The sequence below is a fragment of the Onychomys torridus genome, chromosome 8 (assembly GCF_903995425.1).
Source record: "Onychomys torridus chromosome 8, mOncTor1.1, whole genome shotgun sequence".
NCBI lineage: Eukaryota > Metazoa > Chordata > Mammalia > Rodentia > Cricetidae > Onychomys > Onychomys torridus.
In genome coordinates this window covers 51316573-51460751 of record NC_050450.1, presented here as the reverse complement: position 1 = coordinate 51460751, position 144179 = coordinate 51316573, and the positions used below count along the sequence as shown (strand labels likewise).

At 45.1% G+C, this 144179-nt stretch overlaps 2 protein-coding genes across 5 annotated transcripts; both read right to left on the bottom strand.

Moving 5' to 3' along the window:
* Positions 1–15489: 15489 nt before the first annotated feature.
* On the bottom strand, positions 15490–47248 carry Pmp22 (peripheral myelin protein 22). 4 transcript variants are annotated; one of them, XM_036198352.1, is made up of 5 exons: positions 44679–44877; positions 43102–43218; positions 41334–41433; positions 23517–23657; positions 15490–16800 (listed from the first exon to the last, which is right to left on the bottom strand). In XM_036198352.1, exons 2-5 carry the CDS (start codon positions 43177–43179, stop codon positions 16637–16639), a joined length of 483 nt encoding a protein of 160 aa, XP_036054245.1. In that variant the 5' UTR covers positions 43180–43218; positions 44679–44877; the 3' UTR covers positions 15490–16636. The 4 variants fall into 4 exon arrangements, with proteins under 4 accessions (XP_036054245.1, XP_036054248.1, XP_036054246.1 ...); XM_036198355.1 differs by lacking the exon at positions 44679–44877 and adding an exon at positions 47133–47248 and having other exon boundaries at positions 15516–16800; XM_036198353.1 differs by lacking the exon at positions 44679–44877 and adding an exon at positions 43648–43719 and having other exon boundaries at positions 15516–16800.
* Positions 47249–76081: 28833 nt separating this feature from the next.
* Tekt3 (tektin 3) lies at positions 76082–117295 on the bottom strand. The gene is made up of 8 exons (XM_036198191.1): positions 117176–117295; positions 108850–109457; positions 105911–105994; positions 96292–96362; positions 92515–92658; positions 89744–89966; positions 86699–86853; positions 76082–76414 (listed from the first exon to the last, which is right to left on the bottom strand). Exons 2-8 carry the CDS (start codon positions 109426–109428, stop codon positions 76198–76200), a joined length of 1473 nt encoding a protein of 490 aa, XP_036054084.1. The 5' UTR covers positions 109429–109457; positions 117176–117295; the 3' UTR covers positions 76082–76197.
* Positions 117296–144179: the final 26884 nt, after the last annotated feature.

Sequence of the window (144179 nt, the reverse complement as noted above, 5' to 3'; positions counted from 1 at the left end):
TTACTCTGTAGCCCAGGCAGGCCTCGAACTCACAGAGATCCATCTGCCTCTGCTTCCCGAGTGCTGGAATTAAAGGTGTGTGCCACCACCACCTGGCTAACCCTCTTATTTATACCAATATATTCTCAATAAACAAGCCTTATTTCCAAGTTTACAAACTCCTTTACAGAAGAGATATACCTGTTTTCTGTCATCTGCCTGGATATCTGTAGTGCACTGTTCATAAATGAGTAAATAAATGACCATTGGCCTGCAATCCATTTAGCTGTCTGCTCTGCTCAACCTTCAGCAATATGTGTTAGTGATACCACAGTTGTGAGCATAACTTACTAATAATGGAAGGTGATTAAATGCAGGGGATGATTTATGGTATTTCTATAGTATATGAAGTATACCAATTGCCTAATCACATCCTCTACAGGTGCCATCAAGCTACAAGAATGAGGCAGAGCTGGTGGGAACAAGGAATGGAATTAAAGTACTCATTAAATTACTTTGAGTCCCAAAGATAAACTGTAGTGAGGTAACCATAGCAATGGGGTACAGTGTTGACCGAGGATAGGTATATGCCCCTATTAATCACTTAACACCAGCCTTGTGATAGAAGTATCATCAAATATTGGGAAGGCTGAATGCATGAGAGTTGTACAGTTAGAGAGTGAATGAGCCATGACTTGAAGGTCCAATTCCCAAACCCCAGGATCTAACTCTACCTGGGGCCACCTACTTTGTAAGTTAGACATATTTCTAAAATGAGTCAATTCAAGAATATATATATATAATCATCATTGTTAGGCATCGTAGAGAAAACAACAGAATTAAATAACCAAATACTAACAATGCTTATTCCTTCGTTTAGAGAAGCCACTAAGAAAACATTTTCTGTCCTTTCAAAGGTAGGCCCTTGAGTGTCTATCCCTTCAAGGACTAGATGAAGCCCAGCACATGTAAGCATTCATCCAGTTCCTCACTCTGCCCATTTGTAGCTTTTTCTAAACAGCAGGAGGGTTGGAGAGACTTTGGGCCACAGAAACACAGAGTTCTACACCAGACACTCACTAAAATTTTCAGCCCATGATTAAACACACATCTCAACTGCAAAATACATGCAGTGGAGCAAAGCCTGCAAGACAGATGGACGAAGTTTCCAATGTTTCTAAGTGCATCCCAGTCAATTACCAGCCACCAGGGGGAGACCTTCTGAATGTTTCTGCCTTGCGATCTAGAAACACAGAAACCTGATCAACTCAGTACAAAGAAAAGCACTCTGGGCCGGGAGAGACAGCCCAGTTAAGAGCACTGGCTGCTCCTCCAGAGGTCCCAGGTATGAATAACTCCAGCATCCACATGGTGACTGACAATCTTCTTTAACTGCATTCCAAGGTGGGACAGCCCAGTTAAGAGCACTGGCTGCTTCTCCAGAGGTCCCAGGTATGAATAACTCCAGCATCCACATGGTGACTGACAATCTTCTTTAACTGCATTCCAAGGAACCTGATGCCCTCCCCTGGTCTCTGCAGGCACCAGGCACACACACAGACATACAAGCTAGCAAAATAATAAATAAATAAAAATAATAAAGTGGTTTAAGAAAAAAAGCATCTTGTGTTTAATAAAGCTAGGAGGGAAAAGTCTAGAAATAAATTCTACTCCACATCCTCCCCTTGTGAGCTCGGATGTAGACAACAAGAACAAGGAGGTAAAAGATCCCTCTACTCTTCCATCCAGAGACTTACCCATCTGGAAATTGGTCACAAACTCCATAAACTGTAGGTGACACCTCCTTGAGTAAGATTACTCATGGTGTAGGATTTGAATGCCAGCAGCCCTTCTCTATGGGCTAGTGAAAGCTTTACCATGCTGGAGTGTGGGAGGAGCTCAAATCTGTTCTTGCATGAACAGGATTAACATAGACAGCGCTGTCCATATTCATTTATTTTGTGTGTTTCACAAAAGTGTTTTCAGAAAACGTGTTTGTTGTTGTTACTATTCTCAATTTGGCAGAGCAATGGAATCTCCCTGGGACACGAAACAGAACTCAAGAGAGCCAAAAGGTGAAGGAAATGGTCCTTATTCTGCACAATGGCAAGATGCCAGCCATGCCTCTCCAGCCCCAAATCCAAACCCAATGAGTATGGATAAATTTGAAAGTGAAACACTTTCAGTAGCCAGCTTTTATAATTTAATGATGTACTGTGGTCATATTACCAACTGGATAGTTATTCTTTTACAACAGCTTACTTTAATTTTATACAGTGTGTGTGTGTGTGTGTGTGTGTGTGTGTGTGTGTGTGTGTGTGTGTACTGCACACACATGGGAATATGCCATGGTGTATGTGTGGAGGTCAGAGGAAAACTTGAGAAAATCAATCCTTTCCTCTCACCATGTGGGTTCTGGGGATCAAATGCAGGTAATCAGGCTAGGTGGCCATGCCCTTACTCACAGCATCTTTTATCTGGCTTTTTTATAACACTTTTTAGGTGCTGTTTGATATCATTTTACAGATGCACCATCACACGCATGTATATAATTTCTTCAAAAAATCTTCTATTATTGTTTCCAGGCTTTCTTCTCCTAAACAGGAGATGGAATAAGAATCTTTGACTCAGCTAAATCTTTGCATGTAACCTTATTTCCTTAGAATAAAACCCCAAAAGTAGGCTTTCTAGACCTGAGGATATTTTCATATGTAATAATTTTGATACATATTCATGAATTGCCCTTCAAATACACTGTATCAAAATACACTGTTATTAGTACACATCTTGCACTGACATCTCTTTTCCAGCTGAATACATATTAATGTGTGCTTGAATATGTGGTTCCTCAGTACAAGGAGAAACATCTACTTCGATTTGTATTTTTGAACTGCTTACTACCTTTTATACTTTTATAATTCTTCACTTGCAAAGTGCCTGGTTACATTTGTCCCTTTTATAATGTTACCGTATGTTCATTATTTCTTACTTTGCAACATTAAAAAGAACCTAGGGCTGGAAAGGTGGCTCCGCAGTTAAGAGCACTTGCTGCTTTTCCAGAGCACGAATTTGGCTACCAGCATCCACATTGCTTGTCATAGCTGAAGTTTCTATTGCTATGATAAAGTACCATAACCATAAACAACTTTGGGAGGAAAGATTTGTTCCAGCTTACAACTATCAGGTCATAGTCCAACACCGAGAGAAGCCAGAGCAGGAACAGAGGAGTGCTGCTTACCGCCTTGGTCCTCATGGCTTGTCATCTTACACACCCCAGGACCACCTGCCTGGCACCACTCATAGTGGGCCGGGCCCTCCCACAGCAATTAAGAAAATACTTTGCCAACTTACCTAGGGCCAATCTTCAGTCTAACCTCTCCCAACTGAGCTATCTCTGCTGCGTTCTAGAGGCCAATCTTGTCTCAGTTAAGAATTCCTCTTCCCAAACGACTCTAGCTTGTGTCAAATCGACAAAAAGCTAACCAACCAACCAACGCAGTGGGCCATCACAACTTCCTGTTAAGTAATTCCAGTTCTAGGACATCTGACCTCCCCTTCTTCTAGACTCTGCAAGAAGCTGCACTACTGTGTTCATGTCCAGACGTAGATGCGGTTTTTCAAAACTTACCCAAAATGTAATATATATGTAAAATAAATATATATTTCCAGGCTCTCTATATGTGGTGAGGTACATGTTACCCTTCTGTAAGGCACCTTGGTATACTGTTTACCAGGATGGAACTAGAGAAAAGTACGGAGGCAAGAGGGTTTCTGTGACCAAAACTGCTGAAGACCCTCAAGTGACAGGCATCTTTCCCCATGCATAACTCCCCACAGAAGGTCACCTGAACCTGAGCAAACAGGTCTCGCTAAGCTTCTGTCAGGTATACCTCCATGTCCACTCATCCTTCATCAAGTCTGAGGACATAGTGCCCCTGCCTCTTAAGATCCCTGTTTCTGAGCCCTGGTGTCATGTAAAACTTTGGCTAACTAAGTGTGCCGGGGTTGTCTTCTGTCACAGGGTGTGAGACATCGATCTCACGGTGATTAGGACATATTCCTCTATGTATTTTAAAACACGAATTTAAAAAAAAACAAAAACACATTTCATGAAAACCGAAAGGGCTCACGGGATGAAAGGGGAAGCGTGAGGTCAGATCTAAGGTACACGGGGCACTTCTGCACTCTGTTCAGATCTGAAAACTAAATAGCTGTGGGTTCAAGAGTTTTAAGAGTCCAAATGTCATAACAGAGGGAACAGAAAGACACGTGGTCAAGACACTGCAGAGGTATTTATTGTAAAAATTATACAGTTCATGTCAAAGCAGGGGCATTACAAGATGTTAACTGTTAAAAGTAAAGGCATGGATGAAGGAAACCTGCAGAAATGCCAAAAATTAAAAATTTAAAAAACGAAACAAAACAGGCTGACAATGTGCAGAAAACACTGATTAAGACAGAGCCACACTACATTCTGAAGGGTCCGATTCAGTTAAACAAGAAATTCTTAATACAATGAATGTATCATGATATATTCATGATAGTCATTATATTAATGGATATCTTGTATAAAGCAAAAATTACTATAGATCAGAGGACAAATCAGCAAAAATACCATAAACTGAAGGAAAACAAGACAATATGAATGCTAAAAATGCAGAAATAATGAAAGTAACATTTTTATATCCGATGGGAGAAATGAAGCACTATCAGGCCTAGTATAGGGGAAAATTAAAGAGAGAAAGCACAAACATGCACAATTAGGAGCAAGACAATTGACACAAGAAATTAGGGTGTCTGTTACAGGCCTAGGCCGCCCCACGAAAAGCAACTTGGAAATACAGACACAGCCTAGTGCTTCCTCTAAAACACACGAAGTATCAAGGTACGCTAAGAACTCCAGTGCTTACACAAGACACAGATGATGAGGCAAGTATTTGAGAAAGGGGTGGGGGTGCCAGCCTCTGCAGGAGGCTCCTGGGCACCAGATCCTGCCAAACCTTCAGGAAAACCAGCCCTACTCACCACCCCCTGCTTACGAATATTCAAAACAAAACTAAACAAAACCCTTGACTTTCTGTCTTCAAAATGGAAAGTCCTGGGTGAAGCCCTATATCAGATAGATTCATCTACTTAAAAACTACCCCTAAATCTGGATTAAAATCAGGAAATAAAGCAAGACCAAAACCAAAACAAAACCTCACTTGAAAACATGAGGGCAGGGTAGGGGGGTGGGGTTAAGACCCTCAGCCCATGAGGACCAGCCTATCAGAAAATGAAAAAAAAAAAAAAAATCCTACTAACTCTAGGTATCGCGATTGTTTCATCTGATGCCTCCTTCAGGAATTTTCTGGTCTGTGAACAGCAGACAAGGCTGTGGGAAAGCTTTGCTAAAATTAAGCAAAGAATTCAGCCCCCCAAAGGAAAAAGAGGTACACAGATCTCAGCGCAGGTGGACTATGTGCCGGGAACAGCTGTAGGCGAGGATGTTTGCCATTCTGTAGACAGTCCCACCAGGAGTCCCAAGCACAGAGGAATGCTGAGACTCAAGGCACAGTTTCTAATCAAAACTGTCCTGCTGCAAATTCCCAAGGTTGAAGTATTTCTCAGAAGCGCTCAAGATGGAAAGAAAATGTCACAAATTAATCCCATGGGAAGAAGACCCAAGATTCTGTTGCTTAAAAAGAAAAAAAAAAAATGTGCTAACTGTTCATCTCCACAGTTCTGTTTGGCTTTCTACTGCTCTTTCAGAAAGAAGAAGGATGTCATCTCTTTAAAAATAAATAAATAAACAAACAAACCGAGAGCTGGAGAGATAGCTCCGTGGTTAAGAGCACTTGCTGTTCTTGCAGAGGATTGGAGTTTGGTTCCCAGCACCCACATCGGGTGACTCTAGCTCCAGGGGACCCAACACCCTCTCCTGGCCTTCGTGGGCACCACAGGTGTGCAGAAACCCACACTCAGAGGCACACGTGATTGTTTGTTTGTTTGTTTGTTTTCCAAGACAGGGTTTCTCTACCCATCTCTGGCTGTCCTGGCACTTGCTCTGTAGACCACACTGACTTTGAACTCAAAAAGACCCACCTACCTCTGCTGGGATTAAAGTTGTATGCCATCAACATACAGCCATAATTTTTAAAGATAAAAATAAAATCTTTTTAAAGTGGCTTTTTGAAAATAATAGTCAAACCCATCAACATAAAAGATATTGCATTTTTTAATGAACAGACTCGAGACAATGAGGAACAGTTGAGCACACAGCCACCTCTCCCTGTCATTAGTGAGACCTTTCATTCCATGGGAGTGACCCACTGCACATAAAAAATTCATTGGTTCTTAGTATGTTCAGCTCTGATAAGTCAATGTGTAACCACTGCCTCCCTCAATCTTAGAATATCATCAACATCTCGGAAGGAAACATTATACCCTTCACCAATCCTTTATCCTTATCTGCCTTCCCCAGCACCACACCACTACTAACTCCTCTGTGTAGATCTGGTCTCAGCCTCACGATAAATAGTATCATACGGTAGACAGGCTTTTGTGCCTTGCTTTTTTCACTTAACACCATGTGTTCAAGGTTCATCCATTTGGTATCACATTGTGATACATTACACCTTTTTACAGATAAACACTGGCATGAACAGATCATACCTTACCCAGTTCTTAGTGGTGGTTGGGTTGTTTAGAGCTGTTATAACATCCCTGTGCAAGTTTCAGTACGGACATTGTGTTTGTTTCTCTTGGGATTATAGGCAGACAGAATTGCTAGGACAAACAGTAGCCCTGCTCAATCCTTTGAGGAACTGAAAATATGTTTTCAAAGTAGACACACTGTGTATCTGCCCACCGGTAGCCCTGTGAGGGTTCCAGTTCTCCCACGTCCTTGTCAAGAGTGGGGTTGGAGTTTAGATTCTAACTAGCCTGGTGGGTATAATGCAACATCTCACTGTCCTATTAGCATTTCCCATGACTAAGGCTGTCCATGTGCTTCTGAACCAATTCTGTATCTTCCTTGGACAAATACTTCATCATGGATTATTGTTTAGGGTTTTTGTTTGTTTGTTCATTTTTGTTTTGTTAAGGGGAGGAGAGATTGAGAAAGGATTTATTCTGTAGCCCAAGATGGCATCCAACTTGCCACAGTCCTCTGCTTTAGCTACCTGAGTGCAGTGATTATAGGTGTGAACAAGTCTTTTGACAATTTTTAATTGAGTTATATATGTTTAATTGAATTGTAGAAGTTCACTATACAATCTAGGTATAAGTCCCTTATCTAATACATGATTTGAAAATACTTTTCTTCTTTGGTGGATTGCCTTATTTTCATGCTGTGTCTTTTGAACCACAATAGATTTTTTTAAAAAATATTTGATAAAATATTACTTTTTTCACCTTTTCTCACTATTTGTATAAAATATGTAAGAATCTGACAAATTCAAGGTCCTACATCTTCTTCTGAAAGTCTTACTATAGTAACCCTTTTTTTTAAGGTTATCGATCCACTTCAAATTAGTTTTTGTGTATGATTTTGCACAGGGGAAACAGACTTAGTATTATAATAATTATTACTGTTGGGCTTTTTGAGCTGGGGAATCTCATTATGTAGCTCAGGCTGACTTCAGATTTACAATGCTTTAGAGCCCCTTATGTGCTGGGATTCCAGGTGTGGACCAACAGATCCGCATTGACATTTTGACGTCTTCTCAGTATACTGACCTCAGTATATTGAGTATCTGGTCTACCAGCCTCTCACTCCCTTGAATACCACGGCTTTGGAGTGAGTTTTGAAATTAGGAAGGTTGGATCTTACTACTTTCTTCTTTTTGAGATTAATTTGGTTAGGTGATTCTATGGCCCTTGTCATTCATTAGGATTTTAGAGTCAGCTTGGTGGTGTCTGTAAAGATGTTAGTTGGGATTCAGATGGTTGTGTTGAAAGTGAGGACCAGCTTGGAAACATCCTCCTCTTCAGTGTTCAATGTGGTGCCCCATGATGGTTTTCCAGCTAACAAATCTTGATTAATGTCCTCAGCAAGTGCTTTGCAATTCACACTATGTGCTCTAAACGTCTTTGGTTGCAAAATACTTGCTCACAAACTTTCCTTTCTCAATTATGTCTAACTTTTGTTCTGTGATATCTTCAAGATGGCTGCTTAGAAGTCGTGTGTGTGTGTGTGTGTGTGTGTGTGTGTGTGTGTGTGTGTTCCCTTAGATTTAGAATGGTAGCCCTTGTCTGAAGTTTTTTATATATAATTTCAGTTACTTGTTGCCAATAGCAGTCTGGAAATGTTAAATAGAAAATTCCAGAAATGAAAATGTCGCACCTTTTTAGTTAGGTACCACTCTGAGTCATGTAATGAAATCTAACAGTGTACAGCCCTGTCTCTTCTAGGATACAAAGCTGTCTTTTGTCTAGCATATCCACCTCATCTATCCTACCCACTTGCAAGTCCCTTGGAGTCGTCTTCATTATTGTTCCATTCATCCCAGTGTCGTACTTATTTTCAAGTCCCCTTGCATGGTGGCCTGATTCTGCTTCACATTCATTTACTGTGTGTGGCCATGTGGGCATCATCATCACACACCATTAAGGAGAACTGAATATGGTACAGTATTTTGAGACAGGGCCTAAATTCATGTAACTTTTGTCATAGTACATTATTAATATTGTTTAATTAAATTATTATTGCCATACTGTACATAACTTACAATATAAACTTTGTTGTGAGTATACATTAACAAGGGAGTATAGCATAACATACATTAATCTGGTAATGTCTTCTTGTGTCCACTAGAGGTTCTGGGGTAATATTCCCCATGGGTAAGAAGAGACTATTAGACACATTATCAGCTTTATTTCCAAAGAGCATGGGTTGTAATTTTCATTTTTGTTTTATATCTCACAATTTTTCTATGTGAGAAATTAGATTTTATATTTGTATATTAGAGCAACCGAGTAGAGAGTCTACTCTCTTACCCTTAGAGCTTTTGGTCATTATTTCCATGTTTATTTGTTTAGTGACTAGCTGAATTATTTTGGAGGGTCTGTTTCTTGTCTAATGTAGTTTGGATATAAAGTGTCATCATCCCCCTACTCCCCAAGGCTCATGTGTTGAAGCCTTGGTTTCCAGATGTGGTGTTTTTGGAAGGTGATTGGACCATAAGGATGCTAACCATCAATAGATTAACACACAGATGAGTCCATAGCTAACTGGACTATGAGAAAGTGAGGCCTGATTTCTGGAAAGAGGTCATTGGTGTTGTGGGATATTCATACACTGTGTGAAGATCTATTGCTATGATTGTTGTAATAAAAAGCTGAATGGCCAATAGCTAGGCAGGAGGTATAGGTGGAATTTCTGGGGAGAGAAAGGAAGAGGGGGAGAGGGCACGCAGGAGAACCCAGAAAACATGGAGAAGAAACAGGAGGTGCAAGATGGAAGAGAGGTAACAAGATGTGATGGAACATAGATTAAAATAAATGGGTTAATTTAAGTTATAAGCACTAGTTAGGAAAAAGCCTAAACAATAGGCTGAGCTTTCATAATTAGTAAGAAGTCTCAGTGTCATTATTTGTGAGCTGTCAGCACAAAGAAAAATCTGACTACACACTGGTGCTGTGGCTTTAAAGGATATAGCTTGCCCCCTGTCCCTTATTCCTTCTTCTTTGCTTCCTGTGGCAATAAGGTACGAGGGGGTGGGTGGGTGTAGGTAGAGTTTTCCTGTCTGGCCCACAGTCAAGACAAATCTCTCTTACCCGCCAGTCCCACAGTTGCTCAGACCCAACCAAGTAAGCACACAGAGACTTATATTGTTTACAAACTGTATGGCAATGGCAGGCTTCTTGTTATCTACTTCTTCTATCTTAAATTAACCCATTTCTATTAATCTATATTTTGCCACGTGGCTCGTGGCTTACCAGTACCTTACATCTTTCTTGTCATGGCAGCGGCTGGCGGTGTCTCTCCACCCAGCCTTCCACCTCCCAGAGTTCTCTTCTCTCTTGTCCAGCCTATACTTCCTGCCTGGCCACTGGCCAAACAGCATTTTATTTATACAGAGCGATGTCCACAGCAGGAGGGTGCCAGGGGTTGGAGCTACATCAAGATTAACATGTAAAAGAAGCCAGTTGTCAGGCAAAGATTGGAAGCCCTTCCTAATCCGTTTCATACATCAAGTAGAGAATGCTCAAGAAAGCCTACAATATACAAACATGGCTGGCTGAAGCAGGGACAATGGAGGGATCCTACACAGGGTCATGTGGCTTATGGCCCAGCACTTTGGGGCTTTTTCCTTAGCTCACTAGTCCATGCCCATTCTCAGGAATGGGCTCCCTTTCTTAACCATCCTCTCTAGTCCTATTTCTAACCATGTGCCCCGGTCCAGTTCTTTGCTGCTAGTCACACAAGCCTGGTGCCCAGGACTCAAACCCACTCAAACCCATGCCTATAACACTCCTGCATACACTATGCTGCCCTGATGTTCTCCCTCAGCAGAGGCCTGGACTAGTCACAGTGGATCCAGCCAACCAGGAACAGAACCCTCTGAAACTGAGCCCAAACAAACCAGTTTTTCACAGCAACAGAAAGTTGACACCAGAGAGTTCCGCCTCGAATGTTCTTCAGAGAGGCACAGCTTGGGTGTGTCCACAGGCGCCCATGTTGACAGTGGTGTGGGAGGACTCTTTGGTCCCTTACCACACCCAGTTGTTAAACTCTGCTTGTTACCAAATGAACCCTCCACTGTTTCCAACAATGTCCTGGGTTGTAAATGACCTGGGTTGTAAATTGTTCTACCAAGAGCTCGCCCAGATTCTGACTCTTTTGAATAAATAGTTCCCATGGCCAGGAGTTGGCTTGGTTCAGACCCACAGCCTCCTCCTTGTCCATATGTCTGGATCTCTCTCACAAACCAGGGTGCCTGGGCTCTAGTTTGCAGCTTGGATTCCTCCCAAATGTCTTCGCCATAACCTTCATATGCCTTGACTGTGCCTTTGGTCTTCAATTTCTTCACCCTGGGACAAATGCAGTCGGTTCCTTGGGGAGAAGAGAGGAGCTGTTTGCTCTGTGGCCCAGTTTTTCTTCGCCCTGGTACTCTTGGGAGCCAAGGCTGTGGTGTTTGGAGTAGGAACACAGCAATCTCCTCTCAGATGGCTCCTCAGCAGTTCTGAGTCAGGTGCCTTGAAGGACAACTCCTGTATTAATGCTTTCAATGCGACATCCCCTTTATCTTCAACTAAACTCTCATGACATGACCTGAGAATATCTAGAGGCATTCCTGTCCACCCTTGTAGTCTCTTAAACAGTGCTCTATGACCTTGAGCTAATACGACAAAACAAAATCATGTTCTATCTTCTTAACACCTTTAAGCTGAGGATGAGCTAGGATGTACTCCTTAACTGAGCATGCTCAGACATGTGCCCACCCCTAGGGTGATTAGGCTGAATGTGTGTAGGCTCCCGAAATAAAATCTCAGCGCTTCATTGGAGGGAAGGTGTTGCTTTGGCAACAGCTCCCAAGATCTTGTTTTCTTCAGGGAATCCATCATCCCCTACTTCCATGCCTTGGCCATGCTCAATTCAGCTTTTCTTTCACCAAGGTGTGAACCCACTGCTCTCAGTGACAGCCTCATCCCTTCAAGGATCTGAGCATTGTGAAAGGCAGGAGGCCCTGTCTTCCTGGTTGAAACAGGGCAAGAATGAGCAGGACCCCGTAATCATAGCACTGAACTCCTGTGCCTCCACCTCAAAAGTGAGCCTTCATGAAGAAAGGAAGCATCCCCCTCTCCCTCCCCTGACCACCTCTCACTGCACTTAGCTAGGGCTGGATCTCAGGAGTGGGTAGGAGGGTAGAATGAGAAATGCCAAGGACCAGCTCCCCAGGGGAGAAAGCTCTTTGGCTAGATGCTGGGGAGGTGGAACCCTATGTTTGGCTCTTGCCATTCAGTGTGATCTCAGCCTCAGGGAACTGGGATAAGGTGGGTAACAAGAGAACAGTCTCAGTTCAAACATCAGACTCTCACAACTTGGTCACCTAAATTTCCTGAGTGTTCCTATATAGCTTTCCTTGCTATCTCCTTGATGCCATCTGCAGAGTTCTTTTTCTGGTTTAACCAAGCAGTGGGTTGGTAGGGATCCTGGCCCTGTGGACCAGAAGCCAGTCTTTGCTCTTGCCAACTTCATACTTTGGGTAAGGAAAGAACAACTCTGTGAGACTGTAGCCAGATTGTGCTCAGGGTGATCACTGAGCAGACAAGATTGTGCTCAGGGTGATCACTGAGCAGAAAGTAAGGATTGCTGTGTGGTTTGGGTGTGCCTCCCAAAGGTTCAGAGCTCCCTAATTGCAATGTTCAGTGGTAGAGCCTGGTGGAAGGCGATCATGTCTCTGGATGTATCACTATGTCAGTGGATCAATGCCCTCAAGACCAGGTTGACATAAAGTAGGCCACACTGCATACCCATCCCCTTTTTATGCAGTCATTGCATTTTTTTTTTTTTTTTTTTTGTTTTTTAGAGACAGGGTTTCTCTGTGTAGCTTTGCACCTTTCCTGGAACTCACTCTGTAGCCCAGGCTAGCCTCAAACTCACAGAGATCCGCCTGCCTCTGCCTCCCAAGTGCTGGAATTAAAGGCGTGCGCCACCACCGCCTAGCTGTGTTGCATTCTTTTATGTTGCATTTGTTTAACTCTATGAAGCTGTGTTAATTTTAATATCCGATTGGCTCCCTAATAAGGAGCTGACAGCCAATAGCAAGGCAGGAGAAAAGATAGGCAGGGCTGGCAGGCAGAGAGAAAAAATAGAAAGAGAAATATGGGAGGAGCAGAGGAAAGAGCAAGAGAACAAGGAGAGGAAGACGCTAGGGGCCAGACCTTCCAGCCAGCCACAGAGTAAGAATAAAAGTAAGATACACCGAAGTAAGAAAGGGAAATAGCCCAGAGGCAAAAGGTAGACGGGATAATTTACGTCAAGAAAAGCTGGCAAGAAAACAAGCCAAGCTAAGGCCGGGTGTTTATAATTAAGAATAAGCGTTGGTGTGTGATTTGTTTGGGAGTTGGGTTGTGGGCCCCCCAAAAAGCCAAAAGAGCAAAAATAGCCAACAACATTTAGGCATCCAACGTGGGGGTAGAATAAAAGAAAATCCAACAACTCTGGTAATCATTACAGGAAATGGACTAAGAAAAAAACCACATAATACATAATAGCATTTAGTGCTTAGAGTTGCATGCCCTATGCCTTAGTGTCCAGTCCCTATTTTCTGTACATCAGATCCTAGACCAGACTCAACATACCGCAATAGGCAGGGTAGCAAGGCAGTGAGACTGCCCTGGGATGGGGGAGCCACACAGACCTTTCCAAGGGATCTGTGACAGAGAAGTCATTTCTATCATCTTTATTGCAGCCATCCTCTTCTTGTTGAACCCCAAGAATCAAGATAGGGAAGTAACACTTGACTCTCAAACACAGTTGGTAAGTTTTCGGGAGATGAAACAGGTAACGTCAACCAAGTTTGTTTGTTTGTTTTTTGCTTTTTCAAAATACAACTGTCCTTTGTCTTGGTACCCTCCCTACCAGGAATTCAACATGAGGGCAAAGTTCAAAAACCCACCAGTATTCATGCATGAGGATGTGCACTGAAACATTTGGACAGACTCAGTACCTATCAAAGGGGAAATAGTAAATAAAGGTTTGTGCAGCTATATAGTAAAAGACCAAACCAGAGCTCGTTAAAAGAAATTGGGGTGCATGCTGACATAAAGTGAGCTCCAGCTTTTACCAGGAAACAAGATACAGAACAGTGTGTGCTGTCTGATCACTTGGGGTCCACTTTATAGGCATCGATGTCCAACATAAGTTCAACAATTTTTCTGGAATAAATCATAAGCAAGTTTCTTATTTTACTATCCCTCTGTTATTGGTTTTGTGGGAAGTTATATCAAGAGAGTATGAGATGGGGGAAAGATTTTCCGGTTTTATTACTGTCTAGATATGGCCTTAACGTTTCATTTAAATTGCCTTTTATGATAAGTTTTATAGAATGAGTGTCTTCAGACTACAAGCTTGTGGAGTCAGATCCCTGGTTTTCTCAGTCACTCTCACCTGCATCCCACAGCTAGTTGTGGAAATATGGTCAAGATCTTTGTGTCATACTCATAAATACAGGTCATCAGAGTCTCAGATGGGACTCACAACTCTGCCATAGGTGTTCTGCCATAGGCAGAAGTATCAAGTGGCTGCAGGTGGCTACCCTGTAGGCTGCTGATACTCAAAATACACTGGGTACACCAGCCTCACCCAGGTACTAGTTGGAAATGCAGACTCTCAGGCCCCACTCCTATGTGGATCTCAGTTGGCATCATCCAGGGCTGCCAAGTGACTCAGGAGCACACTGAGGTCTAGTGAGCCTGGTGTGGCCCTCTCGGGACTGATGCTGGTCTTAAACAGCTAATCAGCCCTCAAGACAGCAGGTTGTCATCAAGTCTGGCCACCTCATACATGTGGCCCCTTCTGTATGCCACCATTTTCTTTCTGCTGTTTCAGCATAAGGTGATGTTGCCTTCCCAGGCACAGGGTATCCAAGTGTCTGGGGTGGGAGCTCTGTAAAACAAGGTCTAATGTGCGGGAGCCAAGACCCAGGTAAGCAATCAGGATGTCCTTCCACACTCTTTCAAATATTCCTCTATGGTGATGTGTGGTAACTAACTCACAGGGTGTTTTCTGGAGTGTAGTCACTACTCTGAGTACTTTGCTCCCATCACCTCCTTTTGAGTCTCACAACCTTAGAGCCTTCATACCAGAATCCATGTCTCACAGACAAGTAAGAGGATGTGCTCCTGTTGGGAAGCGGTGGAGGGCAGGCTCCCACCTGGGCTGCTTACCTTCCATGGTCTTACACCATTACTCTGGCTTATCTTGCTCATTAAAATTCAACGATGGGAATTTTCTCACCCTTTCTTGACCTTCAGCATAGTTCAAAGGAACAGTTCAATAAATGTGGATGACTTCGTAGCCCAACACACTGCACCTCTGCAAAGGGCTAGAGAATAACAAGCCTGGAGCTGGCAAATGCTTATGACCTTTTGCCCTCCTGATGGGATTAGAGGCTCTGATATTCCCACTTTATTACCATTACTATTCAAAACACCATTTGGACAATAATTCAGAGTTGATGCTGCTCATGCCAATCTCCTCTGCAGAGGAACTCAATTCTGTCGTGCCTGACATCAAAGAGTGGGACCAAATGAACAGTGCATTTCCTTCCAGGCCACTGACGGCCTGCCCTCTGGCTCCTCGCCCCAGCTCTGTTCAGTTGGCCGGCCCTGTAGACACTGAAGGCATCACATATTCCAGCTACCTGTAAGATGGCTGTGAGCTCACTCCTGAAGCGCTACACTGCAATCCACACCATTAACCGCACCTCCCCCCCAACCCTTACCACTGAAGCTCTTCACCTCACTTCCATTCGTGCCTTGAACCCATACCCAGGACCCACAAAAACCAGGGAGACACAGTGAGTTACTCTGATGTTTATTTTAATGTATCTTAGTCCACACAGTTGGTATAAAATCAGAAAAAGCAAGCAAAAACAGAAAGGTCTGGAGTCTTAGCATCAGAAGGGCACCGTATATACACCTACAGTTGGTGGCCGATACAAGTCATTGCCAGACAGTCCTTGGAGGCACAGAACACTCTAGACCCAGCAAGCCAGGGAACTCATAATCCCAAGGGTCTAGACACTTGTCCTGATGCTCCGACCGAGAGAAAACTGTGGGAGCGATGGAGGCTTTGAGATTTACTCATTGTAGTAATAACAACAGCCTAGCTAGGTACGAAAGCAGTTATGAACCGTTTACGTCACACACCATTATTCAGGTCTCCATCCTGCTTTATGTCATAAAACTGTTAATTGAGTTTCCAGTGAGTGGTTTAAATGATTAGTAATCACGAGGAATGGTAAATCCATAGCACCATTTCACAGACTCCTTGTCTCTGACTTCTCATTTAAATGCTTGGCCCTGGTACTCTGCCTGCAAGGACAAGAGTTCCAGAGTTGCCGGCCATATTTCTGCAGAGGGCTCTGGTTCAGGGCGTTTCGTCTGCGAGTGCTTAGGGCCCCACACAGCCATTCAGGCAGTGGGTAGTCCTGCTAAATGCACCAGGTCACCCACAGTGTGAAGGCCTCTGGCCATTTGGGGTGTGTCCCCACACTTTGGTTATCCTATGAGGTTGAGTGGGAGGGAGGTATCTGCTTTTGGATGAAAGGGACCACGTGGGAGTTCTTACTTCTGAGCAAAACAAAAGATGAAAACAAAACAAAAATAAAAACAAAAACAAAACAAAGATACTGAGCTTGGTTATAGTGTTAGAATGTAAAGTTCTTTAAGGTTCAACACGAGGCTGACAGTCAAACATAAAAAGCAAACAGTCCTATGTACATATATGTAAAAAGTGTTATAAATAGGTTTTATAAACCATCGATATTATATACATCTTCAATTGACAGCAATCCCCACTCGGCTGCATTCTGTTTGGTTGGACTTGAGTTTGGATTTGGGGCTAGCTCCTTTTGGTTTGTGGAGTTGCTTTTCTGGTTTCCTACCTCCCTCCCCGTGTACCCTATGCCCGCTCAGAGCCTCAATGGATGGTGCATCGGGCGCCTCATTCACGTTTCCGTAGGATCACGTAGATAATGCCACTGAGGAGGGCCAGGGGAAAGGCCACCCAGGCCAGGATGTAGGCGAAGCCATAGGAGTAGCCAGTGTTCACATGCCATTCGCTGTGCCTCACTGTGTAGATGGCCGCTGCACTCATCACGCAAAGACCTGGGAGGAGAAAGATAGCAGGTAACCGTGGGGCTGAAGTGCTCAGCCATGTGAACACCCATAGTGCTAGGCAGGGAGAATGTTCCTAACCTGGCTGGGCCTCCCAGCTCAGAACTGGGAGGAGACAGCTGGAATACACGAGTAAAAAAATGAACAGCTCCCCACACCCAACCTTGGCCACCCACACCAAGGCCTCTTTTGAGGACCCTCAACGGACTTCCTGCCTCATTCCTCTCTCTTTCCATCATCCTCTCCCAGGCCGTGCAAGATGGGACAGTGAGGACTCAGGCTGCAAGAGAAGCCTGCCGAGGTCTTCCAAGAAGTGGCTGGGCGTGGATATGCTTTGTGAACCTGTGACCCACTCTACACACAGGCCGTGTTGTGCGTGACCACACAGCAGTGAACTGAAGTGATACTGTACCACTGGTGGGGTCATGGAATAACAGAAAAGGCTTGACTCCCTGCTGACCACAGGGGACCAGGTTTCCTTAGTGATGCTATCCCGAGGATGTAGTGAGAAGTACCTAGGGGTGATACAGGGCATACGGAAGCTTGCAGTGGAGGGAAAGGGAGAGAAATAAGGACAGTAATGAGGGAGAGACTCAAAGCTGCATCGAGGGAAGACAGATAAAGGGAGCAGCTAGTTCCATTCCACTTTGTCTGCAGCTCAAAACAGATGGAAGAATATCAGACCCACAGGGGCGTCAGGCCACCCCAACTCTTTGGTGCGGCCACCATGCTCAAGTTTGACCACCTATGCCCACGTGGCAGTTGGTGTCCCTCCAGAGAGGGGTCCAGTGACATGGCACCCCAGCCTGGAGCTGGACAAAGCCAGATCTGTTCCCTACTGAAAGCAGAGCCTTTGAGAAGCTCTGAAGGACTATTATAAAGGCAGCAGCAGGCTGTGCGGGATTCATGCGGTCCCGGGGCTCCAGTCCCTGGGCCACCTACAGCTAACCTCGCTGGTGTTTGTGCTGTTGACATGCTGGACAGTTCCACTTTGTTTGAATAAACAGCAGAAGGGGGGTGATGTCACACCATCTACCCTGATCAGACTGTCCTTTGGCAACTCAGAGGAGAATATGCCCACTCAGCTTGCCCCCACTGGAAAAGCCAAACAATAGTCTTGGGACCTAAGTCCTGCCACTACCTACAGAAAGTGCAGAGACAGTAAAGCTGGCCGTGTCATGGGAAACCATAAGCCTTGCTGAAGGACAACAGCAGTTTGGATGTCCCGAGACACACTTGATGAGCCTCGATCCAGGGTCCTCAGTTATCTTGCTCTGTTGCTCCCTGGGCACCCACTTCTTGTTGAGAAACAGCAGGGATAGGGGTGTGAATCAATGGTGGTGTGCTTGCTGAGCATGTGCAAGGCCCTGCTCCAGCTTCCCAAGTGCGAAACAGAAGGAGAATACAAGCTAGGCCTTTGCGATGTAGGCCTATAAAGTCTCAGCACTTGGGAAGGCTGAGGCAGGGGGAGTTTTGAGTTCAAAGCCAGCCTGGGATATGCTGTGGGACCCTGTCCCAAGACAAAAAAACTAAGACAGGAAGTGAACAAGAAAGGAGGGGGGAACAAAAGGGGACAGAAGAAGAGAGAGGGATCAAAATGAAGTCAGGAAGGAAGGAAGAAGGCCCACATTGACCTGAGCTGCCCTTGGCCTAGGCTGATGAGGGCAGGGCCACAAGAAGAGAGCAAGGTACGGCAGAGAGCCAGAGGAAGAATGATGCTTATCATCTGGACAGGCTTCCTGAGGCAGGTCCTGGCCACAGGCACAAACGATGCCTCGGCAGCCATGTAAATCTGCGATGTCTCCATTCCCTGGCAAAGAGAAAACATCAGTCTCCGTCCCTGACCAAGAGTGACTCGCAGCCCAGCTGATGGAGATGTGTCATTCATGCACCTACTGCTAAGTGAGGTCCCCGGGAGAGTGCCAAGTTCATCCACAGGCCAAATTAAAGCCATCATGATGACACTGAGTATTCAATTCACGGCAGTTTATACCTGCCTCACAATGGCTGGGTCTGTCTGCAACAACCCTCTGCACATGCTTCCTAAAGCTCCCTGAAAGAGAAGGTCTCCGCCCTTAAACAGCAGTGACCAGGCAATCCTAACCAAGCAATCCAAACCCAGGGCCTACTGAGAAACGCTTGGTGATTGCTCATCAGCTTTGGATTCCTTCAGCACGTAAGGAGTGCTTACTATCTGCACGTGCTGTCCTAGACAGGGAAAGCACCAGGATAAATGAGACAAGGCTCCGACCTTCAAGGGCTGCCTGTCCAGAAGACAGCCATCCCTTTCAATATTAAATAATGTAGAAAGGAGAGGAACATCCCCAAGGCTGAGAGATTAGATGGGCTGAGCTCCATATGGCAGAATACAAGCCTTGAGGGCAATGGCAGTTCAGCTGGGTCTCAGGGATATGTAAGAGGTGGCCAGGTGAAGAGCAGGACAGAAACTCCAGGAAGAGGAGCAGGGTCAAAGGCTAAGATGGAGAGAAAGCATCGAAAATTACCAGCGGGAGGTGACAACAGTCTCCCAGGACAGGAGGCTGGACCTCATCCAGGGCAGCGGCAAGGGAACAGGGAAGGGGAAGCCCTGTAGAGGTCTCCAGCACAGCAGGAACATAAGGTCCTGGGAAGCCCCACCCCCACCCCCAGGCCAGATGAGATAGCAAAGGTCTATAATCTCAGCACTCAGGGGCTGTCACAGAAGGATCTCAAGGGTCAGCCTGAGCTACGTCATGTCACAAAAATAAAAACAAGGGCAGGAGAGATGGCTCAGCGGTTAAGAGCATTTGCTCTTTCAGAGGACCTGGGTTCGATTCCCAGAACCCACATGATGGCTCACAGTGATCTTTACCTCCAGGTCCAGAGGGGAGTCAATGTCTTCCTCGGGCCTCTGTGATCATGACATACCAGTGGGGCACAGATACATGTGCAGGCAACAACACCCACACATGTACAATAACATAATAATAACAAATAATAACAATAATAATAACAAATAATAACAAAAAGTTTCAATATAAAACCCAAAAGGGCAGAAGAGAGATCACTCCAACAGCTGAGCAGAAATGGTATTTAAGGGTGAGTGTGGGGCAGGAGGTGAGGAGGTGCAGGGGCTAGGTTTGTGCACTGTGCAGTGGTGTCAGTGAGGACAGAGAAAAGAACTGCCACAGCACCCATGGAGGATGCCACACCACAGAAGTACCAGGCTGTAGACTGGAGGGGGAGGAAGGAAGATGGAACAGAGTCGTCCATTGTGCATGCACTTGGGACCTGACATCTCAGCAGCTGGGAGACAACTTAGCAGTAGGTCTAGTCACCCACAGTCCAGACAGCAGTGGTGACATCCAACCACTGAAAGACGCCCCAAGACCTGGGAGGCCTGTGCAGAACATCTCCACTGCAGAGGCAGGGGAAGAAGCCACAGTGAGGCTGCCTAGAGGTGGACCCAGGAAGCCCACTCAGAATAGTTGAAGGCACAGCCCTGGCTCATCTCCTCACTCCCATCACCGTCACTAAATAAAATAAACAGGAAAGATGAGACTCACTCTGGAGTCCACTGCCTCTGCTATCTTTCCGTCCCCCTTAATCACAGCAACTGGGACCAGCCTGGCAGAAATGAAGCCACTCCAAAGAGACACCTGAGTCTCTCAGTCTGACTGTCAGACTGTTGAAACAATGGACCCCAAAGAATTTCCCTAGAAATATGCTGAGAGAAGGAAAGGGCGCTAGGAGGGAAGACCTTGTCTCCCAGAAAGAGATTTCACAGGGTTCTATCAACGTGTCAGAACATCTTACAAGATGAGTCTGAAACCCAGATAATGATGGGTGAGTGGTGGGTGGGGCCATACCTTCACTGGGGTTGCTTAGGTGTGTGCATTCATGGCCCTCTACTTGAACTTTGGATGTTACTTCAGGACCCAAAGACAGACTTGGGAGAAAGCAGCTTTTGATCTCTTTGTCCCTCTTCCCAATGTGGCCACACTGAATAAATCTCCTTTTTCTGCTTTCCACTTTTGATGTGGTCCTTTTGAAATTGGCTTCTTGAGGAAAGGTGGCTGGGCCTGACATGGGGCACAAGTTGTGCTCCCCAAGTTTGATTAATATACCTAGATATACTAGTTGATTTGTATTCTCCCTCAGGGACACAATTACCTAGGAAACCAGTGGTGGTTGAAGGTCTTCCATGTGCCAGCCTAGGGCTAGTTAGCTGCTGGACATTAACACACACAGCCCTACTTCTAACTTGGTGTCTGTGTGGTTTTCTTCATGTTCTCCCACCTAGTAAGCCTGATCCAACTCAGCAAATGTAAGGATAACTAATGTGTAGGAACAGTGGTACCCAGAAAACAAAAATAACATGAAAATTTGGAAGTGGGACCAGGACATTCTCCTCTAACAGGTTTAGAAGAATGCACAGCTCATGAGTGGGGCTTGCTATTAGTGAGAAGGTCTCTATTAACTTCCGCTTAATGTACTTGAGTGCTCTGCAGACCTGCCATTCACTGCCCACTGTGGTAGCCACACGAAGGTTTCATACACCCTGGCCACGAGGCTACTTTCTCCTTCTCTCTTCCATCTGCCTTCCCATGCACCTCCTTCCTGCCTTCCCTTCCCCAGCTGCTTTAGTTTGTCTGACTTCTTCCTTGATGCTCAACTGCCAACTCTCAAGTACGCACTAATTCTCACTTCTGGCCACACCACCCTCATCTTCTCTCTGGAGCCTACCTTCTTCCTGAACACCACAACCTGGGGGAAAGCTCACAGGCTCAACTTAGAACTGCCACCCTCTGAAAGAATGGGTAAAGCCCCGGTTCTTGGGTTTTTAATTTGAGTAGAAAGACCTGTCAGCAACTTCAAATGAACATTCTAGAGACCCGAGATTCCTACGAGACCGCCCTTCAGATCTTCTGGACTAGAGGTGACAATTAGGCATACAACGTTCTTAGGAAATCACAGCCACAGGTTCACTTCAACATTTCTAACTCCCCAGAACTACTTACTTAAATAAGGGCCACTCAGCTGACAACCCATGACTGAAAACAAGTCCTGTGAGAGATGAGCAGCTAGATTTGAAGGGCCTAAGGAAAAGCAACGCACATGCTTTCAAAGCCAGGGGTCTTTGAGGCGGTGTTCTAGAATGTTCACAATGAGTTCAGAGGAGAAGCAATGGTGTAAAGCAAGTACCACAGCAGACAGACTCTGAACGGTCAGAGCAGCTCTGAGAACGTCCGTGTGGATGGAAAGGCCTTAACCCAGAGGCCACATGGACCACCCCGATCCTTATCTCTGGACTTCACAGCTCTTCTCCTCAGCCTTTTGGCTAAGATCAAGGGTAGTAACTAGACTTTGTGAATTTGCACTAGGATGGAGTTGTAAAAAAGACCCTGGATAAGCGAAAGCAGCCATAATGAAGAGGAAGCAATGAGGTTGCAAACACTACTGCCCTGTAACTCAGCTCCACCCAGCCGGTTTTCAACTGAGCAGTTCTGCAGGGGCGGCTACTCATAGCTGATGCTTTAAAACCTACCAGTAACAAAAGGTGTGAATCTGAGTTTAGCATCCAGTGAAAGTCGGGTGCAGGACTGGGTGTGGGGGCACATCCCTCTGATCCCAGCCCTCAGGAGACAGACAGACTGGCAGATCTTCTAGAAAAGGTATTAACAGCCAGCCTCAGGCCATGTCTTCCTGTACAACCATCCACCAAGGACTTGGGGGTTGTTTCTAATCCCCCAAGGGCTGCTTCTGATCATGGGTGGTGATACGACCCCAGTGACATTCTCACAATAAACGTGGGACACTACATCTTTAGCTATAGGGAGGGCCAGAATAGGGAGGGTGTCGTGTATTCTGGAGTTTACCCTCTGCCTCTCACTTCTCTCCAATACCCTCCAGTCTTGGTCAATTGGCGAACATCAGACAGAAAGGTAGGTATCAATGAAGCAAGATACTGAGCAGACTCCAGACAGAAATGTAAGATATTTACCTCTGTGACAGACACTTCTGGGCCCTACACGCCATCGCACAGACCACAGGGAGAAGGTGGAAGCCTTTCCTGTGTTTGTGTGTGTCACCACAGTCTCTCATTTGGAAGCATTAGCACGGAATGCTGGTGAAGACAGCAGAGAATGCAGCAGGAATCCAAGTCCAGGGCAGTGTGTCTGTGTGATGATCTCTACTTACAGGCCCAGGACTCTCCTGAGAACACCCTCACCAGCACTCTGCACAGGGCCATGATCTAAACTGGGCCAAGACAGCTTCTTGGGTATCACAGAAACCAAAGGAAATAGTCCTCTAGGCTATCCTTGGCTCAGTGGGCAGCCTCAGCATTTACCTCTAAGGATGTGCCCATATCACAGCTTCATTCACGGTGATGGGTCCAGCATGTCTGAAGGCTTTTCTTGAGATCCGAAGACTCTTTCGTGTGTGTATCATTCCACAGAGTAGTGGAATGCTCCCAAGTTTAAATATACATGCACATGCAGCACACATACATACACACACACACACACACACACACACACACACACACACACACGATGAGGGTTGGAGAGAGAGAGAGAGACAAAGACAGAAAGAGAGACAGAGAGGTGGGGAGGGGAAAGCTTCAGGACAAATATCCTATAGTCCAATTCATCCAGTTTGCAAACATGGCAGTATGTCCTTCAAAAGGCCCATATTCCATATGGCCGTCACCGTCCACAACTTACCAGCAAGGATCTGGAAGAATCCAGTGATGTAAAAGCGGCCGCCTTTGGTGAGGGTGAAGAGCTGGCAGAAGAACAGGAACAGAGACAGGACGCTGAAGATGACAGACAGGACCATGGTGGCCTGGACAGACTGCAGCCATTCTAGAGAAAGGAACACTTGGTTAGACAGGCTGGGAATAGCCAGGGAAGACCTGCCACGGGGCACGTGGAGTCAAGGGGGCCCGATTCCTGAGACCCCCTAACCTGGTGGGAACAGTTCATTCTGCACTTTAAAAAGACAATCATCAAGCCACTTTTTCTTGTTGATCCATGGACATTTCTGGAAAGGGCTGTAGGAAAAGCATGTGTCACTAGAGTTTAGTGCCACTTAAAATATAATGAACTGCCTTCCAATGTTTTTGCCAAATGGGCTGCTTAAGGTAGCAGACAATTCGGGACTTGTATAGTCCTAAGCTGTAATTTTCGACCTTCACAATAAAAAGTAAAACATGAACAGTAAAAGCTGTAATTCACGCTTGGAACTTGGAGCTGCTCCTGGGCTGGCTGTGTGCAGTACAGTTCTCTGTCACAAGGGGGACAGCAGAAGCGAATAGCGGTGAGAGATGGCCCCTAGGCAGCCGCCCAGCCACCTTCATGAACAGAAACAGTCCATACTGCGGTGTGCAGGGTGCTCAGCTGCTGGGTAGCTTGTGTGCTGAACACACCTTTGACTTACATTAGTTTCAACTTATAGTGGGTTTACTGAGCCATAACCCCATGGTAACCAAGGAGCATCCGTGTGTATACGTGCTCGATGATGTATATAAGCCATTTCCACTGCTTCCCAATATTCAAGGGCATCTCCCCACATAGGTTTCTGAAGGGCTGTTGGAACCTCTCCAACTATATTCCAAAATAATAGTTCATAACCAATATTCAGTAGGTTAGCATCCCCCACAGAGAATGGCTGTTAAAGAGAGAGTGGGCCACTCTTACAGAAAGCAGGGAGAAAGTGCTAAAAATGTTGGGCACATCAAGTTCTCTGCCATTCTGTCCTTTTCTTAGTCAATCTTGACCATGGCCTTCGACCTCAGCAAAGAACTGTCTCAGTTCCGTTAAATTACCAGATAGCATCATGGCTTCCGTGTTCTCCCTGTGGTCAACCTGCCATGCTTCTGGTGGATCTCTAAACGTCCAACTGAAATCCAGGAAAGGGAGGGTATACCCAGGTCAACATCTGCTACAAGCTAATCTGACTCCAGAGGAAGTGAAGGAGGAAGCGGGCTGAGCTCCGTGTGACTGGGGGGCATGTACAGTGTCCACCAGATAGACTGTACCATGTCCAGACCCCCCTCTCAAAGAAGAGAACTGCCAGAGAGGGTTCTGGCTTCTCAAGCAGTAACTACTCAGTGTGCAATAACTTAAAAGTGTACACATTAGCCAGTGGCGTGTACTGAAAGGAAATCAAGGTGAGTTCAAGACCAGCCTGGGCTACACAGAGGGACCCTGTCACCCATGCCTAGCACAACATCCAAAGCTATGGACACTGGATGATTTATAAAAGCTAAGCACCCTTCACCTAAAAACCTGCACAAAAAGTGCTCTGAAATATGTAAATTAAAAAAGCCAGGATATTGCCCCAAGTAGAAAACGCCAACCAAGAAATGCTAACTTATGCACAAAATTATTAAACAGACTACATGAAACTCTTTTCAGGCTACCTACATCATAGTATACAAATTCTACATTTAGACTTGGGTCTCATGGTCAACACTGGATATATGCAAACATCAAAGATTTTGAAAACCTCAATTTTCAGTATTTCTGGTGCAGGACATTTTGGATAAAGGACATGGAACCTGTGATGACTAACTGAGTAAGATGGTCCTGTTAGGAGTTCTAAGTAGCTCAGGAGAAATCTTTCAGGTGCAGCCAGTGAACCACTTCCAAAGTTTCCAACAAGGCTTCTGCAGACCCACACTGGCAGCATTATCAGACAGAAGAAACTCGAGCTAAACTAATCTAGCTTGTTTATACTGAGAGAGATTTCCAGAGATGTTTGATGAGCCCAAGTGTCACCTCCCTCTCTGACAGGCCCTGACTCCAGACTTGTGCTCTTCCACCATAGCAATACATGCTGCTGCTTTCTCCAATTCCTTTTTCTGTTAAAGAAAGTAAACAATGTCTGAGGGGCCAGGAGCAGCCCCAATTTCAGGTCACACAACCTCCACTTATGTGTATGCCTCTAACGTTGGCATCTTCCCCTTACAGTGTGACTTTTCTGAAAGATCATTCTGCAAAAAAGCTGATGTTGCCATGGTACATTAAAACATCAACTAGCTCCGTGAGATGAAAGAGAAGCCACCACGGATCTAAGGTCTCAATCTGAAACTAAAGCTGTGACCCAACTGTGGCTGGGACGTGTCCCCCAGGGTGCGCTGTCCTAAGGGGCAAGGCTGGAGCAGGTGCTACCCTGGGTCCCTCTCCAGCTCTAAGATCTTTCACTAACAATGTGAATCACCGCTAGATCTCACACAGGATAAGACTTGAAAGCTTTATGTGTGTGAAGTTTATACAAGTAGGAAAAGTACCCTGACCTTCATCTATTGACTTTTGAACCCCATTATACATGAATGGTCTGACCCGAAGTTGGTTAGAAGTGAGGGATCGGGGAGATTAATTTAGCAAGCATTTGTTGAGCATCAACACTGGCTGTGGGGATCTGAAGATGAAGAAGGTGGTTTTCAACCATCAGTACAATAGATGAAACACATACAGTAAGACCAACTCTATCCTTGGCCATGAGTTCAAATTACTCACAGACTCCAAGTCAAGTCATTCCAGCCAACTGCCTAAGAGATTTACCTAACAAACAGCAATCTGAAGACAGTTCTAAAAAGAGACCTTAACTCTACAATAATCAAAATGAAAGATGAAGGACAGCACACAAGACAACAGGATTTGAGCCAAAATATAACAAAGGGGGCCAAAGAGAAGAGCTTTCTCCTTCCAAGTCTGTAAATCAGAAAGCTGAAACACAAGGTCAAGGTTATCCCTACAGCAGGCGCTGTCTCAGTGCAGCAGAGATACAGGAAATGTATATCCCAGTGATAAAAACTATAAACTATTTCCAAACCCATATGGGACAGCCTTACAGACTGACTGTGTATTAGGTATGGGGGGGGGGGGACATTTCAGGAAAGCAGGGATGATATAAGCATAAAATATAACTCAGAGTTAAAAATAAAAAAAGACAGCCTGGGCCAAGGCCGAGGCTACAGGTGGGAGCATAGTGCTTGCCTTGCAAGTACAATGCACACCCGCCTAGAAAGATAAAACAGAAGCCAAAATCAATCTGCAAACTTTAACAGAGGATTTAGATAATCCTTTAAAGAAGTGGAGACAAAAGGTAAAAATTTCATCAGCGAAGAACAACACTGAAAACAAACATGTCAGACCCATGAGCTGCGGCCAAAGCAGCCTTCAGAGGACAATGTCTGCCTCGGACGCATTTACTAGGAAGACACTAAAGAAAGGGGGATTGAGCTATCAACTCAAAAGACCAGAAAAACAAGAATGAAACAAATCCAAAATTAATTGAGTTAGTACAGATGAATGAAATTGAAAAAATATGACAACATGTATTTTTAATAAAATACCTGGTGGGGGGAATCAATATGGAATTGATCAACAACAATAACAAAAAAAGCAACATTTTTTTGGACAGAAACATTCAAAGCCGTAAGATTCCAATTTTATCAAAAATATGTTATTCTTGTCAGTATCTCAACTGGAACTTGACAAAATGATTCAAAATTTCACCTAAAAGATGACTGTAGCTCAGTTTACTGCATGCCTGCCCATGCTGTACACACCCCTGACTTCAGTCTGCAATACTGCACAAACCAGGCATGGTGGCTCATCCAAAGTTCAAGGTTATCTTTGGCTGCACAGCAAGTTCAAAGCCAGCCTGGTTTACATAACACCTTGTCTCAAATAGTTTTTCTTCAAAAAAAGAATAGAAGCAAAAAAAAAAAAAAAATAGCAGTTAAGAAAAAATTTTGAATCAAGCACAGTAACAAAAAATAAAAGGTCAACAACAATATAAAACAAAGGGAAGAAAACCAGAAAAAATAAACAAAAATTACCAGACATCAAGCAGAGACCTCCAGTGTATGTCTGTCACCTTACATGCTATTAGTAATATAACTAGTAATATATATCTATAATATATAATTAAAATATTTTACATGTAAAGCTTTTAAAATTTTAGCAAGTCAAACCTTATGTTCTAGTCACTGAAAGAAAATGTTAGAGTCGGGCAGAAGGAAGGCTTCTGATGTATAGACACACATTTAGTATACATTAAACATGGTCTGCAAACATAAGGAGGGGGAGGTGTCACCTGAAGTTGGGTCTCTAGCTCACAGATCCACAAGATGAAGCCACATAGATATGGGATCCACAAATGAAAACTATGAAGCCAGTAAATATATGAAGACACTTAACCCCACTAGATAACCAGGGGATGTATGGGAAACTCATGAAGAATGTGATGCCAGTTTTTAATCTACCCAACTGTCAAAAAAGAAGTTTTTAAAGATAGTGTCTGGTCTGGTGAGATGACTCAGCGGGTAAAAGCACTCAAAGAATCTGTAGTGAAAGGAGGAACCAACTCCCCGAAGCCATCCTCTCACTTCCACATGGGCATCATGACATGCGAGCCCCAGGCACTAACAACAAATAGAATTTAAAGTCAGTCACTTCACCTAAATCAACATGATACACTGTTTGCACAGCCCTTCACACCTACAGATCTGAAAGAATCTATGTACATTTTTCAATGTTTAAGACATAATGACTCAATAATTTAATATCTGTTATCTGGAAGTAAATACTTGAACATATACTCAAAAATATACTTAAAAACTTCATCAGCAAAGAACGGCACTGAAAGTAAACATGCCAGACCCACAGGCTGTGGCCAAAGCAGCCTTCAGAGGACAATGCCTGCCTCATACGCCTTTACTAGAGAAATACTAAGGAGAAGGGGGTTTAACGGTCAACTCTGGAAGCTGCAAAAACAAGAATGAAATACATCCAAAATTAACTGAGTTGGTATAAATTAAGGAAATCAATCAGGAAATTCAACCAGGATGCTCCCAGTAGTGTCAGTACTATGGTTAGGAAAAACGAATCAGTGCATCTCCCTATAATGTCTTACCTACAGTCTCCTACAACAACGAACAAGGCTATCTACCTACAATGGACCTGCAGCACTTGAAAAATGGCAAATTAGACAGCAGCACCTTTTTAAGACCTCAAGACAATAAGGAGTAAAATGTGCACACAGCACAGGGCCATTATGTACACGTACCAAATGACAGGACTTGCTACAGTGCACGCCCACCAAAAAAAAAAAAAAGTCTGTCGATCTGATGCCCAGGGGGCCTCCAGGAACTTCAATCATAATGAGGGGGAATTTGGTCAAAAATCTTTTCACTGGATCTGTATCCTCTGACTTTTTTTTTAATAAGAAGATCTGTATCTGAAGCTATCTGAAGCTTTCACATCCATAGGCTCAACCAGACAGGCCGAAGATGCTTTGCAAAGCTCTGCCTGTGGTGTACATGCACAGCCTTCCCTTACCCACACCCCCGAACAATACAACACCAACTATTTACACAGGCTTCACAATGTCCCACTGCTAAGCTAGCCGAGCAAACAGGAGGATGTGCAAAGGTTACACACAAGTACTAACTACCTTAGTGAATGTGAGGACCTTATGTTTATGAGGAATGGGGCATTAGGCTGGGAAAAAATCCACACTTCCTAAGGAAAGGCAGCTTCACATGTATTGTGTGAGCATTTAAACACACAATTTAAAACACAAGTTTAAAAACTCCAAGGCAAAGAAGATATGGCAGTGTCAGTAGTAAGGGCTGGGTTTCCAAACCTTGAAAGAACTGCAGGATTCCTGGGCATAGAGAAGACAGACCCTCTATGCACCAAGTGCCATCCATCAGGCTAGCTAAGGACAGCAGAGGATAAGCAGGGTCAGGCCTTGGAGAAAGCAGCCTTCATGACAGTTGCAAGGCTGGCTCAGCCAGCTGCCTGCTCAAGGGGAAGCCTACAATGCCCTAAAGGGTTTGTTCAGCTACCCTAATGTTTCTCCCCAGCCAGACTCCTTCTCAGACTTAGAACAGAGAAGTGGCCAGGGCAGAAGGTGCTTAAGTCCATGTGAGAACAGGCTCAAGCCATGATGAGCACAGCCAGGCTCTCCCTAGCAGTCATGTGTATGTGCTCTAACTGGAATAGCCCTGAAGTCGCTCTGCTGGCCACCCACTTAACTTGCCACATGCCTCTTGGAGAACTGAATTATCCTTCTTTAGCTTGGCTTACTATCCCAGATCATAGGGTTGCAATGATTTGGACTGATGTGAAAGCTCTGTTCAAGGAGGGTGCAGAAGTTGATCCAAGTGGCTTTGGGGTTCAATCCCATTGGAAGGAGAGATAAGGGAGAGAAGGAAGGAGAAATGGGAAGGAAGGAAGGAAGGAAGGAAGGAAGGAAGGAAGGAAGGAAGGAAGGAAGGAAGGGAGTTTTAGGAAAGAAAGCCAACCCCACTCAGACAGTGCTAGCAGCAGATAAAGAACCTTTTTTTTTTGAGCTGAGGATCGAACCCAGGGCCTTGTGCTTGCTAGGCAAGCACTCTACCACTGAGCTAAATCCCCAACCCATAAAGAACCTTTTGTTGTTGTTGTTGTTCTTTGGAGCCTGTCCTGGAACTCACTTTGGAGACCAGGCTGGCCTCGAACTCACAGAGATCCACCTGCTTCTGCCTCCCGAGGGCTGGGATTAAAGGTGTGAGCCACCATCCCCTGGCAAGAAAGAACCTTTTATGTTGTGACTGGAGGCTCCATTCTAGGCGCCTCCATCTGGGTCACACAAAGCAGTGCTGTTCTGGGGACCAAACGCCACGGAACTGGTGTGATCGGGACACCAACCAGAACTCCAAAAAGCATCCTGACACAACTTTGATGTCGCTGTGTTTCTCTTCCCCAGCACAGCATCACTGTAAAGCGTCAACAGATGGGTATCTGTCTACACAGCAAGCTGACTGCAGTGAGCTGGCAGATCAAGCTTTGGAGGTCACTGGACCTCGGCTGTGACTACTCAGCTGCCTTCTGTAGGACAAAGTCAGGGAGAGCGTAAATCAGTGGGTGCGGCTGACTTAGCCAACAAACGCTTCTTTAGTGAATCAAGTGGTGGCTTTACTTTGGCCTCCAAAGCTAGTGTGCCCACTTTTGCTAGAGCAAAGTAAGAGGCTGGTGATGGCAGCAGAAAGAAACGGAAGTCAGGGAGAAGGCTGTCCATTTGCAACTTGGGTTTCCAGTGACCTGCAAAGGCTGGTATTCCAACAGTGAACAAGCCTCACTGTGGCAATTCCCTGCTCCCCGCTAAATGCAAGCCTACAATAATTGAGTATATAACCCAAGGAAACCTCTTGTCATTCTCCAGAGCTCACTTAGTAGGGAATGCAGACTGGATCCCCGGAGAACGTCGTTAGAATTCTAGGGGCCAGGTCTAAGCCAATCTCAACCCTGGGTTGCTGAATCAGAATGAAAAAGCCTGTACGCTCTCCACAGACCTGCTGCCTCAGTGAGACTGCTGCCAGGTGCCAGGGCTACAGACAACTTTCTGTGCTGGGTTGTGGCTGTAGACAGGCCCATCCCCCAGAGCCCACAGGGGATGGCAGAGCTGGCTCACCCAAGCTTCCCTTCAAGGTCAGATTCCTGCCCAGAGCCAGCTGAGCAGAGAAGGAAATACATCTGCCCCCTCGGCTATATTCTTAGCCTAGGGCCTACAGTCTAGATGGTTAAGGGCTCAGAAAACACGCACAGTTCATCTGCCTCCGTCATTACCAGCCCTGAGCCAGCCTCTCCCTGACCTCTGTTTCTCCCTGGGCAATTTGTGAATGGTTTTCTGATTCAAGAGAGAGAGCTCACCGGAGTCTAGATGTAGCTGAGTAGATCGGTGACTTGTTTAGCCTACTCAATAGTATGGCTTTGTTCTCCAGGACCACCAAAAACAACCCATAAGTAATAAGTAGTTCTGTTGAAAATGTAAGGTAGATAAGAAAGAACACGAACTGGAGAGATGGAAGAAAGCCATCAGGGGTGGTAAATCACAGAGGCAGGAGTTAGTGCCTCCCACAGGCACAGTGCTGCACTATTTTCAAAGTCACATGACAGCCCCTAAGAGCAGGACCCCCACCCCCAAATCTCCAACCCACCACCATCACACAAAATCACCGTTTTCCTTCTTTCTCAGTATGAATGCCATTCCAGAAATAGCTGGATTTGCAAAGCAGCCTCCACTCTGAACAATGTGGCCTCTGCTTACCCTTCGCCCACCAGCTTGGTGGCCCAGAGTCCAGTGTGGGTCCTGTCCCAGGGGCTTCCACCCCTTCCCCCAGCAGTTTGAGACCAGAATGGGGGCTCAAGCTAACTTTGCCCATGACCCCTGCAGCAAGTCTATCAACAGAAAAGCAAGGCAAGGCCCTGGGGCTCAGAGACCATGGAGGCTCACCTCTCCTGAGGCCTTTTCAGCCGATAATTAAGGAGGTGTTTTAGTGGGAGCAACCTGCAGCTGGACATTAGTGAGCACAAAGTGCTGGGGTGGGTGGGGGGTTTGGAAAGAATCCTCCCATCCAGGGACTCCAATGACACGATAGCATGTTGACTGTCACTAATCCAAACATCCAAAACGTTCACAAATCTGGAACTTGACACAGTGGAAAGCTCTTCACCTGACCCAAAGTGATAGGTGCACTGAATATATAGACGTCTATCTGCAGGCTACGAATATCAGCTGTATATAAATACATTTCCAGTTTAGACTTGGGTCCCTTGCCAAACATGACTAACACATATGCAAGTGTTCTGATGTCTAAAAACACCCCAGAGGCGTCTCAAGCTGCAGACCTTTTGGATAAGATGCTCAATTCATGCAAGTACTCAGTTACCTGCACTCCTAATGAATAGGTTTGTGGAAGACACAAACCAGTCTCTCAGTCTCAGTCTAGTTTATGCTCTGACACCCATGCTCTTCTGCGCACTGGGTCTTGGATTTGCACAGGGATCCCCATGCACTCACTGGGGTCCCTGAGTTCCTTGAACAGAGGAGGGAGCTTTTGGAGGCTTCATCTGTACCTTGTTAAAAAGCCGGGGAAACAGGAAGATCTGCAGAAAATGTTTATCCTGAGACTCAATCCACAAGTCGATACCAAAAAGGGGGCATGGGTTTCATGCTCCAGTACCTTAGCCTCTCTTTCTGACACAACGTGTCGTGAATTATTATTAGAGGCCACAAGAAGTTGTGCTTGTTTAAAAAAAAATAAGAAAAGCTTGATAAACTTCTACAGTTTAATAGTTTTCAAAATCATTGACCATGGCAGCCCACTTGAAAACACTGAGTTTGGCCACAGAAACAGACTAGAGAGAGAGGCGGATTCCATTGCAGAACCTAATCCTTGTGAATGGAGAATGGACAGGGAGTGGAGGGGCTGTCTATGACATCTTTGGGTTTTATGGGATTTCTCCATACAAGAAAAACCAAAGTCCTCCACTCTCGCCCCACCAGATACAAACAGGCTATCATGGAGAACAAGAGCTAGAAAGAACACAGTCCCCACACTTACCAGGAACAGTATGCCACCCACCCTGTCATATGCACAAAGCCCTTCTGTGTTCCCCGGGTCCCCTGATATTCTAATTCCCAAGAACAAGCTCAAGGGCTAGCCACCTCCTTGGGTCCACCTATATACCAGTTATGCCCTGGGACCTGTGCAGTGAAGACTCTGTGTGTCCTTAGCACAGATAACTGTTAAGTCATCAGGGTACCAGTCTGCCCCCTTGCTAGAGATAGACCAGTGTTGGATTCCCGGGGTCTCATTGACTTGTTTTTCTACCACAATGCACTGGAGTGCCTGAAAAGTCAACAATGTACTTGAAATCAGAGTCAGTGTCTTCCCTGGTACCTTTTGGATTTAGACTCCACCAAAGATAGAGAAGGGGGAGGAGGGATGGTATGTCATGGAGAGATAGCTCTGATTTTTCCACGGGTTCACTTCAGAGGCTCTCAATGGCACACTTGCTGCCTACCCAGACCATCCAGTGTGGACCCTGGGACAATCTCACTAGCTCCGGAGAAGCCACAGGAAGGAAGAAGGGAAACTGCAGTCCTCTGCTATTTGAAGATCTGTCAAACAGAACAGACAACCTCCATGCTAGTCACTGGAAACATTTCCAGTTCTTGAGGGCGGGCAATGGGATACAGTGGGCCCAAGTCTAGAATACTGGCACAGGGAAAGGCTGCCAGGACTGACTGCCTCAGGCAACAGAAGCTGTGGGCTAAACAAGGGAATTTCTCAAATGTCTTCTTAGCCTCAGGACCCTGAATACACCCCCTCACATATTCAGGATGTCCAACTGAAAAGATCCAGTGAGACTGGTCCCGAACTGCTAAATCCAGAAAGAGACCTTGCTGACACTGCTGATGAGTAAATCCAACCCTGGTTCCTATCCTCGGATGCTCTGTTTTCCTCCATCTCTACCAACTCAGTCCAAGACCCCATCTCAGACCTATCTCCTGCCCCCAAAAACCCAGACATCATTTTTTTTTTTTGAGCTGAGGATAAAACTCAGGGCTTTGCACTTGCTAGGTAAGCACTCTACCACTGAGCTAAATCCCCAACCCCCCAGACATCATTTCTAATCATGCTTCCACAACCTACATCTAATGCAGCAACAAAGGTTCTCACCAGCACCCTCCTCCTCCTCCTCCTCCTCCTCCTCCTCCTCCCCCTCCTCCTCCTCCTCCTCCTCCTCCTCCTCCTCTGCTCCTCCCAACCAGCCAAGCCTCTACCATGTCCTACAGTTCCAGTGTGGGTTCAATGCCGGACTCTGACAAGAATGCCTGGCATTGTATCATCTTTGTCATAGGGACTGCCACTGCCCGTCATTCCCAGCCTGGAACATCACCACAGCTCCTCACTGGTCCTTTGCCTTCCCCCAGAATTAATTTTCAAAATGCCCACCCTTCACTGTGGACAAAGAGGCCGCCTATGACCTGCTCCTTCCTCCCCAGGGGCAACAATCTACCTCATTTCTACAGCTTTCTGAACCCCACTTTCTACATTCAGGACTGTTCCAACTCACTGTGAGCTCCATGGGGCCAAAACCTGGTCTTTCTTATGCCTCTGTGTGCCCAATTTCTGGAACAAAGTCTACATACGGTACAGGATTGCCTCCACACATGTGAAGAACATACGGCTGCAGCTTACCGGTGTCTCCTGAGAAAGGAAAAGCTTTCCTGGAAGCTGGGTGCTTCCTATCACTAGTAGGATAAACACACAGTGGGCTTATTGCAGAGGTGTCTCTAGACTGATGGGGAAAGCGACAGTCGGAGGCTCTTGCATGCCAGTTACTGTATTTTCGGTCCCTAGGCCCACACATCCTCCTCTCAGGCCACCATGACCCCAAGTCAAGCCACAGCCAAGCTCTCCCTGCTCCGAAAATGCAAAGGATGTTTCCTGGGCTCCAATGAAACCCGACAGATGCAGCTGATATCATCACCTACAACGCAGCATCATAATAACTGGTTATTACGAAAGGACAACTCACTGTGTTATCTGTACAGATCTACACTCCTGGGCTCAGGCAATCTTCTCGCTCCAGCCTCATATCTAAAGCTTTTAAACGGCAAAGACTGTGAAGGTTCTGTATGAACGGAGATACTGACATCTGACAGGAAAGTCAAGAGTTCAAATATCACATCCCACCCCCTAGACTGCTTTTCCTGCCAAAGAACCCATGAGATCCTGTAAAACCAAGAGCCATTACTGCAGTGGCATTATGGGTTGGCCTGGAAAACCACCAAGACTTTAAGCTGTGAAACATGAGCCGATAAATGCACAGGGCTTCTGGGTTTCCTAAAGTCTGACCTGAAGCTGAGCCACAGCAAGGAAATGCTCTGGTGTCCTTGCCAAAATGACAGTGTCCCCAAATGGAAGAGTGAGATAAAAGTCTGGCCCTGTTTTGGAGACAGACAAAAGAGCCCACCAGAGCGTTTGGTGGGACCGACACTGGCGAGATACAGGTTTTCCCTGTTTCCAGCCTGACCAATGCCACCCACCTCTATGTGTTGCTGTCATTTAGAACGGAAGTGAAGAGCAAGGAAGTCTTACTCTGAGATGGAGCGGCTCTCTGCAGCTGAGAGGCCCAATGTCACCAGGAAACCTACAGGGTGTCTCCAACCACTGCGAAGGCAAGGCATGCCTTGGGTGTGGTTATTCCCTTCATGTTCTCGGTTGAGTAGACACTCTCTAAAATCAAAGATGTGTCAAGAACACGCATACTTTTTGTGGCCATGGCCCTCAGTTTCCCACACAACACAGCACTTTGTAAGTAGGAATGGGGTAGGAGTCAAGCTGTGCCAAAGGCAAGTCTGCTGTGCCTGACCTCAGCTGAGTTCTCTGAAGGCAGTGAGGAGACCAGGGCTAGGCTGAGCCCTCCTAACCCTCAGGCACCCAAGCAGCCTGGGATCTTAACCCTTCTGCTCCAGGTCAGGTCCACACAGGTGAAATCTAGAGCTGGAGATGGCTTCTATACATTTAAAATATACATAAATTCAAAGCACAAGGTACAGATTCACTTCATGGCAAAGCATGTGCTGCCCAGATCTGAAGCAGTGGCTCCTCAGCTCCCTCACAGGGACTACTCTGGAGAAGGCTCAGCACCTACCCAGAGTGCTGAGCCCAAGTTTACAGACCTTATTTATCTGAAAGCCAAGGCCCCAATCACTTCTGCCTCTCAGCGATGCTGTGGAGATCACCCTCTAGTCCTATTCACCATGCCTGCAGCTTAAGACTCACTTCTCTAATAGAAAATCCTTTCTATGATTGTTGTCTGATCATAAAAATTAATGTCTCCAGGGAAGAATATATGGAAAGCAGAAAAGGTTTTGTTTTTTTTTTAAAAAAAAAAAAAAAAAAAAACAGTGTTAAGAATAATCAGCCAGACATTTTTGGGTTCCTGGTAAGAGCCCAGCAGAGTCTGCCTGATGAATGCTTCTAGAAGAAAACAGATCCCCCAGAGTCTAGAGCAGACAGGGTCTCAACAGAATGGGGAGGTGAGGTGAGCTTGCAGGGGCCCAGCTCTTACTGAGTCTGGAAGGATCATTGGACATGCCCTGTCCTGACCCACTCTGCCCCTCTGCTATTTCTCTCCTTCCTGTGATCGATCTTGTGCTCAGTGGTCCCCCTACCTAGAGCCTCTCCCAAATGTCCACACAGCTTACTCCAGGGTCATTCTCAAGGGCTCAATCTCCAACTCCTAGCCCCCTCCCCCCCATACCCACACACTCAAGTGCACACTGCAGCTCCCCATGCTCTCAACCCACTCTTCCGTTCCCTGCATGGCTCCTGATGCTGCCCCCCATCACTTGAGCTCCCGGGATGGCTGCTCTTCAGCATCTCTTCTCTGTGTCACACCACAGGTGCAACAACACAGCTCTGGTGAAATACAAGGGAGGAAGAATAGTAAAGGATGAGAGGCAAGAAATGGAGAGAAGAAAGGAGAATCCTCAAGTGGCGTGTTTACATCCAAGGGACAATGGGAGTGCTGAAATTCTGTGGTGGAAGGAAGAAGGGTGGGTGAGGAAGAGGCCCTTCCATCCAGTTCCCCTGGACCATGGCAAGGCTGTCAACTTGGAAATGAGGGCCAAAGGGGCCTCAGGAAGCTTGGAAACCCAAGTGATGGAAGCAGGCTTTCTTCTTAAAAACTTTATCCTAGATTCCTAGATAGGAAGACCTATCACAGAGGGTCAAGAACAGATAGTCTCCATCTGTTCTTGGAACACTATCTAGACTATCTAGTCAGCAGTTGCCTCCTTGGTGGCTCTCACAAGCCGGGGACTGTGACTGTAGACGTTAGAGGATGGGATGTCTTATGAAATGAGGACTCCGAGAAGAAGTGTATACAGGGTGACTCCAGCTGCTGGGCAGGCTGGGCGGTGGAGCACTCTTCACTAAGACACTAGACGACAACGGCAAAGAATGGTCAAGGTGCAGGATGACTCTGAAGATGGCGACGTGGGTGGAGCCTCTTAAAACAGCCTAGCAGAACTCTCTGGCAGGTGGCTGAACACACAAGTCTGGCCTTTGGAAGAGCAGACTGGACTGGAAGAAACCAAGGATTCACGGGTGTTGATAAAGGACTCCAAGATTTCACTACACTTGAGGAGGAGGAGGGAAATGGAGGAAGAGAGCATGGGAAGTGAGGGAGGAAGGGGAGCAGATGGAGGGGGAGGAAAGGAGGGAGCAGGGAGAGGGAGGAAGGGAGGGAGAAATTGTCGACAATTCTACTCCATTACTCTGCCTTCTTGTAAATGAGTAAGGCATGATCTGGTAACTGAGCTCCAACAAAAGGAAGGAATAAATGTGTGTTCCAGGCACACGCCATTAAAGGGGGAAAGAGTACATTCTTTCCTCTCTGCTTTGTTCACCCTGCTGTTGGACATGAGGACATGGATGAGATGGCTGGAGCTCTAGCAGCCTTTACATTCATGGGGGATGAGAACTAACCCCAAAAGATGGCGAAGTACCTAGAAAGCACCTAGTTCCCTAAAAATGTCATGAAACCTGTGCATCTCTTGGGCTGCCATGCTCTGACTTCCTCAAAGGAAGGGGAAATAAACTCATCTGCAGTGCTAACATTTGAAGATATTCTGCCTGGTGGAGACAGTCCCTAATGCTAACCAGAATACCAGTCAACTGGTCAACCTTGTCCTGTCTTCTTGCAGTAGGTCACTGTCCAGACAGAGCCTATCTCCCGGCTTGCCTATATTTACTTAAATCCTGCCTGCCCTTTGGAGGAGGGATCATATTCTGCCTCCCACTGGAGACTGCCCTTCCACTTCCTCCTGAACTCTGGCGCTGTCTGCCTGCCCCCTCTCCTCGGGCACCTGGCCCAGTTGTGCCTTCACAGTGAGTGACTCATGCCCCTACACTTATCCCCTGACTCCTCAGTGACTCCTCAGTGAGGTTCAGCATCAGCAGGGGCAAGGTCCCTGACTGCCAAAGCCAGGAGCTCCCTAGCCTTAGGGTGGGCCCCACAGAGCCAGCCGTTCACCTCTGCCTCCAGCAGGGATTAGGCAGGGGCCAGAAAGTAAGTGAATCAGTTTGGGAACAAACTGAGAGTATGAGAAGAGGTTGAGGGCCTGAGAAGGACAGATAAAACCAGATCCAGTGTGAAGAGATAGCTTTGAGAAAAGACCTGACACACCTTCCTCCTTGATAGTGTAGATACTGGGCTGCCTCATAGTACACACCAGCAGTCCACATCCACATAGCAGTGGTTTCTATGATAACAGAGCTTCCCCACCCCATCCCCCAGAGAGAGGACTAGAGCCTCAGTTCCCTTCAAAGAGCAGATTGGAGCTAAACAGTGGCATATGGCTATGGTATCCCAGCTCCTCAAGGAAGCTGAGGCATGGGGAATCCCTTGAACCCAAGAACTCAAGACCAACCTTGGCTGCAGCAAAACCCCAAGGGAGGCAGGAAGCCTACCATGTACATGGAGATACATGCTTGAGACTTATTCTTTACAAATCACTATCAACAATGATTACTCTAAAAAGTATGCTTCCAATAGGCTAAGAACAAACACGGTTCATTTAATTCAGAGAACAACGCAACACTGTTCATTCATGAAGGTGCCCCAGTGCTTTAAAAGTAACTTTGTAACTCTATTGTTGCACAACTCATTGTTAAAGGCCATGGAACAGGCAAAACAGGCCCAGTGCACTGATCACTCAGAGCTTAGTTGGTAACCTGCTGACACACCGGGAAGACGTCATCGAGATAATTACTACTGGGGAAGTTTAAACGGAAACTCTTAATTTAGAATAAGCCCAATGGAAACAAGCCCAGTTTCTTTGGAACCTTTCCTGAATGCCTCAAAAGCCCGTTATCATCAGAGCTATGACCTGGGGTTCCCAGAAAAGCCATCCAGCAGACTCAGAACACACTAACACACTGAGCAGTATCACTGTAGGCTAGAACACAGGAAGGTGAATTTGTCAGGTATGGAGAAGTTGAGGGGCAAGTTTCCTCTTTAAAATAGCACTAGTGTCTCTTTAACGTGTGCTTTTGGCATCAAGGGACAGCTATTTACCGTGTAGGAAGATGCAGGGTTTGGGGCAATTAACGGGTTACCCAGCTGTACTGGCCATTCTCTCCCAGACAGTTTGTGCACAATTTAGCAGTTCCTCTGCCTCTTCGCCTCAGCTGAAACTCAGGCGGTTTTAATATGCCTGCCAAAACTGCTCCTTCCGGGCCTAAAAGTCTCGAATTCTGTGCCAACCCCACGTGGCCAGATGCCACTTGGGGACAGCGCCTGTGGACACCAGGCCCGAAGCCCCAGGGAAAGCTGACTTTTCAGGCTGTCTTGCCACTTTTGACCACTAGGTGTCAGCAGTGAGCCAGAAGCCACACATCCTGAATGTCTAGGGCGCTTCTGCCAGACCCTAAAGCTGAAGCAGTTGAAATCTGATGCTGTGGCTTTTGGGGGACTAAGAGCGTTCTCGTCACATTCTCAGGCATTCATGAGCGATGCTCATTTCCTTGGCTGCCAACTCACCATGCAACCTCTAGGATGATTTCAATTTAGTGTATCCCACACACCCAGATGAAGAACTACCCTTTCAAAAGGACTGGGGTCCTGGCCCTGTCCCCAGGCCCAGAATGGTGAAATTTTAAAACCGCTTTTTACCTGTCCTCCCTATGAATATGTTACCAGTTCCCATTTCTGCTGAGTCTAGGGTCTTTCATTTGCTACATTTCAATGATACTCTTGCAGAGTCTATAAGGAAGGAAAACCCAACTAAGGGACCAGATTGCACGGAGCGGAGCATCACTTCACTGCCTGCTCTGTGGGGCTGGATGTTAATTGGTCCCTCTAACTGAGTGTGGTACCTTCAACTAAACATGAGTGGGCAGTTTACTGTAAGACTGGAAGCTGTCCTTAACTGGCCCTTTTAAAGCCAGAGTTCCAGGCCTCCCTGGACCCAGGACCCATCCTTGGGAACATAAGACCAGGTCTTGGCAGAAATCTCGTGACTACATATCCACCAGAAGAGCCCCCTAGTCACCTCTACACAGGCTCCCTGCAGAGCACTCCTAGTGTGTTCCCTCAATTTCATTCTCAGCCGTAGCCAAAGATGCTGAGAGCAGAGGAGAAATACAGTCTATGGAGAAGGGCCCAGAGGGTCAGCTTATGATGCTAAATGGTACCACTGAGGCCCGAGACCTAGGAAGGCTGTCTGGTAATGGGGGTGGGGGCAAACTTGACCAGGCCATCTTCAGAAAGTCTCAACTGCCTAACGCTGCAGTGGAAAGATGCAGGACATTTCTGATGGAGAGTCACCAAACCAAGTATATCCACAGTATCACCTGCTGCCATAGGAACTACCTTAGGAGAACCGGCATGGTACCACCCCTGTTTACTTGTGTCTGTATTTCTTTACCCACAAAGAACATTACACAAAGCAACTAGGACAAGCTGAAGGCATGGCTCAGGCAGAGGCACCGTGATACTAAGGACCCCTCGTGAGACAACTGTCACCTGCCTCTCATGTTGGTTTCGTGGCTCTGTGACACACACTCCACTCCACCCGGTAGAGCCTTTCTAGGCCAGAACCTCAAGAACTGATGTTTTGGGGTGCAAAAGAAGAGCCCTCAGGACCACTCTGAGCAGAGCACAAAACTAGTCTCTCACCACTTGCTGAGGATGAGGAGCAATGTTGGACGGCTCCAGAGAAGGACGTGGTACAGTTCTGCCAGAGATCAGTCGTGTGTCCATTGCCCACAAGCCATTGCTGCAAAGAATCAAATGCCCCAGTTAGTGTCGCAGTGAGGAGGGAAGGAGGAAAAGGGACAGGGTGAGGACAATAGAGCAGCCATCACCTGTAGGCCTGCCCTACCCCATCCTGCCCATCGAGATCAGCTTGGGCCACTCCCTAGCCCGATCACCTGGAGGCCTGACCCTCCCCCTTCCTGCCCTCAGCACAGGCCACTCCCTGGTAAAGTTAACACCTGTGATCCAGGAATGAGAGGTGACAGTCTGATACAGATATCACCATGTCGAGGTGGGAATAGTGTTTTGTGTGTGAAAAGCTCTTTGGAAATATAAAGATATCACACACAGAGAGAGACACCCACATATACACATGCTACCACACGAAGAGGTCTGGGGCATAATAGGAACCAGGGACTTGCCCAAGGACAACTGCACTCAAGTGCTACCCCCACCACATACACATCTTCTGGGCCTCATTCCTAGTCATGAGCTCTCTAAGCCTACTTCCTTTTGTTTGTTTGTTTTTTGTTTTCGAGACAGGGTTTCTCTGTGTAGCTTTGGAGCCTGTCCTGGAACTCACTCAGTAGCCCAGGCTGGCCTCAAACTCACAGAGATCCACCTGCCTCTGCCTCCCGAGTGCTGGGATTACAGGCGAGTACCACCACCGCCTGGCTAAGCCTACTTCTTTACGTATATACTTCTTGAGTGGGCATCGAGGGGTCAGGGTTTTATGTAGCCCAGGCTGTCCTCAAACTCTCTATGAAGCCAAGGATGACCTTGAACTCCTGACCCTTCTGCTTCTACCTCAGGAAGTGCTGAAATTACAGGCAGGCACTACTCTATGTAAGCTCAAGCCATGCTAGGAACTGAACCCAGGCCTCCCGCTTGCTCACCAGGCACTGTGCCAACTGAGCTTATGGCTCCTACTGCTGTCAAGATGAGCATCAACCATGGTTCATAACGCAGACCTTGTAAATAACAACGCAATTTACAAATCCCAAACCTGTTTCTCAGAAACCTCACTTCCACCATGCCTTACCCTAAGTCATTAAGGCCAGAAGCATACATCTTCATTGGCAAGAAAATAAACTTAAAAATAAATTAATCCACCGTGTTTGACAGCTTCACAACCAGTTATTTCCCTGGTCAGCTCTTATCAGTGGAAGGAAGTCCCCTAAGATACTGCAGGCCTGCTGCAAAATACTGGCTAGAGACTTGCAAACTTTTTTCCAGCTAAGTCGATTTTAACTTGATAACTCCAAGTCCTAAAGAGTTTTATAAATGGAACAACTCATCTGAACTATTGATTTGGGGGGTGGGGTAAGACTTTATAAATTGCCCACCTAGTTCAAAGAGGCTACAACAAGGAGGAAAATGCAGTCCAATCTTATCAACTGGGGGCCAAGAACCATGTTATCTGCCCTGCTGTCCTTTGGCTCAAAAGCCTGACCAGCTAAGTTCCTGCAGTTCTTGCTCACTTTCTACCCCTGACTCTGGCCCAACCTTCTCACAGGACTGAAAAGAAACGGGTGGCCAGAAAGTGAAAAAGCAAACGCCCCTGGGCCTCTGAGATGTTCAGCTGTCTGCAAATACCATGCCAGCTTTGGCACTTGGAGAAGCACCTGGAAACTCAAAGCAGAGCTAGCTGCCGCCCCACGGGGAGCCTCCCCTGCCCGCCCGCACTCACGCTGACGATGGTGGAGACGAACAGCAACACTAGCAGGGCGATGTGGAGGAACAGGATCCCCAACAACAGCAGGAGCATGGTGACTGGGAGTTGGGCTCGGGCTCTGTGGAGCGCTGCCTGCACGGAGAAGGAGGCGGGTGTGAGGCTTCTGGCTCTGGCCCTGGCCCGGGGGCCCAGCTGGCCGAGAGGGGGCGGCAGCCGCCATCCCTATCCCCGCCCAGCGCCTGCGGGCGATCAAACATCTTTTGCCTTTGGAACAAAACAAGCAAGTGGTACGCACGTCTCGAACACCCCGGGAGGCGCGCGTTGGAGAGGAGTTTCCAGTAGGATGAGCAGAGGCCACAGCGAGCCTCCGCCCAGCCTGGGCGCCTCTCGGGGCTCGTGGGACTTGGGAGGCCACATCCCTGCCCCAAGTCACGGGGCGGATTCCCCCGGGGGGCGGAAGGCTCAGCGGGTGGCGCCAGGATTGTAACCAGCGGCCTGGGGTCGCCCGCCGCCCGAGGCTGCTTTCCCAGACCCCAGAGTGCCTCGCGTTCCGTTACTTGCCTCCAAGTTTCCACCGGGTTTTGCCAGAGGAGAGGAGCCGCCCCGCCCTAGGCTCAGCCTAGACGCTGGCAGCTCCGGGATAGGGAGAGCAGGCGGGCTGGAGGACTGCCCGGCTCCCGAGCTTCCCGCGCGCGGGGCTCCCGCCTTCTCTGCGCCCCAGGGGGTTAAGGGCCTTCAGCCCCGCTAGTTCCACGCTCTCCCCGCTGCCCCAAACGGCCCCACGGACAGGCAGACTGAGCCCGCCGCAGGCAGGGCCCCCACGCGTATCCCGTTCAGTTTTCCATCCCGAATGGATGCTCCAGGAGCCCTATCCTGGGGTGCTGCTGACTCGCGGGAAGGAGACTGTGAAAGGGCTGGTTGAATCTGAGAATTCCCACAGATCAGAACTGGCAAGATGTGTTTCTGAAGTCGGGAGATCCTACCCTCACAGACTTTAGGGAGCTAAAGCTTGGGTGATCGATAGCGAATGTGTACAGTTGTGAAAGACCTGGCTACAGCTGGGTGGACCAGTTAAGGACAGAACCTTGGGCCAAGGAGACTTCAGAATAGTTTTGACGAATATTCTATCCCAGACACCTCCCTTTTCCTCCCAAGGAAAACATCAAAAACAAAAATCCAGGAATGCACAGAAGATATAAATAGGATTTTTCCATGCTTTGCAGAAAATTTAAATTACAGTGGAAAGCTTCAAGGAGCCAGGAGCAAGAGCAGATAAGGCTAGGACCTGAAGGGCTAGAGGTCTGGGATACTATCCTAGGTATTTTAACAGTACATCGTCTGGAAAGAATTGCATGGCTGCCCCAGCCACCCTCTATCCAGACACCGCCACTACCCTGAGGTCTGAATGCTGTGAAGGCAAGTCCTAGGTGTGTCCCTGGGGTAAGGCTAGGAAAGAAGCAGGCAGGGGTCTCAGCGCTCTGGCCAACAGGCGGCCCTGTGGCGGGCAGGAACCAGGTCACCACTCTAGGGCACCATCTCCAGATGATGCACAGGTTTATCCCCCACCTCCTTCACTTTCCCTACCAACTTACTTGCAGTTGAAAGAGACAGCTGTCTCAGAGCAGAGTGGCCTCGGGCACAAACTCCGGTGCGACCTCTGGGTTGCTGGCGTCCCCCAAAGACAGCTGTGCTGTGGGGCTGTGCGCGCGCAAAGCAAGGGGGCAGTGGGAGGCTCCCGGCGTTCCCCTTTAACGGGAACTACGCCCTGTTTGCGTCGCTGCAGAAGGGTGTGTCCCGGGGTCAGCGTGTGCGGGAGGGCGGACCTCCCCGAGGAGAGGGGGCAGGCGGGCGGGGCGCCGACTGCCCCAGACAGTTACTTGGACTTAAAGACACTCACTCCGGAAAAAGCAGATCGCGGCGAAAAGCTAGACTTTTACTCGAAGCTGGAGGCCCCTGGGCTTCTCACCTCCCACCTCCCCTAGCTCTGTGGTACTTGGACCCTGTTGACCGATAAATCATACCTTCGCCCCTCACTCCCACATGGGTAAAGCTTGCTGGGCATCATGCCGCATGTGCGCAGGGCTCGGTTTCCGGGAGCACCAAAGTGGACTGTGCCCATGCTGGGTTACTGGGACTGGATCCCCTCTCCTACCGACAGCCCTGTCCTCTGGGGCCTTGCACACCTGGCTCGGTTGCGCTGGGGTCTTAACTGGGCTTGTCCTCAAAACACCCATCCCCGCCATCCTATTCCTGCTTGTACCTAGAAAGTGTGCTGGCTTCTTGGGATTCGGAGGACCTTGCTGGGACCAGAATCCGAGGGCGAGGGGCAGGTTGACAAAGAGACAGGGAGCCCTCAGACCTGGTTCCTCCTAGCTTTGGCAAACACCAGATTACAACCGCATATAAGCTCCAGGCGAAGTTTGCCTGAGGCAATCTGGCCTAGCTCCCAGCCTTGGCTGGAGCCCTGGCCACAAGGGTAGGGGGGGTGAGGGAACTGGCCATCTGAGGTGCGGAAGATCAGCCAGAGAAACTAGCTGATTCATAGCCGCCTGAGTGTGGCCCTCCCAGAGTTATAGAGGGAGAGGCTAGCCAGCTCTTCTTGGAGATGTGCCCAAGTAGGCATCAGGTCACCTGTGTCCGGCTGACTGAGCAAGGAGCCAATGTGTTAAAAGTCTCTACCCGCACATCCACACCCTCCCTACCTATTATGAGTAGTGAGTAGTGTGTCATCAAGCCCTAGATGACTCAAATAGTTCCATGTTATTTTGCTATTTGAAAGTAGCCACTATTTGAACTAAGTGTAAATTCTTGCTCATGAAATAAAAATAAATAATAAATAAATCTGAAGGGTTCTTCAGACAAATGATCTCTTGAATTTTCTTACCAGATGAAAAAGAATACTCGCAAAATTGGTATTCAACGGCCTTGTCTGTGCCAGGTGTTTTTCCTGGGCTTGGCACGGGAGGATGAGAGGAGGTGAGGTGTGGTGGTTGAGGTCCAGGCTCTGTGCTCAGGTACACCTAATCAGCCAGCTCCCTCCTGGTTGTAGGCACTCACTGAGCAGCCTCAATGTTTTCAATGTTTCTGGAAAGAGCTACTGGTACCCTCTCGGAAGGGCGTGGTGATCCATCAAGAAGATATGCTCAAAGCCCTTAGCGGTGTGTCTGGAACAAAATGCAGGCCCAGGCCACAAACGCACCGCTATTATAAGAATACCGCATTTAACGTTCACAGCCCTACAAGGCAGGCCTGTCCACCTCCATACTAAAATAGATTAGACTACCCAGAGCTACACAGCTACATGGAATGCACGTGGCCTGAGAATGACAGAGGAAATGGAACTAAGTCTTTCATCTTATGGGTCATTTTCCATGTCAGATGTGTCCTAGCAGTCACTGCTGCGCTCTTACTTAAAACCTTCTGTGTTCTAAGCATTCCCAACGGCATCTGGATTCTCTTCCCTTTCTGTCTCTTAAGTGAACTTCTAGAGGCAGTCTACTATGCATCCTGAAAAGGGGGTGGTTGCAGGCGCAGCCACAGCTCCTCCCCGTTGTTTGAACTTGGTATTTTAGTCAATAATCTCCTCGGTCACAGACACACCACAAGCTGCCAGAAAGGTGACACCATCTGTCCCTTGCTGCCTCTTGCTTCCTGGCCATCTCTCAGTGCTGGAGAGGAAATGCTACTGAGGAAGTGCTGAGCAAGCCTAGCCACACCCAGAGCCTCTGGCCACAGGTGGGACAAGGCCATGTCCCAGCCCCGAATGCCAGCAGTGTGAATACTGCTGCTTGCACTAGGGTAGGGGGCATCTAGGGGCCCCTTTCCCTTCCAATCTGGATGTATTCAGGTTCTAGATGCTCTCAGATCATGCTCTTGTCTCCCAGCCAAATACACACCCGGGTTTTAAGCAAACTCCCGAGTCCCTGTTGTTTTCGATACCGATGTGCCATCTCCACTACAGTCATTTCCATTGGCAGGTTTACAATGGATGGGAATTGAATTGCCACTCACAGTACCCAGAGGCATCATTTGCCAATCAAACTCACCAGAACAACGGTGTAATGCCTTCTTCCACACGGATTTTCTTTGCAGTCAAATGCAAAGGATGGAAGGCAAGCCTTCCCCACAGGACAGCAGATGTCCACAGCAGACAGGAATCTGAGCTCTGCGGCTTCCAGTCAGGCTCCCTGAGATGTTCTCTGGTGGAGCTCCCTGTGACTGAGGCCGGACTAGGCGTCTTTCCAGTTTATTTAGGGGCTGGTCCAATGCTGGGATATGTCATGGTGGCCTGAGAGGTTCTCAGCCTCTACTATTTAAAGAGACAGTATTCACTGTGTATCCTCTGGAAGAGAGTGATCCCAAGAGGCCCTGCAGGAAATGAAGAGCTTGGAATGAATTTGGGTGTTCCTGAACCTGATAACCCAGGGCTTTTCTCCCTGGAAATACTAGCCTATGTACAAGCAAAGACATCCAGCCCATTCTCAATTGGCTTTCTGTAACTCTGCAGATTCTGCAGGATTGAAATATACTGTGTAATGGGTATATACACACAGTGTTAACAATGCAAAAAAAAACCAGCATCATTTTACAGCATTCCAGCATGGCACAAATTAACCCCTCAGTACATCACACCAGAGAACCAAGTCAGCTCCATTTTGCTATGTGCCCAGTTAGCAAGCATCCATGCTACCTGCTCTTTCTGCCTTGACAACATACCATGCTCCAACATACCATGCTGGCAGTGTGCTAGAATGGGAGTTAAGGAACTGTGTCTTCCATCTCTGTCTTTAATGTGTCTTCCTCAAATCACTATTAAATATTGACCTGTGTGAGATCATTCATTTCAAGTAAACAACCCTCTGCAGAAAAGGTTTCTGACCTATCAGGTAGGCTACACTGGAAGAGCAATTGGGGAGTTGAGAGCTTGGTAAATGATGTTCATTGCATTTTTTTCAACTTACCCCACCCCTTCCAACTCATAGAAAGGGTCCCCATCACTAGCAACTGTCTTGAAGCAGATTCTCATCTAAAATAAAGGGAAGAGGTTTAATTGAATAGATTTCCTGGAATCCTGGCAACTCCCCAATCTCTTATGTCAGGGACTCCCACTCTGGATCAACCCAGAGTTTGAGGAAGTCCTTGTCTTCCACAGAGACCTTACATCTTGTTGGGCTCCCTCGTCGGGAGCAAGTCCAAATGGTCCAATTGTTCCACTCACAGCCAGCATTCTTCTAGTTCCCCCAAAGCACCTCTTCCTCCCTTTGCTCAGCCCTGACTGCTGCTTAGAAGCAACTGAGAACTTTGCCAATGATCTCACCCGGGTCCATGCCAGACATGCTGACATTAGTGGTAAAGGACTCGGGCAGGTCGCATGTCACATTCTGCTTCTCCAGCATGTCCCACGGCCCACCTGGGTGTCCTGGAGTTAGTTAGTTCACTCTTGCTTTTCCTTCAAACTTCCATCTGTGGCTCAGTCCAAACTGGGTCAAAGCTGGGGGTAGTCTACCTTATTGTGTGAGATATGGGCTAGTCTTACCAGGTGAAACTGGGAGTGGTATGGACAAGAGAGCCTATCCCAATCCTCCTCTGACATGGCCTGCACAGCATTCTGCAAAGTGAGGAGCACAATTCCTTCAACCTTTACAGACATCCCCCTAGTGGGTGTTCCCATGATTAAACTGAAGATCGCAAGGCAGAACCTATTGGCCCTTGGTCCAGGACAAAACAGTCACGGCATGGATTTTCCATCTGGACCAGTCAGGTCAGCCAGTCCTTTGCTCCATGGGCCACTCTTCCCTAGATCCACCTTCTCAATCTGTGTCTCTTTTGGTCCCTCCAATCAGTAGCCAGGCCCTGGAAGACCTGCTGGCTATCGGCTCCATCCAACGCTTGTCTTCTCCCATCAGAACTAGGTTGTCTCCCTCTTCCCACCTGAGCCACCTGAGGAAAATGTCCTTCTGGTTCTCTTCCTCTCTCAGCCAACTAGGACTTCATCCCAGCCACAAAGAACATCCTATTGAACCACTTGCCACAATAATCACATAGAACGGTCACCCAACCATATTAATCAGTGTAGATGTTGCCTCCCTTTACACACAGGGAAAGTAAGACTTGTGCAACTTCACGGAGGAGACAGTGAAGTTCCCCCAGACTGGCTAATTCTACCAGCAGAATGTTTCGGCTGCACTGGAGTTTGAGTCTCTCAGGAGTGATCACCCCACTCAGAAGTCATGGACTAAAATAATAGCATTAGCCATTCATATCTACCAGATGCCCATTAAGATCAAGTACCACCATGAGCATCATCTGAATCAAATCACTAATCTTTGCAGTGACTTATGAAATGAGTACCAATGTCACCCTCTTTTATAAGAAGGGACACAGCATGACAGCAAGTGACTTTCTCTAGACTCCACTGTAGAGCCCATACTTAGGACCCATTCTGTCTTGCTTCTCGCTACATCTAGAATATTTCTAGTACATCTTTAACATTAGGCTTCTGTCAACTTTCTAGAATTCAATTTCCTTTTTCATGAAAGATACTCTTCATATACGTTTAGTCAGTCACATTTCTTTTTCCGTTAAAAGGGAAGGTTATACCAGTCCCCTTGGTACTGATTTCCAGCGTCCAACCTCATTCTACTACAAAGCCAGGCACTTCTGCATGGAAGAAAATCCGTATCACACACATCTGCCTAACACCTGTACCAGGGCAACTCCCAGAAGAAACAGTTGGTTCCATGAGACTGTCACTGTTGTCCTTGTGGAATAGGACTTAAGCAGACTCTGCAGGAGGAAGCCCTTTGTGCATTTGGCAACTGATAAAATGCTGTTGTCTACAGCATCCTACCCAGAGGGAAGCATTATAACCATTTCCATGTGAAGGAGCCGAGGCATGAAGAATTCATGTGTTTTTCCCAGGATCAACTCCCAAAGGCCAGGCTGGGACATAAGGCCAGATCCCTGCTTCTCAAACCTGTGGCTTTCCATCCCGCACACCTCCAAGAGCAGGGCAGAGGTGAGCCTGGACTTGGCATGTGACCAGATGATGAAGCGGTCACTGAAGCATCTATCCCCCATCACTAGCTGGACAGTGTTCACACAGCAAAGGGAGCCTGTGCTGCCTCACAGGAGCCTGTGTGGGAGTTCTTGGCCCAACCTGGATGCAGCTGGTCTGGAAGGGTTTTCAAAAGTCAGCTCACTGGCTCTGGATGCATCTGTACTGTTCTGACCTCGTGCAAGAGCAGCTTATTAGAACAAGCAAAGAGAGAGGAGGATGGAAAGAAGGAATAGGCATTAGTGTGACTTCCATTGACCACTCTGTCAATGCACACATTTGAAATTATGTCATGTCCAAGGCTCTGGAAGATGGGAACATGTCCTGTATAAACAAAGAAGCAAGCAGAAACCAGAGCCCGCCCCCCACTATACCACACTCATACCACACTATACCACACTATACCACACTCATACACCATACCACACATACACACACATGCATACACACACACACACACACACACACACACACACACACACACACACGCATGCATACACATGACACCATATACCACATACATACATGCCACACACATGCATACATGTGTGCACACATACACACCACATCACATACATACCACACACATGTACCCCACATACAAAATACACACACATATATTATACACACTGTATGCACACATTACACACACACACACACACACACACACACATCCTAACCTGGCAAGTGACAGTTTTATCTCAGAATAAAGTGCGTCTTCAGCTCTTTCACCTGTGGGAGAGAGAAAGCACAGAATAATTATGTTGCAGACACACACAAAAACCAACAGAGCACAAAAGACTCTTTGTGCCTGAATGTGTTGTTGCTTAGGGAAGGCGGATTCCAGAGATGCAAGGAGAAGGGAGAAAGCAGCCTTTCTCTGACATCTCATGAGCTGGCAGAGAGTCGTTTGAGCGAGAGAAGGTCAGAAACAGACATGTATTTGCAATGCTGAAGCTTTTCTAAAACTCCTAGTCTTCAGTGGCAGGCTTCTGCTCCGACAGAGGTAGGGAACTGGAGCAGTCTTGCTGCAGAGCCTGGAAATGCGGAAGCAGGCAATGATGGTCCAGGCTCCTGCAGACCAGCCATGGTTCTGCTTAGAAAGACAGCCTGGACTTGATCTGAGATATATAGAGAGAGGTGACAGGAACCACTACATATCCCAAAAGGATGTCTGAGACAGGCTGGTTAAGAAATAGTCATTCACCCCCAGCTAGAGCAATTGGGGATCTGGGAAAATGACCCTGTTATGGTCCCCTGGCATCTCATTCTGCCTGCACCTCTGAGTCTGAGGCATAGCAGTTGGTCTGAGAATGAACCTGAGGGCAGATGTTTGCTCCATCTGAGATCCTCCAACTACTTCTGAAGTGTGAAACCTTAGCTACATCAGGAAGGTCACAGGCAGAGGTCAAAGGTCAAACCCTTTCAAGAGGTTCAAAGGAAAAGTGGGCAACATTTCAAGCATGTTTCCTCCTCATTGTTATGGACCAGGAAATACTTAATCCAGGGAACTTCAGTGGCAAGCTGGGGCTTCGTGTGGAGATTGTTTTAGAAATTTGAGTTCAGAATTTTAGAAGTTTTTTGAAAATAGACTTGGATAAGTGAAAAACTGGCTATCAAATGTATTAATTATGGTACTTCGTATAATGAAAGAAGTTATGAATAATCAGTAAATTTCATTACAGCCATAATCTCAGCTATTATAGAAATCTTAAAAGTAATATAAAGGGGGAGAATAATGAAATGCAGAGACATGCATAATAACATATGCAATATTATACTCATAATTTATTGAGCATTTTCTGTGTATCAGTGCTAATCATCTCATTTAATACATAGTTGGCAGACAGTTGTGCCCAAATATAAACTTTGGCCATCAGGCCGCATTCTTAACTACTCAACTCCATCAAGTGGACAGCTTTGTTTGGTTTTTACTTTTTTTAAGGTATTGAGGATTGAACTTTCACATGCTAAGCAAGTACTCTACCACTGAGCTACTTTTCTAGTCCTCTAGTCCCTTTCAAGGTTTTTGTTGTTCATTTGTTTGTTTCAATTTTGAGTCAGGGTCTCACTAAGTTGCCCAAGGTAGCCTTGAACTCACTCTGTAACCCAACAAGACTTGAACTTGCAATCCTCAAACTTGCAATCTTTCTGCCTCAGCCTCAGAAGTAGCTAGGATTATAGGCCTGTGCCACCAGGCTCAACACATATATGATCTCATACAGCTCCATAGTAACAGCAGTGAAACTAAAAACCATGATGATGTGGAGCTAGGAGAATGCGTCACAGCTGACTTCTATAAGTGTCGTGTGTTGTGATTGAGATAATCATTCCTCCGGAGATTCCTCCGGAGAGTCACATGCCAAGATGTTGTCAGTGGGGGAACCAGTAGGCAGTAGGACCTAATGGAAAGATGCTACATCAGTGAGGCCTTGGAGGCAATAATAGGACCCCATCCCCACACCCTCTCTTTGATTCCTGGCTGGCCTGAGATAAGCAGCTTTCCCAATGCACTCACACCATGGTACTCTGCCCAATACAATAGAGCTAGCCGACTTTGGCCTACGATTACTGAATCCTCCCTACAAGTTGATTGCATCAGATATTTCGATTCGGCCATGGAAGGGTGATGAACATACTGTGTTTCTATGCTCTGACATAAAATGAGAGAAGCAACTATAGGGAGCTAAACACACCACAGAGCTAATTGTTGTGATTAATCAGACATCTCCACCTCAGATTTCCAGCACACTGCATCTGTGGTCTTCTGGCAGTGGAGGAAATATAAACTGAGGCCACTCTAGGGAAAGAGGGAGAGGGCTAGGAGCCAGGTCTTGCTCATTTCACATTTGGGCACAAAGGTAGAAAATTAGGGTTGGTATTGAGTTTCACAATGTTGATGGTAAAATGCTAAGATTTGTATACATAATGAGTTTGATAATCCTATTTTATTTTATTTTTACTTTTAACAATATATCAGGCAATTCTGAAGAAAAGAAATAGCCTAGACCTGTTTTCAGCTTGAGGGGTCCTGACTGAGTCCAGAATTCAGTGGTTTAAGTACATGGCTTTGCGAAAATAAGCCACAGCACGTGGTAAGGTAAGTGATTCAGATGACTGAAACAGTACGGAAAATGGTGGTTAGTTTGGCTCAGGGAGAAAGCCCTGTGTGGTTGCCATGGTTTCCCACCTACTACCATGTTGTCTTGTTCCTCATCTTCGTCCTCTCCTTTACTCAAGGCCCAGCCACACAGTATGTGCCCATACTGAACTGTGAATATTAACATCTGAATTCCTCTACCTTGTGAACATCTCAATTATTAGGAGACCTAGGACCTTTGTGAGTTTTTTTTGTCTCAGCAGAGTGTTTTCATGGGTCTTCCCCTAGGGGATGGACTACATGATATCCTCTCCCACCTTAGTCCTATCTAGTCTTGGGTTTCTTAATATGTGACTGTGTCACAAGTTCCTAGGAGAAGATTGGATTCCAAAGTATTTCCTAAATGTATCAAACCTCAGAACTGCTCCCAGGTTATCCCCAAGACTCAAGATCACTGAACATCCCTGTTGAAAACATTGGCCTACATGACCTTCTCAGGCACTAATGCCATAGGCTTCATCAGTGGAGGAAATGGACTTATGGTCAGCTCAGAAAATCAAAAGGCATTCGAGATGGGAGGCATTGGCTAAAGACTCTCAACCAGATAACTTTCTCAAGACAGGAAACAGGGAGTATCAGTAGTACCCAACACTGAGGAGTCCCAAACAAATCCCCAGAAGTGGAATTGTGGAGATGTGTCTGGGATCATATAGTGATCAAGTGTTGGGAGCATGAAGGTCCTTGCATACACAGACATCAAGAGAAACCAGGAATTTTAATCACACAAGGGTGTCTCCTCAAAGAAGGAAATACTGGTTCTTCCATCCAGAAGGCTGGTAATTGGAGGCAATTAATAACCTGGTGATCTGTGTTATCTGTTGGGCTAGGCCATATCAAGCCCCTACAACCAGGACCAGGGATGGCTAGTAATCTAAATGACCCTTATAGCCAAGGCTTCCCAAGCTTTCACAACCAGGACCTAATAGTCTCAATGACCCTTATCTGTATAGCCAGAGGCTCCCTCAGGCTCCCACATCCAGGACCAGAGGTGGCTAATAGATCAAATGACCTCTAAGCTATCTGTAGGACCAAAAACAGGCCAGACCCTTCCCTAGATCTTTAACCTAGTACAAGTAGCTTATCTCCAGACCCCATCTTCTTAGAAGAAATGACACATAGTCTGAGTCAAATTTTGATGGAATTATACTTCCTTATACACTGGGGATTGTATTACACCAGGAGAACTTTTTTCCAGATTATCCTGTGTTTAAATTTGTTGTGAAGAAACCACCTGAGATCAGACTCTTTAGAAGTCTTGATCCAGGTTGATGAAGTCAATCTGAACCGAGTTTTCATTCCCACCTCTTCATGATTCTCTTCCCTGTGTGGACACCTGCAGGGTCCCCCTTAGTCAACACAGAGTGACACATTGTTGCCAGGCGTTCTCTCATACGTGCCTCCCTCATTTTACAGTGTTTCACCTCAGTGAGTGGCCTTGTTGTGGTCTTTCACAGAACCCAGCTAAGACAGACATAAATGAGCCAGGGAAGGCCATTGGCTACTGGTTGGTTAGTTCACTGTAAGCTGAGACTCATTAGCTCAAAAGCCTACCGGTTTCACATTCAAATTTTTATACATTTCAGGGATGGGCTTTTACCTATGGATACGACAGAGCCTTACAGTAAGACCACAAGCTGCTATGGCCCTTCAGAGTTCTCTGATGCAGAGGACCGTTGAGTGATATTGACATTACCCAGATATGGATGGCTCGTCTCTGGTGTCCTCCTCCTCAAGAGCTTCTTGTCCTCACTTCTTAGTGCTATAGCCCCTGGTACACCATGTTATCAAGACTTTTTATGTAGTCCTGTCCATACACTGCCAACAAAGTTTCTCATGTTCTGCAATCTCTTGCTGTCATGGGTTTCTTAAAAGCCCATTTCCAAAGTGTTTTGAGTAAAGTCTCGAATATGGATAGGGAGTGATGGAACACAGAGGATCCCTAGAGCTCAGCAATGTCCCAAGGAAATTCTCAGAGGAATTGAGTACTAGGGTGCTAGCATCCCATAGCTTCTTCCAATAAACCAGCAGAAGGATGTCTGCCTCCAGGGCTGTGTTAGAAAAATTAACAAATACTGTCTCAGTTGGCTTTCTATCGCTGTGATATAACTCTAAGCAAAACCGGCTTTGGGAGGAAAGGGTCTATTTCATCTTACAACTCTTAGGTCACACTCCATCCCTGGGAGAAGCCAAGCAGGAATCTGGAGGCAGGAATTGAAGCAGAGACCATAGCGGGATACTGCTTACTGGCTTGCTCTAGAGAAAGAGCCTTCACTCCAGCAAGCTGGGAATGAGAGCATGAGGCTCTCGGCTTGGGGCCAGGCAAAGAATGACCAGGAGCACACACCTGTACATAAGCTGGTGGAAGGCCAAGAGATCAGTACCCCAGGATGGCATGGCAGACATGCTCCCTCCGCCTGAGCCGAGGAGCCATTTTTCACTCTGCAGCTTTAGCATCTGGTTGTCAATCCTTATGCCTTCACACACAGCGTGTGAATTCCTGGGTGGAGTTGAAACAGGCCGGCCATCTACCAGAAGCTTCACACTAAAGTATCCATTTCCTGTCTCCACCAGTGCCATCTTCCATCAAGGAAACAAAAGCCACATGGTCCTCCTTACTAAGGTCGCTGGACTCTGATGACTTCTTCCATGGCGAGAGAGATCTGACTTTTTCCAGATGATGACTAAGTGTATTTGGCATCCAGGGCACTCCAAAGAGCCAGACGTGGGGACAAGTGTGCTTTGAACATCTTCAGCTCAACTATGTGAGGAGAAGACTGAAGACCTCTTAAAACCAGATTCATCCAGTGGATATTTATTGAGCAACAACTGCACCTTGGAACAAACAGCACTGGTCGCTCGGCCCCTCCACCTTCTTTAGAATGTAAAAATAGCCACAGACGCTGGCCGTCTCTAAATGTACACCTCCCTCAAGAGATGGAGTCTGTTCTTCCGTTCTTTGAGTTGGCACCTGTCCATGCCAATGTGATATTAGCAGTGCAACACAGTAGAGGCTGTAACAGGAAGCCTAGAAAAGCTTCTGGAGAGAAAGACGCAACACAGTAAGAGGTTCTCAGCCCCAGCCACCTCTGCTAAGATCCTCCAGGGAAAGTACACCAGAGTCTGGCCTGGAGCACAGGGAGGCCAATGACGTCAAATGAGAATTGTTGAGAGCCAATCATGTGCTGTTAGGAGGTGGTTTGTTACACAGCACGAGGTGGCTGATACATTAATCATCCTTGATCTGAGGGTAGGTGCCAATCATGTTACATTTAGAAGCAGGACTCAGTGTCAATGGGGACAGACATCTCCTGTAGTGGCAAACTAATTTCTCCTTACTCCTGCATCTCGGAGGCTTAGAAAATTGACTTTAAGAGTTGACTCGGCCACATCTCCAAAGAAGGAGAGTGGCAGAAAGATCTAGAAGCTTCCTGAGGTCTTGTGGTAATTGCTGGGCTTTCTGAGAGTCTAATCATTCTCTGGAACAGCTTGTGAATCTGGAGAGTCCTGTGGGTTTGTGGTGTGTTCTGAGGCTCCGTGAAGAGCAAGGCTCTGCAGGGAACTATTGTTACCACGGTGTGCTTGCTCATTATTTCTAATTCATCGTAATTAGTTACATAAGCCTGCAGGACACGGCAGACAGAAATGCCCACTAAATGTCACGAGACATCAGAATGTTAAAGAACTGTAGAGGAGGGGAGGAGGAACAAGAGGAGGCTGTGGTGGTGGCGCCTAACTCTTCTGTATCTCTACTTACCTCTCAGGGTGGGGTCTAAAACGGTCTCTGAACTCCCACGGGTCTCGTGTGCAGCATGCATCTTGAGTAGTTTTGCTGGAAAATGAGCTGAAGATGAATCGACACGTGTGTAGTCTCCGGCTCAGGGTCACGACACTTACACCTATACCACACACTAGACTGTTAACACTATTCTTTGAACGTGGAGCCAAATGACACTTCTTCAATCTGTGTGGCAAGTCCTATGGTAAACCAAACAAGAAAAGGTTGATAAAGAACAGAATTCTTTACTTGGAAGAGTGCTTAACAATAAGAACAAGAGCCGGGCGGTGGTGGCGCACGCCTTTAATCCCAGCACTCTAGAGGTAGAGGCAGGCAGATCTTTGTGAGTTTGAGGCCAACCTGGTCTCCAAAGTGAGTTCCAGGAAAGGCACAAAGCTACACAAAGAAACCCTGTCTCAAACAAACAAACAAACAAAACCCAATAAGAACAAGAGGCCTCAATGCTTAGCTCTTCACAGACTAGAGGCTGGAGCAGGAAGCACATAGCTCCACAGTTATCCATATGCCTCAGATCTTCCCTGAAAGCTGTGCCAAGGATGCTAGATGAGGTCTGACAAGGAAATGTGGAACATCCATGGATTGGGCTTCAAGAAGTATGTCCCTCAGATGCTCCAACACACCAGAGCTTGGCATGAAGGAGATAGAGACCCCTCATGAGCCCAGAGACACCAGGCTCGACTCTTCTCATCTCTGGGAAGTGATGCATGGGTTTCTTCTTGTAGCACCAGAAACTCAGTGGTATGAACTTGTTGTCCACTTCATTTGTTTCTTATCGCTCAGGGGCAACCATCCCTTGTTGACAAATCTCCAGTGTTCTAGTTGTTCTACACATTTTGTCTGCTGTGTTTGTGTGGTGTGTCTAGTAAAAGAGTAAATGCAGTCTCTATCACTAACTTGGCCAGAGTCCCCTCTGGCTTTGGGGGTTTCAGGTCAGCACATGGCTCCCCTGCAGACATCTGATCTGAGACTCCTCCTCTATGAGTCTCCTCCTGACATCTTCCATCTGGTATGGCACATGATATAGACTAGATGCTCATAAGAGATGCTATCTGAGCATGACATGACTTTCCTCATCGATGCCCATGAATGCTTCTCATTTCTAGATATGAGGAATTGCTGCCTCCGAGATCTTCATTTCTCTTCATGTCTATAAATATGAACTCCTGCTAGCTCTGTGTCTGGGTAGTTCTTCACAACACTGAGATGCTGTAACATGTAAGGTAACTGGGCTGCACACTGAGATGCTGTAACATGTAAGGTAACTGGGCTGGTGGCTGCCACAGAAAACCCAGCCTCTCTGCCATGTAGCAGTTTCTTCCCAAGTAGAAACATTCCATCTTTCCAGCAGATCCCCTTAAGACAGAAAGTAAACAACTCAAAATAACTTTAGGAAGTCCCTGAAACTGACTTAATTAGTCCCCTCCTTCCTAAGAGTAAATAATAAGGCGGGCTGAGAGTCACTCTCAGAAAAACAAAGCTACAAAGCAAACTCTCAGACCATCCAACCAGTCTGGAAGAAGCAGAAATCAGACTTGCTGCCTAAAAGAGACTCAGAACAGCCGGAAAGGACAACTCGGGGGAAAAAATGCTCTCCAGCCTGGTGAGTTGCCTGCAGGCTGTGCCTTGCGCTCTAGGTTCCCAGCTTTGTGAGCTGTCACCATGCTTGGGTAGACCTTAGTGATGCAGCTGTCTTTGAGTCATTTCTGCTCCTGTAAATAACCTCTCACCTATATTCTTGTGAGTAATCCCAATAAAACTCATTGGATCACCAAATTGGCCTTCAGTAGTATCCACACTTTGGTCTCTCATGGGCTCCTTTCCTGGATGGAGTGAGTAGACATGTGTGTTGCGACTCCCTAGGAAAAGTCTGTCTCACAACACTCTGAGGCATGGATGATGAGAAAGCAGTGGAACTACCAACATTCCAGTGACTCGTTCCACTTCTTACCCTCAGGTCTACACTTCACACTGTGCCTGGTCAAGCAGTTCATATTGCATCCCAGAAAAGTCAATGTCTCCGCATGTCACAGGCCCATGCACTTCTCAGAGATTGCTGACACTGAGAATAACATGTGATGGGTCTAGTTGGGTTGTATTGCGTGTATTTCTTTATTATGTTCATCCTTTGAGGTTATAAGCTCATGAATGACTGGGGCCTCTCTTAACTGTTTTGGGGGTATGCCAAGGTAGAGTGTGTGAAATAAAATAGGTATTTGTTGTGTGAATGGATGCACAATTAAAAAGAAATGGATCTCCAAGCCTCCACAGTTTCTGTGGTGGGCCTGTGTGTAGACCATACTGTAGCAGTTCAACATTATTTCTGCTAGGATTGCCATCTACTGTCCATTCTCGCACTTAGATTTCTAGACCATATTATAAAAAGGTAAAGAAGAATGAGGGAAGAAAAAGAAAGAAAAAAGAAAAGAATACAGTAACTGTGTCATCACGGTACTGTGGGGTATTTCATTTATGCTTGGTAGATCAAGGGGTCATTAACATCATCCCTATCATTCCTTACCGTAACCTCTAGTACTCCCTGGATGTATCTGGTGTGCAGGAACTTGAAGAACTTTCCAGTATCCAACCAGTATCCTTTGCTTCTCAATTTTAAAATTTAGGGTTCGTGCCATTGAAGACTTATCCTTATTATTATTGCCATTTCAGACAAGAAAATGAAGTTCAGAGTACAGAGCAGCCCTTCCTCCCCAAGCCCAGAAACAACCCCATGGGCCTTAGCTTTCATCTCAGATGCCTGCACTCTATGGTGTTTGGTTTCTAGAACAGTAGATCTAACATTTGACCAGCCCCTGCCTGGATCACAGCCAGGGTTTCATAGGAACTATTTGAAGGTCTCTGATGAAGTGCCGTGTGGCTGAGTATTTAGTCATGTTCAAAACATCTGAGGGACTGAACTATGTTTATCCAGACCTGGCCATTCCCGCTCTCAAAACGGCTTTCCTGGAGCACCCTGGGTTAGTCTCTGCCAGGGAATGTTCCTCTCAAGTCAGAAAAAGAGCCTGGTTGGCCTCTGCATGTGCAGCTGGCGGGAGTGAGGCGGCTCAGCTCGCAGCTTGCAGTCAGGGCCATGGACATATGGGAACACACAGCTTTCTCCCAAATGCTTAGAAACACTTCATTTATCGGATCTCCCCAAACATGCATGGGATGCTGTGACCACATGCATTCCGCGGATGTCCAGCCTGCCTTCTGGACAAGACTGGGTTGTGACATCTGGCTTCTGCCGCTACTTTCTTAGCCACAAACTCTGGCCACAGGCTGCTTGTGGTTCTGTGTCTCAGCCCCGGTCCCAGCACACAGGAGCACGTGGGTCTATGAAAAATGGCAGCGGCTGCAGTATAGGCAGGAGACGGCAGGAGAATTCAAAGTGACTCATGTGAGTCCTCAGGCACACCCTTTTGTATCTAGCTAGCATCTTATGATGCCTAACTTACAGCTCAGTGATGTAACTTTTGACTTGTATTTGCCTTTACTTCCTCACAGCCGCTACAAAAGCCTGGTTCAAACATCCCACAGCCCTGTTGTAAGACATCAAAATAAGGGTTGTTTCCCATACTCTATATGTATCTATATGCTGGGGCCACATAACAGTGTCCCACAGACTGGGTAGGGTGGTTCAAATAACATGACACTTCCCATAATTCTGGAATCTACATTCCAAATCCAAGGTGTCACCAGCTTGCCATTTTCTTAGTCATGTCACCTGGGCTATCTTCTCAGGACTTTTCTCTGTGTGTGAGTCAGTCATTTCAGTAGGACAAAAGCCCCCGTCGGCCTCCTTCCAGATGTGCCATCTAACCTTTCAAGGCCCTGTCTCCAGACTCAATCACATTGGGTGGGACTGGCAGCCAGACCTTCATCATATGAACTCCGAGGTGACACAGCTTAGCCTGTATGTGTCATAGCTCTGAGGGGAAAGGCTTCCCCAGTGGAAGTGTCACAGCTCTGAGGGGAAAGGTATCCCAGCAGTCAGGCACCAAGGAATACCACAAAGCCATACCACACAACAAGCCTCACACAAGAGATTTATTGGGAAAGACACAAGACAGTGGCTGCCTCTGCTTGGGTGAGAAGCAGCTAAGAACTGAGCAGGAGGCAGGTTTATATAGGGTCTCTGGGGGTGGGGGGGTGGAGTTATCCAGGGTGGGGATTGGTAAGATTTCAAGTCTTGAGCTTGAGGAAAAGCCAGGGATTGGTGGGATTTCAAGCTCAGGGATTGGTGGGTTTTCAAAACCTGGAAAGGAGCTCAGACTTTTACCCTATATATCCTATACCCGCTTCACAGAAAAGGGTAGTACAGCTTTGGCAATTAATGAGGGACCCCGAATGGAAGGAAGTTCCAAGTGTGCCCCGCCTCCCAGTCTTCAGAAGGGACTCACCCTCCTTCCAAAGAAGCTGGAGCCTGTGGTTCCCAAAGCGGGCTTTATTTCACCAGCTTACAGGATTGGAGGCTGGGTGGTCAACAGAGTGCCCACATGCTGGAGACACAGAACTGGTAGCTGCTCAGGCCAAGAGCTCTGCCTCCGCATGAGGGGACCAATGGTACAGTCACACTGTGAGGCTGACAACCTGGAAGCTCCCTAGAAGTCTGATGAAGTAGCTGGAGTCTGATGTTCACATGTGATGGCAGCAGCAACAGGCACACTTACCTGGAAGAATGGAGCCCACGTGGCCTGCCTGGTTTCTTCCACTTCCAACCTTGTTCTACTTTCTGGTTTTCTCTTTGCTCATAAGGATTCTATTTCCTTGTAGCCTATGCTGTAGTCAAATACACTTCCTGCCCAAGCACACCCACTTGCTCTAACACTGCTGCCCAGCCCTTCCTCCCATAGACCCATCGCCAGCATAGCATCTTCCCAGAGCACAGTTGGCTCCACCAACGTCCCCTCATAGACTAATTCATAAAGTTGAGACAACTCCACCATATGGTTCCCACATTCCTGCTACTCTGTCCTCCACCCCTCCCTTCTCCAAACTCTCATTCCAGGCATCTAGAAAACCACCAGAAACTCTGCTTCACAAGAGGCTGTCTTTGGAGAGGGGGAATCAGAGTCTCCCAAATTTTCTTCCCTTGGTGGTCCTTCACGAATTGCCAAGGCTCTACCCTCCTCCTCTGAGTAGGGATGGGCTGTGGGATGAACTGTGTTGCCCAAAGCTCTTAAGTTGGAGTTTCAACCTTTAGTCCTTCATACTATTCCCATAATCCTTTCTCACTGTACTAATTTCTCTGTATCCTTCAATACTAGCTCCCAACTTAAGCTTTGTCTGACTCAAAAAGCAAGTGTGCACACCCCTCAGCGTGGCCTGCACTTGGCTTTCATCATCTGTTCTCCCGCTGACACCACGTTTCTCTTTTCTCGAAGGACACACTTCCTTTCTGCTCTTCTATGTGGTTGCTCCCATGAGCACAGTGCAGTCCTGTTTCCTCCTCATTCCTGCCAAGCGCCTAGGATAGTGTCTAGACGTCAGGGCTAAATACAAGTTGCTAGAAGCTTAAGTAAATATAAGTTAAACTCAGTAGGATTGTTGTCCCTTCCAATTTATGGTGGTTGTTGTTTTGTGGCTTATCTTTCTCTTTGTTTATTTTTATTATTTGACAGTTTCTTGTATGCATATAATAAATTTTAATCATTTTCACCTCTCTTACCTTCTCTCATTCTCTCTTCCTTTTTCTCAACAAATCCTCTCCTACTTTCACATGGGGGAGCACACACCCCACAGGGTTTCAACAGAGTGACTTGCATGGGCCTAAGTGGGAAGTTATTACTGTAGATAGGCAACCACTGGAGAAAGTGATCCCTCCTTCCCCCAAGGCCATTTACTGGCAACAGCAAGGGCTAGGACGTGATGGTCTTCCCTGATCCATGATGAAATGCTATGAGCCCAATTTTGAGTGGATAATCACAGCTGTGGTGATATGTTTGGATCAGTCAGTTCATAAGTGTCATAGCCAGATGATGTCTTTTGTGACATATCATTACCCTCCGGCTCTTACAATTTTCCTCCCCCTTTTCTGTGATGCCCCTGGACCTTGGAGGAGTTACTATACATGTCCCATGGAGGGCTGATCACTCTACTATCATTTATTTTCAGCAATCTGCCCAGTTAGGAGTCCCTGAATTACCTTTCACCCATGGCAATAAAATGCTTCTCTGGAGAAGAATTGTTAGATTGTGAGGAATGAAGAATTGTTAGATAGAAATATAGACAGACACACAGGATAGTTTCAAGAGGGCCCTGGGTCAATACCCAGCTGCCCTGAGTTTAATCATGATGGGCTTTTTATACATCAGCAAGGGGAGGAGCAAAAGACTTTCCCCCTCGAGGTCGAGGTAGAAAGTACCAACAAGTGTAACTCCTTCAAAACACCTGGTAACCAGGCCCTTGGCCAAATCATCCTATTATGTAGCCCTGCTAGGTAAAGCAAGCTCAGACTTTCCGACCTTGAGTAAGGCCTTACTAGGGAGTCTCTGTGGGCCTCCCAGCCATGGTCTGTTGTCCAGGTTTATAGTACTAAGCATGAATACACTCCTATAGACAGGCCTCAAATCCAACCAGAAAGCACCTGGTTACCCCCATAACAGTCAAGCCACTGTTGATCTGGTGGGCATAGGCTGTCTGGCAGGTTATAATTGTAGCATTCAAGGTCTTCCATAGGGTAAGATTGTTGATGAAGTTTTCTTTTGGTAATGGTTGGTTTTAATTATCAACTGAACATAACTTAGAATCATCTGGGAAAAGAGTCTCAATGAGGGACTGTTGAGAGATCAGGGTTGCCTGTGAGCATGCTTTAATTGATGTAGGAAGAGCCAGCCTGGAAGTGGCTGGCACAATTCCCTGTTTGGGGGCCCTGGACTATATAGGAATAGAGAAAGCTGGCTGACTGCTAAGCACGGGTGCATTCATTTCTCTCAACTCTTGACAGATGTGATGTGACTGGCAGCTTCAAGACCCTGCTTCCTGGACTTCCCCTGCAATAATAGACTGCCTCCAGAAACTGTGATCTGAAACAAACCCTTCTTCCCCTATGCTGCTTTTTGAATATTTGATCATAACAGGTAAACTAAAACAAGGACCCTCCCCCCAAAACCTGCCCTCCATCTTACTCCATTCATGCTAGCTGTGCTAAAATACACACAACGGGTCTGTGTCCACCTTAGCCATCTTTAAAGATATTGTTTGGTGATGTTAAGCACATCAACATTATGATGCAATTGTCACCATCATCCATCCTCAGACAACTCTCACCATAAAAAATTGTATTCCATCTCCCCTTCCCCAAGTCCCTGGGAATCACCATTCTACTGTCCATTAAACGGATTGCTCTAGGTCCATCATATAAATCAAATAACACAGCATATGTCCTTTTGTTAGTGGTTTACTTTACCAAGACTCATCAACACTGCAGTGGGTGTTATAAACTCCTTTTCAAAAACTAGTGTTACCTTGAATGGGTATACTGTATTTTGCTTATTCATCCATTGACTGATACTTGAGTTGCCTTCTACATCTGGACTATCATGAAAATACTGCTTTAAGCATCATTGTATAAATATCATTTTAAGACACTCTTTTCAATTCTTTTAGGCATATACCAGAGGAGAAATGCCAAATAATATGATAATCCTATTTTTAATTTTTAAAGAAACAATGGCAATGTTTCACTTTACTTTCCTGCCAACAATGTGTATGCAGTTGATTTTTCTCCACATCCTTACCAACATTTATTCTTGTTTTATTTATTCTTGATCGTAGCCAAACTAACAGGTATGATGCAGATTGTATTGTAATGTTGTTTTGCATTTCTCCGGTTATTAAGAGATGCTAAGTTATCTTTTCATTCATTTATTGGTTGTTCACATGTTTTTGAAGAAGTATCAGCTCAAGTCCCTTGACTATTTTTATTTCATTGCGTTGTTGTGGAATTTTGCTGTAGCCATTGAGTTGTAGGAGAACTGTAGATTATCGATATCAGGCCCTTACCAGATACATGATCTGCAGATATTTTTCCACATCCTGTGGAATGGGCCTTTACACTCCATTGATTGCATCCTTTGATTTCCAAACATTTCTAACTGTGATGTGGTCCAATTTGTCCGCGTGTGTGTGTGTGTGTGTGTGTGTGTGTGTGTGTGTGTGTGTGTGTGTGTGTGTGTGTGTGTGTGTGTGTGTGTGTGTGTGTGTGTGTGTGTGTGTGTGTGTGTGTGTGTGATTTCTGTCTCCCTTACATGAGTCATGCCGTCACTCTCAATCTTTCAATGCTGGCACTGTCCTTTAGGCTGGCTGACACTAGTATTTACTAGAATGAATGACTTACTTTTTCATAACTTGACCCATCAGAGGGTGTATTTTAGTCCCTACGCTAGCACAGTGTTGAAGACACACCTGGCTTTCCTTCATCTCCCTGATCCCAATCTCCTTCCTCGGGGAGAAGCAGGGACCATCTGAGTTACTGAATGTTGAAGCGGGTGGTCCAGCAGTGGGCAGGGGTGCTGTGCTGAAGGCAGGAGACATGTGTTCTTACTGGGTCGTCACTGTTCTGAGAGGCAGCCTGTTTTCTGACTCTGAAGTCTTCACCATGCGCACACTATCTCCTTCTTGCTATTGATGCTTCACAATGTGGGCTCAAATAGAGTGTCAGGACCAGGAAGGAAGGTATCAACTCCTGTTCAAACTCTTCTCAAATCCAGGTAGCACCTGAGCTTTGTAAGGATGTGTCAGGGATTTTAATTGTTGTACCAACCATCTGCTGAACAAGAAGCATTGGAAGTGGGACTCTCTCTTACTTAGAGAGGCAGCATATGTACTGCAGCAGGAGTTGGAGATATGCCGCCCCACACACACACATGTGCTGTAGAAGGAGGGTAGACTAGAAGAACTGGTCAGTTAAATAAATGAGGCCCTTCTCACTGGGGAGAAAATCCTGGGTGTGGGCACTGATGGAGAAACTCTTAGAGCATGCAGGGGGGAAAGTCACGTTCTCCTGAGATTACAAATTTTCACCTTTTCCCACACTTGAAGATATGGGGATGTGTGCGCTCTCTGCCCCCAAGGACACCAAGTTCCACTTTCACTGTCTTCACAAGCCCTAACACAGATGTCCAGGACACTTGAGCTACCTCTCATTAAATACTTCATTCAGAGATATTCTAAATTTAGATGGCTGGTAAATTACCTTTTCAAGCAATGCATTCCTTAATTTTGAGTCACTGTGACCAAAATACCTGAGAGAAGAGCTTCAGGAAGGGAGGTTTGATCCGTGGTTTGGCTCCATTGACTGGGGCAGAGCATCATGGCAGCTGGGATGTGGAGTGGGGGGTGGGAGGGATTCTTGGTCTCACCACACAAGGGAGGCAGGGAGGAGAAGGCCCATGGAAGGACACAGTGCCAAGGACACATCCTCACTGTATGCTTCTATAACGAGGCTCCGCCTACTTCTCATCCCCTGCCATGGATAACACTGTATTATGAACTGAGCAAGGGTCAGATGGCTCAAGATCCAACCACTTCTCAAAAAGCTCATCAACCACAAAGGCCCCGGGACATGCAGCTATGGGGAATATTTCATAGTCAAATCATAGCACCCACCTCCCCAGTGGGAAAAACTTTTCATGGACGACTAGAGAGACTAGAGAAGATGGTCCAACTTCTATCACACACATTCATCTGCACGACGGAGTCTACCATAGTTCACTGAGCACAAAGTTTTATTTTCTTTACAAGATATTCACTGTGTTTCTGAATTCTCTCTCTCTCTCTCTCTCTCTCTCTCTCTCTCTCTCTCTCTCTTTCTCTCTCTTGATTGTCATTACCATTCCCTTGTTAAATTCTCAGTTCACAAAAAAGACTCAATGACTGAAAATTGATTTTCAAAGAATGAGCATAATGAGTAATGAGTAGTGAAAATAGTAACATATCATAGACATAAACAGAAAAGACCTCCAGAAAAGTCTGCTCTAATATAGGCTGTGGAGCTGTGTGTGTGTGAACGAGTGATGGTCAAGTGTGTTTCCTACAGACAACCCTCACTGGACAGTGAATTCAATAGGGAGCTTTGTAAAGTGGATTTCCAGGCCAAGGCATTTGTTTATCTCTCCATTTGTCTGTTTAGAAACTTACTGAATAATCATGTGAAGACTTTGCATCACTTCTCAGCAATGGCCTTTCAGTAAATCCATTGTGGTCTTTCTTTAAATTGAAGATAGATTTTTTTTTTATATACAGCATATTCTGATTATGGTTTCCTCTCCCCATATTCCTCCCAGCTAATCCCCCACCTTCTCTCCCATCCTGATCCATATTCTTTGTGTCTCTCATTAGAAAACAGTTATAAAAGGAATTATATTAAAATAAAATAAAACAACAACAACAACAACAAAACAATCGGAATAGGACAAAGCAACCAAACAAGAAAAAGATCCAAAGGGAAAAAACACAAGAAATACATACAGACATGAGACATGTTCACAAACACAGGAATCCTATAACCATGTTGGTTATTCTAGCAAAAGCACTATTGCTTTCCCAGATGTGCTTTTTAAATGAATCTAATAAAACAAATACCCCACACCCATAGCTTCCTCCAATATACAAACAGGTTTGGGTCAATATAGTCTCCTGATGTACCCAGCTTTTCATCTCCATGATTCTCTTGTGAGATTTCCTGGGGAGACATGACATACACACACCTATTCATCCCCGACAGGGCATCAGTCCAACTTGACAAACCGATTAATTCTTGGGGTGACTTACAGGGGGATGGATGAGGACTTAACTTATAAGAGCAGAGATGACTCAAAGGCAGCTTCATCAGCAAAAAGCCCACCCCATAATGGGTGATGACTCACAAAAGCTGCATCCCTGGAGCTCTCTGAGAGAACTTGCTGGCAGCCTAACAGGGCAGAGAATTTCTTCTAGGCAGCTTGGCAGGTCCAAAGAGTCTCCAGGCAGTTCTGCCTCCTCTCTGTCTGTCTGTCTGTCTGTCTATGTCCATCTGCCTGCGCTCCCCTCTCTCTCTCCCTTTCCCTCTCCTCTTCCCTCCACTGTCTTCTTTCCTCCCCTCCCTTCCACCTCCCTCCCCCAACTCTATTCCAAGGCAGTTGTTTACTGCTTCTACAACCTTTGGGAGAGCCTCCTGTGTAAGTTTCAGGGAGTTCTTGAATCTTCAGAATTGTTTATTTCTTTGCTCTCAGGAGCCTCCTCCTTAACTCAGAACTTTGGGGGCCAGTCAGTAGCTTCCTTCCAGGAGGGAATGTTGCAACTCTAGACAATTGCTGTAAATCAATGTTCAAACAGAAGCAGAACAAGAGCCTGTACAGGTCAATTGTACTGTTCACTGCTTTGACCTTTCATGTACCCTGCGTTGTAGGATTGGGTTGATTTGATGTCTATGATGTTACATTTGGCCATATGACCTGTTTTGTTCAAGAATTAAGAGTGGACACACCACATGTGATCACTGTGTTGTCCTCTTCTGCTTCTACAGAGGGATGCTCCATCATCCTTGGTCTCAGGGTGAGAAGATATACAGGTGATCTGCTTTGTGCGTGAAATTTGCTAAATAAGATATGAAGATGATTGTGATCGCATACATCCAGAGTTCAAGCAGGTGGGAGGCAGGAAGATTATAAGTTCAAGGCTATCCTTGGATATAAATATTTGGGGATTGTTATTACAGTATAATTTAGCATATGCTGAGTGATACTGACATAATTTTTACCCATTGGGCATAAATTGGAAACTATGTATGATGTGTGTGCCCCTGAATAGTACATAATGAATAATGTCACATGAAGCAGAGCTATTTGGTTTGGGTTCATGGTTGGCTAAATTACTATCTCACTCCATTTGTGCTGCTATAACAGAATATCATAGACCTGGTCATTGATAACGAACAAAAAACGTTGTGGCTTATGATTCTTCAGACAAAAGTCCAAAAGTGTGGTGCCTGGCATCAGGTGAAGACAGAGCACAAGAGAAAGGGTGGGACTTACAGCAAACCCACTCCTACAACAGTGACATCAATCCATCCATGACTAATAATCCAATACTGCCTTTCAATGCTGCCACCTCTCAACACTGACACATTGGGAACTCAGTTCCAAACACGAACCTTGATAGGCGTATAAGTCACCTATTGGTGAAGAAACTTTTGAAATGACTCTTGATGGAAGAGTGATATGTATTCAAGGAAGCTAGTGACATTTTTTTTTTCTGCTGGAACCATGCTGTAGGAGATGTGCTCATTCTAGTGAATGATCATTGTGTGAGTCACAGCCAGAACTGGACAATGTGTCTTGCATCAGGATGATAGAAAGTGGGCATGATAGCTAAGTGGGCACTGATGAAGGGTAGTGGCATGAAAAGAAAGGAACTTACTCTCCCACACCTCTTCTCAATACTTGGTGCTCAACATTATGCACACTAACTATGATGCAGTAACCAAGGATGCACACTCCAACTGAAAACTAGAACTAGTCATACCCATCATTGTCCACTTATTTGTTTTCCTGTTTGTTTTGTTTTTGAGCATCACTAGATGCCATTATCAAGGCCAATTATAATTGTAATAATAATGCTATAAATAATGTTGAGTGGTTTGCCCATTCACTGAATATTTAGCAGTTTTTAGATAAAAGTATATTAATTTCTTACTTTCATGTGTGCGTGGGTGTGTGTAGACCAAAGGTGTAGTTCCTCATGTGCTACATACATTGTTTTTTGTTTTGTTTTGTTTGTTTTGTTTTTTTGAACAGTATGTTTTATTGGCTTTGGGCTTACCCATTAGGCTAGGCTATCTGACCAGAGAACCCAGAGATCTGCCTGTCTCCACTTCCCCCAGCACTGAGATTACAAGTTTACAGGCATCCGCCAAGCTCAGCTTCCTTACATGAATTTTTGGGATCAAATTTAGGTCTTCATGCTTACGGAGTGAGCACTTTATGGACAGAGTGATCCCCGCAGCCCATTTAGCAGATTCTCAAAACTTCTTAAAGAGATGGACACTAAGGGCAAATGCTGAGAATTTTACTTCCTCTCTGTGTTTGGTTATTTTCTCTAAATAGTAGAGAAAGAGGTAGCTGATTTGGTGGGTGGGGTTGGGGCTCTGTAGCACTGTATACCAGCACCTGAATTATGTCACAGAACTTGAAAACATCCTGAAGTGTGTATCAGGGACCATTTGCTGCCTCTGAGCTCAACGTGCTCTTACTCTCCCTCTGGGTGTTTAAATGGACACAGAACATGCAGAAGGCTCCTTAGCAGGTGCTAACCAACATGACCTGTAGGATTTGCTTCTGCTCTGTGTTCTGAGACCATAGGTTCAAATGTTAAGGTTTTTATATACTCAGACTATTACCACATTTTTACATTTTCTTTTGATGTTTTCATGGTTAAAAAAAAATCTGTGATCATCTGGAATTGATGTTCAAATACAACATTAAATGCAATCATGTTTTTATGTTTTCCTAATAACCAATCCTGGACTAACCTATCTTTTCCTTGCTGTTGGGAAAGCATTTATTGGCTCTGTACACCTATGTGAGACTGCTTGCAGGGAGGGGGGGAGGCAGGGGCATTTCACTGATCAACCCACCCATCCCCGTTTTAATTGCCATAGTTAAAACATATTGCCTCTGGAATAAGCAAATAAGTATGACCAGAAGATCTCTTAGAAAGAGAGCAGAAGAGTCCTTATCTTAATTTCTTTAACATTATTATCAAGTGTTTCATCCATAACCAGCACAATGACTCCTGCAATACACTTAATTTCTAAGTCCGCGTTAATAAGGACAGGACTTCTCCTTGTTGAAGAAACTTCCATTGACCTCTCTGTGGTTTCTGGCTGTTTCTTTCTTTCACGGCCCACCAATCCGTAACCCATGCAAGAGTATCCTCCCTCCCTGGAGTTCTGTTATCTGGATGCTCTGTACTACCCAAAGGAAAATATTAGGCATTATCAGGGACCCTCTTCATGGCTTTCTGTCTGTTTCTGTTTTCAGCTTCCTGAGATGATCCCTGCAGAATGTGTACCTGCCCCAGCACTGCCTGGATCCCCACCCATCCCTCCTTCCACTATTATCTTGGACCTTCGATGTTTTCTCTGGTGGCAGATTCTGCTTTTGCTCTTCGTGAACATGTACCTACCATACTCTTCTCCCTCGGAATGTGACTGGGGATCCCTGAGCATGGGACCTAGCCTTCCTCTCCCCAAATTTTCAGTGCATGAAGGAGAGGTCCCTTATCTCACAGCCCACGTCATCAATAATCTTCAGAACGTTTTCACAGTGGTGCCTGCTGCAAATCAACATCCTCCCAGTCTGAAATCAATCACCTACCTTCCTGGGGACTGTACATTGCAAGGCCACCAATGTCCCCAGAACCCAACTCACGGCCTTGTGTGAGACCCTTCCTTTTTTCCACTGTAACTCCACTAGAAGATTCTTCTTTCCTATTTACTGTTTATCAAACACTACTCCAGCTTTCTGCTGTCCACTGGGTAAGTCCAAACATCTTACTCAACTGCTAAGAGCACTGGAGTCAGTACACAGCATACATCCTACCCTCTGAGACCCTAGCTAATACTCAAGTTAAAAGGGACTGGGTTTTAATCCAGGAGGTCATGACTTCTTAGTAGCTGGATGAATTCAAACTCATTATTCAGACTCCTCTCTCCCACTAAACCCAAAGACCTAGAGGCATCATGAGTAGGATTTCCTGTGTGTCAAGCACTGTGACCCCACAGTGATTAGAGGCTTGCTTGCTAAGCACAGAGGCAAAGCAGGACCTACACTGTTCATTGTACAGCAGCAGTAGTGGCACCTGTGTGTTGGTTAGAGTTTTGTCAACTTGACACAAGCTGGAGTTACCTGGGAAGAGAGGACCTCAGCTGAGAAAATACACACCGTCAGATACAAGCTTGTGGGGCATTTTCTTGGTTGATGATTGATATGGAAAGTCCCAGCCCGTTGTGGGTGGTGTCAACCTTGGGCAGATGGTCTTGGGGTGTATAAAAAAACAAACTGAGCTAAGGAGGATCAAGCCAGTAAGCTGTGTTCTCCCATGGTCTCTGCTTCGGTTCCTGATTCCAGGTTCCTGCCTCAACTTCCCTCAGTGATGGACTGTAAGCTATAAGATAAGATAAACCCTTTCCTCCCCAAGTGACTTTTGGTCATGGTATTTTGTCACAGCAACAGAAAGCAGATTATGCCACCTAGAACGTGAACAGAAGAATTCTTCTCTTGAATGTCTGCTCCCTTGAAAGGGCAACACCAGGGTTCTCTTTTCTTCTTGGCTCACAGGTATCATCAAAGTATTTCTTTTCTAATAAGCATTCATTGGTGACCTAATAGATCTGATTTCTTGGGATCATCTAAATATATACTATATTTACTTGATAGTCTATAGAACATCTGCAAATAAAACATTGTGTGAGTCCCATTCATTGTACAGAGAAAAGATGACTAGGAAGCAGTTGGTGTAGGGTCATGTAGGAGGCTCTCCTGTTTGGGCTCCAGGACCTTGAACAACTGCTCAACTTGGTTGAGCTTTGGTACCTTAAACTTCCACATGGAGTTCTGGTATGTCCAATAGCTACCATTCTAGACAGAGAAGACACAGAACATCACCATCAGTGCAGACAACCTGATGGAGAGCGCCAAGAGAACAGAACACTGCAAGAAGGGCTGTGCAGCTGCCAGTGACATCACTGAGCAGCATTTACGGGAAATGCACAGAACAGAAGCCTCACAGACAATAGAGATATGACTGAAGTAAGTGGAGGAGACAGCCAAGCTCCTCTGGGATATGCTCCAGTGTGCCTGTGAAATCAGATTAGTGGGATGCAGACAAATAATTGAAGCATCTCACTGCGGTCAGCTCAGCCAGGGGATGGTAAGAAGGAAGAGAGGAAATTTACCATGAAAAAAAAAAAGTAGCCCTTTTTGATGCAGGAGCCTGTAATGTTAAAAGATAGAAAACAATTCCAAAAGATATCTTGAGGCTTAAGATTGAATAGGTGGCTTTCAGATCTCTATGCTGGAAAGACAAACTGGAGGGAGTGGTATGTAGCTCAGAAGACAGGAGGAAGCATGTAAGACAGTGCAGTTTATCCCAATCATGATACTTTATTAGATGAATATCCATCCCTCCCCCAATTTCCCAGTGTTCTCTTCTTGATATTTCCATTGTGTTATTTTTTATAAGATCTTTGACTGGATTGGACATTGGTAGCCATACTCCAGGTTCTGTGGGGACAATAAAGATGTCTTCTATTTTTCTTTCCAAGACCACAGTGGTAAAGATGGGGAGAAGGCTCAGCAGTTAAGGGCACTGGCTGCTTGTGGTGGTTTGAATAGGTATTGCCCCCATTGATTCATGTGTTCAAATTGCTTTACCCATAGGACATGGGGTAGCCATTGTTGGTGGTCTTATTGGAGGAAGTGTGTCACTGTGGGGTGGGCTTTGAGGTCTTATATACTCAAGCTGTCCCAGTGTGGCACAGTCTCCTTCTGCTGGCTGCAGACCAAGATGTAGAACTCTCAGCTTCTTCTCCGGCACCATGTCTGCTTGCACAGCACATGTCTCCCACTATGACAATAATGGACTAAAGCTCTGAACTGTAAGCCAATCCCAATTAAAGGTTTTTCCTTTATAAGAGTTGCCATGGTCATGTTCCTATTTCAAAAGGAATAGAATTTTGGAGCATCTAATGTTGGCAATTGAGTACATGATTCTAAAATCAACTCACATTCTTTTGTCCAGTCACATGGATCTACTTACCCACAAGGAACAGAAAGATGGAGTGTTGGGAATAACTTGATCTGGAGCACTAATGACTGCCACAATTTGTCCCAGTTGACCAAAGTTTAATACATCCTCAATTCTTTTCCTAGTAAGTATGGGGACTGGATCATCCATCACACAACAGAATCCTCTGCTGTTGATAAACAAGGACCAGAACTGAGGAAGAATTCTGAGCCCTTTGGAGGAAGTGGTAACTGTGTGGACATCCCACCCTCTGGGACCCCCTGCAGATGGTACTCTCATTTGGACCTCTAGATTCATAAGGGCCTGAGTTCTTCCATGGCCTCAAGACCTTTCTCAATCCAACAGCCCACATGGCCATTGCTGATGGGCTGATCTCCAAAGTGAAGCCAATTTGCAGTCTCTGCTGATGAGCTTAAGCATTATCTCTCTTCCCCGTGAATAATGTCAGGTTAGTTTCCTGAATTCACCATCAGCACCAGGCAAGAGTGGCTGGTCTTGGTAGTGAGAGGCGGTGCTGCACGCACCCCTGCTAGGAACCATTAAGGGCTAAAGTTAGGAGGGGGGGGGGCGAGAAGACTTGGATCACAGATAAACAGCAGTTCCACTATCTAGATCAGCCTGCACGCACAGGGAAGGATTCCATCCACTCTACTCTACACACACACACACACTCTAACTTAGAACCAGCCCCCACTGTTCACCTATTTATAGCATGAACTGGGGAGGCAGAAATGCCAGGTAAGAGGTGTCTATAACAACATTCTCCAGAGACCTAAGTGGAAATTACTAAAATTATAGGCAGCTTGGCTATTTAGGGGCAATTACACACATTTCTAAATCTGAATGATGCCTGGGCAAGTGGGTGCCTTTGGCAGCCCAGCAACCCTCCCAAAGTCACATCGTATTAAAGACAGTTGAAACAGATGACGCCAGGCCCTGTGATGTATACACTCCAGCCCCGAGATTCTTAAGCATGAGAGCACACTGAGTCTGGGCTGCTTGTAGACTTCAACACTGCAGTGACTATGATCTTGATGCAGCTACCATGCTTCAGACTAAAAACCAAATGTTTCTTTACAGAATTTAGCCTTGCCCACAGTTTACCAAAATAAGAAGACTAGGCCTTTTCTGTCTGGACTGTGTCTCTTCTTCTAATCCCAGTCCTGTAATGCCAGGAATATAGACCTAAGTAAGAGAACTGCGTGAGTCTGTATTCTTCAAATTAAAAAAAAATTACAATTCATGGACAAAGAAAGATTTCCCACAAACACGTCACAACTAAGAGACACACAAGTTTAGGCTTGTAAATAGGAGGGTTGTAAAGCTCATAAAATGATGGCATTTTGTTTAACTCTGTAAGAAGATTTAGTGGCATTGAGATATCTGGTTCCATCAGAAGCAAAGGGAACAAAACCAAACCCATAATTTGATTCTAAAATGATATTCTGAGGTCACGAAAATAGCCGATGTACAAGCTTATCATGCGCACATCAACCTTTCTGGCACTTGAAAATGTTTTGTGAAATTGGTTAACTGGTATGCTAAGGAGAGAGGGCATGAACTAAGCCAGAAAGACTGGGAGGGAGGAGGGGGAGGACATGAATTCTGGAGTCAACAAACAATGGTTAAAGCAGGGTAAGCATGCTGGGCTATAGAGGGAGAACCCAAGACCAAATGGGGAAAATGAGAAATGAGAAAAGGCCTCTCTGGGCCATAGCTTCCCATGTCTGAGTGTGTGGCAATGCCGAGGAATGGCCAAGAGCTCACGGCCAAGAAGGAAGAGATACAGGATGAGAGTGGCATCCCACAATCATTTTCAAAATCATACACACACACACACACACACACACACACACACACACACACACTATGGTCTAAGGCTCTCCATCGCACTCCACAGCTCCACATCCTAAATGTCCTAGCACATCCCAACTGCATCACCTTGAGGACAAAGACAAACACAGATCTTTAGGGAACATCATGACCCAAGATCTGGTCACTTCAAGGATAAAACAGTCTTCATTTTCAGCTCATTCATATTATATATAGAATGGTGAGAACCATTCAAACCCTCCTATTTACCTTCTCTAGTAGATTGACGACATTTCCTTATTTCCTTCCCATGCCCCAGAAACCTGTACACAGAAAATCAAGGGCTAGACACAAATGAAAGGCCATCCAAGACAAGGGTGTGGTATGTTTCTGTCAACACAATCCTTTAATAGTGACTACATTAACACTCATTTAGATGCTGAGGTAGTGCTTTGCTTCTACCATTTTTTAGGAGTTTGAAAACCGCTCTTCCTGGGGCCCCTAACAGAAGCCAACCAGCCGGAGGGTGTTGGGGTAGCTTTTGCGCATGCTCATGCATTTTTCCTGGTCGATGTACAGGGTGTTGGCTTTCACAGCCAAATCATGCTCCAAGGTGGCTTTGGTATGGACCAAGGACTGCAGGGTGTCCTCCGAATCCCTCAGGCGCTGCTGCAGAGTCTGGATGGTGTCGTCCACCTCATGGACCTCATTAACAAGGCTGCAGGAGGGAAAGCATGGTCAGCAAGTTGGGCATACTCCTGCAGCCTGCCCTCAGTTGCATTAAAGGTATTTGGTGCAGTGACCCTGTCAGAAGTACTTTAGGTAGCAAGGGAATTGGCATCTATGTATGATTCCAGTATCATGCCAGATCATTCCCATTGCCTATACCCTGTAGCCCATAACTCAACAACAAGCTAAACATATTCCTGAATTAAAACACGCACACACACACACACACACACACACACACACACACACTCCCCTTTATACTCTGATAGACATATTCATATGCACACACATAAATGTATGCCAACTACAATATTCTAAAAAAGGAAATTATAAACACTGATATTTCATAAAAAGTAAAATGGGAGGGGGAACTTGAAAACTTAACTGAGACTTTTTACCTTTGACTTTAGTCTTGAAAAATATTTTTAGAGTTGAGGAGAGCGAGCCTCTACTATTTAGAATTCTGCCCAGTCTGTTACTATATCTCAGCAGGGGCTCTCCCCAAATCACAAGGATGTAACAAGGCCCTAGATTTAAAACCTCCAGGATCTAAAGTCAGCATATTGCAACTTTCCAAACCTTAGTGCAACATGAAGAGGATGATATGTGACTGTGTAACTCTACACTGTGACCCTGAAACTGTCCCAGATGTTCTTTCTGGGCACTGATGAAAAGTAGTCATAAGGACAGAAAGAAAAAATACAGCATCATCACAAAGTGGAGCAGCTCCTTCTCAAGGACGCAGTCAGTTCGTCATGGTCTTCATGGTTCTGTATTGTTCATGGACCTTTCCTAAATGCCCGTGGGTCATTTTGCATTTGGTCTCCACACTGCCTGTCTTTCGGCTTATCAACCTGCTGAAGTACTAGACAGATCACCGTCTAGTACATTTGCATAAATAAACATTACTATTAGGCATGCTTCTGTAAATAGCAGCTGTGTGGGGTTTTTTTTGTTGTTGTTTGCTTATAGAAACATTGTCCCTAAGTAACTGTTTGCCTTCTCATTTTGTTTATGGTATGTTTTGTTTGTTATGTTTTGCTGTACCTAAGAGTTCAGTGTTTAGTGAGCCAGTTTCTCTCTTACTCACTTTGGGATTTCTTCTACCATGCTTATATTTAGAAAGTTTTTTTCTTCCCAAGAACAATTACCCACCAGTTTGACCAATAGCATCTCAAAGATGTGCCTCTGTGTCACTCAAGGGTAAAGTTGGCAGTCATCATTATTGCAACTTGTTAGCAACTGCTCTCCATGTAAATGCTGTTCTGAATGCCATACTGGGTCAACCAGCTTGCTCTTCCTAAGGACACTATCTCCCAGACACCAGAAGGGTCTCCACTCTCACATGAGCAAATAGAGACATTGGGATCCACCTAACAGCCACTTTTAATAACTCACCTCTAGTTCCAGCCAGTTGCAAACATAACTCAGAGTGTAATCATTCTACTGTATCTGCAGGTTTGCGTGTGCATCCACTAAGTCACAAAGTATCTGCAGATTTGCATGTGCATCCACTAAGTCACAAAGTATCTGCAGGTTTGCATGTGCATCCACTAAGTCACAGATTTAAAACATTCAGGAAAAATGCATCGGTACTAAACACATATTTTATCTTCTTGTTCCCTCAACACTGTACTGTCACAACCATTTACAATGTATAGGCATTAGAAGTAATTTATCCATGAATAATAAGTACACAAGGGAATAGGTATAGGGTAAATGTAAATGTTGCTTCATTTTCCAGAAGGGATTTCATATGTGTGGATTTTTTGATAGCCAAGGGAAAACTTAGAACCACGCACCAGGGATCCTGATGGATATACAACAAATCCTGATGGGTGATGCAAAGATGAAACTGTTGTTTTTTTAAAAGTTTCGCTTACTACAGATGAAAGGGATGTGGATTTAGTTAAAATATAGATCAGAAACTGTTCTGAATAGAATAGTGCCTATGACCAAATAAAGAGCTAGGCATCCCTAGAGGGAAAAAAAGATCTCACCATGGCAGAAACATATCCAAACCACATTAGCACCAGGACACAGTCCAGCGCCACTGAATAGTTTCACAGGACTTTGCAACTGGAAAAGGAGCATCGGGGGTCGTCAAGCCCAGGTCCCTTGTTTTACAGATGAAGAAGTTGAGCCTAGAGGATTGATGAGCTGTCCTGACCCCAGTGACACAGGCCACATGTGTTTATAAGCAGTGGCAAGCCATCCTGGAATCTAGGAAGGAAATACAGAGCCTGGGTGGCTCTACTAAGGAACAGGGTCCCATTTCCTGTCCCCACCCTCTTTATTCCTCGAAATAAAAAGGCAGAAGCCGAGACCCAGGACAGTGGCCTCAGGACATAGGGCTCCTTTGAGATGATGACCCATCTCACTGTCTCTTTTATTTGTAATCCTCACAAGACAATACACAGGATGCCTGCCCAGTTGGACTTCAATGTCAAATAAACAAGTAATTTTTAGTGCCAAGTATTTTTTTTTAAGACCTGGCACAATACACATACTGTAAAGTTGACCATCTTAAGTGTATTCATATGTGTAGCTTAGGGGCATTTAGTGCATTTACATTGTGTAGCTGTCTCCACCATCCACCCAGAGGGAGATCTTTACAGAGATCCACAACTGTGGTGGTATTGTGTTCCCTAAAATATTGTGCACCCTAATAAACTTATCTGGGGTCAGAGACAGAACAGCCACAATATTAAACATAGAGGATAGGCAGTGGCAGCACATGCTTTTAATCCTAGAATTCCAGAGGCAAAAATCCATCTGTTCAAGGATACAGCCAAGCATGGTGACTCATGCCTTTAATCCCAGGGAGTGATGGCAGAAAGCAGAAAGGTATATAAGGCGTGAGGACCAGAAACTAGAAGCATTTGGCTGGTTAAGCTTTTAGGCTTTTGAGCAGCAGTTCAGCTGAGATTCATTAGGATGAGGACCCAGAAGCTTCCAGTCTGAGGAAACAGGATCAGGTGAGGAACTGGTGAGGTGAGGTGGCTGTGGCTTGTTCTGCTTCTCAGATCTTCCAGCATTCACCCCAATAACTGGCCTCAGGTTTGGTTTTATTAATAAGAACATTTAAGATTCATGCTACACACGACTGGTCAAAATGCAGAGAATAAGGGACCAGCGAATACATCTGTAATGACACCTGTACCTCTCTGGCACAGGTGAAAACACAGGAGATAGAGAAAGATCGCAAAAGCCAGAAGCCCAGGATTGGCGCCTGTGGCTAGACAGTGTCCCCGAGGTATGGTAGGGAAAATACACCCATGAGATCTCAACAATATGGCTTCTTGAACAAGACCAGCATGATGCCAGCACCAGGTGACCTGACAATATAGACTGGGAAAATTCTACAGGGTTTCACACCTCTCCCCATGAGGAGCTACAGGTGATCAGTGGCTGCTGAAACAGTGTGATTGATAGCTCTGGGAGAGAATTAGTTTCCTCCAGGGAAAAGCTCCCATATAGCATATCCAGAGCCAGTTGTTCAGCCCTGAACACATGCACACATGAGCAAAGCGAAATGGACCCAGTAGGGGTGTGTGTGTGTGTGTGTGTGTGTGTGTGTGTGTGTGTGTGTGTGTATGTATGTACACATGTGTGTCCATGTGAAACATAGTAATTAAGAAGATGTCACAAATCTGGGGGCACCCAGGAGGAGTTCGAGGTAGGAGTTATGCAGATAAGGTGCTCATGGATGAAGTTCTCAACTTTTAAAGAGAACGTTCTGGGGAAAGAAACCCACAGTATGCTGCTGCTTGAGGAAGTCACCATCTAGACCTCTCCAGCAGTGTTCTGTGATGGGGGCAGACACAGCAGGGCGCCCGCCTGTGAGTTTCTTCCGGATAGCATGGCTGGTGGAATCTCTGTGTTTATGGTTTACAGCTTTACTGTCTGTACTACTCTGGATTTCTACCAGGAACATGGTGAACACTGTACTTCAGGTCAATACTCAAAAAACAAATAAAAAAAACCACAACTTTTCCCTCCCTAAACCAGAGAAGCAGTCCATGCTTACAATGAGTGGGTTCTTTTTGTTTGTTTGTGTTTGTTTTTTGTTTTGTTTTGTTTTTTTGAGACGGGGTTTCTCTGTGTAGCCCTGGTTGTCCTAGAACTCACTTTGTAGACCAGGCTGGCCTCAGACTCAGAGATCCACCCGCCTCTGCCTCACAAGTGCTGGGATTAAAGGTGTGCACCACCATTGTGCGCCTATTGGTGGGTTCTTTATCAATAGACTCAACTAACCTCAGAGAGAAAGTATTGTATTGTTTTTTTTTTTTTAAATTTGAACATATACACCTACTTTTACTGAACACGCACACCTACTTTCTTGACCTTAGTCCCCAAACAGGACAGCAGCTGCTTATTTTAGTAGTATTTCCATTGGATTTTGCTAATGTACAGATGATTTCATGCATGTAGAAGGAAGTGCTCACAGCAAATACCATTAATACACAAGACTTTAGCACCCATGAATTTTAACATCTCAGAGTGGGTCCTCCACCTAATATCCCAAAATATCAAGGGGCTGCCATTAGGAGAGGTTTTTTGTTTTGTTTTGTTTTGTTTTTTCCTACTCTGATTTTTTTAGAGGGTTAACCTGAAGGGGCCTGGATGACAGATACCATGCTGATACAAACATTTCCATGTCAAATGGGACTCATAGCTTCCCAAGGTCAATCCCACCACCACAGCCAGCTTCTGAGTTCCCCCTCCAAGATGCACACACTGGGCTGGCCACAGGCTCTGATCTGGCAGAGGTGGGGTGTGAACCAGTCACAGCAGCAACACCCTGGGTCATCTGTGTGTCCTGTCTCAGGTAAAGCTAACCTCTGGGGTGCTTGACTCCAATCTTCTGACTGACTTCACCCCTTCCCCATGACCTCACAGCCAGCCCTCAGTCATAAAAACGAGTCCTTTTGTCTTCCATACAACCCTCCTACCCTCCCCTACTCCCCACCCCACTCCCTACTCCTGTATCCTTTCCTCACCCCTCTGCAGACCTGCCCTCAGGGCATTCCTTTGCTATCTCTTCAGCTAGTGTAACTTTTATCTGCCTCTATAATGAATGCCAACTTCCCAATACTAGAGGAAGAGACACCCCCAGTCCTTGGGACAAGTTTGTTGCTCTCTGTTATGCTATGCATGCCAAGAGGCCCACCCTTGGGCACTTAGGAATGTCTTCCCTGCAGACATGGGGAAGCAATGTCATCTACCCAAAAGTCTTGTTTACAGCTGCACCCTACAGTTTCTCTCACAGTATAGACTGTGTCCAGTGAAGACCAACGGCTACACTCTAGGTCAATGGTTCTCAACCTGTGGGTCGCGTCCCCTTTACGACCAACCAATCCTTTCATAGGGTCGCATATCAGATATCCTGAATACATATCAGATATTTACATTACAATTCATAACAGTACCAAAATTATAGTTATGGAAATTACCAAACCATAAATGAGGAACTGTATTAAAGGGTCGCAGCATGAAGGTTCAGAACCACTGCTCTCAGGGAGCTGCAGGAAGTTCTAAATCCAAAGGATGCACCAAGATTAAGACCCAGATCCGAGACAAAAAGAAAGAAAATGGAGGAACCTACTTTCAACCGACCTGCATCCAGTCTGATACAAGAAAGACACCAGTAAAGGTCGCTCACCAGCAGGCATGTACACCTGTAATTCCAGCTCTATGGAGGCAGAGGCTGAAGGCTCCTGAGTTTAAGGCCAGTCTGAGACACACAGTGTACTAAAAAACTAAGCGCTGAGGATGGGACTCAGTGGTAGAGCATGCTGGAGTTGCATGTGCAACTCTCTGAGTTCCATCTCTACCACTGCAGAATAAAGGCCCACAGCAGCTCAGGGAAACATGTTAACTTCTCACCTCCCCATCACCCAGAGACCATAATGTTCTCCCTACCAATATCATCCAAGATCCAGGGGTCAGGGGATGATAAGCAAAAAGTCTGAGAATTTATCTGAAACGATATATTTTGCTGTTTAGAGCAGATTAGGTTAAAAAAAATAGTTTTTGTGTGTTTATTTAAGATCCTAGGCTATAACACATCACCAGCTCCTTGGCTTTGGCTAGAGAGGGCTGGAGGGTGGGACTTAATGACAGGTGCTGTTTATTGTCACCAGAACTGCCTCTCCTCTCCTGGCCCTCCTTGACTTCAAAAGGAATCCTGAACCCAAATGTGTCTTTGCTCCCTGCAGCCAATCTCCTGGAAGCTTACCCTAAGGAACTGTGAATAATACCTTCAAGTATCGATGTCAAAACAAGACGTGTAAGAACTGGAGAAGGCAGCCACAGAAAGTCCACTTTCTTGAAGCTTTGAGTACACAGAAGGGGACAACCCTCCCCAAAGTGCAGTCATCAGAAATCCAAATTGCTATCAAGAATGCACGTCATTTCCACCTTCCATGGTCTTAGCTGGTTTTGGAAAACTATTTTGCTGAAGGCATTCCACTTTGTTGTTGTTTAAATTACAGACTTGAAAATCATTTTGCTTCAAATACAAATATGCCTGCTATAGAGTTCATTTGTTTTGTCTTAGAATCAAGATTTAAGTCAAGCAGAGCCTTCTCTGGATTTCTACCAAAGATGCCAAAAAGGCTTAGACCTACTTTTGAAGGTGCCCACCTAGAATATTTGAAAGAAAAATAAAGTCTTGAAATGAAAACAGCATCTTTTTCCATCCCCAACCCCTACCCTAAGTTTGATCTTTCTCAACCTAGACAGCCCAAGGGTTGCTTTCAGGGTGATCAATTTTGAGAAAAAAAATAAATGTTTTTCCCAAATAATAATAGCCCTAAATACCTTTGGCAAGACATTCCTAGCAAGAAACAAAAGCTGGTTCTGTCCTAAAGTCAAAACTGAAACCAAGGAAATGAACACACTAGAGGGCTGACAGGAAGCAAGAGAAACAGACGTGCACATTACCTGGGAAAGGGAAGAATTCTAAAGAGTGAGAGCCAGTCAGCCTTTCAGAGGGCATGTAAGCACCTCCAGAGCCACACTAGGTCACCACCACTCAAAACTCATTTTTTTTTTTGAGACAGGGTTTCTCTGTGTAGCTCTGGCTGTCCTGGATCTCACTCTGTAGACCAGACTGGCCTCGAACTCACAGAGATCCACCTGCCTCTGCCTCCTGAGTGCTGGGATTAAAGGCATGTGCCACCACTGCCCGGCTCAAACCGCTTTGATGTACTGGGGAGATGGCTCAGTGGTTGAAGTGTTTGCCCTGTGAGCATGAGGAACAAAGTTTAGAGAGCCAAAACTCAAATAAGTGCCAGGTAAGAGGCAGGGAAGGGAAGCTTGCCTGGAATTTCAACCCAGGAAGGCAGAAATGGGAGATCCTCAGAAAGATGGTCAGCCATATCGGCAAGCTCTAGGTTTGATTGAGAGACCTTGCCTCAGTGAATAAGGTAGAATAATGATTGAGGGTGATTCCAGACATCACACCTACATGCATACACATCTACAAACATGTGATACACACACACACACACACACACACACACACACACACACACACACGAACACTTGGAAAAAGAAGCTTTTATGGTTGGGGTGTGGCTCCGTGATAGAACATACAACATTCCCAAAGGCCCCAGGTTCCAATCTCAGTACCCAAAACAAACAAAAATAAAACCCCATGTTTATCTAGCAGCAGTCTGAAGAATTTTTCCCATCTCTGTTTTTGATGACTCTGCAGAAATCATTTTGGACCATGAAACTTCAGCTCAGCTTCTTGTAATAATATTTGCATAAAGAGGGCTGGGGACAAGGCTCCACTCAGCAAGTAAAGTGCTTGGTGCATAAGCATGAAAACTTGAGTTCTGATCCCCAGAACCAATGCAAAAAGCTGTTTGCAACCTTGCACTCCTGTAACCCCAGTGCTGGGAGCTGGAGACAGGTGGGTCCCTGGGGGTCACTGTCTAGACAACCAGCCCCAAACGGTCAGCTCCAGCTTTGGTGAGAAACCTCATCTCAAAAAGAAAAGAAAAGGAGAAAGCAATAGAAGATATACTGCCAGCATCTGGCCCCCACAAATGCACAAATGCACCCCTGTTTCTATGTGTGAGCAGACACCTTCACCTCCAATATATCATATATTTACAAAATGCCACAATTCACCATTTAATCCTAACTGGCAAGTGCCCATTCTCTGACTCCAGGTTCTTTGAAGGAAGAGACACACTTCAGCTGGCTACCCAGGGACCCGTCTTGCCTCTGGAGTGGAGGGCAACTTATTCCAAATAGTGAGCTGTGTGGGAAGAGCCCATTCTGAGGAGTATGCAGCCTGGGTGAACAGCCGTGTGTTGGAAGACTAGAAAAATGCTATACTACTTGACACACAGCTAATCTGAGAAGGTCATTTGTGTATGGATGCTGCCTGACCTTATGATGGGTCATGTTCTAATGAACCCCTGGTACGCTGGAAATGTAAAACGTGTTTATGACATCTAACCCATTGATCATCACGGCTCAGCCTCACCAGCCTTAAACAGGCACAGGACATTTACAGCTTGGCAAACTCACTCAGCTTCCAGTATAAAGCCTATTTTAAAATAACATGTTGAACATCTCATATCACCTACTGAGCACTGCCTTGAAAGTCAAGATCAATGTGGTAATGGGCAGTTTATGCCACCACAAAGTAAGAAAAAAAAAATCTTAAATCAGAGACTGTATTCTAGTGTATGTTTCAAACACGGTCAAAGTCCATACTATACATGGGAAGTGATTACAGTGATGATCTCCAGGGCTCTGGGCTCCATCCTCTGTTTGAGAAAGAGATAAGGATACAACACCTGCTTCATCAACTCATCTCATACTGACATGAAGAAGGTCCAGTGAGATCAGGTGTCTGGTAGGGGAATGAAAAAGAGCCACACGGTCTAAAAAGTTGAGGAAAAAGAAGCATAATTTGGTTGAATCAAGCTGATCCTCTGGTGTCTCAATCCTGCCCTGCTCCTGCTTAGTAGCATACCTCACCTCTAGTGACACAGGCAAGCTCCAGCTGACTCTCACCATCAGGTATGATCTCAGTGAAGCCATATGTCCCGGCTAGTTTCTATGTCAACTTGACCCAAGCTAGAGTCCCCTAAGAGGAGGGAATCTCAATTGAGAAAACGACTCCATAACATTCTGCCACAGGCAGGCAAACCTGTAGGGCATTTTCTTAATTAATAATTGATGGGGGAGGGTCAGCCCATTGTGGGTGGGGACACCTTGGGACTGGTGGTCCTGGGTCCTATAAGCAGCAGCCCTCATGGCCTCTGCATCAGCTCCTGTCTCCAGGATCCTGCCCTGTTTGAGTTCCTGTCCTGGCTTCCTCTGATGATGAACAGGGGTGTAGAAGTGTGAGCCACATAAAAATCTTCCCTCTTGAAGTTGCTTTTGGTCACCGTGTTTCCATCACAGGAAGAGGAACTCTAACTAAGACACTATACAACTTGTTTCTGCCTCCTTTTCCTCATTTACAAAATGAAGGTGATGTATGGAATACTGTGAGTGCATAGGACAGGGCCACACATGGGGCAGGATCAAGGGGTGGTGACAACCATTTCCACCATCACATCATTATCGCTGTTGCTGTTGTCATTATCATCATCAAGGACAACCGACCTTACAAGGATCCTCCCTCTACTTTGCCCCTGAGAAATTATCACTTTGAACCACCGTCACTGTCCTTGGCAGTGCCCAAGTTTGGTAGATTCATCTTTGGAATAAATCCTTCATGACAAAGAGACCCTACCATGGAGTTAAATCAGGAGAAGGCTCATGGTTGAAGCGTCTCCCCACCATCCATCCCTCTGCTACTTACTGATTTGTTTCACTTTCACAAGGAGTGCCTCGTGGCCTGGACTAGCAGCCTAAGGAAGTGCTCAGAAACCCAACCACTGCCCTGAATGCTCTGAATAAACTAAATGTTCATGTCATGTGACATGTTGGTGTCATTTTAATTTTCAACAAACGTATGGTGTGATACACGCAACACACTTTAGCCGCTGTGACGTGTTCAGTTCAGTGACATTAAACACAATCACACTGCCAGGCAACCATCACCACCACCCATCTCAAGACTTTTCTCCATCTTCCCAAGTTGAACCTGTTACCCACTTAGCAGGTCCCATCAGTAAGACTTTTAAAGAAGGCATCTCCGTGATGCTTGTCCTGAGAGAACATCCTTAGTCAGAGCCCAGCTGCATCCAGGAAGGGGCCCCTCGGCTCTCCCTCTCTACCTACCCCTTACCCTTACCGTAACTGAGCTATGTCCCTGCACAGCTCTATGTTCGGTCTCCTTGTTCGCTCATCCAGCCGGGTCTGAGCCACCTTCAGGAAGGCGGACTTTTCCTTGATGGCCTTTTTGATGGATTCTATGGTCATTTCAGTCTGGAAGATCTCCTGCAGGGTCTGTGGCAATGAGAAGCAACTGCTGACATCCTGTTGCTGGTCCCTGAACAACCTGTGACACTTCCACCTCTGGCCCATGGGCCTCCTCACTGAGAACCTTGCTCTTTCCACATTCTCCTCCTCTTGTGCTCAGAGAACCCGCCTTCTATGACCCAGCTCTCTGCTGCTCCACAGTTCTGAATTTTCCCCACTTTGCTCCTTTGGTGTGGCCCTTTTCCTATGGCCCGGAGACAGTTAATAACCAGCACATTTTCCAAATCTGCTGTCTTTTCTGCCAGGATCCTATCTAATCCCAGTGGGGTCCTCGCCAAACCCTCCTATGTTCCTTGCCAAGTATGTTTACCCATGGCCTGTGCCCATTCCCTCTGCCTCCCACCTACCGCATGTTCCAGAGGTTCCTAAATTCTGTCTCTAGCACTCACTGCTCTCATGAAAATGCCTCTCAAGGTCAACATCAGAGCCTCTTGGATCCTTCCCTCTCCTTGAAAGCCTGCCTCAACTTGTTCTTAGCAAGCTGCTAGCCAAATTCTTAACTTTCTAACTGTTCCTCATGCCACTGCCAAAGCTTTATCTTGAGAAAATTAGCTATTACATCCTCCATCTCCTACAGAGACCTTGCAAAACCACACTTATTTAAAGCCCATGTAATCCAAGTACTCCTAAACCTGTCATTCAGGCTTTGACCTCTCTCTCAAGCTTTTACCAACATGTCAAAAATAGTCTGATTCTCACCAGAAGACACAATGCTTCCTTCTGCTAATTATCTCTCTCATTCCAAGTAGTTATTTCTGTGCCTTCCCAACAGACTACTCATGGTGTGTGTGTGTGTGTGTGTGTGTGTGTGTGTGTGTGTGTGTGTGTACACCTGCATGTCTATGTATATGTGTATTGTCTCACTAAGACATGAACAGGATCAGTATGACATCTATGTCATGTGTCTACATCCCAACATGCCTAAGTGGAAATTAGAATGTACCTATTAGGGTTGAATTGTGTGTCCTTCCTCTGAAAGCTCATACCGTGACGTCTCAACCCTCAGGACCCCAGAATGTGACTGTGTTGGGAGACTGAGTTCCTGCAGAGGTCAAGTTAAAGTGAAGTCAAGAGAGTGGGTCCAAGCCCCATCAATGGAGGAATCCTGGACACTGAGATGGCTGCTCCAGGTTGTCACCTTGACCACATCTGAAATTGACGAAAACCCAAATGGTTGGGCACACCTGTGAGGGAGTTTTTTCCTTAAGTACATTATTTTAAGTGGGAAGATCCACTCTTAATCCAGATCTTTTGAGGTGGGAAGATCCACGTTTGTAAAGGACACGGAAGAAGGAAGCCTATTTCCTCTCTTCAAGCCTGCTCGCCCTCACTCTCAGGAGCAAGTCCATTCCTTCACTGGCCATAGAGCCTACTTCTCTGGGATTCCAGCATATACTGAGGACCAGCTGAGGCATCCAGCCTTGTGGACTGAACCACTACTGGATTTCTTGGATCTTCCATTGGTAGACAGCCACTGTTGGACTAGGTGGTCCACAGCTTGTAAGCCATTCTAATAAATCCCTGTGTGTGTGAGTGTGAGTGTGTGAGTGTGTGTGTGTGTGTGTGTGTGTGTGTGTGTGTGTACAGAGAGGGATTCATTCTCTAAGTTCTATCCCTCTAGAGAGCCCTGACTGACACAGACTCAGAAACACACAGAGGAATGTGACACAGATGCATGGAGAGAAGAGGCCGCCAGACAGTACAAGAGGGCCCCGGAGCAAGCAACCTTGTGGCACCTGGAACTCTGACTTCTAGCCACTCAGACAGGGAGCACCTTATGTGGCAATAGCCCTGACAAACTAACACAGTGGTTAAAAACAAAAACACCCTGCCACCAATCCACCAGTGAACAAAGGACCTCCGTCACAACACCTTTCTAAGGACTTTCAGGATGAAGCCCTACTACCCTGACCCCCATCTCCCACCCCCTCACTCCCATCCCAGCAACTTCTGCAGTGTGGCTCCAACCCCCTTCCCAAGCTTCTCTCCTAGGACACACCATCCACGCTAGTCTCACCAGCCTCTTTATGGACTTGAACTCGGCCTCTTAGTCACTGCCTCTTGGGCTCTGTTCATGGGGTTACCCCATTGGAACACTCCTTTCTCCTTTCAATCCCCGAACATGCATTTGTCATGGGCAATCACAGTGCATGATCTCCTACTGTTATTACTATCTGCTCAGGAACAAAAACGACTACTATTTAGGAGTAAAGATAGCGCCTTTCTTGTTTATCTTGAAGTGTGACTTCTGCATCAACCTCTCATTAGATTCTCACTGTAAACTCCTATACTCCCAGCACAGACCACTTCACAAACTCAGGAATACTCAGCACCACCTTTCTGCTTCCTGTATTTGGTCCTGTCGTCCAGAAAAGGGATCTGAAATGATTGACCCGAACGAACTCCCTCCCCACCATATGTCCTACTAAATTCACTTCCTAGTTATATACAGTGATTCATTAAGCTTTATCCTAATATTTTTGTTTCCATTAAAGACTAATTCCCTGCATAGTGCATTCTTTGTGTTCCAAATACCAGTGAATTCCCATTTCATTTTGACACCTGGCTGTAGACTGAAATAAATGGCGTGCTTTGTACCGCTTTTAATTTTCCTGTCTGGATGGCCAGGAAGCCGTGTGACTTATGGTGCTTTTCTGGAGGTGGTGAGAGATTTGTAGTCTCACAGTGTCCTGCCTCGTCCAAGGCAATGATGGGGGACAAATGATGGATTTAGTTTTTCATGTTCCAATCCTGGGGCGGGTGGAGCCAGGGGCCTTGCCTGTGCCGAGCAAACTCTCTACCTCTGAACTCTGCCCCCAGCCCTGGGTAGAGTGCCCAGAGCAAGCTAGCTCCTCACCTTTGATAAGTGAATGTGGATCTTATTCTTAGCGTCTGCGGTCTCCGCAATGCGATTGGTGAAAGCCAAGTTCACCTTGTTGAACTGATTCCACATCTCGTTGGCCGTCACAATCAGAAGATTCTCGATGTCGTCTCTCAGCTTGGTGGAGGCTGCCCTCTCACTTTGGGAACGGAGAATATTGTCATCTGTAAACTTGGCCCATGACTCGGGCACCGACACCCTGGAAATGGGAAGAGAGATGATGGCGGCAATGATACGTCAGCCCCGATGATGTGCAGGGAGTGTTCATCCTGCAAGAGAAAGGCCCCCGTGCCACCCATCCTGGACATGTTGCATGAAATGGAAACAACAGGAGGAAGCTAATTTGAATTTTTTTCTCAATTGCTATTTTACTATTAACCAATAGTGTATTAATAGGCATAAAGCAATTCTTCTGCCAGACTGGGGATGCATTACTGAAGGGCAAGCATGTACAGTCTTTACAAATGTGTCACGACCAACCCAATAAACGGAAGCAAACATGTCAAGCTTGGGAGCAGCCAAAGATGTGCCAAGGGAAAAAAAAAAAAAGCAGGGCACTGAGAAACGGTTTCAGAAGAGTCGAGAGAGAAGTGTGAACTTGCAGCTGGGGATGTGTTTAGGAATGTGTACTGTCTTGAGAATGTTGGACTGGTTTAGTCTTGCTGGACAATAGGAATGTAACACAGACTGAGAGTTCACTCCTTCAATGTTTGTAACTCAGAAATTCCACTGTCCCCAGAAAATAGTATTCCCAAAAATGGATATGGGAGGACATTCATTTCAGTAATATTTATATAAAGCTTAGCAAGCTTAGAAATGACCTAAATGAATGAAAGTGCAGGCTAGATTAATATGCACAGAAAATCTACATAGCATGCCAACTCACCAATAGTTACTTCATAAATCTATATTATTAACCTAGGGAGACTAAGCTCACAAACAACAGTATTGAACAGTATTGATACAGCAAGCAGTGAAAAGTTGGATAGAGTGTAGATAATGGTGTGTGGACAACACCATTCTTTAAGGTTATATACTAGCATCTGTCACTCTAGGGACACTTGAAAGGATTAAGTTGTCAATGTTGGGTGTCTCTGGATGGTAGATTTAATACGTGGTACCTGTTTGCTTGTACTTATAGTGTTGAATAGGACTCAGTGTTGCTAGACCCAAAATAATGTCATGGATGCTCCATATATTTTGTAAGGGGTTGCTAAAAATGGGGGCTTTTCAAAAGGCTAAGTCCTGGGCAGCTAAAAAGAAAAAAAATAATCTCCTTGTTCACCTTGAGTCAAGTAAGGCATCATGTAGGGACTACATAGAACACAGGGTCTGGTTCTGATTCACACCTGAACAGTGAAAGTCCAAGTGGTAACTGATATTGTACCTCTCAAGAGATGGGACCAGGCACCCACAGGACAGAATCAATTTTGGAGTCACTTTAGAGGAAGTGTGTAAACATAGGTGTGTCGGAAACTGTGGAGATCTTTACAGGGTTATGAAAAACCTCCATCTTACGTGTGGCTGTGGTTACACAGACATTCACCTATGACAGGCCCACGGCCATGCACATGCAGCTCGGCCATTTTAATTCTAAGTAAATGACACCCCATTGAACTTGGGTTTTGTTTTTGTTTTTGTTTTTTTTTTTAAGGAAGTGATGGGCTCAAACTGTAAGCCCCTCCCCAGAATGGCATCCAGGGGTCTGGCAAAGAACCAGCAGTGAGGCAAATGTAACAAGCAGTGAGTGGTGAGCAAAGCGTGCACAGTTTCCAGCCTGTGCACACAGGACATCCAGGAACTGGCGATGTCTGATCGCCTTTTTGTCTGGGTTTTCTTCACAAGAGGTGTCATTTTTATGTTTAAAAAAAAAAAAAAAGAAAGAAATACAGGATGGTTCAAGTCTCAAGGACTGACTCTACTAGAATGAAACCTTACTGAAAACAGGTCAAGGCCAAGTGTGTCCCTCATCTTCAGGCACCTGGCCTTGCTTTACATACACTCTCCATTTTAACTCATTTTAAATCAGTGCATTGTTGGGAAATACAGCCTCTAAGTCAGCAGTTCTCAACCCGTGGGTCACGACCCCCTTTGGCAAACCTCTATCTCCAAATAAATAAATAAATAAATAAAAATTTAGATTACAATTCATAACAGTAGCAAAATTAGCTAAGAAGTAGCAATGAAAATAATTTTATAATTGAGGGTCACCACAACAGGAGGAACTGTATTAAAGGGTCGCAGCATTAGGAAGGTTGAGAACCACTGCTTTAAGTAATGAGTGTGTCATTAAGAAGCATCAATGCCTTTAAAAATATTCTTTATTTTCAGGCGGTGGTGGCGCATGCCTTTAATCCCAGCACTCGGGAGTCAGAGGCAGGTGGATCTCTGTGAGTTTGAGGCCAGCCTGGTCTACAGAGTGAGATCCAGGACAGGCTCCAAAGCTAGACAGAGAAACCCTGTCTCAAAAAACAACAACAAAAAAAACAAACAAACAAACAAACAAACAAACAAAAAAACAAGAAGCTATCTCAAGAAGTTGCTCCCATAGACTTCCAAGACTCCAAGTTCTGTTCCTTATGTTCCTTATAAATCACCAAGTCTTGGGAACTTGTGATAGTTTTTTGTTTTTTGGGTTGTTTTTTTGTTTTTTTTTAAAGAAATGGAGTAGGATGACTTGTATGCTGCATCATTATGAAAGTGGAGAGAGCGACATTACAATCACAGAACGGCATGGGCCAGCTTACGTTGCATCAACATTCTCCACGCCCCGGAAGTAGCTCACGCCCTCCGAAGTGTTCCGCAGGTGCTGGCATTTATCGTCAATCCGGAGGGCTGTCTGTTTATCACTCAAGTCCTTCTCCAGCTCGTGCTGTGCAGCTCTGTCTGAGCTACAATATACAGGGGAGAGAAGAGAGACAAGTTTCCAGTCAGGTAACTACTTCCCAAACAACCAGGCATTGTCCTTTTAAGGTGGAACCTTCCACAACTCTCCTCCATCAAAACAATCAACTCGCACTAAAAAGGAGCATCTGTGGAGATGGTCATGCATGTGAGTCATAAGAACCCCACCCTGCCCTGACCCACCTCGTCCCACCCTCCGTGTTTCCTGTCCATGGGGTGTAGGTAGGGAAGTGGGGAGAGAAGGTGGAGGGAGAATGATATATCCTAATGCTCACCAACAGTTCCAAGCAGGACACTGGTTTGTAGTCATATGTCCATTTCTTTCTGCTCTTCCTTCCTATTCAGCATCTATGTTCTCACCCCTTTCTCTGTGCTTTGAATATAATTTCCCCAAGAATTCATGAGGCACACACAGCAAAGCCTCCCTCCATCCATTCGCAAGCTAAATTTGAGGCCATGTTGTGGCTCAGATGTTTCCCAGGAGCCATAAATTAAGAGTCAGAATCAGCTTCCAAGAGTGCTTGAGAACATGTCAGGGAAATGATGGTTCACCCCAGCACTCTGCCCCAGTGGCCCAGCTTCCGGGAGAGAAGAGACCCTGCAACTCAGTAATACAGTCTTGCCTGAATTCCAGGGAAAGAGAGGACCCACAAGTCAAGCCCAGAGACTAGCCCTGGATGAGAGGTGAGCATGGGCAACAGGTGAAACATATCTTCATTCATATCCACTGATTATTTAACAAATAATTGTTGTGTGAGCCTGAGAAACAGTGAACACAGCAGAACCTCTTCTCTGAGGAGTTTGTCCTCACATGAACACATAGACAATACACACACTCCATGGGCAGCTGGTGTGGCTGGAAGAGCCAGGTAAAAACCAAAACAGGAATTCAGGAGCCCCAGAGCTGGGGTGGTGATTTTACACACAGGGTGGTCAGGAGGGGTTTCATCAGAGGATGCTAAGCCCTGGCGTAAGGACAACCAGGTCATACATGTTGGACACTAGATGTTGTGAAGGGCCAGGTTTTCTTCTAAGTGAAGCTGGAGACTGCTGACTTGCCACTTAACTAGATCATTCTGTCGCTGTGCTGAGGACTGACTGCTGAGACCTGGGAAGTCCTACTGGGAAGCCACAGCAGTGACTCTGGGGAGTAAGATGGCAGAGACTAAGGGGGCAGCAGAGGAGATAAGAAGTGTTCAGATTCTGAGTGTGGTTAAGAACCAACCCAGTCTCCCAGGAGGTTGGAGCTCAGTGATAATCAAGAGCTCAGTCACTGGATTGATGGAAATCCATCACTGGAGCTGGGGGACATACCGGTGGGAGGAGGTCTGAGGGGGTTTGGGGGAGACACTAAGCCTGAGTGCCCTTTCCACATCCACACGTAGACCCCAGTAGGCTGTTGAAATTTGGGACGATCTATACTAGAAACAGAGTTGAGAGCTGTTAACATGTGCCCTGTGAGAAGCAGGACAATTGAATGACTGATGACTTCTATGCTTCTAGAACCCTAAGCAAGGCCTGGCACAGGAATCACCTGGTAAAGATTGCTTCCAATGGAATGAACTGGTGCCTGCAGCTTCCACTCACTGTGGCCTGTGCCTACAGACAAATCACTTAGCATAATGCTTTAGCTTTTTTTTCCGTAAAGTAAGAATGAGGGCAGCCCCAGGCAAACTGTCTGTGTTTTATGAATTCTAGAAGAACACATGCAAAAGATGCCTCCCCTTGACACCACTGAGCCTCCTGCTTTGGATTATTATGCTAGGACTCTGGACTAGAAGATCTGGCTTGTGATCTAGGACCAGCACGCCCCATGGGTTTCCTCTCTTGGGATGGCATCTTTGATGAGAGGGGAGCCTGCCAGTCAACCTGGGAAGGTATGTGGGATGGTACTTCATCAACTTGTCATATAAACAAAGATGTCAAGAACCTTTCATGCCATGTTAGTGCCCAGGGAGGTTCAATTTTCAGCTGATGTGCATTCTGGGAGTGTGGCAGTCACATTCAGAACAAGTGGAGAGAGTACAATGGAAAAGCCACACAGGGAGGTGAGGTCGGCTCTGCCCGCTATATATTTAAGCAAAAGAACGCTCCTTAAAGGGTCACCAACAAAAATCCAAGCAGGAGAATTCACATGGTCAGGACCTTGTGCAAGGGCCTGTAATACAACCAAGGGAGACCAATCAGTAACGCAGACTCACAGAGAGATGTAGTTTGCTCAGCATGGAACAACGTGGCCACAAAAAGCCAAGGACACAAGGCATAACAGCAGATTTTTGGATTATGAAAGAAAGTGGAGATCAGTATAGACTCTTGGAAACATGCTAAATGTAGATTTGAAAATTCTTAAAGGAGTCATGAGTTCAGATCATAGCTACCCCATTCACAACCAAACCATGCCAGGCAGCCTCCATAATCACTTGTGCATCTCACCAATTTCTAAATAACAGAACCTTCTAATGCCACCTCCAGAGGACCACAGCGTGCAATCCTCACCAACCTTCCCAGTGTTGACTCCAAGGCTTGGTTGGGCAAACTAAGCCGGTAGAAATTTGATGCCTCTGTGACACTTGTTACCTGAGGTGTATCATGTCATCTTTGATAACAGCAGTATATACGTGGCTATCATTTCTTTGGGTGGGGTGGCACTTTCAACACTGCTTCTTTGTGTGACCATAGCCAACATGGACTTCTAGAGGACTGCAAGTCACCAGGCTCTGCCAGTACCTTTTCTATTCTGACAGGCATTACCATAACTTAAGAACCACCACCTCCCCCTCTCCCCCCCCCCCTCCTCCTCCTCCTCCTCCTCCTCCTCCTCCTCCTCCTCATTCTTCTTCTTCTCCTCATTTCCCATTCTCCTCCCGCCCTTGCCATAAAGAGGAAGTGCCTGAGAACCCATCGTTGAGGGAGTTGTGTTCCAGCACAGGAATAATGCCTAACAACAGTGCTGAGACGCAGTGAATGCTGTGATGATATAATCAGGAGAGGTGGGTCTTTAAGGAAATATAAAAATAAAAGGCAGACACAACCTACTCCCTTTCCAAATGCCAGGACAGAATACAGGCCTCAAAGTAAAAGATGCTTGAGTTAAGGAAACACTGGTCACCCTTCCCACAATGTCCCCAAATTATTTTTTAAATAAAAATCGAGGACAAAATTCTAAGCACTTGCCGGGCAGTAGTGGCACAGCCTTTAATCCCAACACTCGGGAGGCAGAACCAGGCAGATCTCTGTGAGTTCGAGGCCAGCCTGGTCTACAGAGTGAGATTCAGGACAGGCACCAAAACTACACAGAGAAACCCTGTCTCAAAAATTAAACAAATAAATAAATAAATAAATAAACAAACAAACAAATAAACAAACAAACAAATAAATAAATCTAAGCACTTATCCTAACCTCTTAATAAAAATGTGTATGCATGTGTGCCTGTGTATGTGTGTGCCCATGTGTTTACCTGTGTCTCTGCGTGTGTGTGTGTGTGTGTGTGTGTGTGTGTGTGTGTGTGTGCGCGCGTGCGTGCGCGCGCATTCTTATGCGGCATTAAGAGAAATGTGCACAGGAGGCAGAAGTATGGTTCAATGCTGGGCTTTAAACTGGATACACAGGAAATGCTTACGCAAGTTGGGCAATCGCCTTATCCAGATGCCGCCTCATTCTCTCTTGACAACACAAAATGCCATCAGTTTCCTACTCAATTGAAAAACAAAACCACAATTAATGTTTCCATTGTGGATATCATCCAAAGTCATCAATGTTCAAACCCATCAATAAAGGAAAATTTTATTTTTTGAAAATCTGTGACATTAAGCATTAAATTTTTTTTTTTTACATCTACTCATTACCTGCATGCCCCATGATAATACAAACCAGTCTTTTCTTATAGGCCTAGAGGGATACTGTGATATGGACCAAGCTGGAGCAGGGAAAATTTTAGTGTTTCGTTTCTACTCTATCTTTGTCTTTAATTAAAACAAAACAAGAACAACAACCAAAAAACCCTAGAATTCTGGTGATGTGCAATTTAACTGATACCTTTTTCCATAACAGCTTTCCTTCAAAAGCAAAGAAAGCCAGTGAAGATGGAGCCCTGGGAGTGTCTCTGTGGCTGTACACACAACACTACCTGGTCCCGCTCTGTGCTTCAAACATCAAAATTGACTTCCACACTGGAGGTCAACCACCTGATGCCATGCTGTGCCCTGTGGCTCAGTTCCTACACTTGAACCACCACCTGTGTTAGCCATGCCACTCACTTGACCAAATGTGTGGCATTTTGAGGCTACAATGATATATACGCTATTTCATAGCATATAAATATTAATTTCCTCCTGAAATGAATATTATTAACATTATAAAATTTGCAAACTCAAATAACATCTTCCAGACATTTTTAATAAGTGTCCATAATAATTTTTATCATTTTCTTTAAGTACAAAGGGGTCATCCTTAATATTTGGTTTGTGGCATTTTAAACTTGAATGCTTTCCCATGACGTTAAACAAGGCTCTGTGAACAATCAGTGTAAACACGTAGACACTGCCAAGGGTCATGCCTGTTTTTAAGGTTTGGCAAATAAAATTAAAATTCCCTTCTGGAAAGCTGCATTTGTCTATAATGGTGAATGGGTCTGCTTTCCTTTGGCACACCAGGTAGCCAGCTAATGTCCAACCCTTGCCCCAAGACAAATAGCCAACCTGCCTGTGTTTGGAGGCTAATAGAAGGATATATTTAATGTTCTTCACATATTTGAAATGTAATCCTTAGCCACATGTGGTGGTAGACATCTGTGGTCTAAGGCACAAGGAAGGCTGAGATGCTCAGGAGTTGAAGTCTAAGGCTAGCCTGGATTACAGAGGAGGAGGCCCCCATCTCAAAACAAAACAAAACAAAAATCAGTTCTTTCCCATCGGATGTGTTATAATTTTATGCATGATGTCTTTATATTGACATAATTTCTAGGATGCTATCAAACACTTTTTGGGTTTCTGTCTTTGTTAATTTGATTATGAAATTTTCTTCACTCTGATATTGTGACTCACCTGTTATCCTCTTCCTTTATTGTTTAAAGTACTGAGTCGGGGGCTGCAGGGCGTTGGGAGCTCAGGCAGTAAAGCAATTCTTTTGCAAGCATCAGGACCTGAGTTTGATTCTCAGGACCCATACAAAGATACCAGACATGATGGCCTGGGGAAGCTGTGACCAGCAGATCCTTGAAAGCTTGCTGGACAGCCAGTCCAACTTCATTGATGAGCTCTGGGCCAATGGGAAGCCCTGCCTCAAAAGAATAAATATTCCAGGGAATGACAGCTGATATTTACTGTGGAATAATCCTTTTGTTCATTGTGAATATGTATTACTCTAATTGGTTAATAAAGAGCTTACTGGCTAGGCAGGATTTTCAGGGCAGAGAGAATGCTGGGAAGAAGAAGAAGGGCGGAGTCCGAAAGTCTTGAGGAGATGTGGAGAGAAGCAAGATGAACATGCCATGGTGAAAGAAGGTACTGCCACATGGCAGAGGGTAGACAAGAAATATGAGTTAATTTAAGTTGTAAGAGCTAGTTAGTAACAAGCCTAAGCTATTGGTGAGCTTCTATAATTAACAATAAGTCTCAGAGTAGTTATTTGGGAACTAGCTTATGGGACACAGAGAAATACCATCTACAGATGTTGTCCTCTGGTCTTTACATGGATGCACATATGTAGACATGTACACTCCTACACACGTATGAACACGCCACATACATGTTTAGACAGTACTGAATATGCCTAAAATGTTAAACCTGCTGTCTGATTCTTAAATGCTCAAGACCAGTGGAGTCAACTAAGAGTTTGCTCTACTTCCCTGTTGTAACAAAGCTCTGGCTGTTCTCACAAATAGTCATGGGATACTAAGAGTCTTAAATTTTTGTATTGTTTAACTTTCCTCTATCTTGATGACATAGAAAGGAGGGGCAGAGGGGAAGGGAGAGAGAGGGAGGAAAGGAGAGGGGGGTATCAAAGGATGCATGGAGTCTTGTCTAGAAAGCAACATGAGAGCACTCTACAGTATGTGCAGTGTGTTTCCATATACAATTTTCACAAACTTAGTGGAAATTACTGGGATTTCCAGTGGGGAAATGCATTTAATAAGACTTAATATTTTTTATCTTTGAACAATAGTTTTTATTGTGAATTCAAATAAATTCGGATGAAGAACAGTAGATGGTTAAAGAAAGAGGAATTTACATGAGCAAGGAAAGACTAAAAATGGGTCCTGTAAAGCTGTCCAGCATTAGCTGACCTGTCAATCTGCATCCATACCTGCAGTGGAGCTATCCAGTCTTAGCTGACCTGTCAATCTGAATTTCTATTGCAGTGGAACTATGGGTGGTGCAGCCATCCCTCCCCCGCCTTGAGATGAATGCTTACAGGAGGTAGTGGGCATGTGCAGAAGGCAGAAGCTGTGGAGGTGGCCTGGGTCCAATGAGTCCATGACCACAGCCGCTGGCATAGCACAGCCACACCTGTAGGAATTGGAAAGTGGGCCTGGGATTCTGGACTCTGCCATGGGGAGGAATAACAGCCAGTGTGTGCCTAGACTTGGAGAGGAGTAGTAGACACCACACTGTGACCTGACTTCCCAGAGAGTCTCAAATTATCAGTGTATGACCTGACAGCTATGTGGTCTCACCAGCAGGACTTTGGGCAAAAGCCGAACAGGAGCTTTGTCTTGGTGACCAGGGAGGCTTGAGTTAAGCCTCCTAATGGAGCAAGTGATCCCTTCACAGCTCATCCCCTGCTGTCACCCACCTCGTATGAACTGTATTCTTAGAACAGTGTTGTGCAGAGTGGGGATGCCATGGTATAGACTATGCAGCCCTTGCCTTTCCATCACCCTGATTGAAAATGTGTTGCCTAGCACTCTGACTGGTACAACTGTAGCTACGCACCTGCTTTGACATCAACCAGCGCTGCTTCAGATGCCAGCTCTGCCACTGGTTTACTGTGTCCAAGGGTGAGTCATAAAGGAAGGGTAAGGACCATGACACTTTCCTGGACTTTTGCACAGAGAGCTAAGTGCTCAGTCCAGAACTCCTTAAACTTTTTTCACTTATAATCTCCTTTGCCTGAGAAATTTTTAGATGATATTAAGTCTACTTACAATAGGTATGCAAATCAAACACTTTGTGTTCATAAATCAAAAAGAAATTTGTTTAAAGCAGTTCTTTGAGCCAGGTGACAGTGGCACACGCCTTTGATCCCAGTATTCAGGGAGGCAAAGGTAGGCAGATCTTTGTGAGTTCGTGGCCAGCCTGGTCTATGCGTGAGTTCCAGGGCAGCCAGGGCTACACAGAGAAACCCTGTCATTCAACCATCATGTTTCCATAAGAGCAGAAAATTATGTCTAGAAAAACATTGTAATTCATGTCATCCGATATCTCAACTCTGAGGTGAGGTTTTAGGCAGCATTCCTGTGGAATGTTGGCGTGCCCATCCCAAAGAGTGCGTGCTGTGTGTTCAGAACCAAGACTGCAGTGAAGTCCCATGGCACAACATGGATGAGCACTTTCAAAGACCTCGGGGTCATTACAAGTTTGGTTTGGAATTAATTTTTGATTTTGAATGTTTAGAACCCTTCCACTGCTGTCAAATGTTTGTGACCCCCGTAAATCCTGTAACACACCCCCAGAGGTGACTGCAACCCACAAGGAAAGAAGCCCACGCTTAGCAGACAGACAGTGTTCCGGGAGGTGGCAAGTCTTCTAGAAGGCATTTTCTCCAAACTTAAACACGCCTTCCTGGATTGAGGAGGGAAGTGCATAAAGCCCAAGATGTAAACAAAACTCGCAAGGTTCCAGGTTCCTGAAAGTCAAGAGACTCACGGAGCCTCTGCAGAAGGTAATTCAGGCAGTGAGATGGCTGGGGAAGAACAGCCAAGCTGCCTTCAAGTTGTGCAGGGAGATCCAAGGAATAGCTTTTGTGTGTCAGTCATCCCCACTGGGCTGGGCTTTTCCAGAATACAGCTGCCTCTGAGCTACCCATGCTCACCTCAGCCACACTACCTGATCTTTCCTTACTCATACTCCAATAGGTAAACCCAATAATCTCAATGGTTCTCTAAAGTACAATTAGGTAGAATCTTTTCTTGGGCTTTTCATCCCTTCCCACATCTAGGATGTGCTGTGACACTCGTTCACGTCTTCCCAGGAAAACTCACACAAGAGGTCATTTCCCTCATGTTAGAACTTAATACTCATGTGAAATTCAGGCTCTCTCTCAGTAACATGACCAGCACCCCAAGAACACTGATGTCCAACTACAGATGTGGACAAGTGCTGGCCTTAGGCTACAGCCTGAATTGTGGATTTAAAATCATTTCATGGGTGTCCTTATTAATCCAGACCCTGTACCCAGGAGGTTGAAACTGTTTGTGTGGTTCTGTGTATTCACATAACTGTGTTTTGGAGGTTCAGAGAGTGTAAAACACCACAGCTGAATAATCTGCTGCAATCCAGCTCCTAAAATCAGACTGCAGTTCCAGTGGAACCTAGATCATGGAAAAATCTCATCTACAAGAGAAGGCCCTTTGATCCCACACACAATGCTCATTACCAGTTTGCATTTTTAGTATTTGCTGATGTGTCCACTAAAGATGACTAGCAAATGGCTAGCCTTTCTGACATGCCTGCTTGTGGGAAACCTTTGGAACCACAGCATGTCTGGACACAGAATCCTAGGTAAGGAGGCCATAAGATAGTACAGATGGTTGGACCTTACCCATATCTTCTTTCTTTGTTGAGATCAGGGTTCTATTCAACCCCCTCTCGGAGCAGTGCCCTCATGGGCTGTGTTGTGCTGAAACAGGCCTGTCTCCCAGACTCATTGCTGTGCATTCCTAATAAACCCTGAAGTCTGAAGTGTTTCTGCTTCTGCAACATGGGAGGGAAGTGAAACTGGCCACTGGGAGCAGGGTCAGAGCCTCAGCTCAGTTCTTGATTAGCAGACCAGGCTTGAGTCCCAGGGCACAGCCCGAACTGGCTGGGTGTGCAATGACTCTCCAGGCACACTTGGCTTCAGAGTTTAAAGAAACACCATGCTATCAGAGACATGGATAGATGTCCTCATGACGGTTCCCCAAGAGAAGCCATTCTGTAAGAGATGGCTGAATACAGCGAGTGTCCCTCATCTGGAATACTTCAGGTCAGGAGCATTTCAGATTTCAGAATGTGGAATATTTGCATAGTTATGGTGAAACATCTTAGGAAATGGGACACAAGTCTAAACACAGAATTCACTTATGTCACAGATACACCTTGCACACAGCCTGAAGGTGATTTAACAAACCTGTATAGTATGTGCCTATGTTTTATCATGAGGTCAGGTATGCAGTTCTCTACTTGTGGGGCAATCTTCATGCTCAAAATGTTTTGATTTTGGAACATTGCAGATTTTGAATTTGGGGGTAGGGATGTTCAGCCTATAATTACTGCTTGTATATAATAGTGAAAGAATCACTGTGTGTGTGTGTGTGTGTGTGTGTGTGTGTGTGTGTGTGTGTTCACTACATTGAATTACAGAACACATTTGAATTAATGAGCTATTACTCTAGTTGCAGGCTTAACATTGAGATAAGATGGCCTCTGCTACTGAGCTGAAAAACATCAACCTCTGATTCAGTGCTCCTTGGTTCTCATAGATAGGTCTACGGGGCACAGATCATATAGACAGCACCACTCACCTATTCAAAGTACACAGCTCAGTGTCTGTTAGTACATCCACCATCAAAACCAAAGTCAGGGCACTTTCATCATCTGGACCCAAGAAGCAACTCTCACCACCAAGCTTTAGCCTCCCATGGGCCTCCTTCTAGACACCCACTAATCTACATGGAGTCGCCAAAGGGATTCTCTACTATGGGATTTCCATTAGGATGTTTTCGCTTTGGGGCTGTTCTGCATACTGTTCCTGTACGTCTTCCCATGCAAGCTTTTCCCTCATGTCATGTGGTTTCCTTTCCCCTTGGGTAGATACTTGGGAGTAGAGTCACTGGATTCTGTAGTGACTCTAATCATTTCTAAAGCACATGCATTGTTCTACATTCCCACCAGCAATGTGCACTGATTCTAATCCCTCCACAGTCTCAGCTTTTATTTTCTGTATAGCCACCACCATCCTAGTGGGCATGAATGAGTCTCATTATGAAAGGTGATTGATATTTTCTTGGTGACTAATGATACTTAGTAGTTTCATGCCTTCTCCTCCTTGGAGAAAAGACTAGAGAACTTGACCATTCTTAAAAATTGGATTATTTGTTTATCTCTAAAATTCTTAATCATTATTTATATAGGCTGGATACAAGACCATAACAGATATATGATATGTGAAGGTTTTTGTTAATGATAATCATCTTTGATGGACCAATTTTCCAGTTTTGGTGATGTATCTTATGTTTTGTAAAATAACCAAAGTTTTACTTTTAGTGTTGTGTCTAAAACACTGCCACCTACTCCAGTGTCAAAATTATTTGTGCACACTTTCCCTGAGCATTTGATCACTTTAACGCTTTAGTCTCCCACCCATTTTTATGTGATGTTTTTGTATGTGAAGAGATGTGAGTTCTTTACTCTTGACATGGACATCCAATTGTCCGAGGACCATTGTTTTGGAGACCATTGTTTTCTCATTGAACTTAAGTTCCATTCCATTGACCTGCCTCCATATGTGTTACACTATCTTACACAATACAATGTAGCAATGCATTTTACTGGGCTGTTAGAATCTTCCAGTTATCTTCTTTTTTCAGTATTATTACAACCCCTGTGAATGCCTCGACTTGTGTATGAATTTTAGGATCAAGGCTGAGACTTTGATAGAAATTATGCTGGATCTGTGAAGTCACCGAGGAAGTATTGCCATCTCAACACAGTCAAATTGTCCCATCTATGAACATGGCATGTCCACTTCCTTAGATCACATTAAGTTTCTTTCACATTTTTTTGTGTGTGTATGTGTGTTGTACGTGAGTATGTGGTACATGCATGCATTTAAATATATATATTTATATATGTGCGCTCACATGCAGAGACCCAAGAAGGACATTGAGTATCCTGTTCCTTGACTGGCCACCTTTTCCTTTTGACGCAGGGTTTCTCACTGAACCTGGAAGCAGGCTAGTGGGCAACGAGCCTCAGTGATCCTCCTGTTTCTACTCATCGCTCTCTCTCCCTGTGGTCATTCCTGGCCTTTTTGTTGATGCTGGGGATCCAAACTCAGTCCGCACACTATGCAAGGGCTTTTACCCACTGAGTGTTCCCCAGCTCTCTTCAACATTTTGAGATGCTTGTTCTTAGCTGCGCCTGTTCATTAAAATTGCCTGGGAAATATTTTTAAAAACTAGTCTCCACTCCAAATCTGAACCAGACTCTCTGTGAATTCAGCCCAGACACCAGGTGGTTCTAACGTATGCTCAGGTTTGTGGGCTCCTCCAACAATAGCAGAAACATTAAAAGATGCCAGGTTTCAAAAAACTTCTTGAAAGTACCAAAGTGTGTTTAATGGGCACCCTGAGGTTAAGCCGTTAAAATGGGCTTCACACTTACTTCCCACAGGACACCTCTGATCAGTGAAAACAATGGGCCAAGGGACAGCTCCTAAGTCCCCTCCCATTTACGGTGGCAAAACAATGACAGATCACTTCATGAATAGTGAGATTCATCAGAGACCAGGAAAGAAGAAAGTGCAGAGTAAGGGCCCATCAAGGCAAAGCCATTTCATTCATGATGCGCAGATCCTAATTACTCCTAGGCAATGAGAGAGTGATGACTTTCATCGTTCTTAATGGAATGGTCATTTCAAAAGTTCAAAATGACGTGAAAGAGAAACACTGATAGACTAGCTCAAAATAATTTCTCATCAGGGATTAAACAAACAAAGAAAAGGTAGTGGGACCCTGAAAATCTGGGGACAGAGAAGATGGGTTCATCACAGCAGAAATCTTGTGATTCTGAGGGGAAAATGGGCTGAGAAATTAGAGGGAGGCACAGTGGAAGGTCCCAGTGAATTTACATCCTCTGGGCATCATCGAGTTGAGGATATTTCCCAGAAGATGGAAAGAATTGGTGATAGTGTACATCAAAGAAAAACATGGGGCGGGAGCGTGTCTGGGAATTGCATAGGACTCGGCTTTCAGAGAAAGAGCTAAGGCTGACAGGAAGGTTCAAGGAGACCATGGCTACAGCCAAGAGCACTCTACCATGAGTAGAAAGAAGTGGACGACAGGGTAGGACAGGCTGGGAAGTGATTGGGGAGGAAGGACAAGCAGATGCTGGCTTTGACCAGTAAATAATAATAATAATTTTAAATCAATTTTTAAATCAAAAATTTTAAAGTTGTTTGGCACAACAGTGGATGTGAAGAACTAGTGTTTAATTTAGTGTCTTAGCCAGGAGCACAGGAGGCCTGAAACTTTAACAGACTGTAGAGATGTTCCTGTAGGTAGTGCGGAACAATGAGAAAATTGAGAAGTAAATCAGATTGAGCAGGTGGAAAGTGCCAGAAAGCTTGAGAGAATTTGTAGAGCAGCATGGGGACACATTGGTTCTAGGGTGGCAGCTGGGCAGTGGACCAAAACTTCCCCAGATGTTTATGCCCTTTGACACCATGGTGGCATTAAGCTACAGAGACCAGAGCCCATGCCTTCCTTGGAGACTAAGCCCATATTGCCAAGTAGTGTGTGGGATAAGTAAACTACCAAACTGTCCGATAAAGGAAGACTGAGCTGTGTTAGTTACCTTTACACTGTGAACTCTGGGAATTGGATAATCAAAATTGTTGCCACGGGGATATGCAGTGATAAGGAAAATGACCTCAGCACCATTTTAAATGAATGAAGGAGCTTTCCCATTCACAAATACTGCATGAGAGCAATCTTGGAGATGCGTGCATGTCAGTGCCATGTGGTCCAGTGGTGTCTATCTAAACATTTTGACAGAATGATTGAAATATTCCAAAATCAACACTGATTTGCATGCAATGGGGCTGCAAACACCTAATCTTTCTTTATTCTTTCCTGTATTTTTAAAACTCTTGGTCAACACACATTACTCATAAAACCAAGAGAATGGACCTTTGCTAGGCATTATAAATTCACTTATAAATGGTTGTAGACAACACCATGGCTTTGTTTCTTCACTTAAGCACACACTTGCAACAAGAAACTTCTCAGTATTGAAGCATTCCCCACCACCCATGCTTACCGTCAGTAGTTCTTTTTCAACTTCGTCGTGAACTAGGTCGATTCCCATTCTCTTCTCTCGGTGAAAGAGACACTCTCGGGCAACCTACAGATCCACAGAGCATAGAACACGTCACAGCAAACTGACAGCAGCTGGGGACAAGAACATCTAGTAACTTGTTTCAAGTAAGTCAACAGGGACTCCCTAGTTGGACTTCTCAAGGCAGGGGGGTTGGTGGGGGGATCTTTGCTGTTACGGAAAGGTGGTGTCTGCTCGAGAAACAAATTGGAAAAAAATAAATAAATCCCAATTCAGGAAACTGACAAAATGAATGCCCATCAGCTAGCAACTAATATAAGTACCCAGCATCAGTTTATTGAAGAGAAACAGTTTGATTACAGGAAACAAAGAATTTGAGATAGCGCTTTTAAATATTTTCTATTGAAAAAAAGTAGAAATGAGCTGGGCAATGGTGGCACATACCTGTAATCCCAGCACTCAGGAGACAGAGGCAGGTGGATCTCTGTGAGTTCGAGGCCAGCCTGGTCTACAAAGTAAGTTCCAGGACAGACACCAAAACTACACAGAGAAACTCTGTTTCGAAAAACCAAAAAAAAAAAAAAAAAAGAAAGAAAAGAATTAAAATACAGAAGACATGATCCAGCCATACTCGCCACTGTCTTATTATTTGGTTGATTTTAATAAATGGAGGCAACAATGTCCTTACAATTGTATACTATTGTTTAGGGTCAAACTAAACATTAGACTGAAGTTTTAAAATGTCCTTCCAGGCAGAGAATGTTAATGATGACAATGGAAAACAGCAACATAAATTGCTAACCATGAATTATGTCAGAGAGGTCATTATGTAGCCGAAATGCCTTCACAAAACCTTTTCCATGACACAAAACTAATGTATGATGTTAAGCTTTTATAAACATCAAATGTGAGCCATATTGGAATGTATTATTGAACCCTAACTGAACACATGTCTACTTTTGAGTAGTACAATTTATATTTACTGGATGAGGAGCTGGTGGATTGTGGGAACCAGGAGTATTTAAGTGGATATCACCACACTGCTTTTCAGGACTCTTCCTCCCACAGCCCCACCAGTGACACACCCAAGTGCACACGCTCAGCCTAAATGTTACGAGTGTCCATTGCTGCAAATGTCAGAAGCTAGAAATGGCCACCTTACTGATTTAACCACCGCTGTACATTTTAACAACCTTCTTCCTAGTAAGTGGTTGTTTGTGGTTTCTCTTTTGAAGTTTATTTCTATGTAACACTGACTCTAATCAGGACCTTCTGATTCTGTTTTGATAGTCCATGTTGTGTCCCACAAGAACACTCAGGCACAGACTGCAGGAGAGAGCTCACATTAGAACCAAGTCAAGGGTTCAGTAATCGTGAAGGGCGGGTGAGGAAAGCAACCAAGAGTCTTGGAGAAATTAAGTCGCAGGCTTTGTGGCTGTGGTTTTCAGGACATTTTCAATCCCTGAGTTGGTCCTGGGGAAGGCACTGGAGGCCTTCTGGGTCTTAACAACCCAGGGTGAATTACTCCAAAAAGATCCTATGTGAGCACCCCCTACCTCCCTGAGGATTCTGGAGCTTGTGTGTATTTGTGTATTTCAGGTTAGTGGAGAGAGAAAGGGACAGAAGAGACACTGGGCATCGATGCCCAACAGACTCCTCAGATCACTAGCCTTGCAGCCCCTTGGGCCTTGCTCTTACACTACAAATACCATGTGACCTCCCGTGAGTACTCCACATGGAGACGACTGGTGTTGGCTGCATTTGTTGAGGTACATACTAATTTATATGCCTTCCCCGGCGTGAGGCATGGAATGCCTTCTTTCTGTGGTGGTGGGCATGAAGGGGTTGGAGGGCCCATGGTGTGGTACAAGGGTCATAGGTGACTGGAGCCCACTCAAAGCCTAATCAGACACCAGCAACTAATCGAGTGCTGCCTGCATGACCATGGCAACCAGCTTACACTCAGCCTCATTGACTGTTTAATAAAGGAATCCTAAACAGATTTATAACAAAGTCTCATCTGATCATTTATGCAATCACAGCAACCAAGGGCTTACTTCATGACACAGACAGAAAATTTTTAATTTTCTTTTTAAAAAACTTTATTTGTAAATGTGTGTATGTGTGTGTGTATGTGTGTGTGTGTGTGTGTGTGTGTGTGTGTGTGTGTGTGTGTAGGTACACACGAGTGCATGTGTGCACGTTTGCATGTGCCTGTAGGTATATATGTTTATGTGTATGCATGTACACACATGTGTATATGTGCATATATTTGTGTGCAGGTATATGTATGCATATATGTGTGTTTGTGTGTGTATGCAGGTTTCTCTGTGTGTATGTGTGTGTGCATGCATGTGTGTGTATGTAAATGTCAAGTCTTGAGTGTTGTGCTTCCTCAGATACCATCAACCTCATTCTGAAACAGAGTTTCTCATTGGCCTGGAACTCACTGATTAGGTTAGGTTGGCTGGCCAGTGACCCCCTGTAATCCCCCCGCCTCCACTTCCTCAGTGCTAGGACTGCCAGCATGTACCACGTCTTGATGTTTCATATGGGTCCTGGGGATCGACCTCAAGTCTTCCTACTTGCAAGGCAAAAGTCTCACCAGATGAGCCATCTGCCCCGCTCCATTAAAATTAAAAGTTTCTCAAACAAATATTTTCTTCCATTTTCATCTTAACCTAGAACCTGCAAAGATTAGGCCAGCCTCTTAAAGAACTAATAAGATGACACATTGAACTGAAAACATGGCGTTTCTTTCGTCTGCTTTGCTTTCGGAGTTCGCTCAGGAACTCACTATGTGTCATAGGAGTAAAATGGCAAAGGTTGGCCATTTACCGATCCCACTTACAAGTTTATGGATGCGTGTGTCTCTACGATAACAGAACTGCAGCACCTTTCACCCCAACTCCCATCCTTACCTGCAGAGGGGCTTCCGTCTCCGTCAAAGCCCTCTCCAGCCTTTTCTTAATCTCAGTAAGTGCATTTGTCTCTCCAATCATTTCATCCAACTCATGCGTGATTTCAGATTTCCAAAATGCTATGTCATTGACACGCTCTCCCAAGTTTTGGGTAGTGGCTGTCTGGGTCTTCCGGATTTGCTGGTATTTGTCTTGAATGAGGCGAGATGTGTCCACTCTGAGTCTCTCTGAATTATGCCGTGAGCTATTAGACTCTTGGTAGTTGACTAAATTGGACCGATACCAGTCATCAGGAGTATACCTTGTGAAGAGGGTGGTTCTGTTGGACATGAAGGGGAGCATAGTGCTCTCACACACTCTCTGAGCTCTCGTGCAGTATGGGGCCAAAGTTGGATAGTTGGAGGCCGTTTTGTAGTATGTGTTCGGTTTCCATGGCAGGCTCAAGCTGTGTGCCAGATTACGATGGGGAAAGCGGTCCCGATAGCTCGACGTCATGGTACCAATGGTTGGTAGAAAACTGGTTGGTGCTGGTTGCGGGCGGGCATAAGTAGCCGTTAACGTAGAACCTAAAAGCTCCATGGTGCCCAAGCACAATTTGAAAATCTCTCCTGCAAAGGAGGGATGGAAGGAAGGAGAGAGGGAACAAGGAAAGGAGAGAATATCATATTATTTAATCTTATGTAGCATACCCATAGAAGATTACATTAGATATAGTACCAGCTGTGGTGCTCCCGGGCTCCTTAGATACCTGTTCTTACATCATCAGTATTTCTTGGTGATAATTTCAAAAAATTTTCCATCCCTGTGTCTCTAAAATGTATGAAGGTAGTAAGTTTCTATATTGGCCATTTGAATTTTTGAAATTCAAATGTTTTAAAATAAAAGACTAATAATATTGAGTGCAAACTCAAATCAGGAGTGTGCCTTTGTGTTTAAACAGATAGTTAACTATACACTTAAACGATTCAAATCCTACCCCTGCTGTATGACAATGGGGCAGATTCACCTTCTGCAGCTTCGTCTACAAGTCCAAGGGATCAATACCAGCACTCTCTTCTTTGGATTGTTGGAGCAGCCCTGCAGGAAGCACCTCCTTGGCAGGACTCCCCTGCTCCATCATGCCCTACTAATAAACATGCAGCGGGTGGCCTTGGGGAGGCTGGTGTGCAGAAATTTCAATGAGAGTATGAGACACCTCCTCTAAGAGCCTCCAACATAGAAACTGTTGACCAGCCACATGGCTAGAAGGGATATCTGGGATGAGCTTGGGCCAATAATTGTTAACTGTTAAATTACCAGTGGAAAGGAGTAAATGATATCAAAGTGAATCTCCCTTCTCCCCTAAAAGTCCACTAACTACTCAGACGGAGTCACTGTGGATGGCTCGTTATTGGTTGTAGTGTTTCAAATTATTCCATTTGCTTGTAGATATGTGTTATCTATGTACTATAAACATCTACTGATGTGTCACTTATATGTGCAGAGCTTTTTAAATACAAAACACTGAATTACTGGGTTATACTAATCACAGTATGTATTATTCTAGAATGTACTTTGTTTTTTGTTTTTTGTTTTTTAATCTAGCGCTCCTGGGAAGACCAGGACACCATATACTGTGACACACTTTTTGGAATGTAAGTATAATTCTGCTGGGGACATAATGTCTATAGACCTGTTGCTAAAAAGAGAAGAATGAAGTCATATTCAATTTGATGCACTATGCTGATAAAAAGAAAGATTAAATAGCTATATACTAATGCCTTTCAACCAAAACCACAGAATAACTGATTTGTAGAACTGTGTCGACCACATCATAGAAAAGCTGCTTGTGCCAGAGTGGCCCAGGTAACACTTCCCCTGCCCTGTCTGCTGAATCCTACTTTCCTTTTGTTCCTGGTCACTTTATCCTGGCAACTCTTTACTTCAGTTTGACACTTTAAACATTGCTTTTCTTAAAAAACAAGTTCAAAGCAACTTGAGGTGCTGGGGACCTTAAGGCTGCCTTCCTTCTAACATGTTTCCCTTGTCATATCCATATCCAAAAATAACAGTTTTCTTCTAGAAAGAAAAAAAAAAACCAACTTTCTATTTGGCTTTGGTTAAAGCTTGACAATAAAGGATCCCAAATCCAGAGGGTCACTTGGTGCTCTGACAGTGGAATTTGAAGGGCGGCCTACCACATGGATTTTTCTAACACCTGCAATGTTGACATCTTGAGATATCACAATCCAAAATTGTCACAAATGAAACCACACAGCCATGGAAATGCAGGTTCATAAGCAATATGAAACACATGGACTGAGAAAAAGCTACACAGAGAGAACTTTGTTTTCGGGAAGGGATGGCTGAGGATCTGGACTGATGGACAGGATGTAGATTCACGTGTGGTGATGAGTTCCAAAAAACCAAGTATGTTATAACCACAACTGGAACTCCAGCCATCTTTAAAGCCACCCAGGAAGTTGGAATGAAAATCATCCCTTGGTGATGTTTTACCAAATTTCTCCACCATCATGTAATCTGGGCTGTTATTGGTAAAGAAATCTGAAAGTATCATGGCCTAAGGAAAGTTTAAAACTCAAACAGGATTCCTACTTACAGCCCATGGTAGACTAGTCAAAATTGTCCAGCTAAAAACCTGGATCCAATACATGGGACAGCGCCTCTCCACACACTGGTCTACAGGCAACACGGAGCAAATAACGAGGGAGCCCTCGGATTGTTGCACCATTGTGCTTGGAGGCAATTTCCAGATCACTGTGGGAAAAACACATGAAATGGACCAGGGCTTGGCAGGCTCTCTGTATTGAGGAAGTGACCAGACTCTAGAGAAGCCTCAACAGCCAGAAGTTGTCAAGCAGAACTGGAGAAAACGGAAGCTACGCAAAGACCGCTTAGAACCCACACAGGGATGCATGTGAGCCTCTAATTAGGCATCATCTGCACATGCATCCAGGGACCCTCCTCAAACTTTGCCAAACCCCAGGGGCGGGGTTGTTAGCTGAACTATTTCTAGAGTATAAAGGTCGGGATGCGCTTTGAACTTAGGTGAGCAAGATTAGAATCTATCGTGTTCCCAGAGGCAGCCAGTGAAGATGTTAGAGAGGTCACACATTTGAAGTCCCTGAGGTGAAAACACTTAGGATTGAACATGAGAAGTCAGGCATGGGGTCAGGTTTGCTGCCTGGTCCCTGGTTGGTAGTGCTGCTTTGGGAGGTTGTAGAAACATTTAGGATGCAGATTCCAGCTGGAGGATGTAAGCCACCAGGGGCAAGTCCTTGAGGGTGTGTCACCCTTGGCTGCTTGACACACTCTCAGCTTGCTGGTTGGCCATGGACAACAGCCCTTCCGAGCCACACTCTCCTGGCTACCTTCCCGCTCATGGGGCCAAGCAGGCACCCTCTGAAACCCTGAGCCCAAATTCATCTTCTCTCTCTAACTAGTTCTTGTCTGATAGATATTCCATCACGATGCAAAGGCAAGAATAGTGTACTGAGGACTCATTTGGGCAAAACCTGAGGACAGGTCTCTGGGTGATCAGATTGACCCACAAGTGACTTGGTTGCCTGACAACATCAAGACACTCAACCGTGCCGCCTCGCAGTGTCCAGCATCTGGTCAAAAATCACCTATCTACTAACAGGCAGAAAATACGGGCCACAATTGAGGAGGATCAGTCTGTAGGGGCAAGTCTGGAAACGGCAGGAAGGTTGGAGCAAGAACAATGATAGGAAGAGAGAGCCGGGACTCTGGCAATCCAACAGGCAGGACCAATGCAGACAGTATGTCCTCAGCCTAGCATATGGGGCCAACAGCAGATTGGACACTTAAGCCCTGTTAACCGGAAACAGAGGGTTTCTTTAACTGAAAGAAAAAACGAAAACCGAAGTGGCAGTGTGCAGGCACAGGAACTGGGCCTTTGTGACGTTATAGGAGAGGGACCAGATGCTGGAGGAAATAACTGAATACCTTCCACACGTGATGGAAACTATCGTAGTCTCTAGATGGCTATAAAAGTACAGAAATTCCAAAAACTGAACAAAGATAAACACAGATACACACACAGGCATACACATACCCTAGTGCCACCCCAAGGCTCCATCCAAATTTAATTGCGGGAAGCCAGGCCAAAAGAAAAAGCTTAGACTCAGAGAACACAGCAACAGCACGACAAGTAGAGAGAATAAGTCTAAGAAGGAACGTAGGAGTGTCAGGAACTACTTGGGCCAGACAGCAGTTTCCCCTAATGTTTCTTTTGTGGTGCCTGGCATCAAACCCGTAGTCTTTCCCATGCTAGGCAAGCATTCCAACAACTGAGCTGCATGCTAGCCATGAACAGAGTCTTTAAATGGCTGGAAGAAAGCGTGAGGCAGAAATTCTCTAGCAAGTGAAATGTCCCCCGGTCTAGCTTGCTTTCCGTGGCTGTGGTAACACCATGACCAAAGGCCACTTGGGGAGGAAAGGGCTTATATATCCTGATTATCATCTGTCAGTTGATGGAAGCTGTGGTAGGAACTCAAGCAGGAGCAGAGGCAGGAACCACAGAGGAAGGCTGCTGACTGGCTTGTTCTCCATGGCTTACTCAACTTATTTTTCCAACACAACTCTGGACCATCTGCTCAGGGATGAAAATGCCCACAGTGGACTGGACCACCTCACATCCACTAGTACTCAAGAAAAATGCCCCACAGCCTTGCCTCCAGGCTAATCTGATGGAGGTGTTTTCCCAAGGTTTCCTCTTCCCAGACGACCTACCACTGTGTCCAACTGACAAAAACAAACACAAAAGCCCAACCAATGCATCCCTCAAAAGAGTAAGGCAAGAGACAAGATTTTCAAAGAAAAGCCAAAAGGATTCACCAGCAACAGGCTTGCAAAGGAACTTACTCAGGCAAAGGGGATTATCCCAGATGGAGCCTTGGATCCAACACAAAGAATGAAGAATGCCAGAAATGGCGAGGATGTGTGCTAGCATTTTAAAAACTTTTCTAACTTTCAAGTTTCTTTAAAGGATGGTTGCTTAAGGCAAAAATAATAAAGGTATTGTATAACTTATCAAATAGAAGTAAACTATATAAGAACACAGCTGGAGAGTTTGGGGAAAAGTATACTATTTTAAGGGTTGTATGGTTGAAATGAATGATAGAAGTGAAACATAGCCTGCAATATATTAAAATACACACCAATAGAAAGAGGACAAATTAAGAATGGAAGAGGAATATTACCACCAAATGAGCAAACATGAAAAAGCTAATAAGGCAACAACACTCCCAACTTTATGCTGACAGTGGGCCACACAGGCACAAGAGCTGGCTCAGATGATAAAGGTGCTTACAACCAAACCAGATGAGCTAAATTCAACTCAAATGTGTGTGACCGCATGTGTGTGCAGGCACGTGGAGACTGGAAGTTGATGCTGACATGGGATGCCCTCTTCGTTTACTCTCCATGAATTGAGAAGGGGTCCCTTGCTGAACCCTGGGCTCTCCAATACCAGCTAACCCAGATTACCAGCTAGCCAGGATCCTCTGTCTCCACACACCCTAGCCCAGTGCTGTAGGAACCATCACACCTGCTCAGCCTTGATGTGGGTTCTAGGGATCCGATCCTCATCATGCACAGCGAGTACTTACTCCACTAAGCCACCTCTCCAGCCCAAGGAAAGGTTTTAAAAGATGCAAATGACCAAAACTGACTGAAGAAGAGACTGACAACCCACAGAGCCCTATGGTAATCAAATGGGATGTATAATTTATAACCTTTTCTCAAAGAAATTTTCAGTCCCAGATGGTGTCACTGGTGAAGTCTGTTATAGTATGGATTGAAATGTCCCCTGTAGGCTCCCATTTTTGACCCTTGGTTCACAGCTGGCTTCACTGTTCTGGAAGATGGTGAAACTTTTCAGGGGGTGGAGCATCTCTTGAGGAAGTGAGTGTCTGGAGAGTTATATGACCCCACTCGTTTCCTGTGGGTGTTTTCTTCCTGAATGCATACAAATGTGCAATGTGACTGGCTGCCTCATTTCTCCCTGCCATGATGGGCAACACCCCCTCAAACTGTAGCCCAAATCAATGCTTCCTCCCTTAAATTACTTCTGGCCTAGTATTTGGTCACAGACACAAGAAGAGTCATAATATCTACCAAACTTTAATTTGGGATATTTAAAAAAAACAAAGTATGGTCTGGAACTCATGGTTCTCCTGCCTCATACTCTTGAGTGCAGACATGCCTAACATCTATCATACTTTTAAAGAACTAGTACCCTCAGTTTTCAAAATACCCTGGATGAATTTGCTGATTGTGCCTTTTACAGAGTTAGCTCTCCAAATTATCAGTCACTCTCTATGCATGTATGTGCAACATTTAGTAAGATTGTTAACACTGTATTTATCTCATATCTACAAGGATATTCAATCAGTTCTTTGGGAAAATGACTGAAAGTATCCATGGAAATCATTCTGTAGACCATTCAACTGGGGTTTTTGTTGTTGTTCTTATTGTTTGTTTTTAAATTAAACTTTGGGCCAGATGTGCTGTTCATGCTTTTTAATCCCAGCACTCAGGAAGCAGAGGCAGGTGGATCTCTGTGAGTTTGAGACCAGCCTGGTCTACATAGCAAGTTCCAGAACAGCCAGAACTCAAATAAATAAATAGATTTTTAAAATATTTTTTGTAACCACCAAAGAACATTTGAATAAATGAGAGAGGTGCTACAATGTTAAACTGTGTTGGACTTTATTCATTTGATGTATGGTCAACAGGTACTAACATACTGAAAATGCTATCATGATCATCTATACATATTAATTTGCTAAAGATAGAACCAAACCCAAAGAGAATACAAGTACTTGAAAGATCCATTTGCAATTCAGAAGATGGGCTTGACTCGAATGGATGTATTTTATCAGCACATTTTAGTCAAGATTTTAGGATCATAAATATTTAAAACATGAGCCTATAAAACATCTTCTCCAGAAGACCCACGTGTAGAGACTGTATCGCTTTGTTCCACACATGGCTTCAGATCAGCAGCAGCCATGAGCTTGAAATCCTCACATTCAGACCCTCAGGTCCACTAGTGGCTAACACAGTGTCTGTCACATAGGACCAGAAACACACAATAAATACCACAGTTAATGAGGCCATCTCTTCAGATCCTATAAAGCTGTCACCTTTTAAGCAAACACCAAAATTAGAAGCAATGGCTTGTATTTCAGTATGAAACATTGCAACTTCAAGGTTAAATAAAAAACATAGGGAAGAATTAATTATCTGTAAACAAACAAAAAATGCAGAATAATTCTTGTCAGTGGCAGGATTCTAGGATACTGGAAAGGATCCAGTTACACTCCCAGTTACTTTTGGTTTTGTTTTGTTTTGTTTTGTTTTGTTTTGTTTTTTGAGACAGGGTTTCCCTGTGTAGCTTTTCGCCTTTCCTAGAACTCACTCTGTAGCCCATGCTGTCTTCAAACTCACAGAGACCAGCCTAGCTCTGCCTCCTGAGTGCTGGGATTAAAGGTGTGCACCACCACCACCACCACCACCACCACCACCACCACCACCACCACCACCAGGCTCTGTCTCCAGTATTTTTAAGGGAACAAACTAAAAGCCTATTGCAAATTCATAGCACACTTGATACAGAGTGTCTGTTACATATCATTACATAAACTTAAAGCAACACCATGTGTTGGCATCTAGATAGATATATCATGATTAAAGTATAAAATACTCAGAGTAGAAGGAAACACTAAATTCTGGTAGGCGACTGCCCTGGGGAAGGAGAGGGCTGTGCTTGTAACAGTTTAAGGAGTGGATGGGGTGACTTGGCATACAGATGCTGCTTACTGAACTATTGTGTGAAATATTTCATTTATAAAAGGAATAGACTATTTTACCAGATTCCTCAAATACTTTACTTGTCAATAAAACAATTTCCTGTCAGCAAGAACCAAGCAAAGGAATGTTCTTCGGTTCTCAAGTGTTTGCTTATTGCTCCATAAGCACCAGGAATGGTATTGAGGGGCTTGGTTTTAAGCACCAAAATACAAGGAAGTTTTAACCTGAAAGTGGCCCCGGGACAAGGAGTGCCAGAGGATACCAGCCTTGGTTTGGATTTCAGACATGTGTCTTCCTCTGGGTCTCTTGGAAGCCAGGACTGAGAAAGCACCGTGAGGAGGGAATGGCTACACCCTGGAGAAGCAGGTGAGAAAGAGAATGAATGCCCCCTCCCTGGACCTTGGGGCGGAGCAGCGGCCCAGGCCTGCCTGGGGACCATGGGTGAGACAACCAGGACAACCCAGGTCACCCTTCCTAGACCACTCACCTAGGCGTGCAGTCGACCTTCAGCCTCCCTAGAGGCCGGATCGCCCCGCCCCCTTGTGACCTCAAACCGTGGACCACTCAACGGCAGCCAAGGTCCCCCTCAGGGAGCGGATTGGGCACCAGCGAGGTAGCCCCGCCCTAGGCGGTTGCTATGGACGCTCACGCGCATAGTAACCGTGCTGGGATAGTGGTGCAGGGAGACTGAGGGGTCCTGGAGACACTGGAACTTAGGGTTCACCCCAAGGCGCACTAGCTGCCTTTGGGATCTTCCTTCTGTTAAGTTTTCAGTAAACACAATATTTCTGCAGGCACTGGTCACGTGTTTTTCTTAAATGTCCATCGCTGCCACCTCCTTCCAGGCCCTAATAGAGGTCCTTTTAGCAAGTGGGGAGACCGCGACTGTAGATGTTCATTGGTCTAACAGTCACACTTAGTGGCAGAACTAGCCCTAAAATGCAGACTTGGAGAGTTTAATACCCCCCTGAGGTGGCGTCCCAGCTGTACCAGCCCCCAAAACTCACACTTGCAACTGGTAACAAAAGCTTCTGGTTAATCACTCTTGATGTTTCTTGTGCACACTCCCAAGATGAGGAAGCTCACCCAAGGGACCTTATGACATGATACTAGGCCTTCAGGGGGAAGGGGGAATCGGGAAGTGGGTCCTCAGCTTTGCCCATTCAGAAACTTGGTTGTATCAGAGGCTGAGGCCAACTGAAATAAGAACCTGAAGAGGGATAGCTAGAATGACATCAGCAAGGTGCACATTAAGTGACTCCAGCTTTCTGACAATGCAAATAAGCCCAGAATGTTTTCCTCGAGTGTGTGTGGGGGAGGGGGTGCAGGGCTACAAAGAACAGCTGAAGGTCCAGTGCTTACACATGGAGGCCCCTGTCCCTGTATCCCACCCAGGACTGAAACGCTAGCCTTCTCTTTTTCCCTACAGGTAACTCCAGATCCTAATTCAAGATGCCTCTCTTGAATCTACCGTTTTTCATTCTTTTCCTCTCAAGATGCCATCAGCATCCTTGATTCTCAGGACTCAGAATGGTCCTTGGTGATGCTGCCACAAGCTGCCACCAACATAGTATGTTGGTTCTTGGTGCCAGAAAGCCAGAAATGTCTGAACCAAATGTAACTGAGATCTCTTGAAGATGGGCCAGTCTTAATGGTTTGTACTGCACCTTCTTCAATGGACCACACTATGGTGCTGACCCAATATTAGTCACCTTGTGTCTGATTTTAAAAGAAACAGGTGAAATCATAGCACAAAATTTCCTGGGTTAAATTGATCAACCTATTCACGGTGGGAGGGGGGGATGATTTAAAAAAAAAAACAAAACATACGTCAGATACCCTTTATACAATTGTCAAACGTTTGCCAGAATTAAAAGGTAATTATCTTCCTTGCACCTTATCATTCTTGCCACAAAGAGGTCCTTGGCCAGTATTTGTGACTTGGAAGCACAGATGCCATGTGTAGCAGAGAAGACTTACTGGAGATTTCGATGCAGACAGGGCTGATCGAGGCAACTTCTCCACTTTGCTTGAGGAGCACACTGCTTGAGGCCAGATATATGACTTCCTTCCTCTGTCCCGCTGTCACCAGACTTCCTCTCTAGTCACTCTGGGGCTTCCTCACTCAGTCATCAGCCACCAGCAATCCTTATCCAGAAGCCATCAGTCCCATCCCAGCTGCACTTCCTCATCAGGAAGCAGGGGCAGCTTGTCTACTGATATCCTGGGGCTCTGCCCACCCTTGCCATCCCAGTGGCTCACTCACACCTTCTCCTTGCTTTCCCAAATGGAAGCAGCTATCCATAGGCACGGGCTGCTCTCTGACTTGGCTACTCTTTGGAAATCTCTGCTTAGCTCTGTGCGCCTTGCTAAGCACCCTCCTAAGACTCCCGTTACACACCAGGCCCTCTGTGAGAACAAAATTTAGCTTCCAATTAACAAAATCACCTCCAAATATTAGCATGCCCCAGTCCCCTTGTCTGTGATTTTTCCACAGAAAAAGATCTTCTCACTGACATTTATTTGGAAGCATAGTGCATCCCACCACCTGGATGTCTGGAGTAATCCCTCCACTGCCGGTCACTCCCTCTTCGCTCTCCCTAGGACCTTCCCTCCACTGTTAGCTTATGCCCACCATTCCCATTAAACCTGCCTCTTCATCTGCTTTTCCAAGGTATGAGCCTTCCCTTCTCTCCCCTTCCCTCTCCTTCCCTCCCCTTCCCTCTCCTTCCCTCCCCTTCCCTCCTCTTCCCTTCCTTCCCCTCTCCCACTCTCCCCTCCTCCCTCCCCCTTCTCTCCCCTCCCCTTCCCTTCCCTGTCACATCTAACTAAATGACATCTGTTCCTGATCTCACCATGTATTCCTGCCTAATGTCATGACAGTCCCTCTAACTGAGGTTTGTTGTTTGCTCCTGTGCCCAAGTCCCCGACCTAGTGTCTCATCTAGCACAACGCTCTGTGAAGGACAGTCTACTGCCACTGTCACCCTGCATAATGACTTCCTTAGACTGTAAGCTCCTTAGCCCTATAAACCACACCCACCCACCATTTCCTTCTGTGTAGCAAGGACCCAGTTTTCAGAACAAAACAGTGAAGCTCCTCTGTCCACAGCTAAGACACGGTCACAGGTTATGCAGGCTCACCAGTACAGCCACCGTTTGTTAAAGTTCACTGCTGTGTCTTAGGACCTGGAGAAGACAGCAAATGATGCATAAACTCAGCATTGTAGGATCTACGATCTGGGGCAGATCTCAGGTGAGCCCAGCGGTTTCTGCTCCTGGGGAGAGCGTTGTGCAGGGTGCACTGAGAACAGCATCAATCAACTCCTTTTGGAATAGGAGAAAATGAACACTGAGTGGGAAAAGGTGTTCCAATAGTGGCAGAGGCCGAGGCCCCCAGAGTGGGAATGTATCCACGAGTGAGATTTGGCATTATATGTGGTCTATATTCTACCTTTAGTTTCTGAGCAGCCGCCATGCAGTTTTCCAGGGTGGTTACACTAAATTACATTTCTGCCAACCCCACACCAGGGCTCATCCTGCCCCCACATTCTCCCCAAGTTTTCTTTGTCTTTCTCTAATAGCCATCATGACAGGTCTGGCTTTCCTGGTTTATTATGTGAAGACTTGCCTTTCCAACCTCTACAGCTATTTCCTTGTCAGCAGCCTATGTGTCCCAGACTTAATGATGCTTTTCTACAAAGAACGGCACCAGCCTGCCCTTGTTTCAAGCTGCCTTTCAGGGAAGTGGAGCACACTGCTCAAAGAGAACCATGGGAGTTCATTAACTCCCTTCCATCCCTCATGCACGAGTCCTTCCATCTCTCACTCCCGCCAGTGCCACCTCCAGAAAGGTAGCTAAACACATCCATCTCTGTCAGTCTCCTGTGCCCTCATCAGAGTCGAAGCCAGCGCATCTGCCTGGATTGTGGCAAAGGCATAGATCTGTTTGAGATGGGTCCCCCACATCGTCTGGTCTTGCACCATCACACCCACTCTTTGTAGTGCTCTTAATAGACCACCCTGTCCATTTTCCAGATGATGCAATGGAGGCTTGGAGGGTAGCTGACTTGAACAACATTATCCAGACAGCAAGAGCCTGGCTCTAACACCTGTGCTCTTTACCTCTACTCTATGAATGAACAAATACACTTGAAACAATGATCAGTCGAACCCAGAACCAGCATGTAGTTTTTGCAATGCCTGGCACTGCCCTTCACACCAGCGCATACTCTGACTCCAGCTGCATCCTTTAGGGGAAGGATGGTATGTGCCCACACTCAGAAAGTGCTGACAGCCTGTTGAATTAGCTTATCTGAGACTGATGAGAGCAGTTCAGGCTGATTCTGGGGCAAAGGTTCCCAGGGAAAACGTTTTCAGGACAGCTTTAGTCAGGATAATCGCCTTCAATAGGGCAGTCTTGGTAACAATGCCCTCAAGACAGGAAGGGGCAGAACCCATAGAGCAGGTACTATATCTTGGATCTAAAGTGTCTTCTAAAGGTGCATGTATCAAAAGGTGGCCCCAGCATATCATACGCCTGGGATGTGATGAACTATCTAACCTATTAGGCCTTGCAAGGGGAAGTTTGAACATTGAGCGCTACCATTGAATAGGATGCTGGAACTCTGGCCCCTTCCTCTTCTGCCTTTGTTTCTCATCAGCCATGAAATGAGTGTGCTTGCTCTTCCATTCACTCTTACCATGCTGTATTGCCACCCTGAGTCAAAAGCAAGAGGCAACCATGAAACTGTGAGCCAAAATAAAACATTCCCCTCTTTGATTGGCTCAGGTTTCAGCAATGGGAAGCTTATACAGAGGCCCAACAGCTGGTCCAACAGAGTTTGAACAAACCTCCCCTGGGATATAGGATTGGAGTTCTTCAGAGTCATGTCTATTATTAGCACAAAGTTGGAAGTGAAAGGGCATGGACTTAGATGACTGAAGGTGGTCCACTGCTAAGCTGTGAGATTTAAAGATATGCAAGATTATATAGTCAGGTAGTGGGTGAACTTCTGTTCCTCCTTGGTGATAGAGGAGGAACAGAACAAGTGTGGTGCTCCAGCTTCATGTATACCGTCTCACCTCTACTTCCCATGAAAACCCATAACATGGATTTATAGGGCAAGTAATTTGACCAAAATCACATTAGATGACTGAACTGGAATATAACCTAGGACCATGTGATTCCAAACTTGTGATACTTCCTCTGAATCTGATGCTGTACACTCCACTCAAACATCCTTCTTGTTATCTTCAGCATCCCCATGCTTGGTTCACAACGGACATCTAACATACGTTTACTCAATGAATAGACACAATACTTGGAGGAGATGAACTAGCATCTCCTTTGGCACTTACTGGCACTATATTATGGGATAAACCCAAGGTCATCCCTTAGGTGAGCTAGAACACAGGGCTAATGGTATGTTATCCACCCCAAAGGGAAGAGAATTGATCAGGTGCTCTGTTGATAGTCTTGCCTCAAAAACAGCCAGAAGTTCAGATGCCCATGTAGAGCAACTCCAGGCACAGACTTCTGGAGGGACTTGTTTCTCTTTTTCCCATGGAAAAATAGAACTCTGGGGAAAAGGAAGGAGAACAAGGCAACAAGAGAAGTACTTGTTAAGCATGAGTGTGTATGAAGATGTGAACAGGGAGCCTGTGGCAGCATTTTTTCTAGTATGAAGGGAAGACCTAAGAGGCTGGAATAGCCAGAATCCCTTCCTATATTTCTTTAACAGAAGGGAAAAAGGGAATTCATGTTGATGAGACAAGTGTCTCCTGGCACCATGAGATCAGTCAATATCAACCAACCAACCAACCAACTAACCAACCAACCAACCAACCAACCAACCAACCAACCAACCAACCAGTTAATCAATAAGAGTTCGCTACCTTCCCATCATGGAACCACTCATTGTTGCTGGAGGCGACGTGTACTGAGTGCTTTGGGCAGGGAGGTGCAGGTCCTGTGGGTGGACAGGGTCCTAGAGGAAGGGGGCCTGGAACTCCAACAGGATATGGTAGAGGGAGAGAAGAGTATGAAGAGCCAAACAAAAAATCCCGATTTTAGAGATCTAGGCTTTCATTCCATTTTGTTTTTGTCTTTTCTTGTTCAGATACCCCTGTTAAATTATTGCATTTTAGTAAGAAAGCTACCTTTTTATGGATGTTTGCAGTTTATTGACCTGATATTTGTAAATGGTCTGTTTGGGCAGGTAAAATTATGTAACACAGTGTTTGAAACAGGAGAAAACAATTTCTTTTTATTTACCTTTTTTTTTAAAACTGTATAATGTTTCTCAAGTTAATGGCAATGTACCTTGTGCCACTGAATTTCCAAAGTGTACCGTTTTTTTACTGTGCTTCGAATAAATAGAAAAATTGTTTGTTTGTTTGTTTTTTTTAAAAAAAAAAAAGAGTTTGCTACCTTAACAGATCTGTGTGTTTCTAGCAGAGAAAGAAACTTAGGGAAGTTTCTTTAATGCCAGTGTTCTTAGAATCTTTAATAGGTCAGTGTATCTTCCCATGGCACTCTAACACTGAAGATTTAAGTATTTAGAATGCTTGTTAACATCTCCAGAGACATCAGTGTTTCATGGAACACACCATGGGAAACCTGCTTCAGCCCGCAGCAACAGTTCTATGGTTCAGAACTGCAATTCTGAACACAGTTCAGAATTAGGAACATGTTTTGGCCAAAAAGTGAAAAAAAAATTATGTTCAACCAATCATAGGGCTTTTCCCACAGTAATGTAGAAATGACTGTCATTCTGATGTGAGATTTGAGGATGGCTACACCATTAAGTATATGGTCTAAGTATGTGTGGGGGATGGTTCATGGAAAAATAAAAAAGGTATAAAGGTGATGGGGTGTTTTAGAGAGAAGAGGGAATATTTAAGCAGAGAAAATAGAAAACACTATTTATATAGCCAGCTAGCTCTGGCTTCTTGTGCCATCCAAAGCCTCTTAGCTCCATATTTTGTTGCTCTGTATAGAGGGGAGTTGGAAATGTTCACACTGTGAAAGAGACAAAAGAAATATTTGTTATATGTATTTTAGAATATTATGAGTTCTCAAAAATGCACTCATTGTCTCTGTTCTCAGAAATAAATTGCTTAGAAACAAATTTGAATAATTTTATTCAAATTTATACCATCAATGTCTAGGGCTTTACTTCCTATGAGTTCTGAATTAGAAAGCTATACTCTTTGTAAATAGTAAACTCAATCTATAAATTGCATAGGAGATCAGAATGGATTTAAAATGTAGAATGGAATACCAGTCATCACAGAGAAGGCCTTCGTGGAGGATTAGTCAGGAAACTTGACTGGATGTGTGATACATCCATTAGGAATTTTTATCATTTTACAGCAGGGCTAAAACGGCATCAGCAGTCACTGCAGTGTTTGCTTATGTTACTAGGCTATTTGTAAGGGTGTGTACTGCAGTCAGCTTTTTCAATTGGGTGGACTTTCTCAGCAGGATATGATAGGGCACACCCTATTGGGGTAGTTCTAGAGAATGGAAGTCCGCAAACGCTGTCAAAATTATGTATCATCTAAGCCCATTTTAGCAGATGGAAGTACTTGGGATGGCATGCTCTCATAGCTTTGCTTCCAATCAGGTGAAGGTAGTGATCTCACATGGGGCCTGTTATTATCCGCTGGTCATTTGTGTTCACGTTTTGCCTTTCCCATTAGACTGAGTCCTGTGAAGATGGAGACTTCTAGCCTTAGTCACAAGAACCATTTGGAGGGCATGTGTGTTGCTCCACCTCCACACACACCATCTCACCTGTACTTCTCACAATAACCCATAACATGGATTTAAAGGGCAAGTAACTTAACCAAAATCACACTAGATGACTGAGCTGAAATATAACCTAGGACCATGTAATTCTAAACCCACATGTGGTATTTCCTCTGTATCTGATGCTGTACACTCCACTCAAACGTCCTTCTTGTTATCCTCAAGATCCCCATGCTTGTTCCTGTTATCTGTAGCCTCCCCATGCTTGCCTCACAGTAAACATCTAACATATATTTACTCACTGATGGCCACAATACTTGGAGGTGAGGAATCAGCATCTCCTTTGGCACTGACTGGCACTATATTATGGGATAAATCCCCCAGGTGAACTAGAACACAGGGCTAATGGCATGTTATCTATCCCAAAAGGAGGAGAATTGACCAAATGATCTGTTGATAGTCTTGCCTCAAAAACATCTAGACGTTCAGATGCCCATGTAGAGCAACTGCAGGAGAATGGCACAGACTCTGGAAGGGCTTGCTATGGGACTTGCTTCTCTTTTTTCCATGGAGAAATAGAACTCCAGGGAAAAGAAATCCAGGTTTGAAGTTACAAGAAAGATGCATGAGGAAGCACTCAGCAGCCACCTCGGAAGTCGAGATGGCAACATGATTAATCTGTCTTTGTGACTGAAGACTTTCTTGTATGATCAAGGACTGCCCTGAGATCTCATCTTAGAAAGTCCTGGAAGTTACTGACAGTCACATATCATAAATTACTCACCAATGATAACAGCCAAAAATGACTCACCTGTAGCCTTACAGCTGAAATTCCAACCATCTGAAAGAGATAAAGGGGCATACTTAGGGAGGGGAAGAGAAATGGTTTATTTTAATGTTGTGAAACGTCATAAAGAGAGAAATGTTGATTATGGATAGTATTGTATTTTGTAGTGTATATTAAAAATAAATAAAACACCGCATGGTGGCTGAGTCAGCTGTGTGACATTGTGTCTCTAAGGTCATTGTGTGATCTGTCGTCTAGGATCCTGTAAAAACTATTAATGAACGTAAGTCTCCAAGCAGAGAAACAACAATTATTCTTAGAATAGATAGAAGAGATATACCGTGTCTCATCCACACATGTCAACAAGATCTTCAGTAGTTAGAAAAATTAGTGTCTATGTTTGGCCGCCAGTGGGGGGATGTTGGAAATTTGAAAGACAGAGGCAGAGTACCAAACCACACCACTGTTTTTTTTAGCCCTCAGCAGCATGGGAGGCAAGGAAAGCCAGGCGGAGCGCTGGAACTGGCCCAGAATGGCTTGGAAGAGGGTCTTGTTAAATCTGTAGGAGTTTTTTCTACATTGATTGTGAAGCACAATTGTTATCAAACACTAAATTAAATGAATTTATTATTTAATCAATTATATTGAATCAGTGGTGATGAATACTTGAAATGCCTCACTTACTAATTATTTCATCTTATCTTTGAACTTACTTGGATCTGTTGAGTTCTCACGACGGAAACACAACCTAATAGTATCCTTTTTAATACTCCCAACGCTTTTCAAAACTGACTGTAGCAGCAGTATTCATACAAGGAAGCACATCAAAATTTTCTCCACCAGGAAAGCAATGGAACCCACACCTATAATCCCAGTGCTTGGACTCTGGGACAAGAGGATCACAAGTGTGAGGCCACCCTGATTTGAGAGACAGAAAGAGACAGAGACAGAGAGACAGAGAGACACAGAGACCACAGAGAGACACACAGAGAGTGAGACAGAGAGAATGGGGGAACACACACTAAACTGTGTCTACAGCTGCTGAATTAGCTCCTATGTTTGAAAGGAGTTATTTGAGTCTGTAAAGAAGACACTCATACCATCCCATCATACACCACATCACACGTCTACTTCACTTCAACTGAAACCCATTCATTCCAAAATATGCCTTTTTGTCTTGTTATCATGAATGAGGGTAACAGCCCATTCATGTTGGGGTTTCTTTGGTTCATTAACTGCAGCAATACTTTGGCCAGTGACACAATAATAGAAAAGTCTGTGAAAAATTAATTCACTACAGGGAATGTATAACATGGGATGTTGATATGTTTTATAAATTACATACTATAGTTCATTAGTAGAATTTTAGTGTATAATAAATGTATGTATGCATTCCTACCCTCACTAGAATAGGTGTTGAATGTTTGCATCACTGTGAGTGGATTCCTTCTCCGTTCTTAGAGATTACCCACTGGTGAGCAGTAGACAAACCTGGATAGTGTAGGCTCCTTTGTGGACACAGACGTCTGAATGAAACCCTGTCTCTTAGGAGTTCATAAGTAGAAAAGCATCCCTGGCCAGGAGTCCTAAACTGCTCATTTACAGATTACACAGAAAACCTTGTAGGTATTTAAATTGATAGGAGTTTCTGGAAAAAGAATGGAGTCAGGTAGTGATAAGTATGCCACATGTTTTTACAAAATATTGGACATGACAGTTCTCAGCAATTTGGTGAGAAACTTAGTGACTCTTGATGTCATTGTTAAGATGTAACATGAATCTTAAAAGGTCATATTAATAAAAAAAAACAGAGCCAGATATTGGGGTGAAAGCTGAAAGATCAGAGAAACAGAACAAGCCAGCCACTAGTCCTTACCCCTACAAAATCCTCAGCCTCCAGAGAGTTTCCTCACACCTTATATACCTTTCTGTGTCCTGCCGTATTACTTCTTGGCATTAAAAGCATGTGTCCTTCCCAAGCAAAGACATGAGATCTCAAGTGCTGGCATTAAAGGTGTGTGCCACCATGCCTGGCTGTTCCCAGTGTGGCCTTTGACTCACAGAGATCCAGACGAATGTCTGCTTCCCAAGTGATAGGATTAAAGGCATGTGCCACCATTGCCTGACCTCTGTGTCTAATTTAGTGGCTGGCTCTGTCCTCTGATCTCCAGATAAGTTATTGGGGTGCACAATACATCACCACATTAAGATCATTTATCTGTTGTTTATAAACTGGTAACAGCCAGAGGCTGGCTCCAGCTAGCCAGAGACTGATTTGTGATGGCCTTTGACGGCTTACATCAGCTTCAGCCAGCCCTTTCTGAGTTGCGGACCGTGAGATGAAGGGGACCTCATTCTCCACAGTCTGAGCTGAGGCTTTGCCCAAGTTTGTTGTTGTTGAAGTGAGGTTACACAGAGAGAGCCCTGCTTAGCCTTAGGTGTCAGCCATGCCCGTGGCCCTTGGTGGAGGAAGCCGTTCTGGCTCTCTCCAGGTGGCTGTAGTCAATTCAGTCATTTCTCCAACTCCTACTCCTGGGATCTTAGGGTCTTTTTCCAGAGCATGGGCACCCAACAATGTGTCACTCTTGACAGTTGGCCCCTGCATAGAAAGAAAGATGGTCTCCGGAATGTCAAAGCCTGTTCTGCTGACACAAGAAAAGCAGAAAGAACCTGGGAATGTGTGCCTCAGGCTAACCCTTGACCAGAGATGATGGAGTCCAGGGCACAAATACCCCGGTTCTGCTGCCTCTGACTGGCACCACTCAGGAATGTGACAGACAGTGTCTCTAAAGCTCTTTCTGGAAAGGATCCAAAGTCACCTCTGGCTTCTCCTTACTTCCCCTCTGCACCCACATCCCCATTTCTCCTTGTTCTCTTCACCACATTTCCTGCCAAATCACTTTCATGGACTCCATGGGGTATGCTTCTGGGGAGCCCAACCTGAGAAAGTGGCCATGCTCTAAATGCCCACTTCCAGCACTCTTGAGGCACACTGACTGGCTAGCCCCTGGCTCAAAAGGTAGTTCATAGACAGGCTGGCCAGCGTGTGGAGGTTGCCCAGTACAGAAACAAATACAGGCAGATCCTTTCTTGGGAGGATTGCTCTTGAGTCAGAGAGAGTCGTTGAGTCATTACATCCGATGTTGCAAAACTCTCACTGAGATTCATAGATTGTTCCATGAGACTCACCGAGATAACCATGTCACTGGGAACCTAGTTTACTACACCCTAAAAATCTTTGCAATGTCCAGGCACCCTCCTGTTTCCAAGGTGCTTAGGTGTGACTCTCGGTCCCTTCTGTGACTTTCATCCCTCAGGGTCATTGGACTGTCCTTAGTGTTCATGAATCCTAAACGAGCTGGAAACGCCTGCTTGATGGACACAATTGTCTGGCCATTCATTCATTGCTTAATTCTTTAGAAAACAGGATTGGAAATTACAGAGTAGATCCTAACAGTTTGAACGGAAGCAACATGGAGCCAAGCTAGAACCCAGGTACATTGGATGGTGAACACAGAAGGAGCTCCACACTACCACCGAAAGGGAGAGGATTAGTGTGTTCCCTACATCCTAGAAAAGGCAGCTATGCCCCCCTTTGTCTCCCACAAACCCTTGCAGCAGCCAAGCTAAGGCTTTGAGTGTGACCAGGCAAGAACCTCTGCACTACAGGTCCAGGTGGAACAAGCTTCAGGTACTTAGACAGGAGAGACTGTGGAACAGAAAGGTAGCAGCATTATACCCTCTCTATACTAAAACCAAAGCCTGTGTTTTACAGACTCAAGAAAATGTCAGCAACTATGATACATATTTGCCTGGAATTAACATCATCTTCCCTTCCCCCACCTCACAGGTCTCTTCAAGCCTTGTTGAGATCCCAAGTGCTTCTCCAAAGCCAGTAATTATCTCATGGGAGTCACAATATGCAGACATTCTGCTCAGCTGATTTCCCAAGTGCAGTGTATGACTCATCCAGATCTCCCAGAGAGCTCTCCCTATACCTTCACTGTCCTCCCCAGACTCAGCAAGCTGGCTGCCAATCCATATGGATGTAGGAAAAGTTTTCTTGGATTTGAGCAATGATATCAGGTCTGAAAATTTTGTTCGGATGGACTTTGCTTACACCAATCTTGATTTAGTAAAGGCAACAAAGCAAGCTTGTGCATTTCCTCTGAGATGGGTATTTCTGTGTATGCTTGGCCTCCATTGAAAAGAGTTACCAAGAATTTGCTTGCAAATGAAGTTTTCTGATTTTTTTAAATTAATTCTTATTTGTAGGTTTAATTCAATTTTAGATCTCTTCAGTTCTCTAGGAGAATGCTTCAAGATTCCCATGGAGCACATGCCCTTGGGAATAAATTTCAGATAACTGAGGTGGCTGGGATCGCGTTAAGTGAAAACTATGAGGAGCCCCACGGGTCCACAGTTCACGCTCCTGGATTAGATGAGGAAACAAGACCACAGACTGGCTTGTCCTGATTCACCCACATGGCTGGGGCAGCTGTCTCCAAACAGCTTTTCGCTATACCCTGGTATAATGCCTAGCCTGAGAGTTTCCATGAAAGCTTTCATTTTTAGCAAGCACTTCACCCTGGAGCTCCCCCGCCACCCCCCAACTCCCCCCCACCCCGCCCTCTGCCTGATCAGACCCTGGCTGTGAATGTTCCATTCACCATTGGTTAGAAGTTATGTTTAGCTACTTCAAGACAAAAACAAAACAAACAAACAAAAATGCAAACACCTGGAAAGTTCACTTAATCTTCTCCCCAAATACCCTAATAGCCTCTCAGTTACCTCATTCTCTGTAATTGCTTACACAGATATGTTGCTAACAGATTACTGTGGCTGCAGCGTGCAAGTGTCCCAAAAAGATCTCTGTGTGGAGGGGGGCAAGCCTCCGCTCACTGAGATGCCACAAAACCTTTAGGAGGCCAGGCTATGGTAAGGAAGTGAGGACATTGTAGATGTACCCTGAAGAGGAGATACTGGAATCCCAGACATTTTCTGTTCCTGTTTTTGCTTTCTGGCTACCAGGCAGTGGACAGGCCTTCTCCACCAAATGCTCCTACCATGATACAATGTGCTGCCAGAGGCCTAACAACAGAGACGAGCAACCATGGGCTGCTGTCCAACCTTTCTTCCTTTTAGCTTGGTTATCTTAGTATTTTGTCACAGTGATGGAATGCTAAATAGCATAACAGCCTGTGTATCTCCTTCTTTATATTTATGCAGATGTATATACACTATGCTCATAGAAGTACACATATTTTTACTTATATATACACATACATGCCTACATGCTTTCCTAGGAGTTATTTTTCCGAGTGTAAGGTGAAAGTTACAAGCTACATACTATATTATTTCTTCTTATCTCGTCCAGCACAGCCTTTGGATCGCCATCCAGTTAAATCTGTAGCAGGCACAATGAACAAGGCTGTGACGTGTGGGCACTCTTCTCTCACCTCTCTGGTCTCAGGGCTGAGAGGCTTCCCTTACACTGCTGCTTTCACCTGCCCACTGACGTCACGTGTGCTCTGAAAACAGTTGCTGTGCCCTTGCTGAGAATACAAAGAGCTGGCCTGTTGTCCTCCCCCCACCCCCTGGAGGGACTGCACAGGCCCACATTGTGCTGTGATTGTACTTGCAAGACAACACTGGATGGGCACATGCACAGGGCCATGTGTGGTCACAGGTAATTTGTGGAGCCCTCAGCCTTCAGCAGCCATGTTACCCTTGTGTCCTTTGCTTCCAGAATCCTGCCAAATAAATCCTCCCTTTTCCTTCTGTGTCATGAACTGCTAAGAACTGAGAAGGACCTACTCTGCATATGCTACAAGCCCTGGAGGCTGTCGTTACTACAGAGACAGCTTTGGCAGCCCCTATCTGGGGCCCCTACCATCTCTGTGGAGCCGCATGTTCCAGCCAGGAGAATGACAGATGTACTTTTCCAACTACAATGGCCTCCGTGGCATGCTGGGAAGATTACAGGCTTGGTCATTGTGATGGTTAATCATCACTGTCAACTTGATGGGATCTAGACTCACCTAGGAGACAAATATCTACAGGAGTGTCAGTGAAGGCATTTCCAGAGAGGTCTGACTAAACATGGATGCCTATCTGAAAGCAACCCCAACTCTCCCCTCCCCCACCTCACTTGTCTCTAAAAGGCTTGACAAGATCCCAAGTGTTTCTCCAAAGCCTTCCCATAGGCTAGGATCCCAGGCTGAAAGAAGATGGAAAAGGAGGAGAAAGCAAGTAGGGCATCAGCATTTACCCCTCTCTGTTCCTGGCTGTGGACAGATGTGGACAGATGTTTCTTGCTCCTGCCACCAGAGCTATCATGGATTGCACTCTCAACCACTCTCGTATGTTGTTTCTGGGCCAGTGTGTGGTCCCAGTGTTTGGTGAAGTAACTAATACAGCAGTGAGGCAGATGCTGACAGCTGGCCAAGGCTTGGACCCTTAATCTATACAACAGGCTGAATGAGTCATTGGCCTCTCTGAGGCTCATGTTTCCTACTAAGTCAGCATACCAACTTCAACCTCACATACCCTGCACCAAACAGAAGGACACGGGTTGAAGTCACACCCCTCTTCCTTCCCACTCAGTGTAGCATCACTCCTAGGGAACTCAAGAAGGTTATTTAAGGGAACGTCTGTGACCTTGCAAAGCCATACACCTCAGCTGTTTCCTCCCAGTCTCCCTGGACCCACAACAGCATGCGGTAGAACAGACACTCTATGAGGTCTTTCAGCAGAACCACTACGAGTCAGAGCCTGATTGCACAGGCCTCGGCAATGCTGGATGACGTCATCAGCTCTTACTGAAAAGGACAAGGGCTTCTGAAAGGTGACAACTATTTTTAAATGACTTAAAAAAAAAAGTGGTTTCCTCTCCCACCTCGAAACTTAAGGCAGGCTGGCCCAAGGTCTAATTTAGGTCATGGTGTGTTGTGACTCATGTAGCTGACCTTCTATAGTTCACACACACTTCCAGCCATGCAGCTTAGAAACAGCAACCGGAACAAAATACTCGATTCCTGGCACATCTACACCCAGGAATTTCAAGTAATTTTCCAACCTGGTAGGAACACGGAGTAAGGGGGCCTCATACACTGTTAATAGGGATGTAGATTAGTATACATTGAGAAAATAGTATGGAGGTTCCTTGGAACATGAAGAATAGAACCACCACATGACTGAGCAATCCCATAGCTGGGCACATAGACAAAGGAATCTTAACAGGTCTTATTAATAAAAACAAACCTGGAGCTGGGTATTGGGGTGAATGTTGGAGATCAGAGAAGCAGAACAAGCCAAAACTACCTCACCTTGCCAATTCCTCAGCTGATCCTCTTTCCTCAGACTGGAAGATCCGAATGGATCTCAGCTGAACTGCTTCTTGAAAGCCTGAAAGCTTAGCCAGCTCTAAGTTCCTGGGCCTCAGACCTTATATATCTTTCTGCTTTCTGCCATTACTTCCTGGGATTAAAGGCTCTTGTTACCATGCCTGGCTGTTTCTAGTGTGGCCTTGAACTCATAGAGATCCAGGTGGATCTCTGCCTCTGGAATGCTAGGATTAAAGGTGTGGGTGCCACCATTTTCTGGCCTCTATATCTAGTGGCTGTTCTGTTCTCTGACCCCAGATAAGTTTATTAGGGTGCACAACATTTGGGGGAACACAATATCACCACAGGATGTGAATCAGTGTGTCAGATACTGGAATCACTGACAATATCGAAAGCAGGGGCTACCTACATAATGGGATATTACTCAACCTTTAATAAGGACAAAACACTCTGTAATATGCATGAAACTAGAAGATTTCATAAGGAAGAACTGTATTGGGTGAGGTATGATGTGCATGTCTTTAATCCCAGGACTCAGGTGGCAGAGACAAGCAGATCTCTATGAGTTTGAGGCCAGCCTGGTCTACATAGCAAGTTCTAAGTCAGTCAAGGCCATATAGTGAGACCCTGTCTCAAGTATGTATGTATGTATGTATGTATGTATGTATGTATATATATATATATGTATATATATGTGTGTGTGTGTATATATATATATACATATATGACACAAAATACAACTACTACATTTACTACATATTCTAATTTATATGGAGAAGCTACTATTGATTTTAAAGAACTCAGGAGAATAGTCGTTGCTGGGGCCTGGGAAGGGCATAGAAAGGGAAGGTGGAGAAGGTGGTGTCTGCTCACAGAGAGGCAGTTGCACAGAGAAATATCTGCTAATGTTGAATAGCACAGTGGGGAACTATGGTTGACAATTAGTAGAACTTTTCAAGATAGCTAATAGGAGATTTCAGATACCACATGCCTTTATTAAAGCGACACATTGTAGCCAATGAATATGTTTAATTACTCTGTGTCTATTTAAAGTATACACATGAAGCAACAATCATCATTTCTCCATGACTGTACTGACAGTACTCTTTTTGGACTATCCAAGCCAGAATTGCAAAGCAAATGAATCAGTCGTGGCCAGTCAAATGCCTTGTGGTTGGTTTTCTAAAAAACTGAACACAAGTTGGAGAGAGCTGTCTTTCAATGTTTCATGGCAAGGTATCTTGTTATTTCAATTCACAGCTCATGGAAAGTCAAGGATAAAGAGTACTACTTTCAGTCCCATGCATGGACCTTTTGAACACGGTTTCTCAGAAACCGTCTCTGCAAAATAGAAGGCATTTGGTGGAATTGACACTGAAACCTGGCTCTGATTAGCAGCACCAATAGTTTACAGGTATGTGCAACAATGGTTCAGGAAGTAAACGTATTAATGTCTCATCCATCTGGTTAAAAAGTATGTTAATAATAACATTTTTAGGGACTTTATAAAGCAATATATTCCTTTTAAATTTTATCGTATTTCTTACAATCATTTTTATCATGTTTAAATATATTTTAAAATTATGTATGCTTTATACTGAAGATTTTAATTTAACTTTTTATTTAGATTTATTTATTTTATCCTATGTGTGTGGGTGTTTGCCTGCATATTTGTGTGTTTGAACCACTTACTTATGTGCTTGGTGTCCAGGGAAGTCAGAAGAGGTTATTAGATCCCCTGGAACTAGAGTTTTGGATGTTCTGAGCCACCATGTGGTGCTAGGAACTGAATCTAGGTCCTCTGCAGGAGCGGCAAGTGCTCTTAACCTCTTAAGCCACCTCTCCAGCCCCAAGACATTTAAAATTTAAATTATTAAACAGGCATTATGTAAAAGTTCTTGTTTAAAATTCTATATACAGAGTAACTTTTTAATTTTTCATTTACATGCACATTTTGTTTGGCAGAGACATGCAATACGGTAATCAATGATTTTTGAGATTAAATACTAAATTAAGATGAGATCCACTGGGAAAAACAGAACAAGAATATTGATTCAAAGAGTGATGTCAGTTTTATTTTGCTGAGTGATAGTGGCACACGCCTTTAATCTCAGCACTCAGGAGACAGAAGCAGGCGGATCTCTAAGAATTCAAAGCCAGCTTGGTCTACAGAGCTAGTTCCAGGACAGCCAGGGCTACACAGAGAAACCCTGTCTCAAACAAACAAACAAACAAACACCTTATTTATCTTTGTGTGGGTGACAATGTGACAATGATTATTCTTTATTCTCAGTCTGATGCATTAAAAAATTAATGAAAAGAATAAATATAACAACTTTTAAAATACCAATGTAAGTAATGTATGAAAAAGTGTTTGCAATTACTTAAACATACAATAATGTTTTAGATTTAATTTTTATTTTATGTGTATGAGTGTTTTCCCTGCAGGTATGTATGAGCATTACCTGTGTGCCTGGTGCGCATGGAGGTCAGAAGAAGGCATCAAAGATCCCCTGGAACTGGAGGTACAGTGGGTTATGAGCCACCATGTGGGTGCTGGGAACCAAACCCAACTAATAATAATTTTAATGTGTCCATTTTAACAAGTAAGAGGTACTATGACATTTTCCTAAAATAATTTTAAGTGTTCATGAATCCAAAACGATGAAGATCATAGCTCCCATGCAAACTAGGTGATGGAGACTCGGCTACTCCTGCAGGACTCCCATGGAACTTCACAGATTTTTGTCTCAGAGCTGTGGACCACTCTCATGTGACGTGGGGACAGCCCAGAAACACTGTCCCGGCTGCTGTGGATATTGCTCTGTGTAAATAAAGTTCTGATTGGCCAGTGGCCAGGCAGGAAGTATAGGCGGGACAAGAGAGTAGAGAATTCTGGGAAGTAGAAGGCTGGGGGAGACACCGCCAGCCGCCGCCATGAAAAACAACGTGTAAAGACACTGGTAAGCCACAAGCCATGTGGCAAAGTATAGACTAACAGAAATGGGTTAATTTAAGATAGAAGAAGCAGATAACAAGAAGCCTGCCACAGCCATACAGTTTGTAAACAATGTAAGTTTCTGTGTGCTTACTTGGTTGGGTCTGAGCGACTGTGGGACTTGCGGGTAAGAGAGATTTGTCCTGACTGGGCCAGGCAGGAAAACTCTAACTACAAACCCGGCAGTACAGTCTGCTCCTCTGCTGGTTAGTTTTTGTTAACTTGGCATGAGCAAGAGAGACCTGGGAAGAGAGGAGGTCAGTTGAAGAATTGCCTCCATCAGATTAGCCTGTGGGCATACCTGGGGCAGCATGAATGGCTAAGTGAAGGAGGAAGGCCAGCCCACTGTGGTCGGTGCCATCTAACCTGGGCACATGGATCTGATCTGAATAAGAAAGGAAGCTGAGCAATGTATGGGGCGCAAGCCAGTAAGCAGCATTCCACCATTGTCTCTGCTTCAGTTCCTGCCTCCTGGCTCCCACTTGAGTTCCCGCTCTGACTTTTCTCAGTGGTGAACTATGACATGGAAGTGTAAGACGAAAGAGTGAGCCCTTTCTTTCCGAGGCTGCTTTTGGTCATGGTGTTTATCACAGCAGAGAAGTCAAAAGGGAAGAGTCTGCATTTTTCTGCAAAGGACAGGGATAGTAGGAGCAGACATGTGACTCTGCCCAGGCTCTACCTTTAGATAAGGATCACAATGCTGTCCAGTGCTAGGTGAAACAAGCAGCTCCCCAATGAGCTCTACATCTGAGGCAGAAGGGACAACGCTCTGAGGCAGGGAGGAAGGCAGAAAATTGGCCTGGGAAAAAAAGGAAAGAGAGCAGAGAACGGAGGAGGAGGAGGAGGCCACAAGACACACGTGTTCCTCCCCTAGCCAGTCCCCAGGTCCCTGGCATCTATAAATGAACCTGCCCTCTCTCCAAAGTCGCAGGGATCAACTGCACTGCCGTCTCCCCAGATTCCATCACTGATGTGATTGGTGACAGAAACATGGGTCCAGGCTGGAACTCTTCACACAAAACAGGCTTGGATGTGCAGCTGCTAGGAAGCACACACTGGAGTTAATGCAATGATGTGACAGCCTCGTGAGGTCAGGGAGGGGCCTTCAGTGACCAAAATAGGCCACCAAAAGCAGAAGTTAGCCCTGCTGGAGGAAACCTTGGTCAGCTGCATTGAGGGCAAGCATGTCTGACTCCAACTGGGTACGAGCAAATAGAAAGTGCACACGATCAGTGATGCTGAGGTCACGGGCAGCATCACACTCACGTGACTTAGCATGTGCTCTTCTTGCACGGTGCACAGACATACGTGTGACCCTGCCATGACTTCTGAAGACCTGCCGTTTGAACATGGCTGCCTTTATGATTAGAGAGTTTTGTTCCCTGGTAACTCAGTAATCACAGCACTGGGGAGTTTTAATGTTAACATAAGCAATAGGACAGATGTTCCCTGGATGTAATAGAAACCTCTTGGGGTACCTGTTTACACCCTGGTTTATAGAACAGTTCCCTTGCTCTCTCTTCAAAAGCCTTGGACTCAGCACCAAAGCTACATCTTACTACTCGAAGTGTGGTCCATAACTCAGCGATCCTGGTGGTTCCTAAGATACACAACCTTACGGACTCAGGAGTTGGCAGCAGGTCCAGATGAGCTGCAGGAGCACTGAGTCTGAGAAACACCAGACACCCAGCACTGTTCAGGGTGGACACCATGCAACTGGTACCTGCCCGAATCATCCTCCAGAAACTTTTAGTGAGAAAGAGCAATGCCGCTGAGGGACTGAGACCACACTCTCGGCCCAGCCCTGCAGGGAAGGGTCCTGCTTCGACTGTCATCCTTACAGGGTGTCACAGTAATACAAAGTCAGCCCTCTGCTTCCGAGGATCCCACATCTGTGTAGTCAAGCAACACAGAAAATATCTGAATAAACTTTGCCCTTGTACTCAGAAGACCTTTTCCTGCTCACATTCCCTAAGCAGCACTTCTCAAACTTTTCACTCGCCACCTCCCTTTGCCTGAGAAATTTGTATGTGACCTTAGATGAATATGTGAAATAGGTATAGAAACCAAACAGTTCTTTGATATAATATATATTACATATACCATTTTACTATTTATTAAAGATGAAAGGAAACTTACGTACTCACGAAGTGAATATGTTTCTTTATTCACTTAAGTGATAAGTGAATATTTATCTTTTTAAGATTTGTATTATTCTGTGTGTGTGTGTGTGTGTGTGTGTGTCTGTGTGTGTGTGTGTGTCTGTCTGTCTGTCTGTTGTCTAGCTGTCTGTGGAGTCCGGAAGAAGCCATTGGATCCCTGCAGCTGAAGTTATAGGAAGCTGTAAGTCACCTAATATGGATACTGAGAACTGAACTTGAGAGCTTCTGCAAGTTCATGTGTGTGTGGTGGACATAAACTCAGGCAGAGGGGTTGGGGATTTAGCTCAGTGGTAGAGTGCTTGCCTAGCAAGCGCAAGGCCCTGGGTTCGGTCCTCAGCTCTGGTAAACCAAAACACACACACACACACAAATAAACTCAGGCAGGTACACACAAAGATACAAACTTTTAAATAAATAAACAAATATTTACAAAGAAGCCACAGGGCCCTAAGGAATGCACTGTCATAATTATTTACATTGTTTTTGCTCTGTGTTTGGCATTGCAAGGAACCTGGAGCTATTTAAAGCATATAGGAGGATGCACATAGATTCAGAGTAAATACTATGCTAGTTTACATAAGAATCTTGAAAATCTGAATTCTAGTATTTGAGGAGGGAGATCCTGGAACCAGCTTTCACTGATCCCATTCCTGGATCCCAAGGATCACTTATGTTACTTGGACTGAATCCATTTCAAGTGAGATGAAGCAGCTTGGATTACTGGTGAATCATGTGTGTGTAAAAATATGTATGCACAAGCACTCAAGTGTGTAAAATGTGTGTGTGTATGTGTATCACAAGAAAACTCTAGATGAATAGTCTTTGTAAATATGGACACAAAATGCCTCAACAAAAACTAAAAAACACATCCAACAGCCTATTGAAAGGTTATACATCTTTAATCCTGTAGTGACCAAGGATTTATCACAGAGATTCAAGGAAGGCTCAACATAAAAAAAAAAAAAAACCCTACACATTAGTAAAAACAAATGTAAAAAGCTACACAATCATCTTAATTTACACACACACACACACACACACACACACACACACACACACACACATTTATAATACTTGAGTCATAGAACATGGAAAAATCAAGCTGGAATTGGCCTGGAAACTTCATCTCTCTTGGCTAGCTTTCATATCATGGAAGGAGAAAAGTAATCATCAATCTTACCCAACTGTGAACCCTGCAAGATACAACAATGAATGGCCTGGCAAGACATGCCTATTGGTAAATAGTGGCATGAATTCCATGGAAGTAAACAATCACTTTCTGGTTGGATTTAAGTCTCACTTCACAAGATGAAGCCTGGCCCTGCTAGCCAGCCAAGAACCTGTGGCCAGACAGGTCCCTAGGAGAGAGTGTACTACAATTACAGTTCCTAATAACTTATTATCATAGCCATAGATTAGTATTTCTCTCAGTCTGATGTCACAAATAGAAATCAGGGTGCAGAGGTCTCTCCATGAGTGTTTACTACTTCGTGTTTTCATAGATTTACCGAATTATTCTGCTTGCATAGATATTGTAAAATTTCCCATGTCTATACAGTTTTGAATTTGCACTAGACAAGTGTTGCAAATAGCATGGGTATGTTGAGGGTCACTATGCGACCACCCCCCTCCTCCACCCACCCCACCCTTGCCCCCATTCTGTGCACCATGGGAGAGTGTGCTTCTCTTGTCCTTCGTCATCCAAACTCAACCACCCTATTCAAAAGGTTCTATAATTAACCCCACTCCACAGGTGAGAAAACTGAGATTTAAAAAGCTAATGAATTGCTAGCGCTTAGGCTTGTGATTGTGCTGGGACCTGAATTCATGTTTCCAGAGAAAGGGCCAGACCACTTGCACTGTTTTCTCAAAAGAAATGGCCTTTGTTTCAGGATAAGTGTGACTGGGGACGCCTGGCTTTTGACTCCGCACCAAGCATCAGGCATGGATGGCAGAGACAAGGGAATTCATGCCATTACTCTTTGTCTAGAAGCCAAAGATGACAACTTTTCAATCTCTGTTTCTTACCCAAGGCTCAACGTGGCCACACCAAGCAATGGATGAGTGAGCATTACAAAATGTCATAGATAGTTCGGGATTGTGGGCCCAATAGAAGGATTTGTTTCTCCATCCTGTAGGACTGCTTGACTAAAAATAAAATAAGACTTAAAAACATATTCTTGAATTAAACACGAGCTATATTATTTGATAAACACGTTTGCTAGGAAAGTCTCGGGTTTTTCTAGGTCCCCACTGAGGGACCGCTTTTCATACAGCACATGGGCACTTCACTTTAGTATCACAGTTAAATGGAAATTCGTCACCCTTACCTTGGTGGTGGTGGTAGTGACTGGCTGTTGTCAACTTTACACAAGCTAGGGTCATCTGGGAAGAGGGATGCTCACCCGAGAAGCTGCCTCCATCAGATTGGCTGCTAGGCTAGTCTGTCAGACAATTTCTTGATCAATGATTGGTGTGGGAGGGCCCAGCCCACTGTGGGCGGTGCCACTCTTGAGCAGGTGGTTTCCCTAGAGGATATAAGAACGCATACTGAGTAAGGCAGTCAGTGAGCGGTGGTCCACCACAGCTTCTGCTTCAGCTCCTGCCTCCAGGTTCCTGCCCTGAGTTCCTGCCCCAACTTCCCTTCAGGATGGGCTATAAGCTGAAATAAACTCTTTCATCCTGAATTACTTTGGTCGTGGTATTTACCACAGCAACAGGAAGCAAACTAGAGCTTCTAGGATTTGCTCTAAAACTAAAGACTCACCCAGTGCACACACAAAAATGAAATCAGCATGCAAACACTACATGCAGCTGAAAACGGTGGTGGATGAAACATCCACTCTCTTTAAAATGACACCAAGGAAATCAGGAATTAATACCAAGCGAAGATTGAAACCATGCTAAGCACAGCCGCACCTTGAGTGACTGCTGAGGGACACTTTCAGAGTGTCTTGTCTCTAACATCATCGTTGTATGACTTATGAAATTCTTATATGTAGTAAATTAAACTCAAAGAATATGATTCTATTCTCCTTGCAGGAATTCAGGTGGTGTATGAGTTGTGTCCACGGTCCTTCCTTCCCATCCTTCCTCTGCCTTCAGTCTCCCTCAAAAATGAGTGGTGGCAACAATTTTTGTTTTCTTTTTCTGTGTCCTAAAATGATTTTTATAATGATAGGAATGTAAATAACACTAAATGCAAAGCATTGCATTTCCCTACCTAATGGCAGAGCGAGATGAGGGGCAGCAGCTTATCCACTCTCTCACTCCTTCCAGATAACAGCTAAAAATTTATAAGCATTTATTTACATGTTTTAAAAACATTAGTATACACTGTATTCTGACCTTGCTTCTATTCCCACATAATGGCCAGCTTGTTCTTATCAATACATATAAAGCAATCTCATTCTTTTTATTGGCTGTGTAATTTACTTAACTGTCCTGTTGAAAGATAAGACCATTTTTGAACTTTGGAATTACCTTGCAAACTCATACAAACATGGACCTGTGGACTAAGTTCCTAGAACTGCACAAGGGAATATTGCTCAGCATTAAAAAGAAATCTCTGTAAGTTCCCATGTGACTGAACCAGAGGACACTCGAATTAGTAAAACAAACAGTCACTAGGAAATGTGCAGACCCTGTGTGGTCCTCATTGCAGAGGGTGGTGTACAGTAGTCAGGTTAGGAAAGGCAGGAAACAGAATGGTGGTTGCCAGGAGTTGGGAGAAGAAGGGAATGGGAATTACTTAATAGATGATTTTGGATTCACAAGATAGAGACATTTTTATGGCTGGTAATAACGCAAATGTGATTTGATGCCCTTGCACTGTATAAATGATTGGTAACAACAGCAAAACTTCTATGTTTTCATCCTCAAATTCAATGTTTTAAACTTTAAAGAAATATCAGAGTTTAAATATACAACTTATTTGTTTTAATTGCAGTGGGGTGGATGGGAAAACAGGCTTTCTGTATGTAACTAGCCCTGGCTGGTCTGCAACGCACAGAAATTAGCCTGCCTCTGTCTCTTGAGTGCTGGGATTAAAGGCGTGCGCCACTACATCTGGTTGATTGATGTAATTTTTGCTTTTTAGTTAGATCATCTTATTTCAAATTTAGGAAATCGCCTACCTGATTCTTCTTAATGCTAGCTTTTCTTGTTTTGTGATGACCCCTCATAACTCATCACAATATGTTCATGATCTTTATTTTTAAATATTTTCTGTTCTCCATGTTTGCACAGAGAAGAACACCTGTTTTCTCTGCCCTTATGGTTTCTGGGTTGCCTGAAGTTCTTGTGCTTTCTCCATAGCAGGGTTCCCTCTGCAATTCTTTAGATGCCCCGACCTTCTCTGCATCCTGCTCTTGGTGAGAAAGGCATCTATCTTCCAGTGTCGGGGTGGGGGGGCTGTGCCCCCAGGGGTACTCTATTTGGAGCACAAGCCCCCATTCTGTCTTGTCTCATTCCATCATTTCATCATGACATTTAGCAGAACTTGAAGTTGGAGAAAGCCTATGATGTGCCTTCTAAGTGATTGGGAATGCCATCCAGGCCCCTGTGTTCATCTGAAGATATGGCTGAGGCCTCCTGCCACCATCAGCAATGGGTCACCTTGCCCCGGGACATCTTCTTATCTGGATTTTCTTCACTCTCTTTTTATCTTCGGGACTACCCTCCATCCTTACTGATGGACAGCACCAAATTAGGCTTTTTAATGGGTTTATAGACTTACTATTTCAGGAATTGTTATTGAATATTCAGCCCGCCTACTCACCATGTCCTGCACTCATTATTCATAAAGACTTTTAAAGAGCTTTTCTGGGTGGGGCCACTCTGCTGTGGCTCTACATCCAGCTGCTGGATTGCATGCTTCTGAATGATGCTGAGTGGTTCCCCACTCTGGAGAGAGCCACCAATCCATTCACAGTGGCAGGTTCCCCACCAGGCAAAAGGAACCCTTGTGACCAGTGAAGATGCCTTCTCACTGGCTGCTAGGTACATGAAACCTGCCACCTCTTACATGCCCCGGCCTCACAAGCACTTCCCCAGGCATGCAGGAGGCTACCATGTTCTGCCACTGCTGGAGAGGAAACACTGGCAGTTTTGATCCCTGTACCATAAAGAATCAAGGCACAGCCATGGAGCAGAGGGAGACATAAGGCATCCTTTTGTTCAGAAGCAATTAGTGCATTCCGGTAGAGCCAGTTCTGGGCAGGGGCAGAGGGAGTAGCCACAAAATGGCCTTTGTCCGAACTCCCAGAAGAAAATTCCAGCCAGTGGGAGTGAACGCAGACATAGTCCAGAGAGTAGATTGTAGATGCCCCGGATTGTGGCTTCTGCAGTGAAAATATTCCAGGACTTCATGGATTGTGGTCTACAGAATGGGGAGAGAAACAAAAACGTCCCCCAAGGAGAGGAGGCCCTGTGTCAAGATGAGGATTTTACTGAGGACTCGGTCTCTGCACAGTTCATTGAGTAGTTTTCCTTACTAGCATACAGGTAGGGCTGGAAAAGATGCCTTTCTTCTTCCTTTTATCTCACACTCATGCCTAGTCCTGGTACCTGGTACAATCTGAGAACTGTCTATTTGGGCCCTTTGGCCCATAGCTAAATAATTGCAAAAGTGGCTTATCATTTGAGAATTACAGACATATGAATAAAACTTACTCTCTAGATAGATATTACTTCCCCAGTTCAAACCTGGAAAAAATGAAGAACCTCCATTGGTGTAGATGGGTGAAGATCACCTGGCAGCAGTGAATCCCCCCACCATACATCTGCTACATCATAGGATACCTACATCATAGGTGACAGCCAGGAGTCCCGAAGGTGTCAGCACCACATCTGACCTTGTCTACCCATGAGCTATCAGATGAACATTTTTCTGTGCTTTGTTTTCCTCTGCTTTACAAGGGATGATGATAACAATCCCTTCTTCATGGGGCTCTGGGAGCATTAGGTGATAGAAGAGGTGGCATGATCATAACAAAGAGTCTCTGGAACTTAGACAGTAAATGGACCGGCTTCCATTCTATCTAGAGCCACAGAGGGTGAGCAACCCCAGTCACACAGGCCCTGAAAGGCTTTTCCAATGAGGAGGTTTTGCACTGAAATCCTTGGCTGTCACAGTGGGACCCTCAGACGATGGTGGTCCGGTGAATGGGATTATTGTATTTTCTAGTATTGGGTCACAAATGTCTTTGTTGCTAACCACTGTGGACAGAGTAGAGCACATGGGCAGGCAACACTCTGGCCTTGATTGTTCTCCCTTCCAAGAATACAGAATTTGTTCCATGAGTCCACAGACTACCTAGAAGAGATTAATGAGCACCTGAATGAGTCACAGGACCCTGAATGGGCGCTGCCCCAAGGGGACAGAACAGGTTCAAGATCTTCATCCACATAAAGGGGGGGGGGTGTAACTGAACTCACAGCTA

Excerpts from the sequence above, each read along its gene's own strand:
- Pmp22 (XM_036198355.1), bottom strand. The coding sequence starts at position 43,179 with ATGCTCCTGCTGTTGTTGGGGATCCTGTTCCTCCACATCGCCCTGCTA. Across the intron at positions 41,434-43,101 it reads TCGTCTCCACCATCGTCAGC|CAATGGCTTGTGGGCAATGG; the intron begins GTGAGTGCGGGC and ends GATTCTTTGCAG. Across the intron at positions 23,658-41,333 it reads CTCCTCATCCTCAGCAAGTG|AATGGCTGCAGTCTGTCCAG; the intron begins GTGAGAGACTAG and ends TCCTTTCTCTAG.
- Tekt3 (XM_036198191.1), bottom strand. The coding sequence starts at position 109,428 with ATGGAGCTTTTAGGTTCTACGTTAACGGCTACTTATGCCCGCCCGCAA. Across the intron at positions 105,995-108,849 it reads AGACGGAAGCCCCTCTGCAG|GTTGCCCGAGAGTGTCTCTT; the intron begins GTAAGGATGGGA and ends GTGGATCTGTAG. Across the intron at positions 76,415-86,698 it reads AGGGACATAGCTCAGTTACG|CCTTGTTAATGAGGTCCATG; the intron begins GTAAGGGTAAGG and ends TCCCTCCTGCAG.